This window comes from Puma concolor, chromosome A1 (genome assembly GCF_028749965.1).
Source record: "Puma concolor isolate L17-30 chromosome A1, mPumCon1.1.hap2, whole genome shotgun sequence".
NCBI classification, from domain to species: domain Eukaryota; kingdom Metazoa; phylum Chordata; class Mammalia; order Carnivora; family Felidae; genus Puma; species Puma concolor.
The window spans coordinates 913,974-1,033,968 of record NC_141667.1 but is presented as its reverse complement, the minus strand read 5'-3'; the positions used below and the strand labels follow the sequence as shown (position 1 = coordinate 1,033,968).

Genomic DNA, 119,995 nt, shown 5'->3' with positions numbered 1-119,995 from the left:
CTCCGCCCCTCCCGGGGTCTGGGCAGCTGCTCCGGGATTCCTCCTTCCTCCGGGTCACCCGCTGCGCCCCTTCCCACCCCCTACTCTGTCCTGGAAAGGCCGGGAGCTGGCTCCCTTCTAGGAGGTGGCTCAGCAGGGCCTGACCTGGGGGCGCGGGGTCAGTGCCTGGCTGAGCAGAAGCCCCTCTAGCCCAGCCCCGCCCCTTCCAAAGGCTCCCGGCACAAGGCACCTGTCACCCCAGGTCCCCAGGGCAGCCCCTGGCCCGGGACGCAGGGTCCCTCACCTCCTCTTGGAGGCCTTTGGGGCCTCTCCCCCTTGGGGGCGAAGAGATCCTGACTCCCTGAATCCTGCCTCGGGTACCTCCCTCCAGGCACCTGGCCCTGAGCTGCCCTCTGGGGTCCTTGGATCCTAATGTAAAGGCAGCTCCGGAGAGCCCCCCTGCCCAACCTCGCAGCTCCTCTCACACTGACCTAATCTGCTCCGGGACCCCCTGAGGAGGTGCTCTGGGAACCCCAGGCACAGACAGTTCGTCAGCTGCTCCTGAAGGGAAGGAATTACAGGTGAATACTTGGTTTCCTGAATCATGTTCTGAGATTTCAGCCACCAAGGATTTTACGACTATTTTTGGTAAATTGCGCTATTTTTGGTAAATTACCCTATTTGGGGTAAATTTTTAGAAGTCCCCTGTTCTCTCCCAACAACTATTGCTGCTATTCATTTGCACGCTACTGTGTACGGACATTTTGTGTCTGTGGCCCCGACCCTCACAGCGATCCTGAGAAAGCTCTGCTGTGACAAGGGTGGAGGCGGAAGCTCGTGGAGACCTAGCGTCTTTTCACAGCCGCGCGGCAGCTGAATTGCAGAATGCAGATTCGAACCCAGGCCTACTTTGTTCAGAAGTCTGCTTTGATTCACCACACCCAGCCGCCCGTCACCATATGTCCCGGAGAGTGTTGGCAACTCAAAAGACAGACCTCCCGTCTCTGCATCACAAAACGGTTAAGATGCGGGAATCTGTGAGTGAGTGGAGGTCAGGCAGGACCTGGAGGTCAATTCTCTACCGACACCGCAGTTCAAAGCTTCTGGAAAGCAGAAGGGCCCAGCTCCTGCTCCAAGTAAAATGCTACCTTTGACTGGAGACACCTCATTCCAGGTGTGCCACGCAAAATGCAGTGACGGGTACCAAGGAAGCCAACAGAAGATTCAGTGCGTCTGTGAAGCAGAAAAGCCGTGAGGAAGTAACCACTGGCATCTTTAGGGAGATTCCAAAGAGCTCTTTGACTGGGGATGTCATCTATTCAACTCAAATTTTTCCTCTTTACAGATAAATAAACAAAATCGGACCTTATAATGAAAAGAAAATTGCCAGCACAGAGGGGAATTGAATGATCTATAAATTAGACCGTGATTTATATTTCACTGACACAAACTATCCATCAGCTGAATGACTTTTAAATCAATGCTATAACGCGTAAAATGGCACAGCTTCAATATCGGTCCCCAACTTCATAAATCAAAGGAGCAAGATGGGATCAGACGGTGACCACCCTTGTCAACCACTCAAATCATATATTACGTTCTCAGACGGCTCCCGCTGTGGGTCGAGGGTGGCATCTTCGAGCACGGGAAGCCACGGAGGCAGGCGAGCCCTTCTTGTCACCACGGCCACCACGCTTGTTCTCCGGGGAAGCCCGCAGCCCCAACACGCCTTCTGCCTGGCCGGGGACGTCAACGGAAGGCCATGGCAGGAAATGGATTTCCATCATGCTATTGAGAATGGTAAAGGTAGATTTGGTTTCTGTACCCCCTGAAGATGTTGATTTGGAGCTTCCGGCCAGGCTGTCCACTTGCTGTGTCCATTGAGTCCAGAAGTCTGGGTCAGTGGACCTGGCCTACAGCTCGGCACCGTTGGCCAAGTCACCCAACCTGTCCAAGCCACAAGTTCCTCGTCATCAGAGAGGGCTGGTGATTTGTGTCTTACAAACAGGTGAGAATAAAATGGAATACAAGTAGACAGGTGCTCAGGATGGAGCTTTGCATGTTACTGCCCTCAGCTCAATAATAATGCGCACCTGTACCCACAGGGGTTGGGGCCGGAGGGGGGGCGCAGAGGCAGAGACTCCCATGATTCCCACACACATCCACTCGGCTCAGTAATAATGTACACCTGTACCCGGGGGAGGGGGGAGAGGCAGAGACAGAAAGAGGGAGAGAAGGGACTTGCTCGCTGAGCGTTTTGTGTTGTTTTCCTCGAACACGAATTGAATTCTGAGAAATATTTTTGTTTAATTTTTTTGCACTAGTAAGATGATCATAAGGTATTCCCTTTATTTGGTCAAGTTGGTGAGTTATATTGATTAATGGCATAAACCCTACTTTGGTTCCAATGTGTTGTCATTTCTATATTTTGCTATAATTGGATTTGCAATAATTGTTCAGAATTTGGGGCCTATGTCCGTGAGTGAAATTGGTTTCTGATTCTCGCTTCTGATAATGTTCTTAGCAACTTGGTACCAGAGTGGCACTACCTTCATCGTACAATTTAGGAAGTGCTCTGGATCCTTAGCTCTCCAAAGGCACGTGCGTAAGATCGGCATCCTGTATTTATTAGATATTTGGAAGAAATCACTAAAGTCAGTTGGCCTTACATTCTCCGGGTGTAAAATATTAAGTTGCATATTTTATTAACAGATTAGAACTATTCATGTTTCCTATTTGTCCTCATGTAACTTCTGACAGTTGGTGTTTTTCAAGATATTTTTTCCTTTCATCTCTACTCTATCGAATGTATTAACATAAAATTGTCGATAATATCTTACTATCTTTTTAACGACTAAATCTATTGCACTGTTCCCTTTTTCATTCTTAATCATGGTGTTTCGTGTCCTCTCTCCATTTATTTTGTTTTCAGTGGCCGTGTTAGTGTTAGCAATTTTATTAATATGTGTAAAGAGGTAATTTTCAGGTTTGTTAAGTTTTTCTATTGTGTAAATATTTTAAAATTTCATTGATTTTTCCTTTGGTCTTCATTATATCCTTTCTTTTGCTCTCTATGGATTTATTATCTTATCCTTTTCCTAGTTTCCTGAGATGGAAGTTTATACTGTTGAATATCTACTCTTTTTTTTTTTTTTTTTTCCAAGATATGCATTTGGAGCTAGGAATTTCTTAGCTGTTTCTCCACAGGTTTTTTATGTCTTATTTCTGTTATTCTGTTCAAAATGCTTTCTAATATTTTTACTTTGTTATTAACTTCATTATTCATTATATTAATCACTTTATTATTAATAGTAATGAAGTATTTAGAAGTATGTGGCTTAATTTCCACATTTTAGGGAATTTTTAATTATCTCTGAGTTTTTACTTCTACTTTAATTCCAGATGGTCAGAGAATAAACTCTGGTATATTTTCAGTTTCTTGAATATGGTCTGTTTCAGTAAATGTTTCTTTTGGACTTAAAAAGAATGTGTGCTCTGCAGTGGTTAAGGGCAATGTTCTACATAAGTCAGTTGGGCCAACTTAGTTCATTATGCTGTTGAGATCCTCTCTAATTTTAGTGAGTTTTTGTCTCTTTGTTACTGAGAAGTGTGTTAAAATCTCCAAAGTGATTGTGATTTGCCTCTTTTCCTTTTAGTCCTGTCAGCTTCAGCTTTCTCTATTTTGATGTTGTATTATTAGGTGCATACAAGTTTAAGATCATTGTGTCTTTGTATAGAATTGACTTTTTTACCATAGTGAAATATTCCTTTTCATAGCTATAATACTTCCAGCCTTAAAATCTATTGATTTCGCTACAACAGCTCTTTTTCATCAAGTGCTTGCAAGGTGTGTCTGAAAGTACTCATGTTCCCTGACAAGCACGAGATAAAACGAAATGGCTGGTTTTGAAACATGTTGCCAGGATCCCAGATGGTGGGTGCCCGGCTCTGTCAGCTTGTGTTCAAGCCCCGAGAGAAGCAGGGTGATAGGACTCACAGCCAGGCCAGCCCCACCTGCTCTACTGTGACTGATTAGAATCGGGAACAGTGTTCTGGCATGGGGATAGTCGCTTTGGGGAAAGTCTGAGGCCTGGGAACCACAGGCTGATTCTTATCTAATGTGTGGTCATTTCTTCCCAGTTTGTCCAGGAATGTCTGGGGTTCCTGAGGCACGGGACTCTCAGGAAAACCAACGTGAGTTGGCCGTCCTGCCTCTCAGCCCTGCTTGGATGGCCTTGCCCCTCCTGTCAGGCTGCACTGGGCTTCCTGCAGTCACGGCCACTGGCCCACCCGGAGCGGATTTCTCCGCCCAGCATGCCCCATCTGGGTGGTATAGACGCACGTACGTGTGTTTGCTCGTTCACAGGCCCTTCCACACTGAGAGGGGAGCGGTGGTGTTTCCCTTCTGGAAGAGCTGAGCCAAGAGGCGGCCCCGTGGGCACCCACCTTGGAGGCCCCTGGGTGCCCCGCTGGAGGGAGCAGGGCTGGCCGTGGTGCGGGCTGGGGGGCAGGGGACCGCAGGTGCGCCCCTGTCTCCGGACCGCAAGGCACCGCTGGACGAAGACATTCCCTGTTTGTCGCCCGCTCTTCCTCAGAGTCTGGCCCCAGCCGCCAGTGCCGCTTCATCAGGCTCTGCGGAAGCCCCCCTGGGAGCAGCACACAGGAGCCCGGGTGTCCGTGCTGCAGGCCCCGCCTGCTTCTGGCACCCCGTGAACTTTCAGCTGGGAGGCATCAAGAAAAGCTCGCCCACACGTTGTGAGTCTTCCACGGCCTCCTGCCGCCTTCTCCCTGGTCTAAAAACTCCCACGAGGCCGACAGGGCAGAAACCGCGGCCTCCGAGTGTCTCCGGAGCCACAGGGACTCTCCGCGGCAGAAGGGACGCCCCTGCCGGCGCCTCCCTGGCCGTCCCCGGGCTCGGGGCCCAGCGGCCGCCGCGACAGCCCAGCCGGCTCTATGCCGAGCTCCGCACGGTCGCGGCGCCACGCGGCCCGTGGAGGACGGGTCCTGTCTCTGCTCGGGCGCTGGCAGGCGTGGTCGGGTTAGTCGCCAGACAAGTGTTTTCTGCCACGAGCGTTCCGAAGCGGTTCCAGCGAAGGTGGCAGAGAAGGTGGGAGGTTAAGGGGAAACGACGGCAGCTAAAAGCCACGGGTCAGGTCAGCGCGTGTCCCAGAACAACCGCGGGCGGCTTCCCGGGGCAGGTGAGTCCGTTGCGGCGAAGGGGCCAGAGGTGTGCGGCCGATGCGCGGATGGCAGGACAAAGCCGCGGCCGAGTGTGAGGAGCCCGCGGCGGCTGTGAGCGGTGCGGGGACGTTTCCCCACGGGGGCCGCGCCCGCCCACACAGCGATCCGGGCGGCGGGACACGCCTGTGCCCTCGCATGGCACACGTCTGCGGCCCTATCTCAAGAATGGAAGTAAGAACTGAGAGCCCTCAATGCTGCTCCCGGAAGCCGGGGGCAGCGGCAGGGACTCGGTCCGATCGGAGCAAAGTGGTGGCCTCGGTGACACAGCAGCCCCAGAGCCGACCCGATCGGAGCAGCGGGCACCCCAGGCGAAGGGCACCTGACCTACGTTCCATCATCTCCGCCGGGTCATTGAAAACGTCCGCTCGCCGGCTGTGGCTTCCCAAAGTCCCTCAGGAGTAGAGCACTGTTGTGGAGGCGGGGCGACCACGCTCCATCCAGTCCCTGTTCCAATCCCTGCGGCATCGCGCCAGCTCCGCCTGGGGCCTGCAGCACGGGGACCCCCAGGCTCTGCCTGCGCGAAGCCCGCACACACGCAGAGGCCGAGAGCTCAGCGTCCCCGTCGCGTCCAGACAGCTGGGAGGGGAGGCTTGGCGGGGAAGAGACACCTCTGTGTCTGGCCCCAGAGGGAGAATGGGGAACACCCCCGTGCCCACAGTTGGGCAGGGCCCCCCACCTCAGTCAGGGTCCCCCCACCTCAATCAGGGTCCCCCCACCTCGGGCATGGGTCCCCCCCACTATGGGCAGGGCCCCCCACCTCAATCAGGGTCCCCCCACCTCGGGCAGGGCCACCCACCTCAATCAGGGTCCCCCCACCTTGAGCATGGGTCCCCCACCTCAGGCAGGGCCCCCAGTTCAGACAGCGTCCCCCCCACCTTGGGCATGGGTCCCTCCACTTCAGGCAGGGCCCCCCACCTCAATCAGGGTCCCCCCCACTATGGGCAGGGCCCCCCACCTCAATCAGGGTCCCCCCACCTCGGGCAGGGCCACCCACCTCAATCAGGGTCCCCCCCACCTTGAGCATGGGTCCCCCACCTCAGGCAGGGCCCCCAGTTCAGACAGCGTCCCCCCCACCTTGGGCATGGGTCCCTCCACTTCAGGCAGGGCCCCCCACCTCAATCAGGGTCCCCCCCACTATGGGCAGGGCCCCCCACCTCAATCAGGGTCCCCCCACCTCGGGCATGGGTCCCCCACCTCAGGCAGGGCCCCCCCACTTCAGACAGGGTTCGTCCCACCTTGGGCATGGGTCCCTCCACCTCAGGCAGGGCCCCCCCACTTCAGACAGGGTCCCCCCCACCTTGGGCATGGGTCCCTCCACTTCAGGCAAGGCCCCCCACCTCAATCAGGGTCCCCCCACCTCGGGCATGGGTCCCGCCCACTATGGGCAGGGCCCCCCACCTCAATCAGGGTCCCCCCCACCTTGGGCATGGATCCCCCACTTCGGGCAGGGCACCCCACCTCAATCAGGGTCCCCCCACCTTGAGCATGAGTCCCCCACCTCAGGCAGGGGCCCCCCACTTCAGACAGGGCCCCCCCACCTCGGGCAGGGCCACCCGCCTCAATCAGGGTCCCCCCACCTTGAGCATGGGTCCCCCACCTCAGGCAGGGCCCCCAGTTCAGACAGCATCCCCCCCACCTTGGGCATAGGTCCCTCCACTTCAGGCAAGGCCCCCCACCTCAATCAGGGTCCCCCCCACCTTGGGCATGGATCCCCCCACTTCGGGCAGGGCACCCCACCTCGGGCAGGGTCCGCCCACAGCCCCCACCCTTCCCAGGGCTCCTGTCCCATCTGCGTGCACGCATTTCAGAACCACGGTGCTCGTGAAGATTCAAGTCTGTTTCTGTGTCATCCGGTGGCATCTAAGGAGAGCAGGGTGGGTGGCTCGGGATCCTGCCAGGGCCCCTGAAATCTCCACGGGGTCTCACCTGAGTCTTTGGGGAAGCTTGAAGGTCAAGACCCTTCGTGCTGGGCCTGTCAAGTTGCCCAGGGCCTGGACTCACTGGGGGCCGGTGAGCTGCCCGTGGGGCTGGCTGGATGAGGTGGGGACAGACAGCAGCCGTCCCAAAGCATGAAACAAGGCAGAGTGGGGGGCATCTGTCTCAAAGCCGAACGTGAGCATAAAGGGAGAGCCACACTTCCGTCAGCCTTGGAGCTGAAGCCCCACTGTGGTTCCAGTTGGGTGTCGGACCCTGAGGCCACAGGCGTGTGCAGGGACCGCCATGGGGCCGTGTGGGCATCAGGAAGCTGGGCCCTCACGGTGGCTCCTTGGCCATCTGTTTCCCCGATGAGAAGGTGGAGGCCTTGAGAAGGGGGACACAGGACAGGGAGGGCTGCTGGGAACTCGGGGCAGGATGACATATGACAAACCCAGCCCTCATCCCCACGGCGCGTCAGTGAGGAGGGGCTCCACCTGTGGCGTGCACTTGCTTATTGGTTGACTTTTTCCGAGCACGCACAGTCCTTCTGTGACTTTGAAAGGAGGTTTTATAATGACTTTTAAGTTTATTTATCTTGAGAGAGAGAGCATGAGCAGGGGAGGGGCAGAGAGAGAGAGACAGACAGACAGACAGAGGATCCCAAGCAGGCTCCACACTGTACTCAGAACCCAGCGTGGGGCTCGATCCCACAAACTGCAAGATCACGACCTGAGCCGAAACCAGGAGTCAGACACTCAACCGACCGAGGGGGCACCCGGTGCCCCTAAAAGGACGTTCTAAACGTTCTGGACAAAGCAGTGCCACACCGTGCTCACAGTGCTTTGGGGTAACGGTTGCCTGATGCTGAGGGGTACCTGGCCACCTCGGCACTGTCCGCCAGGGACTGAATTTACAAAATTCTGCTCCTGCCAGAAATGTCTACGACTCTCCATCCCGGGGTTCCCTGGCTGCTCAGGCAGCCCACCGAGGGCAAGGGGACGAGCCCCTAACCTGGGGTGGCCTCGCCAAGGGCTGGGGATGAGCCCCCTGACCTGGGGTGGCCCCGCTGTGGGCTGGAGACGAGACCCCTGACCTGGGGTGGCCTCGCCGAGGGCTGGAGACGAGTTCCCTGACCTGGGGTGGCCTCACCAAGGGCTGGGGATGAGCCCCCTGACCTGGGGTGGCCCCGCTGTGGGCTGGAGACGAGCCCCCTGACCTGGGATGTCCTCGCCAAGGGCTGGAGATGAGGCCCCTGACCTGAGATGGCCCCACTGTGGGCTGGAGACGAGCCCCCTGACCTGGGGTGGCCCCACTGTGGCCTAGAGATGAGCCCCTGACCTGGGGTGGCCTCGCCGAGGGCTGGAGATGAGTTCCCTGACCTGGGGTGGCCTCGCCAAGGGCTGGGGATGAGCCCCCTGACCTGGGGTGGCCCCGCTGTGGGCTGGAGACGAGACCCCTGACCTGGGGTGGCCTCGCCGAGGGCTGGAGACGAGTTCCCTGACCTGGGGTGGCCTCACCAAGGGCTGGGGATGAGCCCCCTGACCTGGGGTAGCCTCGCCGAGGGCTGGAGACGAGCCCCCTGACCTGGGGTGGTCCCGCTCTGACCTGGAGACGAGCCCCCTGACCTGGGGTGGCCCCGCTGTGACCTGGAGACGAGACCCCTGACCTGTGATGTCCTCATCAAGGGCTGGGGATGAGCCCCCTGACCTGGGGTGGCCCCACTGTGGGCTGGAGACGAGACCCCTGACCTGGGGTGGCCCCACTATGGCCTGGAGACGAGCCCCCTGACCTGGGGTGGCCCCGCTGTGACCTGGAGATGAGACCCCTGACCTGTGATGTCCTCATCAAGGGCTGGGGATGAGCCCCCTGACCTGAGGTGGCCCCACTGTGGGCTGGAGACGAGACCCCTGACCTGGGGTGGCCCCACTATGGCCTGGAGACGAGCCCCCCGACCTGGGGTAGCCTCGCCGAGGGCTGCCCACCACTCCTGTCCCACAGAGGGTGCCCCGGGTGACAAGGGGCCCACCGCGCAGGAATGAGGGGTAAGCACGCCTCTCCTGGCGCCTGGAGCAGGGCTGTGCCCACAGAGCCCGATGAGCAAGCCGCTGTGGAACAGGATTAGGCAGTGGAAGGGGACCTTCTCCCGACTAACTCCATAGGGGCCGGAAGGGAGGGGCCGCAGGGACAGGGAGGGCAGATGGACACCACGTGGGCGACCCCAAAAGGCTACGCTTCGCCCCTGCCCTCTCTGCAGAAGGCCACACCAAAACCAAAGGAGCAACAGGGCGAAACCCAGCCCTGCTTCTTCAGCCGCCGAACCTTTCGTGCTCCGAGGTCAGGGCCTGGGACTTCCCACTGCGGTGGGTCCCGTGTCCCCTTATTCCTGCTCTTCCCCACGTCTCCCAGACCCCTCGGGTGCTGGCGGCCCCCCCACCTCGGCCCCCTTCACTGCCCACTTGGTCCCCTAAAGAGCCCGCAGGAGGCAGGTGCCTTGGCTGTTGGGCGCAGGGTTGCTGGATCCACGGAGGGATCACCGATCATTTAACCGCAAGATGAGAAGATTCAAGAAAACGTCATCAGCCCTACTGTGTCCCCGCAAAATTCATACGTTGACTCTCTAGCCCCCAGCACCTCAGAACGTGCTCTATTTGGAGACAGTCCTTAAAGAGGTGATCAAGGCAAAACGAGGTCGCTAGGGCAGCCGTGATCCCACAGGACCGGTGTCCTTGTAGGAGAGGCGGTCAAGACACAAGGGCAGGAGCCAGTCTACGCCCCCAGGAGAGGAGCCTCAGGAAACAGCCTGCCCCCCCCCCCAAGCCTGCCTCTGGACATCCCACCCAGGGACCACGGGACCACCGGTGGCAGACAATGACTTCCTACTGTTGAGGGCGCCCACCTGCGGTGTTCCTACCCCCGCCCTCCGGGACTAATGTGGGGAACAAGGGCCATTTCCAAGTATCTGGGGAGCCCCCACGTGGAGATGAGTAGACTCGTCGCTGCCGGGTCCCACAGGCAGGACTGACGGGAAGGAAGGCGTCCGAGCCGCGGCTCATCCCCTGAGCGCTGGCTCCGTGCCCGGCCCAGAGGCCCTGGGCACACGGGTTAACCAGCCCTGCTCCTCCCTCAGAGCCACCCGCCAGGCAGGGCACGGGCAGCCCAGGGCCAGACATCACCCACCCCCGTGAACGTGAGCTGCCGCCATCGGGCCCGGGAGGGGACGCTGACCCCGCGGGGGGATGGCCCCGGGCAGGAGGAGACGTCAGGGGGGCACTGGGGCTGCGGGAAGGTCGCCAGCAGCTTATGGGGCTTCGATGGGGCCAGACTGTCACGGGCCTTACTGACCTCTACCCCGCAGGCCCTGGGGTGGCTCCAGTGCAGGGGAGGCCCACAGGAAGCCAGCCGGCGTGCCGGTGGGGGGCGTGCAGGGGCCGCTCTCCCTGAAATGGAGCACCCCTGCCGGCTGCAGCCTCTCGCGGGGGTGCCCCGAGGGAGCCGGCCTCTGAGGTCCCGACCGCCTGGGCCACAGGTCCCGTATTAGAGAATCTCGGAGCGAAGGCCTCGCCTCAAATGGGAACGGAGGGCAGAGTTGAGCACAAGACGTGGCGGCTGAGAGCCCGAGCTGCCGGGAGACCATCTCCCTCCGTCCAGCTGCTCCGGACCGAGACGCTGTGCGAGGCACCGCGCTTCACGGGCAAAGTGCCCAGACGGACGCGCTGTTCCCTGCACACGCAGAGCGGGGCATCCGGACGGCAGGAGCCCCACGGAGGGCAGGGCTGTGGGTGTGGACCCGGGAGGAGCCGGCTCCAGCTCGCGGGCCCGGGAATCTCAGACCCACGTCGCCCTCTGATCACTCAGCTTTGTAAGGCGGGTCGTCTGGGCTGGCGCTCACCTGCAGGGTGGGAGATCTGGGCGTGTGAGAACACCGCGTGGACGCTGGCAGACGGAGCGGTATGGCGGTGACGGCGGAGGGCTGGCGCGGGAGGAGGTCACAGGCCCCGATACGCACGGTCCTCCGGTCCTCCCCCCTCGAGTCTGCAAACATCACAGCTGAAACGTTACACCTGATGATCCCTGGGAGGCGCCAGCCACCCCTCCCCCCCCAGCATTTGAATTTGTGCTACTTGCTCGGTTTCGCCTGGGTTGTTGCCAAAAGTAACAATGTTTCCCGCCCTATTCCTCGATACAAGCGACTGTACACGCCCGCACACACACACACACCTGTACACGCCTGCACACGCACGCATACACACGTACCTGCACGCGTGTGCACACCCAATACCTACACCCGCACACACCTGCACCTGCACGCGCAGACACGCTTACACGCGCCTGCACACACACGTCTGCACACACGTGCACAGGCACACAGGGTCCAGAGCGTGGCCGAGGCCCTGGGTGTGAACCTGCCCGTCCCTGGGTCCCCCCCTCCCCCGTAAGCCTGCCGGGGCTGGGCCCCAGCTGAGGCTCTTCCGTCCACAGCCTGGCCACAACTGTGGCCGGAGAGTCTGCGTGAGCAGGGGAAGGACACGGATGGCGGACTGTCCTCAAACTGGGGCCACTTGTGTTCGCAAACTTCTAACTCCCTTCCCTGGTTGCAGCCCTGGCTCCACGTGGCCTTTCCCGCTGACCTGGGCGTGCTCTCGCTGCCCCCGTGTCCCAGATGGCAGTGCCCGCCTCCGTCAGACGCCTGGCCCGAGGGCAGGACCTGGGTGGTGACGGCCCCCACCCAGCCAGGGTCAGGCGGGACAAGCAGGCCTGGTACCAGAGCCCCCAGGCCGCCAAAGTGTCTCCAGTATTCACCTAACTGCCAAGTAGCTGCTGGGAACTGAACCGCGTCCCCCCGTTTGGAGATAGGAGGTCACCCAGGTTCGATGAGGCCCTGAGGCTGTGGCCCTGACACGAGGGGATCGGTGCCCTTATACGAAGGGGCACCATGGCGCGCTCTCTCCCTCTCTCTGTCTCTCTTCGTCTGGCTCTCCCTCTGTCTCTCCCCCGGACTCTCTCCCTCTCTCCCCCTCTGTCTCCCCGTCTCTCCCTCTCTCCCCCTGACTCTGTCTCTTTCCCCTTCCTTCTCTCTCCCTCTGTCTCCTTCTCTCTTTGCCCCTCCCTCTCTCTCCCTCTGTCTCCTTCTCTCTTTCCCCCTCCCTCTCTCTCCCTCTGTCTCCTTCTCTCTTTCTCCCTCCCTCTCTCTGTCTCCCTCTGTCTCCCTCTCTGTGTCTCCGTCTCCTTTTCCATCTCTCTCTCTCTGCCAGGTGAGGGCCCAGCAAGCTGGCAGCCGTCCAGGGCCAGAACAGCCTTCGCCAGAGCTCGATGCTCCTGACACCGTGATCTTGGACGTCCGGCTACAGAACCTGGACGAAATGTCTGTTGGTCAGGCGCCGGGTCTGTGGGTTCTGTTCCGGCGGCCCAAGCGGAAGGAGGCGGAGGTCACGTCTCAAACCCACCAAATCCTGCCACCACGCTCTGCCTCCCCTGTTTAGACGGGGGGTGGGGGGGGGCAGGGAACTCTGACCTCCTGGATGGCGACGAGGGGAGGCCGCAAGAAAACGGCCACCGAAGGGAGCCCGGCTGCGGGGTCGCTCTGCCCGCGGGAAGGCCGCCCGTGTGAAGCAGACACCTGCCCGGCCGGCGGGGCAGGGGGGAAGCGGCAGAGACCCTGTGCCCGCGTGGCCGCCATGTCCCCGAGTGTCTGTGGGCACGTCCGTGCTTCCTGACCGGGCTTCGCGACAAACCCCCGCCCCCCTCGGAGAGAGAAGCGCTCTTGCTGGACCGTCCCTTTGGTGGCCGGAGCCGCGGCCCCCGCTTGGAAGCAATCAAGCCCGTCCTCCAGGAGAAAGACACTTCAAAGACAAAAATCCTCAATGAGCCGGGAAAAAACCAGCAAGCTGGGACTCCCTGAGGGAGGAGAGAGGAGAGAGGGGAGAAACGCCCTCTCCCTGGCTCTCGGGAGCATTTTAAAAGTTAAAAACGGAATTTTGTTTTGTTTCTAAGACTCACGTTCGTCAAAAAGATCTCATTTAAGGCCTCGCGGTTTTGAAGGTCAACACTGCGTTGCAGTCGAAATTCACTGCCCTGAGCCACGGACGAAATTAGGCGGCCGTAATCGGGGGACAGCAGGGGGCCGGCCCTGTGTCCGCAAATTGCATTTCTCTCTCCGAGAAATCCCTCTGTTGTGATGCGGCCGGACGAGGCCCCCGCACCACCCACGCCACCCACCCGCCGCCCGGGGCCTTTGCCCTCGGCTCCCGCCAGGCCCCCCACGCCGGCCGCCAGGAGCTGGGGCGCGCTTGCCTCCTTCTAAATTAAAATTGTAACTCGCTCGGTCCCATTTACACAAAGCCTCTGCTTTGACACATGCAATTACTACGAACACGGGGGCAACATGATCGCTAAGGGCTCCAGAAAGAGAGTTTAATCAGAAAACACGGAGTCGTTCCGGCCGATGTATAATTTCACTGCTCGCTATTCCTCTATGTTCGTGTGTGTTCAGATAATTAGATACACCAGTTCTTGCCTCCCGAGAGGCCAGAAAGGGCAAAATTCCTATTCTTTTTACATTAAAGAGATTAAATTATAATATAGAAAATCTGTAACTTTGGGTGGAAATGACAAATTCACACTACATTAATTTCAGTGGTTACAAAATGTTACAAATAATTTGTGCGTTCTTTCTTCTCTCGTAGGTGCGTGTGAATTAATTACCTACCCGATTTCAGTGTCTTTCAATGTCTTCTCACAGACAACCCGAAATGAAAAGAAAATAGGGTTTGAGCTCCATTCACTGACATGTGTTTTAGCCGTGTGATCGTTTACGTCTCTGTTCACAAACACGAGCACACGGGCAGTAACAGCCCCACGCACGAACACAAGCACTGCAGGGACAGCACGGTCCACGGGAACAGCAGCGTCCACGGGGACAGCACAGTCAGCAGTGTCCACGGAACAGCATGGTCCACAGGAACACCACGGTCCATGGGAACAGCAGCATCCACAGGAACAGCAGTGTCCATGGGAACAGCACAGTCAGCCGCATCCAGGGGAACAGCATAGTCCATGGGAACAGCAGCGTCCACGGGAACAGCACAGTCAGCAGCATCCACGGGAACAGCAGTGTCCATGGGAACAGCACAGTCAGCCACATCCAGGGGAACAGCATAGTCCACGGGAACAGCAGCGTCCACAGGAACATCACGGTCCACAGGAACAGCACAGTCCATGGGAACAGCAGCGTCCACGGGAACAGCACAGTTAGCCACATCCAGGGGAACAGCATAGTCCACAGGAACAGCAGCGTCCATGGGAACAGCACGGTCCACGGGGACAGCACGGTCCATGGGAACAGCACGGCCCACGGGAACAGCACGGTCCATGGGAACAGCACAGTCCATGGGAACAGCATGGTCCACGGGAACAACACAATCCACAGGAACAGCAGCATCCACAGGAACAGCACAGTCCATGGGAACAGCACGGTCCACGGGGACAGCATGGTCCACGGGAACAGCACGGTCAGCCGCATCCATGGGAACAGCACAGTCCACGGGAACAGCAGTGTCCACGGGAACAGCACAGTCAGCCACATCCAGGGGAACAGCATAGTCCACGGGAACAGCAGCGTCCACAGGAACAGCACGGTCCACAGGAACAGCACAGTCCATGGGAACAGCACGGTCCACGGGGACAGCACGGTCCACGGGAACAGCACGGTCCACGGGAACAGCACAGTCCATGGGAACAGCAGCGTCCACGGGAAGAGCACAGTCTCAGAGACCCCCGATTGTGAAGCAAAAGTGGCAAGCTCCAGTCTGGATATTTTGCAGACAGGAGCCAACTCACCGTAGCCACAAGGCGGGCCGCTGGCACCCCAGGTCAGCAGACTCCACAGGAAAGCATCTTCCCGAGGGCTCTGGTGTGCAAGCTGCACGTGAGGAGGGGTCTGGCTGGGCGTGAGTGGCATCAGGCACCAAAATCTAAGCCGAAATTGCAATGGGAATCCTGTGAGGATTTAGTTTACTTTTCAGAGTCACATTCCTGTCGCACAAGAAGTTGATCTTCATGATGGCTCCTAAAAAATGGTGGCTCCAAGGGGCACCTGGGTGGCTCAGTTCGTTAAGCATCCAACTCTCGACGCTGGCTCAGGTTGTGATCTCAAGGTTGTGGGACCGAGCCCTGCCGCTGGGCTCCTTGCTGCGCGTGGAGACCGCTTGGGATTCTCTCTCTCCCTCCCTCTGCTCCTCCCCCACTGGCGCTTTCCCTCTCTCAAAATAAATAAATAAACACTTTTTTAATGGCGGTTCCAAAATGCCAAGTTCAAATGAATTTTCACAGAAGTCACCAAAGTATGAAAAAAATGAATATACATCCCAGGAGGGTTAAAATGCCAGGAAAACAGGCAAAGAACTGAGCCGACCCTTGGAAAGAGACGGCTGATGCCTGACGAGCCGCTCGCCTTCGGAGCCGTCAGGGTCGTGCAGGAGGAGCGCGCGGCCCGCCACAGGCTGGGTGGCCCTCGCGGCCACCGGGACGCCACATGGTGGAACCAGAGTGAGACCCGCCCACCTGAGACCCCGCAGTAACCACCCCAAACCTGGACGCCCCAAATGACACAGGCCTGTCCCCTCACCGTTCCAGAGGCCAGAGTCTGAAATCGGAGGGTGTCGGGGTTTGGTTCCTCGAGCCCGGAGGGGAATCTGTCCGGGTGTCTCTCCTCCGGCTTCTCGCGGCTGCTGCCCGGCCCCGCCCCTTGGCTCGTAGATGCGAAGCCCCATCTCTGCCTGTGTCTGGGTCTGTCTTCCCGTGGCGCTCTCTGCCCTTCCCGTAAGGACGCCAGCCACTGGATTTAGGGCTCACCTCCCTCCGGGATGGCCTTATCTCAACCAATTACGTCCGTGAGGGTGTATTTCTCCCAAAGAAGGTCACATTCCAAGGTCTGGAAAAGGATATGAATCTGGGGGGACTAGCATTCGGGACCCAGGGCGATCTGCCCGTCTCTACAGCTTTAACTTACTGCCATCTGCAAAGTCCCGAACCATGTAAGGGAACGTAAGACTTCCGGGATTAGGACACAGACCCCTTTGGGGGCCGTGACTCAGACAACCACACGGTATATACCCAGCAAATACGCCCCCGTGTCCGGCCACAGACGTGCTAGAAAGTTCATGGCAGCGCCTGTCTTCAGCCAAGAGCAGAAACTCCCAAACGCCCATCCACAGCAGAGGACTGACAGTGGTTCACTCACGTGGCAGTGGACAATCTGTGCTCACGTGGCTCGAAGAAAGACCCTCACGAACTCTGTGTCACGCCAATGCCAGCTACAAGGGAGCAAGCCCTGTAAGCCCCCACGTGTGTGTTTGAATGTGAGATACGAGAGGAGGGACAGCTGAGCGAGGGTGGTAGGCTCAGGGTAAGAGCTGTCCCCACCCCCAGACTGGGAGGGAGCAGGGGATTCCTGGGGTGCAAGTGACATTCTGGGTCTTCCCCTGGCCACTGGCTTCACGGGTGCAACAGAGTGAGTGTTTATTCCTACGATAAACCCAAAAAGTTGTCAGCCGTGTCCCGTCGTGCCAAGGACAGCACCGGCCTTCCCCTGTCGGCACACAGGACCCTGCTTGACTCCAGCCCCCCCTCACCGAGCCCCCCACTGCTCTCTGCCGGGTCTCATGGCTCCTGGGGGCTGGGTGGCCTGTCCCCCGCTCGGCTTTCTTGGGACTCGCCAGTCTGGGGCAGCCTCTGGCCAGTCCTCCCAGGGGAGAGCTTGGCTGACCGGCAGGCCCCGAGGCTAAGAAGTCTTCGGTCTTTTTAGGTAAAAAACTGCGGCCAGTGGTCTGCCTGCTGCTGGGTCTGCTTGTTCCTCGTCCTTCCATGGACCTGACCAGGCACGCTGGGGGTGGGGGGGTAAAGGGCCCAGCCTCCTCCCTGGCCCTCTCCAAGACACAAATCAGCTGCTTCCCAAACCGGCGCCTCAGCGGGGCCCGTGTGCAGGTGAGGCGTCACCAGGGGGCGCTGCCGGCTCGATCACGGCCAGCGCCTGGAACTTGACCCGCGGAGCCCTGTGCAGAAGCTGTCAGAATTCCAGAAACCACGCCGGACTGCGCGTGGACCGGCCAGGGCTGCAGCCCGGGTACAGCAACAGCCTGGGAAGAAGGCAGCGTGGGCTTCAGTCACTCCGCACCCCAGAGGCTGGCCCTCCCGGAGAAGCCCCACACCTTCTCGTGTACACTCGCCCCCCCAGCATGCACACTCTCGTGCACACGCCCGCGAACACACTCACACAGGTGCACACGCTCACAAACACACACAGGTGCACACACCTGCGAACACACTCACACAGGTGCATATGCCCGCAAACACACTCAGGTGCACACGCCCGTGAACACACTCACACAGGTGCACACGCCTGCGACCACTCACACGTGCACACGCCCGTGAACACACACACGTGCACATACAGACACAGGCACGTGGATGCATGCGTGGACACACAAGCATGTACATACTCGATGCACGCACAGCCACACACGACCCCAGACACACACTCAAGCTTGCACATGTGCACGCTTAGGTGTGTGCACACTTGCTCACATGCACTCCAGGTGCAGATACCCTGCCGTGGAGGATGGGGCTCTGCTGGGGGATGAAGGCTGGGTCAGGAAAGCCGGAGGAGGTGGCGCCCCACTCGTGTCCTGTCCCCTGTCCCCTTGGTGCGGACATCTGCTTCGGGTGGCCTTCTCCTGGAGCCTGAGGGAGGAAGAGGGCGCCCTGTGCCCGTGTCCTGGTCCCTCCTGACAGAGCCCGAGCATCCCAGCTCCATGCAGCACCCACACTGTCCACTAGAGGGGAGTGTTGGCTGCGGCTCCAGGGACGGGGCTCCGAGCCAGGCCGGCAACGTCCTAACTGTGGAAACACAGCCCGCCTTTTCAGGCCTGGGAAGGCCGGGAGCCCGCCGTCCACGTTGGCCTCCCCAGTGAACCACGTCCTGCCCCCCATAACCTTCTCATTCACTGTTATTCAAAGGTGGTCCCCACACATCCCAGCAGGGACCCCGGGCCTTTCGAGGACACAGCTTCCTGGGCCCGGGCTGACCGAAGGGGCCTCTTAGGCACAGGACGGGGAAGCTGCGGTGACCTGGGGAGGTCGGGGGTGGGCACGGGGGCCCCTTCCCTGTCCCGGCACATCCCACCTACAGGGCCCCCTCATCCCGTGGACAAGCGGTCTAACTGGCCGCACGGGCCCGGTTGTGGAGAGGAGGAAAGGGCCCGAGGTTCCCCGCCCGGTGTCCCCACTCCTGCACCGGTGCCTCCAGGCCCGTGTCTGCCCCAGCCAGACTGCAGATGACCAGGAGCCGTGGGGACACAGGGCCCTTCTCTCCTCCTGCAGAAAAAGCTGGGGCGTCAGCACCTCCCTCAGGAGCCTGCAGACCCACGTGAGTGGGAGTCACGCTAGGAGCAGCTGGCAGGTCCACGACTGGGCGGTGGCCATCGCAGGCCACGGCTGGTGCCAGGCGGGCCTTCTAGGTCAGCGTGCCGACCCCACGCAGGCCGCTGTGACCCGAGGGTTGTTGGAGTGGAGGCCGGGGGAAGAAGCAGACGGTCCAGCTTCCACGAGGGGCCCCCTTTCGGTACCGGGGGTGGGGGACTCACTGAGCCCAGAGCCACCAAACCCCCGTGGGCTGCCCTCGTCCTCTGATGCTTCCCCACATGTCTGCCCTCCTTCCTTTGCTTTGTCCCTTATGAATGTATCCTGCTTTGTCCAAAGGGGTAAAACCCTCCACGTCTAGCCATTTCGTGGGGGGTTTCTCTCCTTCCCACGAAGCCACTTTTTGGGTGCGACAAGCTTTTGAGAAATTGTGTTCTCGTGAAATGCGTCCTTTCTGCCGAGAAGCAGGAAAAGTGAGGTGGAGGGAGAGGGCGTCGTGTGCGCTCGGCCGGGCTGCTGTGGGAGGCCGACTTTGCCAGGGCCGAGGGCTCGGCCGACAAGGGCTCCGGGGCCAGCCGGTCAGAGAGGGCTCGGCCCCTGGAGAGGACACGCCGCCCCCCCCCCCCCGCACACGTGTCTTGGTGTGCACAGACCTGGCACATGGCCCTGGGGGACCTGCCTGGTCAGAAAGCCCTTTCCTCAAGGAATAACCGAGAAACCGGAATTGGGTTGAAAATGTCCCAACAAACAGCACTATTAAGAGCTTCCCACACTGCTTCCTAACTTTCTACTTCCATGTAACCTTCAGAATAAAATTGGAATAAAGCTGTGTCTGTAATTCAAATATATTTTCACACTCAGCGTTAATTATAACGTGGTGTTTATCCAAGTTATTGGAATGTCTTCAAAAACACTATTTTTGATGCTTGTCAAATATTGCAGGGTTCGGATTTGCCAAAATTCATTGAACTGTTTGAAAGACGATGCACGATGTTTGAGAGACACATTTGAGTTCCTGTTCTGCTGCGGTGACACTGGCAGCCTGGTCCGGACACCTGTCCTCTCACCGCGTCCGTCAGGGACTGGAAATGCTCTGCGTAAAGGGCCACACGGCACGTGGTTTAGGCTTTGTGGCCACATGTGGTCCCCGTCACACACCGGGGTTGTCTGTTCCCGCCAGCCTTCACGGCTGTGAGATGTTCTTGGGCCCTGAGGCATCCGACTGCTGCCAGTGTGTGTCCAGCCTGCCCGCCCCAGGGCGTCTCAACGGCAGATTACCAGCGGGCCCAGAGGTAGGCACTCTTCGGGCGCTCGGTCCACACTGACAAATTCCTTCCAGGAAAAGCACCGTTCCGGGGACTCTCACCGCAACCCCTGAGTATTCGTGATCCTGAGTGGTTCGGTTTGCTATCGTGTTGCTAATTTCCAAGACAAAAGCCAATCCTGTCTCGCGTCTCGTCCGACGGCCGTGACTCTACTTGCCCGTGTGAAGGATGCAAAGGGTGACGTGCGTCTTCCCTGGGCACGGAGCACCATGCCTGTTAAGGATACCGGCCCCTGGGCCACGGAGGTCGTGCTGTTTCCAGTTTCTGTTGGCTTGGGGCCGTTGTGTTGCAGTGTTTTTAAACTGTCAAAGGTCTTAGTGCCTGTCGCTAAATCTAAATATTTTCATCTTCCTGTTTCTTTTTACTTTATGCTTCAAGCAATGGTTGGAGCCCCAGAAATCCCTGACAAAGACCCTCCAGGTGGGCTTGGGAGCCTGGACAGCCTGAGCCCCCCACTGAAGATCCAAAGGGAACGGAAATTCTCACCTGTTGCGCAAAGCAAACGGTCCCACGGTAAACGTCACACCCAGGCGGAGACATCCTGATCCAAAGCACATTAAACATTTAGCCATTTGTCACGGCTGCATTTTCGGCCTTTACCTGCCCCCACCACGCTCACGTCTGGGCTGCATGCCCAGAAGCCTGGGGTGTCGGAGGCTGCCGGGCTGGCCGTCCCACTGCTCCCGATTCTGATCCCCCAGGAGAGAGGAGGCAGAGCTGGGTCCGTGGCAGGGGCGCGGGGCTGGGGGGGTGGGGGCGGGGAGGGGAGCTGCCTGCCACGGCCCATGTGCAACATCTGCCCAAGTCAGGGAGGCTTTGCCGGGACCAAGCGAGGCAGAGGCAGGCCAGGAGCGGACCGCAGACAGGCAGGATGCTTCTGGCTGGCGGCAGGCGTGGAGCCGGTTTTCATGTAAGGGGGTTTGATGACGTTTGCTCTGTTAATGTGGCTTCGCATAAAATCCACTTTCAACCCCACAAGAGGTGGAGAAATGAAATAAACCGAGACGTGAGGGGCCCCTTGTCCCGGCCCCCCCCACCCCCACCCCGGGCTTCCTTCTGGTGCCGAACGTAGCCCCTCCCGGTGTGAAAGGCGCTGCCGGCCCCCCCCCCCCCCCCCCCCCCCCCCCCGTCCACCCGCGTCCCCACCCTGGAAGCCGAGCAGCTTTACTGACGGGTGGGGTCTCCCTCCTCTGCCGGCCGCCCTTCCCTCCCAGCCATTCCTGAAGAAGCTGTTCTGTGATCCAGAGCCCTGTCCAGCCGGGCGGCCCGTCCCCCGGGGATTGCCTGCCTGTGCACCGGTCACCCCGCAGCTACGGCTCCCGGGTCTTCTGTGGGGACGGCAGCCCTTGGGGGACGGCCTTGCCCAGAGGAACACGCCGGGTGCGACCGTGAGATTCAGGCTCCCCAGGCAGTCTGAGCTCAGGGGGCCCAGGACGGAAACAGGCTCACACGGACGCCTGGCGGTGGTCGTCAGAGGTGATGCCCACTTGTACCCACACGTCAGTCTCCCCAGCCTTATGAGAGGCCAGCTGGCCACGGGGACCCAGCATGTGGCCAGGTCTGCTGGGGACGATTAGCCCCAGGAGCCCGGGACCTGGCGTGGGTAGAGCGGACTGGGGCATCCTGTCACCGTTGACATCCAGGGACACCCATGCCTCCACCCCTCGGGCCTGGGCGGCCGCTGCTCTGAAGCCATCGAGGGGCCAGGGACTGAGGGCCACCAGTGCCCACGCCAACCGACCGGGTCTGCCTCAGGCATGAGGCCCGTGTGCCCTCTGTCCAGATGGGGGTCCCTCCCGGCTCCACGTCCACAGGACAGAATAGGCATGGACCCGCCCTGGCCGAACTGACGGACAGGGAGCACTCAGAACCGGCCGGAATTTACGGTCCCGGAAGCCTGCCGGGGCCTTTCCATTAATTCAACCAAGTCTTGTCCCGCTCCTGCCACGGCAGGTGCCGGAGGCCCGGCCACAATGTCCTCGCCGACACCGGGACGTACCTCCTCAGCTCAGCGTGTGTGGCAGGCTGAGCCAGAAAAGTTAAATCCTGTGCCGATCGCCGGCCCAGGAGACGGGGGACAGCTCAGTGGGGCCCCCCAAAGGTCGTTGGCGGACCCACCCCGGTGCCCAGAGGCAGGCGGGCTCTAAAGTCACCTTCTCGTTCACCCAGAAGAGGGGCGAGGCTGAGGGGGGCAGTCCGGTGAGTCCCAGGAGCTCCCCCCAACCGAGGAGGTAAGATGTCCTCTCCAGCCCCGGATGACACGGCTGAAACGTCAGGAAACCGTGGTGGGACAAGGTGTGGGTGGCAGGAGAGCTCCCCAGACCTGCGGGTGGGCAGCAGGGGTGAAGGCGGGGCCCCGTCAGCCTCCCCAACAGCTGCTCCCCTGCTCTGGGCCCGCAGGGTGCCTCCGCCCCACCTTATCTCCCCCCCCCCCCCCCCCCCCCCCCGCCCATAGCTCCGGCCCTGCAGTGGCTGTGCCCCGTGGGGGCCTCGTTGACTTGGCAACGAGAACAGAACAATCCCTGGTCTCATGCTCACAGAGACCATCAGGGGTCAGTCGTGCTTAGACTTAGACTCACCGCCAGCAGAGCCTGCTTCACCAGGATGTGGAGAGCGCCTGCCAGGGCTCAGGTCCACCCTGGTGCTCGTAGGTGAGACATCTCCTGGGGGCCCAGGATCCAGGCGGGGCCGAGCTCCCCGTCGAGCGGACGGAGGCACGCAGCGTGTTGGGGTGCCCCCCGCCCCAGGTCTGGGATATCGCTGGACACTCAGGGTCCAGGTGGGGCGAGCCCAGAGGCCTACAGGGGACCTTCCGGGAAGCGGAAAAGCCATGATCACATGCAGGGTTTCCAGGGGGCCAGCGGCCCCTCCCTCGCCTTCCCGCACACTCTGACGGCCACCGAGCCGGCCCCAGGTCACTGCTGGCCTGAGATGGTCGCGGCAGAGTGGAAACTGTGCTACCCCACCCCCACAGGTGCGAGATAGAAGGAGGTCTGGGGCCGGGGAGGCGGGTGGGCATCCGCTCAGAGAAACTGTGCGTCCCGCAGGCGGGTGTGGGTGGTTGTCCGCAGGCTGGGCCGATGTCAGAGCAGCCCCTCTGAGCCCGTCGGTCCTCCCTCCTCATCAGCACGGAGCCGGCTCCAGCCGTGACTCAGACTTGCCAGCGGGTGTCTGTCTCGCCTGTCTGTTCCCCAGGCAGTGTCTCTGAGGTCAGGAGCGTCCCCAACGTCCGTTCTCTACGCGGCTGAAGGACTATCCATCGACATCTGAGTAATCTAAAAAGTTCAGCGTGACAACAGGCAGGGAAGTCAAAACTAAAGACGCGGGGGGGCTCGGAAACAGAACTCGTAGAGCGTTGGGGGAGTGACGTCCACTCTCAAAACTCCCACAGATCGATGAGGGACGCGCGGCAGGCAGAAGGAATGAACCAGTCACTCAAAGGAGGAGACGGGCCCGCAAGCACGAGACGCTGCCTGGACCACGCGAGCCGCCAGGAAACGCACATGAAAGAACGAGCCGCCGTGGGGGGTGGTCTCCAGGCCGCGGGACCCAGGGTGAAATGCTGTCCTGGGTGCCGGGGTCAGCCACCTCCAGGAGGCAAGGTGAGCCACCTGTAGAGCATGCTGACCCGGCTCCAGAGGAAACTCCCGTCTGGGCACCACAGCCCGTCTGAGACCCCACCAGGCCCCCCGGGACCGGGCAGGACAGGTGCACGCCCCAGAAGCCAGCCTGAGGCAGGAAAGGCCAGGAACCTTTCTCTGAAAAGAGAGCGAGGGAGCTCCCCATCAGGGGGTGGTGACTCAGGCGAGCGTCTTGGGAGCTCGGAGGGACAGAGGCACTAGGACACACAGACGACAGACAGGTGCAGGTGCCTGAATATGTCCAGGTGCTGTCCAGGCCCAGGTGCAGACGCAGGGGCCTCCAAGAAGGCCGACAGAAGAGGAACACGCCTCCGGGGCCACGGCCCTAGGCGGTGACCCCACCACCACGTGCTCACGTTCCTAAGTGCGCCGGCAACGCCCTCAGCCTGGGGCACAGGGGTGGAAACTTCCAAAGTTGCCCTTCTTCTGGGAGCTTTTTTGACACCAGCTCCTGCATAGTCTCTGGACAAACCCACGGGGCAGGCTCACGGCTCTGGGACAAGGGGCAAGACACTTCCCGGGTCTACCCGCCGGCTGGACCCACGCAGCCCAACCAGGGAAAGCGGGGAAGGAAGAGGGTCCCCAAAAGAGCCACTCTGGGGCCCCAGGGAGACAGCAAGCCCTCCCGCCCTCTTCACCCACACGTTAGGAGACGCCAGCAGCCTTCGTGCTGTCGGGACATCCCACCCGCGCAGGTGATTGCCTGCCTCCTTCCAGGTAACCCTCACGACCGCCCTGGTGGGCACCCCTGTCACCTGTGCGACAGATGACGGACTGAGTCCGAGACATCGGGAGGCTTGGGACAGCTGACCCCTCCCAGACCCAGGACCCGAAGCAGGCGGGCTTCCGGTCCTCCCAGAAGCAGATCTGATGTTTCCTCTGGCGGTCACACAAGGGACAGAGGAGAGAGCGTACCAGCCAGAGTCCCCAGGGGAGCATCAGGACGTACACCCAGGAAGAGACTCCTGGTGAAGAACCGGCATCTGTGGAAGCTGACAAGTCCCACGATAGGCAGGTGGCCGGCTGGAGGCCAGGAGAGCCGATGAGCCAGTCTGAGAGCCAGCAGGCTCCAGACCCAGGAACACCTGCTGTCTTAGCTCGAGTCCGAAGGCCAGAAGGACCCACGTCCCAGGTCCAGGCAGTCAGGCGGGAGCAACTCCGGCTCATGGCCTTTCTGTCTGTTCTTTTTTTTTTTTTTTTTTTTTTTTTGAGAGAGACAGAGACAGTGCACGGGGGAGGGGCAGAGAGAGAAGGGGGAGAGAGAGAGTGAGAGAGAGAGAATCCCAAGCAGGCTCCGTGCTGTCAGGGAGGAGCCTGATGTGAGACTTGACGTCATGACCATGAGATCATGATCTGAGCTGAAACCAAGAGTCAGATGCAATCGACTGAGCCCTCCAGGTGCCCTCACAGCCTTTCTGTTCTAGTCGGCCTTCCACTGATTGGATGAGGCCCACCAACACTGGGGAGACCAATGTGCTTTATTAAGTCCACTGAGTCAAGTGCGGTCGCGGCCCAGCGTCGCTCCTGGAAGACCGGGGAGCAGGCCTCTCCCTCTGGAGGAGACCTTGAGCGGGACAGGGGTGCAGAGAGGCTCCGCCGACGCGGTTGACAGGCACTTCGCAGGCGGCGGGGGGCAGGCCCACCGGCTCCTCGGCAGCAGGGGGCGTGGCCACCGTGCCATGGCGGCCGGGGGCGGGGCCAGCGGCTCCGTGGCGGCCCCGGCAGCTGCCACGTAGGCACAGGTGCGCAGTTCACTCGCTGTGGCTTCTGGCTCCTCTGCTGGGTCCACACCCCTCTCTCCACCCGCCCGGCCCCCTCGGTGGGGTCGGGACCCTCACAAAGCGAGCGTGGACTCCGGCACGGGAGGAACTGGGGGAGGCAGCTCGGGGGCTCTGCTTCGTGAGCAGAACCGAACCAGCACAGAGACAGGGGCCTGGGCTCAGGATGAGCCGAGGCCACGGGAGCCACGGGGGAGTCGGGGGTGGGCGTCACTGTCCCAGCTTCACCGCGAGGAAGGCAGACAGCAGTGTGGGCTGCGAGCGCCTCCCAGAGGCCCGACAGGGAGCGAGGGCAGGTGGGCAGAAAGGTCGGCGGACCCAGGGGCGGGACAGCGCCGGCCCCTCCGTGGTTATTGTGTAGCCCCGCAGGGACCACGCCGTACGTGCGTAGCGCGCCGGTCCGGATCCACGGCCTCCTCCCCACCAGGCGCCGGGCCGCGCGGGGTACTCGCTGCTGTACGTCCTCGCGCCGCGCCGGGGTCCGTGGCTGGACAGGGCCACGCACCTCAGTCACTGACCAGTCGGCCCAGAGCCGGCTCGGGACTCGGGCCTCCTGCCGCACACCGTGCCCGACTCCAGGCGCGTCACTCCGTGCGGTTAAAGGTGTTAGTGCGACTAGAGCAACGTCACGCCCAGGCCAGGTCTCTGCCTTGTCCCGGCTCTGACCTCGGCCCTGGAGAGCTGTACTCACCAGACGGTCCTGACCTTTGTGACCTGCCAATGGTGCTCCTGCTCTCGGATAAACCAGAACGAGGTGACACTGTTGGCGGGGGGCTGAGGGCGGGCGGAGACACAGGCGCCCAGAGTGGAACCAACTGTTGGAAAGTCAAGCTGAGACAGGTCCTGGATCGTTCTAGATTCCCGCAGCCGGTTGTCAGATGGTCACCACGAGCGTGTCGCGGCCTCACCTGGCCCCCGCAGCCTCGTCCCCCTTCGGGGACCGTCGCCTATGCTGCCCCGTCCCTGCTGACTGTGGACGCGGGTGGCTGGGGTCTGGCCCGGCGGTGCCCCCGAGCACTGACAGAGCCACGGAACCGTGCAGGCTGAGGAACAGCCTCTGGAGTCATTTCCGGGACCCACATCCTGAAATATGTCCAAAATGCCCGGAACCAGCAAGGGAGTGCTTGTGGAGTCCGCTGAGCAGATTAAACACAGAACAGTGGAGCTGTCGGTCCGTCCAGGCCTGGGTGGTGGGTGCAGGTGGGTTCCCGCAAGGAGGGCTGGGTGGGGGTGAAGAGAAAAGCACCGGGGGCGGGGGGGGGCAGGTCCCGGGACCCCCCTGAGGTGGGAGCAGGGAGGCTGGCTTTGGCGAGCAGCAGGTCGGGGGACAGTGGCGGCAGAGGCTCCCGTGTGCACCCAGGACCCCCCGCCCCCGCCCATGGTCCTGTGGCTCCCACCGCCCTGGGTGCAGGACCGCCCAAACCGATCACGTGTAGGGAAAAGTCAGGAGAGAACCTGAAACGGAAGAACAGACCGCCGTCTGTACCTTTCCGGCCGCGTATCTGAGCCACCTCGCGTCGCTCGTCTCTGGAGAAGCAGAACCACGTCGTGGGCTGAACTGGCACTTGACGGTCGCCCTCCGGGTGGGGGTCACTGGTTCACTTTTTAATACATTTATTTCGCTATTCCTAACTGGGTTCTCCTTTGGACCAGATCTTAACGCCTTATCGGTTCTCTTGGTGATCGGTGAGTCGAACGAATTCTTTGACACTCGGCACTTTTTTAAAACAGGTTTTAACACGCCCTTCTCTGCACACAATTCTGCACGTTTAGAAATGACGCAGTGGCAGACGGGCCAATGCAGCACACGAGTCACTGACAGAGGCTGGTGTGACCAGGGAGTTTAGTCCGAGAGCCAGCGGGGCTTTTCTAACACCAGACCCAGCGTCTGACACACTTACCTTCCCAGTGACACCTGTGTGGACCCAGCAGCACCCCCCCCCCTGAGAGGGGTCTGGGGGTTCTCGTTCCCTGGAGAGAGGTCCCTCCCAAGACCACAAGCACAGAGCGTCTTTTCCGAATTCCTGGCCGACAAGTCTCTCTGTGGCTCCCAGGGGAGCAGGTTAGGGGCGCCAAAGGCAGGAACGGCTCCGGTGGCCCCATCCACCTGGAAGCAACACCTGGAGGGCCGACACAGGAGACTCATTCCCGCAGCATTGCTGGGGGGGGAGGGTGGTAAGCAGCCGTAATGAGGGTGGAGACTTCCAAAATTGTCAAGCTTACAATGGGTGGGACCGGAGTCTGCTAAACGTCACCCAAAATGCCACTATGGGCCCTCGAGAACGGCTACGAGCTGGTCACATTCAGGGACCCTGACCGATGTTCCAGCTAACCTCCCTGAGACCCAGAGCCCTCCCCCAGCCCCCGTGCCCTGAGCGCCTCCCGCTCTCGGATGGTTTTCTCCCAACAGGTGTGAGTCGGTCGAAAGCTGAGAGATGGTGGAGGGATCCGTGTGGATTTGGTCACAGGTGACCTTGGTGTGGCCTCAGGATCACCGCCCGCTGCTGCGGGAGCGCCGATCCCACCAGGGTGACGGTGGCCGGGGAAGACGCGCCCCCCACGGGACGCCCAAGTGCCTCACACGCTTTAGATGCCGCACAGACGCTGCCACAAACCCTTTCTCTTCGTGATTAAAGCACAAACCTGTTTCATCGACAGCCGAAGTTTTTGGGAACCCAGCTGAGCATCTCTGCTGAGTCCCTTTGTCCGGTGTCCCTGAAGGGTCCCAAGGCCCTATGTCCCAAGGAAGAAGGAACCCTTCTGGGTTAGCCTTGGACTGCTGGATGCCCACCAGACAGAAGGGGGTCCCCGCTGGCTGTCCACGTGAGCCCGCCCTACGGCGCTCACCTCACACCTGCCCTCCGAGGGGCAGAGGGGCCCTTTGTTCGCTCACAGCCCTCCTGGCCCCGTGCAGGAGCCCGCACTCCTCTCTCGAGGACCACGGAACCCATGGGGCCACTTTAAGTAGGCACCACAGACCTGTGGCCAACAGGCCTGTTTCTCAGCAGTCCGGGAGCGGGGCGTCAAGATTGGGGTGCTCGCCCACGGAGCGAGGGGCCCGTCCCGCCACAGGTGCGCGCCGTGTCCCCTCCCGTGTCCCCTACAAGGACCGCAATCGCCGATCCCACCCACAAGGGCTCCCCCTGGCCGTCCGGAGCCCCAGCCCCCGAAACCGTCACCACGGGGGCTGGGTTGCGAGTTGTGAGGAGACCCCCGCATTCAGGGCGCAGCCACCACTGACAACGCCAACCAGGAGGGGTTCACGGACCCGTGGCCTCCCACTGGGGAGCTGGGACTGGAACCAGCTCGGGACCGTGGCTGCGCAGACCACGGGAGGTGCCGGAGCGTGACGACCCCGAGCCAAGCGGGCTGAGGGGCCGGGATGTTTCTTGTCACCCCAAACCTGGGAGTTCCCCACCCCGGTCTCTGCAGATGCCGGTCCTGTGCTCTCCCCGTGGCTCTGGAGTCCCCCGCCCCCACGAGCGCCTGTGTGTCTTCCGTGTCTGTGACTCACTCTGGGTATTTCCCGCTGGCCCATCTCCAGCCCACGTGCTGTCTGCTTGGCTGTGTCTAAACTGTGTCACACCCATTCACTGGGCCCGTGATTTGTGCTTTTGTAATGGTTGGGGGATGTACTTAATCGTCACTGCTATTTCTTTGCTGCAATTCTGAATCTCGCCTTTTTTTGTCTTCTGTGTCCTTCAAGCAATGTCACAAATGTTGAACTCTGCCTCCGGGAGCCCCTGTGTCTGGACCCAGCGTGTAGACGCTCCATTGCCTGTCCTCTCTCTCGCTGACGCGTACGCACATCTCCCCGTACGCCTGGTAACTTCTTACTTTGGGCCCCAAATTCTATTTGTAAGGTTTTAGAAAGAGAATCCGCGGCCAGAGCAACGTCCTGGTCCCGCAGGGAAGACACCAGCTGTGCGTGCAGCCGCCAGCCGAGGGCTCGATGTGACTGCTGTTGGCTTTCTCTCCACTCATTACATTCACTGGGAGACAACAGCGCGGGGGGGATTTCTCGGGGGGGGGGGCGCGGGCTTCTCTTCTGACACTTTAATATCACACATTGATTGCCAAGAGTCTGTAAACATCAAATCAATGGTGATGTCTCTATAATATAGGGTTTTGGGTGAGAAGTGTGAAATCGCCCATCACTGGAACAGTCGTCCCTGGAGTTCTGGGTCACGCGTGCTTGGAGCCGCCTCCCGGGGACGGAGTGGGCCGGGGGAAGGGGGGTCTCTCACACGCCAGTGCCCTGGCCTCCTCCCCTTCCCAGAGTCCTGGGGGGGGGGCGGGGGATGCGGGCTCTTGCCCTTAGGAACGACCCACCCTGCAGCCCGCATGACCCCCCAGGTAGAGAATCCTTCCCTCAGAAGAAATGGGGACTGTCCCCCAAGTGAGACCACTTGGGTTACAGAGCATTTGGCATAGTCAGCGACTCCCTCGTGGTTTGGGGCTGATGAAAAGCCACTCAGCTCTAGTTCCAGGATTTGTCCTTTCTAAGGTGTCTCGCAGAAAGCCCGTCGTGATCGCCTCACCAGCGTCGAGGCTGAGGAAATGCCGTTCTCACCCCTGAGACGGGAGCCGGTTCTGCGCTGTGGGGACCCACCATCCCGGGACGCGGGACTCCTTGCACAGACCCGCACAGCCCAGGGCAGAAGGGGCCGCCCGTAACCCTGAGGAACGTTCAGGAACGTTCACCCCCGCGGGGCGCGGGGGTGGGTGCGGCTCCCACATCCCGTCCAGGCTGCTTTCTGTCACCTGCCTTGTCACTCACAACCACTGGTCGTTCGTCCCAGGGACTGTCGGAGTGGAATTCTCACTGTCTCTCTCTCTCTCTCCTTTAAAATGAACCCGTTCTACAGGAAAGTATCACCCTGGACTAGGTCTGCTCAAAAAGCCACTACATGGCTCCGAATCTCTCTAAGTGCTTGTTACTTAGAAACATCAGATATTTGTGGAGAGCAGGCAGGTGTCAGGGACCCGAAGACGGGGGTGAGCGCGTCAGGGGACCGAGGGCACCCTTGTTTTGCAGGGAGAATCCTGGCAGTTTTTGAATTTACGCTAAAAGTCTTATGCTTTTCCGATGCCCTGAACAGTTCTAGCCCCAACGCATGAATGGCGTCAAATAGCCACTTGGTGGAATTGTATCTGTGCGTTAGATCCAGCGCTCCGTGATGCCTGTGACGGCCAAGTGGGAGGGAAGGAAAGGTCGCAGTGGTGGGCGCCAACGCCTCCTACACGACTGCCCTCTGGGTCCTGGAGGAGAAGCCCTGGAGAGTCAACACAACGTCCTCTGCAAAGACACGGCTTCCGAACCTTCCGGCCTCGTTGCTGTCCACCCCCTGGGGAAAAGAACCGCCCCTGGATCGGGACTTCAGGGGCCCCTCACACGTGGGGCTCGGCTGACGGTGACGAGAAGGTCTCTCGGCTGAACCGTCGCCGTAAGGACCCTTATGAGTCCAACCGTCTCCTGTCATTAACGACAGACCATGAAACTCGTCTCTTCGGAAGCCCCAAACGTTTGCACACTCTGGTTCACAACTCCTCCTCCTGAATCAGCGTAGAAGTAATCGGGAGTGCCCACTGGGTTCAAGCAGAAAGACGTTCCTTGCCGAGTTCACAGTAATGAAGAAAACTCACGACCTCTCCCGCCGAGCATTGTAATAAAACGCACACCGTGAAATAGCGTCGCCGTACTTAGCACTTAGTAAACCTCAGCGCTTCATAAACAATTCAGTAGAAATTTTCCTTCTGCTTCCTACACACAATAATTACCGAATGAGTCCAAGCAATCAAGAGAACGGCCAGATACTCCAGAGCATAATTTTGTTGTGATTCTGTGAACTCTCGCTAAAATGCGATGTTTCCTCTCCTTCCTCTGAGGCGATTCTCTTTAACTGGCCCATTGGTGCCAGTTACGGTGTCACCGGGTGTTCTCAGGGCTGCCGGGAATTAAGGACGCCCCAGCACCCGGTGCTCCGTTCTCCACGTGCCCTCTGCCTCCGTGCCGCACCCCACAGCCAGCCTCGCGGGAGGAGGGGACGCAGTGATTAGAACTGAATTCTCACGAAGAGACTCCCAGGACCAAGTCCCTACTCCACTCAGCCCGGGACGAGGTCCGAGGCCTCAGGCACGTCCCAGGTCACACCCTGTGTGTCCACCAAGCCCCTGATTCAACTCGGTCATGGCCCCCGAGCCACTGACCCTACACTGTTTTCCTGTCCCACACCCTCCCAAGGCACCGACCTGGCCGGCCCAGCGGGGAATTTCAGGCTCAAACGTAGCAGAAGCCCTGTGGCTGTGTGGGTGTGGTGCCTCGGGCACCCGGGCGTGGCCTCCACAGCCTCCTGAACCTGCCCCCTCGGCCCCTCCCAAGCACCGCCCCTCCCCACGCACGCCCCACACATTGGCCACGACTCGAGGCTGACAACACCACGCGTCCACGGGTCCACCAATCGGAACTCTCCAGGACCACGGGAGGCCTGCCTTGTGGGCTGTAGCTGGGTGTCCCCTGCGAGGCTGCAGGACAGATGCTGGTCAGGGGCGTGGTCAGCGCGAGGCCTGCCGGGGCTGGCGGACCAGGACGGCTCGCCCCTGCGTCCGGGGCAGGGCCCTCGGGGCCGCGGGAGGCAGGGACTCGGTGGCCCCCGCGGGGGCGGCTACGGGTGCGTGCCACGGGATTCCAGCCGGTGGAGCTCGTGGGCGGCCACTGCTCTAGGGCCATCGAGGCCACAACAGCGGCTACTCTGGGGTGAGGTGGGGTGACCCGGGGGGTGAGCGCGGAGGCCCGGACGCACACGGGAAGTGAGTGGCCACGTACGATCTGTGCTCTGTACTGTCTGGACGCCAGTTCACTTCAGCGTCACGTAGGAGTGAAAGCATACGGCTGGAGCGTGTCGTGACGAGTCCCTGTGAAGGGACACTGGACCGGAGACCGGGCGCCGAGGAAGCCAGCCTCAGGGGGAGCGCGGAGGCTCGCAGGGGCGTTTGGCAAGTGCACGTCCGAGGGGAGACTGGACACCGGGCCGTGAGCCCAGCGGCCGTCCTGGCGGGCGGCGCTTGGGAGGTCCTCCCCCGGGAGACCCCGCGAGGGAGCCCCCCAGCGGCTCCGTCCCCCTCCCCGTCTTCCAGCTCGGCTGACATCTGGCCTCCACCGCAGACACCCTGAGCCAGATCCAGCCCAAACCTTCCGGAACCCCAGGCCCACGGAGCACGAGTGACGTGATGTGGCTGAAAGCCACCCCGTGTGGGAGGCTCCCCGGAGCTTTGACCTCATCCTCCTCCGGCGGCCACAAGGACACTTGTGGCCTTTTGTGTTGTGACAACATTGCAACGCGGCTCTCAGGACCGTGTTTGAACAAATCAGACGGTGAGGATCACACTCAGTGCCCGTCCCCAGCGGCGCTGGGAGGTCCGGATTAAAGTCGTCGTCACAGATGCCGACCGCGTCTTGAGAAGCTGGAGGTCCCGCGGCAGGCGGTGCGTGCCCCACGTGCTGGCCGCAGAGGCCAGGCCGGCCCCGTGTCCCTCCGGCTCCGTGCCTGTTTCGATGCTTACAGGCAGCCCCCAGCCGCTGATGTGAGCAAGGGCCCGAGGACAGACCGAGGACAAGGACACAGGAAGAGAGAAAGCAACTGGCGGGGCCGAGGGCTCCTAAGCGGGAGCAGAGGGGCCCCCGGGCCAGCATGGCACTTGGCTCTGTGCTCGAGGTTCCCAGCATGCTGGTCCCATAAAGCTACATGATTTCAGATGGTATGCGGGGCCCTGGGGAGCTCACTCAGCCCAGAGGGACAGTCACCCTCCCAAGCGCTGGGTGGGCTCTCCAAAGGGTGATGTTTGAGTGTCCTGGGGCCACAGGAACAAATGACCACACATTGGTGGCTCAAAGCCACAGAAATGTATCTTCTCCCAGCCTGGAGGCCAGAGTTCACACATGGAGATCCTGCCTCTTCCAGCTCCTGGTGCCCCAGGCATCCCTGGGCTGTGGCCACGTCCCTCCGGTCCCTGCCTCCGTTGTCCGTCAGGTGGCCTCCCCGTGTGTGCACCTGATCTCTGCCCTGCCCCCTCATAAGGACACTTACGATGCATTTAGGGCCAACCGGCTAATCCGGGATAATCTCCTATCTCAAGATCTCTAACTTAATCACATCTGCTGAATCACATTTCGGCTATTTAAGGAAAGGTCACCTTCCCAGTTTCCGGGGATCAGGACGTGAACGTGGCAGCTGTGAACAGCCCACCACGGTGAGGGTGTGCGAGGATTCGGGACAGCCACGCCAGCCTTCTGCCAGCTGTGAGCAGAGGAACAGATCTGCCCAAGTCAGAAGCAGTGGACCCGTTGGCATCACATCAGACGGTCTCTGGTTTTCCAGGAAGCCCGGAAAGCAAGGCCTAGAAGAGCACAGGGGTGCGGGAGGCCAGAGGCCAGCCAAGGACCGGGTCCAGGAGTAGCCTGGGCGGGGGTCCTGCCTCAGCCACTGGACCCTGAGGGCTCCCAGTGACCCGGCCACCCACCCTGCAATGGATTCTGCTCTGACCCTGCTCTCTGTGTGTACGGGGTCCACGGGCTAATGCCTGGGGAGCCCCAGACCACCAGGCCCCTTCATGGGAGGTACCCCTGGGTGGGAGCTTCCTGGATCAGGGGACACAGAAGGGCCCAGGTAGGGGTAAGTTGCAAATGCAAGGAATAAAAGACAAAATATATGAAGACCCCAGGGCCCCTCCGCTGCAGGACCCAGCCATGCAGCAGGAAGGCAGCTGGCGAGGGGGAAAGGTCTCCAGGGACCTGACCCGCCCAGCCACCACTAGGTCCCTTCCCCGGCTGGCCAGGCGTCACCTCTACTGGAGCTCAGGTCCACATGGCTCACCTCCGCTGACTCCTGAGCCACCGGAATCTGTGTGGTGGGGTCCCGAGTGGGGCTCCAGGAACCCGGGGCCACCAGGCCGTGCAGAGCCAGCATCTGCCGTCCTGGTTGCCTCCGGGGGACGCCTGTACCGTGAGCCCTCAGGGCAGGGCTGCCCAAACGCAGAAGGGGGGTGGACGCAAGAAGGCCGAAATGACAAACATCTGCCGCAAATGTTGGGGTGCGGCCCCCACAGGGGTGGCAGGAAACCCACAGGCGATAAGAGCTGATCTCTAAGCGGTGTGTCCTCATCTGTGGCCCCTATGTCACATACCTCTAGCGTTGGCTTTTCTTTTATTGCGAAATTCTGAAAGCTCGTGACCCTGTCACTGCGCGTCTCAGGGCACTGCCCGAACAGCCACCTGAGGCCTTGGCAACAGAAGCACACCTGTGTGTGGACGTGTGAGCCGGGAGGACAGGACCCTGGCCAGCCCCGGGTCACAGAGCACAAGTGACCGTAAGCATTGAGAGCACCGATGACGGTCGCCTTCTCTGCAGGAAGGAGCCGCTACCCTGCACCTGTCACCATCCGCCCCTCCCCCGTTTGTAAACCAGGAGTCGCCCTGTATTTTTTCCGTGTGTTAGTGAAACACAGAAAGGTTAAGCGCCAAACGCAAGAAATACCTAAATCGCTGGACAGATGTGTCATGTTCCCGAGGGGTGGCACTCGGCGGTGTGGAGCGTCCACTCCGCGAATTCACTGTAACCCTGATCGGAATTCCAACAGAATCGGAGCCCCAGGATCCACGTGGAAGAACTCCCAAGGAACAAAGAACTAGCTGATGCCGCAAAGCGGGAAGGGGGGAGGGGACCCGCCCGCGAGCTAGTGCACACAGTCACGCCAACGAAGCAGGTCCGATCATCGCATGACTTCCATGACTTGCAGATCCACGGAGGAAAGATAAATTGTTCGATAATCTATATTTTGACAAATGAGTGTACACTTGGCGGGGGGGGGGATGATACCCCAAAAATGAACTCCGAATACTTCAAGACCTAAACACTGACACACTACAAATGTGTCAGAAGCAAACGGAAGACAGTGGGTTTACAATCTTCGATCTTCGGGAATTCGGTCCTTCTTAAACCAGCTGCTAAAAAAAGGCCCACCAGACAGAACAACTGGCAGGGGGACCACACGGAAATGCGAAACTGCTAAAAGACAGTAGGCAAGCAGACTGGGGAAATGTGCAACACACGCAGGGATCAGAACTGCCATCCAGCACGTGCGAAGAGCTCGGGCAACCCAGAAAACAGGGCGGATGTGCAACGGGTAACAGGTCACAGGCAGGCAATTCTCCGCGGAGGACGTGCCCGTGGCCAATGGCGAGCGAGCAAGTCCTCCAACTCCCCACCTCGCAATGAAATGCAGGTTAAGGTCACAACTTTTCGCTGCTCAGACTACAGTCATCGGGCCTTCCCCCAGGGGCAGGGGAGGCGGGTCTGCGGTGACCCCCCAGGCGTCTGGTGTGAGCGTCCCTCCTCGTGTCCTGCAAGAGACTCTCCAACGTGTAGCTGGGGGAGTCCGTGTCCCGGCCTCCCCGCACCTGCTCAGCCACAGGGCTGGGTCCCAGTCACCGGCTCGTGATCGGGGGGGCGGGGGGGGGGGTGTCTCCGGGTGAATGTCCTTAGGGAAGGGGACACACCTTCTTCCTTTCCACTGGCTGGTTTCCGGGGGGACATGAGGACTGCATCTGGAACACGGGGCCCTGCCGCCGGCTGAGATGACAGAGCCCCGAGACGAAGGGGGCAGGGCCCCGTCTGACCCCTGAGCCCCCGGCAGCCAAGCCAGGACCATCCTCTAGATTTCGTTTCTGTAAGTCCTTGCTCCTTCTGATGTCCCGTCCACCACGGCTGAAGCAATCCTTACCGCCACAGGCCCTCCTCTCACTGTTGCTGAGAGTGACGGGGGGGGGGGGGGCATTTGGAATTAAATGTAAACTGGATAGCGGCCTGCCTCCTGGTCCTCAAGCACTGTCCCCACTTTCCTACCCTCTGTTACGCCAGAAACGTCCTCCTGGAACCATCACTAAAATAGCAGACTTGACCGTGGTCCAAATGGCCGTGGCCAACGGGGCAGTGGCATTGGTGGATGGAGACAAGATCTGGGTTTGGTTGTGGTCGGGGCAATGAAGGACATCATGTTGGGTTGTGGTCACCGGGTCCCGATGTCACCTCCAAAGCAGCGCCCCGTGCGGTCAGCGGATGGGCTGATGGTGTCAACGCAGGGGACAGGGAAGGACGGCAACGAGGGGCCGTCCCACCCGTGTGGCCTCTTTGGGACCACGTGAAGGAGCCACGCCGGGCTGTGCACCTCCCCACTCGGGCAGATGAGCCTCGGATCGGGGTGTCCCCTGGCACCCCCCAGCCTCCTTCCGCAGGGAGCCGCGTGGACACGTGGATCTCGGGATTCGTTCCCGTGCGGACACTGGACAACGGTGCCCAGCACTTTGTCTCCTCGTCAGAGCGGCAGGAAGGCTGGTCCAGCTGTGGGTTTCTGTGCGCTCTCCCGGGCAGGACAACCCGATCATTTTCCACTGAACGGACACTGGAGAGATGCGCGAATTCAAATCTTCTCTTCTTCTGAACAGAGCAAATCACTCACTGAAACAGCTCAGGGACCAGGCTCAACCCCTACATGGGGACCCCGGCCAGCACAGTCCTGCGGTGACCCAGCCTCATCAAGCGCTGGGCCCAATGGGGCCAGGCCAGACACTGGCTCGGGGGCCAAAGCTGGGACCGAGGACAATGTCCGATGGGAACGCAGAGCCAGCCCCGAGGCGAAGGCAGGTGGAGGCGGCCACAGTGCCCCGTGTGAGCAGGCTGCGTGAGCCCTGGAGCTGAGCCAATCCCGCCCCCCTCGGTGTCACCAGAAACTCCCACAGGATTTCTCCCGGGACGGAGTCGCCCTCCCTCCCGTTGTTCCTCTGTTTCTTTCATCCGTCACCTCCCGGGCCCCGGCCCTGGCCCCGGCTCGGTCTTCACGGAGCTCTGGGCCTCGTGGCCGAGGCTGACGGTCCACAGATGAGGCAACACGGAGGGCGAAGGCCACGGGAGAGGGAGGGCAGAGGGTGCTGACGCCTCAGGGGACGGAACAGTCCCCAGTGTTTGGGAGACAGGGCGTCCCCACGGGAGCTGGAGGAGGGGTCTGCCCACGTGAGACACGGGTGGGCTCCGAGGGACCGGCCGTCAGTAGTTGTGGCTCCCACGTGGCTCCCTCGTGGCAAGGCGCAGGACACGGTCACGAGAACCTCACACGCCAAACGACGCGTGTCTGTGGAGTGTCGCACACAGAAGCCACACGCAGCAGCAGGGGCGGGTCTCCGGGCGAGGTGGGGCGGTGGTGACAGCCAGGCGGGGCACGGGCGACCCCCGGAGCCGGCGCGGCTGCCGTCCCGGCCGTCCAGGTAGCTGCCGCAGTGCCCCGGGGTGCCCCGGGCACCCGGCGATGCTGGGTCCCTGCGGACACAACTTCTGAGCGCTTCTGGAGACGTGCTTCCCTTTTCTGAGCAACAGAAGGAAGGAGGCGCTGTCGTCACGCTCCGATGGTGACCTCAGTGTGCCACTTGCAGCCCGGGACTCCTTTCTCTCTGGCCGGGACACTGACGGCGTTCCTATCTCACCCCCACCTGCCCCTGCCCGGGACCAGCAGCCGCGGAGGGGTCGGCCCGTCCGGCAGGTCAGGACCCACGTGCACGCACCGCTTTGCCCCGTGTTCTCTGATTTCGTGTCCACTTATAACTGAAAATCCAAAAACCAGGGGAGGAAATACACCCGCCCGTCCTGTAGTTCTGCCCCAAGGCCACGGCGACCCAGAGGCACACTCCATCCTGGTCTGGAACAAACCCGCCTCATGGCTGAGTCCGTGTGAGAGCAGCCAGCTGGAGGGTTTAAACAGTGCGACGGGCTGGCTGTATTTCCAGAAACTCCGGGCGGGGTAGGTGAGGTTGCCAGAAACTCCCAAAGTTTGCTGCCGGCTGGGCACGGCCGGCGGGTCTCACCCTCACACCCTCCCCTGCTCCCCGCGGGTCCGGTGGAGGGGCCACCGTGTGGGCGAGTGCCGTCCCGGCGTGGCACGTGGGGGCCACACGCAGCCTCATCAACCTGTCTGCCCGGCACTCGGGGAGCTTGTCCGAGCAAAGAGAAAATATTGACTCAGAGCTTAGCAAATAACGCTATCGATCGAAACAGGTCTGCCTTCACGGAGAGTAGTTTGAAATCACAGCGATTTTAAGGTAATGGTTGGTTTTGAAATGCTCGTTTAGGTGCATTTAAGTGCAACTGTTTTCAAAACGTTATGGTATTTCTGAGAAAGCTTTCATGACACGCAGCAAATAGTGGCCTTTTGTGTCCTTACCACCATCACCAGAGCTCAGATCAAAAGCAGGGCACGGACGGCCTCCGCCGGCCCCTGAGGGACCCCGGCCCCACACGGAAGCCACCACTCAGCTTCGCGAACCACGCGGCAGGACGTGGGCCCTCGCCGCCCGGTTTCCTCCTGTCTCTGGGCACGTTTGCAAGGAGTCTGTGGCTATCTTTGTCGCGTCGCGGTGCAAACCGGGAACACGTCTTCGTCCGCCCTGTTGTTAGCGGCACTCGGTGGCCTCCGGGCCGAGGCTGTGAACGTTCCCATCCGCGTGTTCTGGTGAGCACACGTGTGCGCCTGCGTACCCCCGGGTGTCCCCGCGCCCAGCTGCACACCCCCCGTCCACGATCCTGCCACCAAAGATTTCTCTTTTTCACCTTGGCCATTGTGGCGTGGAACAGAAACTCTTAATTTGGGTGTAAGTCGAATGTGTCTACGTGCAAATTTGTTTCCGGAGCCTGTTTCTTCCAGTGTCCCCTCAAGAGCCCACACCGGTACCTGTGGCAACTTGAAAATAATCACATTTCCAGTAGCTACAGCTCCAGCCTCATTCTTCCTCAAGTTACGTTGTCTGCTACTGACTCTTTGTTTTTCAGTATACATTTTAGAAGTGGTTTTTCGGGGCGCCGGGGTGGCCCAGTCAGTTGAGATCTGACTCTTGATTTCAGCTCGGGTCATGATCTCACAGTTGGTGAGTTCAAGCCCCACGTCGGGCTCTGTGAAGACAACTCGGGGCCCGCTTGGAATTCTCTCTTTCCCTCTCTCTCTCTCTCTCTCTGTCCCTCCCTGGTGCACACACAGACTCTCTCTCGCTCTCTCTCTCTCTCAGAATAAGTAAATAAACTTTAAAAATGGTTTGTCAATGTCTACATACACACACGTACTGAGATTTTCATCTGGAACACCGAGGGGAGAATTAATATCTTTAAACATGAGGCATCCTGTCCATGACCATGGTATATCTCTACCCTTTAGGACTTCTAAATTTTTTCTGAATGATGCTGTGTAAACGTTTATAAATGATTCTGTACATCTTTGATTCTACTTTGTTCTTGGTTATTTTATTATTTTTTGGCGCAGTGTAAAAATTGTTTTTCTAATTGTCGCTAACACAAAAAAATACAACGAATTTTAGGAGTGCCTGGGTGGCTCGGTCGGTTAAACATCCAGCTCCTTATCTCAACTCAGGTCTTGACCGCAGGGTTGTGAGTTCAAGGTCCATGTTGGGCTCTGTGCTAGGCATGGAGTTTAAAAAAAAAAAAAAAAACTACAACAGGTTTTAAAACAGAACTATTTAGGTCTGCAGAAAAACTGAGCAGAAAGTACACAGAGTTCTGTAGACACCGCCCTCTGGCCCCGCCTCCACCAGCGTTTTCCCTTCTCTGTGCCGACACAGTCAGTGAGCGATACTGATACATCACGAGTAATTAAGGTGCACGGTTCGCGTTAGGTTCTTCCTGTCGCAGGTCCCGCGGGTTTGGACAAACGGGTCATGACTTGTATCCAGCAGATAGCATCACAAAACCCTAAAAATCCTCTGTGCTCCACCTTTTCATGCCTCCAACCTCCCTCACTGCTGGCAAACGCTGATCTTTCTACTGTCTCTGTGGTTCTGCCTTTTCCAGAATGTCACGGAGTTGGAATCATACAGTCCGTATGTATTGGGGCGTCTGGGTGGCGCAGTCGGTTAAGCATCCGACTTCGGCTCAGGTCATGATCTCGCGGTCTGTGAGTTCGAGCCCTGCATTGGGCTCTGTGCTGACGGCTCAGAGCCTGGAGCCTGCTTTGGATTCCGTGTCTTCCTCTTTCTCTGCCCCTCCCCCACTCGTGTGCTGTCTTTCTGTCTCAATAATAAATGCTAAAAAAAATATAGTCTGTATGTACCCTTTTCAGACTGGCTTCTTTCACTTAGTGATATGAATTTAAGGTTCTTCTGTGCCTTCAGTTGGCTAAGATTTTAACTTTTGATGCGTCTTTGTTCATGAGAGAAATCGGTCTGCAATTTTCCTCTGTTACATTTTCATGAGGTTTTGTGATCAAGGTTATGTGAGTGGCAAATATATATATATATATTTTTTTCTCCTTTCCTATTCTCTCAGAGAATTTGCTTAATGTCTGTGCTATTTCTTTCTCAAATATTCGGTGGATTACATGAGTGGATTCACAAGGGAGTGTCATTTCCTTTCTAAATACACATCCAGCTTCTTTAACAGACACAGGAGCATCCCTGTTTCTTTTCTGTCTTACGTCAGTTTGGTTCACTGGGTTTCTCAAAGTTGAGTGGTGCCCATGACTTTTATCTCATTGATTTCTCTTGTATCATTTACTTCCTTCTGCTCATTTGGAATTTTGTTTTCCATTTTCTAACTTTTCCAAATGGATACTCAGATTATTGATTTCCAAGCTGTCTTATTTTCTAACACATTTAAGTCTATGAATTTTCCACTAAGTACGGTGTTAGGTGAATCGTGCAATTTTGTTGTTGTTGTTGTTGTTGTTGTTGTTTCTGTATCATTCAGTTCCAAATAGTTTTAAATTTCAATCATTTTAGATTTTTCTTTCCTCTGCTGCCAGAGGAGATGCATAGGTTGTTTAGAAGAGTGTTGCTTGATGTCCAAACGTTTGGAGGGCTGTTTTTTGAGGGATGTTTTTGCTACCGATTTTTAGCTTCATTGTATCGGAGTCAGAAAACATTTTATTATTTCAGAGTTTAAATATACTGAAACTTGTATCATGGTCCAGCCTGTGATCAATGTTAGTAAAGGTACTTAAAAAGAGCGTGTACCCCGCAGTCTGGTGAGCGAGCAATACCGCATAGATGTCAATTAGACACAGTTTGATAACTGAACTGTTCTGCTTGCCCTCAGTTTCTGGTAAGGGTGGATTCAAATATCCAACTACGATTGTGCATTTGTCTATTTAGGGGTTTTTGTTTTGTTTTGTTTTGTTTCTGCTTTACATACCTTTGAGGTTAAGTTATTCGACGCATCAAATTTAAAATTGTTAGGTCATCCCTGACTGGCTCCTGACCATTGCGGATTGTCCCCTGTTCCCTCTAACGCAGGAACTCTTCCTCGCGTCTGCTCTGTTCCTCATGTCAATGCCGACTTCGTCTGACGTTATTTCAGCCACGCCCGCTTTCTTTGGTTAAGGGCATGGTATAACTGTTTTCTCTTCTTTGATAACCTTTTCAAGCTGATGATCCTCGTGTTAATGCAGTTAACGATAATGTATAATTCAGTCTAAATCTATGCTTTTGCTTTTATTTTCTTTGTTACCCCACCTGCATTTCGTTGCTTTATGCCCTCTTTCCTTTCTTCAGATTAAGCAAACACTTTCGTCATTCTGTTTCACTTCTGCTAGCCTGTGGTCGCTTGAACGGCCTTGCGCCAAGGGGGTTTGGTAACAACATTTTCCCGTCCTGGTTCGTGAAGAGTCAGGCTGCTTTCTCGCGTCCAGTCCAGCTGGCCTCTCTGTCTGCCGGCCTCATCGACCCTCCCGAGTCACGATCGCCCCTCAACTTGCTGTTGTGTTGTTGTTTGGTTAACGACTTCTTCACGCAAAAGGACAGCGAAACACATGAAGGAGAGGGAGCACGAAGGTGAAGGGCGAAAGCTTCGCCCACTGGGCAGCGGGTGGGATGAGGGGGCGGGGGAGGGGACACAGGGCGGGCTCTGGGCTGCTCAGTAAACTTCCAAAAACCTAGAGAAGACAGACAAGAGTCCTCAGTGCCTGTAGGCCCTGGGGAAGCAGAGTGCCAGAGACGTCACCGGGCATGTGACCGTGTGGGCGTGCCTAGTTTATGACACAGCAGGTGGTGGCCATCACGGGCTCTGATCAGGCCACGCTGCCTGCTGCAAAAGGAGGTGCGGCCTCTGCTGCTGCCAGAGGAGACGTGGTCATGGACCCTGTTGGACTCGGTCACCTACGTCCCCGTGTGCTCAGCTGTGCTCACACTCTTATCCCCTGTCACCCACCGGCTTTGTGTTTCCCAAAATTCTGCAAAACCGGGAGCTGGGCTCAGGCAGTGACCCCCAGGCGTCAGGGCCCTAAAATGTCCGGGGCCTGACCGTCAGAGTGCAGACCCCCCAACACCACCGGCGGTAGGACCCAGTCGGTGGGACTGGGACCCGTTTCTCAAACGCTGCTGGTCCGGGGCCGACCTTGAGAACGATAGACTGAAAATGTCCTGTTAAATGAATTGTCGGGATCAATAAGAGCGTGGACCGAGCAAACAGCTCTGGTTGTTAAAGCTTCCGTTTTCGAGTGAATAACTTTTATAATAAAATACGTGACCGACATATCTGTTCATTACAGCGGACCTGGTCGGAATCCTTCTGGGAGGAACTTCATTATTGATTTTTCGTTCTTCAATGGGATAAGACCAGCCTGTATGTTTTCAACAGAATCTCTAATTCGGACTCTTCAATAATGAAAACCAGGTCCCCGGTAACCCCCCAACAGCGAAGTCCGGGCGTAACTCACTGCAGTCACGAACCAGGCCTGGCGGGCACGTCTGAGTCGTATCTTATCTCCAGTACAACTCACTCAACAGGTACGACGTTTCCCACTGCAGGTGGGCACAGGTCCAGGGACAGAACCACGGCCTTGCTGTCCCGGTGGGGCGAGGCAGGGGAGACCCTCTGCTGATGGGCAAGTGGCCGTTCAGGTGGGGTGGCCGTCTGCCTCCCTGAACCCCATCCAGAAACACCCCCCGCCCCAGACACACCAGGATAATGTGTGACCAACTATCCGGCCACCCCATGATCCAGGCAAGTCGGCCCTTGAGGTTAACCATCACACCGATGTGTATTCCCACAGATGGTCCTGCTTCTGTCTTGAGAAAGTGCCATTGGATGTGGCAGGGGTAGGAGCTGGGACGCTTGGGGCTTTGCCATGAACCAGGCAGGCGTCAACTTGCCCTTCGACATCTGAGACATCATGTGGTTTTGAGGGCAGCTGGCTTCCCGGCTTGGTGCTTCCCTCCAAGTATCTGCTTCCAGAATCTGATATGGGGCTTTCTGAGGGGTGGTGTGGGGGCCTCTAATGCCACAGCCTCCTGGCGGCCCCTTCCCGCCCAGGAGGGACCAGCCTTCTCTCGGGTGGACTCATCGCGGTCGCCTGTACTCTGCTGCCCCTTCCTTGTTCCTCAGGGCTGTCGGGGAAAAAGGAGCAGCCCCCAGTGTGTCCGTGAAAGAGTGGGCTTTTCAGAGTGCCCAAGGCTTTGAAGTGCAAGTTGCTGGTGGGGTGGTCTGCTCGTGGGGGGGGGTGGGGGTCCTGGATACCTCCTGGGAAGCTCAGACCCAGAAGCAGCCAGCCAACACCCATGTTCTGTCTTCTTTAGAAACTGGTGCTTGGGCGCCTGGGGGGCTCAGTCGGTTGAGCGTCTGACTTCGTTCAGGTCATCAAGTCGCTGTCGGTCTGTGAGTTCGAGCCCCGCGTCGGGCTCTGCGCTGACGGCTCGGAGCCTGGAGCCTCCTTCGGATTCTGTGTCTCCCTCTTTCTCTGCCCCTCCCCTGTTCATGCTCTGTCTCTCTCTGTCTCAAAAATAAATTTAAAAAACGTTAAAAAAAAATAAAAAGTGGATGATTTGTATGGAAACCAATTTGACAATAAATTTCATATATTGAAAAAAAAAAAGTGGATGATTCGGGGATCCAGGCTTGTCCCCAGTGCTAAGTCTCCCCGGAGCCACACCCTTCTCACTCAGTGGCCACACGGACACGCCTGCCCCTCACAGTGAGAGAGGAGCCTGCGGACGAGCGGGGTGGGGGGCAGGGCCCCGGAGCCCCAGCTGCACAGGACAGCACCTGTCGACGTCACTGGGGAGAGTGTCCTGGGCAGCGCCTGCCTTCACCCCAGCTGGCACATCACCCCCCCCCCCCCCGGCAGGGCCGCCCACACACAGGCAATGACAGTGCATGAGGTGTGGAGCCCAGGCGAGCTGTGGAGCAGGGTCATGGCTGGCCTGTGGGTGCTGGGGAAAGCCACGCCTACAGCCCACCTTCAGAGTCCCACTCCCACCGCCAAGGAAACCAGAAGGAAAGGCGGAGAGGCCCCAACAGGGCTCTTGCGGGAAGGCTTGCCAGCGCCACGGAGGGGGGGACCTGGGAGGGTCCGCCTGCTGAGGAGAGCCCCTTCCCCGGCCTTTCCTTTCAGAGGACGGCATGCTGCAGCCTCCTGGAGTGTCTCCATCCCGGGTCCCTCACGAGTAAGGCACGTGATAACCCCCAGCCTGCACGGCCACGGCCACCAACCAGATCCTTGTGTCAAACACAGTGCAGTATAACAGTTGGCTGTCACGGGCGTGCTCACCGCGTCATGATAAGGCTCCTGGTTAAAGCCAAACTGTGAAAGCGGACTGACTGCTGGCATTTTATCGCAGAAACGGAACGCCGAGCTCTAAAGTGGTGCCCATGTCAGAGGCACCAGAGTTGTGTAAATTATAATCTTTCAAAAATCAACTTTGTCTCAGAAATCACTTCTCTGGGAGGAAGGGTATCAGTGGGCCAGCCGTGGGCCTGAGTCTGGGGGACTGCCCGAGGACGGGGCTGCCGGGACAGGGGGGACCCCCCCCCCCCGATGCCTTCCCAACCCGCGTGGCTGGCGGCACGGAGGTGAGGTGGGCAGACCCGTGGGAGGCGGGGGCTGGGTTTGCTCTGGGCCGGCCCCCCAGCCTTCTTCTTCCATCGGAATCGGAGTGGCTGGAGAAAAGTCCAACCCCCACAAAGGGGTTTTTCAGAATCCTGGTGGGCAGAGTGAGTCACCCCGGGGCAGGCAGGGCTGCACGGTGGCTCAGCTTGTGACTTTGACTGTGGCCCTGGAGAAGGAACTGATGTGACTGCATTCGCTCCCAGTCGCCTTTGCTCAGCAGGAAGGAGGAAACGGGGCTCGAGGTCTGGTGCGAACGCTGCGTCTGAGCTCCCCTTGTCCGCAGAGGCCCTGGGCAGGGGTGCCGGTGTCCGTGGAAAGCGGGCTCACCTCGATCTGCTGGCACAGGTGTCCTGTGCCCAGGCCCTCGGGGATGGCGGAATGGTGCGCACCCCAGCTCCGGAGTCCCGGTCACCCTCGGGGACACTGAGCCCTGACCTTCATGTCAAGCTTGGCGTCTGAAGAGGAGGGGGAATCCCAGACAAGGACGGCGTCTGGCCGAGCTCCAGGACTGCAGAAACTCAAGCGGAGAGAGCCCAGGACCTGGCTTCTCACGGTGATTGATGGCCAGAACCGGCGCAAGCAGTCACGAGGAGTCACGTTGAATATTCTGGAAGTCCCATGTTCCAGAGCTTCTCCGAGGCTCGCTCTCACTGCAAGATGACAGCACTCCCGGACCGGAGCAGACGCCTTCGGGCAAATCCCCGCGGCCTTCCTTCACTGGCTGCCCACCCCGCCCCCCGTCAGCCCCCAGCAGCAGGGCCCCAGACTCAGCCCCGACCTCCCCTCTGCTCAGGGGTCCACGTCCTCCAAAACCCCACTCAGATGAAGCCCCATCCGGAGCCCCAGAGCCTTAGCCCCAAGTGTCCAAGCAGACAGCGACAATTGAGGCGCCCTGCAGACCCCCCGGGGCAGGCAGGTCAGGAGCCTGAGCTCCAAGTGGAACAGAGAAGCAATGTCCCCACCCGACAGGCAGGAGGGGGGAACCCGGGGAGCCGAGTGGCCATGAGACAGCCTCCCATCTCCATGCCCCAGCGTGCCCCGTGTGGACACACCCGCGTCCTGGTCCTGGGAGCCGCCCATCCCTGGCTCTGGTCCGCGGCTCGTGTCCCTGACCTGCTGATTTTGAAGAGTCAGCTGACGTGCTCAAGTACAAGTTCCTGTCTGCAGCAGTCGCCAGCGCTCACGGCCCACAGTCGCTCGAGGGGCGGTGGGGACATGGTCCCTCCACGGCCCCCAGATGCTCACAAACGGAACCCACACGCCATGGTGGCCTGGGCACCGTCCCCTGCCCGGCTTAGGTTCCCCAAGTGAAAGGCCGTGGCTACAAGGAGCTTCTGCTGGGGAAGGGGCTGTCCTGACACAGCCCCGGCCCTGGACACCCAGTGGTCTGGGGCACCTGGAAGCTATGTCCGTGAGTGGCTCCGTTGACCCTGCGGAAGAGCAAGAAACTCAGGGGAGTGAGTGTCTGCCCGCTAGGAGCTGGGCAGAGATGGCCCCTGCCGCACCCAGCCCTTCTGGGCACGCCCACCGAGGCCCAGAACCTGACCTGAACCCAGACCCTCCATACAAGGTGCACCGCTGACAGGGACACCTGCGTGTGCCCCCCCAGGACCCTCGTGCTCTGGGGGTTGCACCCTGTGCCCCTGGGGGACCCTTGCGTGCTGGGGGACGTGCCCTGCGCCCCCTGATTAGCATTCAGGGAGGCAAGTCCCCTGTGTCTGTAGCCTTTGCCGTGGAGGGGAGGGAAGGGGGAAGGGGGAAGAGGGGAAGGAGAGTAAGGGGGTAAAGGTCAGAAGGGGGGGAAGGGGGGAAGGGGGGAAAGAGGGGAAGGCAGGCAGGGAAGGGGGACCAGGCTGCTCCTCCCGCCACAGAGACCCTACCCTGGGAGGGGGCCGCCCCCCCCCCCCCCGGCAGCCTGGCTGAGGCCGGGGTCCTGCTCGCTCACGTGAAGGCCGTGTTGCATCCCGGGGGCCCACCCCGGTTTCGGGGAGAGCCCTGACTGTGTCCCCCCAGGGCCCCTCCCCCTGGACTCACCTGGGGGCTGACCCCCTGGTTCAGGGACCCCTGCACGCGCCCTGCAGAGGTGGTGCCGGGGGTCGGGCAGCGGCCGTCGGCCCGGCCCCTGCTCATCCGTGGCCTGCCTGAGGCCTGCGAACGCGCTCTGTACGTACAGCTGGACCCTAACGGTTCCGGGCTTCGCAGGCCGTTCCGTGTCGGCCACTCATCCTCAAGTAGCCACCCGGCAGCTGGCGGGGCTGCGTTCCTGGAACACTTTGTTCGCTGACCCCTGACCCATGACGGAGGCCTGTCCCTGCCCTGGAACTGCTCGCTGAGGGACGTCACCAGTGAGCAGGCCCCGGAGACCGCACCCGACTCAGACACGTGTGCCCACGTCTGGGCGGCAGGTGGGGGCGTCCTGACTCGGCAGGCGCAGGGTCCCGTGAGGCCGGGCGCAGGTCCCGGCAGGATGTGGCGGCCTAGCGAATGTTAGCTCCACATGCCACACCCTCAGCACCTGGCTGCACAGCAGGACCTGGTCCCCGGGGCGGGGCACCCGCAGTGGCCGCCCCAGCAGCCTCGTGGCCTCTGGGCCCGAGGGCTTCGCCCGCCGGGTGTGGGTGCCGCCGGCCTCACTTCCGCCCGTGGCCCCGCTGGCCACAGGACGCTGTCCGCACGGCGGGTGGGCGCTGGGTCCCGCCCCCATGCGCTGAGCTCGGGATCGTGGGCGTCCTCCCGCCCCGTCACGGGCACGTCAGAGATGAGCAGAAGGCAGACGGTGCTCCCCTCGCTCGGGGGGCGGATGGAGCACTCAGTTTAAAGAGTGGAAGTTTAAGAGCAAGGACTGGCCGCAAAGGTCAGATGACCCTGATTTCAATAGAAAAGCGTTAGGGGAGAAAGCCTTGTGTGCCGAGATGCCCACCGCAGGGAACGCAGGGTGCGGACAGGCGCCAGAGACAGCTCCTGCCTCCCAGGGCCCAGCGCCCTCGGGTCATGCCGGCCGCCAGGCCTCTGATGGGCTGCCATGAAAAAACGCGCGTGGGGCCGAGGGACTGATCCCCTCGTCCCACAGAGGAAAAGTCTGAGGAGCGCGGGCCCGGCCTCAGTCAAGGACACAAAGTGACCCGGCCCTCGCCGGCCCCACACCTGCATCACACGGGGCTGGGTCTGCAGAATTTCTGTTTGGCACACAGACCCTGCATCGTGACGCCCCCAGGCTCTCCCGCCCTTTCCCTGCCTCGCGCTGCAGGGTTCAACCCGCTGCCCCACCTGCTCCCACACACACTCGAGAAAAGCAAGCAGGGCAGGACCAGGCCCGCGAGGTCGAGCTTTGGCTCGCGTGGCCCTCAGCCCCGTGGGAGGGCGGGCGCCCTCGCAAAGCCCCAGGCTTCCCCCCCCACCACAGCCATCGCCCAGGCTGCACCCCGTTTTGTCTGTGTGTCGGGAGCGGCTCGTCGGGAACCAAGAGATGGGAGTGGGGGCCGTACACACAGGGGTCAGGGGTCACTGCACCAACCCTCTGGACACCACGCTCCGGTGTTGGCCAGAGGCACGAGGTCTGAAGGGAGAGAGGAAGGGGCGTGACTGGGGCAGGAGAGCACCTGGGGGAGGTGCCTGGAGAGAGGAGGCCCAGGGGCTGCGGTCAGCCCTGTTTCTGCCCCTGAGGGTCTGGGCCAAGTGGCACTTTAGGGATTGTGCCCGAGAAGAGGAGGAAACGTGTCCCTTCCTCTCCTGCTGAGTCCCGAAAGGGGCCCAGGGCCCCCCGCACGGAGGGGTGCCGTCCCTCCGTCGGGACCTGAGTGCATTTCTCTGAACAACAAGCACCTTCAGAAGATCACCCCACAGCCGGCCAGAAGAAACATCCAAATGTAAATATCTGAGACGGCACCGTGACATCGCAGAGCGTCCCAGCATCTGCAGCCCGACCCTGAGTGCCCTGCCCTCACCAGAAACACTGGCCTGGGCTGGGTCCCCGGGGAGGGGGCCGATGGCGTCCAACTTGCTGCCGGGACGTAGAATGTCCAAACAGGCCCACCCCGCGCCCCCTCCTGCCAGGGGCCGCCCTGCGCTCTTGTCATGACCCAGCCTCCTTCCTTCCGCAGCCCTGCTGGGTCACCTGGTGCCCCAGGGCGGCCGTGTAGCCCTGTGTGGCAGGCGGGGTCCCTCTCCGGGGCTACACCTGTGACTTGTCACCTACTGTCTGTCTCACCTGTCCAGGGTGGGGGGGTCCGGGTTCAGGCCACTTCTTAGGACAGGACCCCACCCTCCCCAGCTGGGTGCAGAGTGGTGATCACAGCGGCCCCAGCCCACCGCAGGGTCTCCCTGGACGCACTGTCCCCTGGGGCACCGGGCATCGGCGACCCCTCCCCCTTCATTCCAGAGAACCATCCAAACAGCTCAGGAGTCAAAGCCAAAGACACAAAACGGACCAAGAACTAAAGGCAACGAGCCAGGCGTCAGGGGGAGGGCGTCTGCTTCCTGGAACCGGGCTCCCCGTCCTGAGCACGTGGGCTGACCTCCCGGTGACAGCAGCAGAGTGCTGGCCAATGTCCACCCCCCAGCACTAAACCCAGGATTCGTGCTGTCGAGCAGGCCAAGAAGAGGTGGCTGTGAGGGGCCGCTGGACTCCAAGCGCCCCAGAAAGTGTAGGATGGGACTCCTCCGGGTTCACCTACTGAACCAGAATCGGGGTGCCCTCAGTTCCTCCCCGCCCGACGGGATGGCCTAATTAAAGAGCTTTCTCTCAGCAGGCGCCCGTCTCTGATTCGTCACCCACAGCCGTGGTGACGCAGGGACCCTTCTGTACAAAGCCTGTCATCGATGGAACAGAGGCTTTTGTTGCCCAGAGATTTCCAGCTCTGAGTGATCTCGCTCCATAGACCGAAGACGCCTGGCCAGCGGCCAGTGGGGGACAGAGGGATCTGTGTGTTGTGTTGGGTCAACATCACAGCGCAGCCACGGCGGGAAAGTGGGACGGCTGTTCATAAAACTTGGACTTGTGTGAATGAGGTTTCTTTCTCCAAAGCAGCCGAAATGCCAGTCCACGCGGAAAGCCCGCCAGGGCTGCGGCATTTGGATTTAAAATAAAGTTGTTATAGGATCAGAAGCTAAGATAAATTCTTTTTTCTCTTACTCTCCTTTAACGAAGCTGAATGGAATAATTGAGATCAAATCCTACCTTTCAGACACGCATTCGGCTGAGAATGTCTGTGCCGGACGCCAGCCTGGACTAACCCCTTTGCTGACATCGTAAACGCCCGCAAGACCATCCCCCACAGGCTCTGACACTGCTAGACGCGGGCGGGGCAGACGAGTCGCCACTTCTCTTTCCCTCTGTTCCGAAAACCCAGGCGCCGCGTCTAAAACCAGATCCACGAAAATTCTGTTAGCGGTGAAAAAAACCTTCCTATCGGAAAAGCAGTTTCAATCTCCAACGTAAAATAAAACTGGAAAGCCAAAATTAAAAATGTAAAAGCCATAGTTTCATTATCAAACCAGATCAAACTAAAACCCTAACACTTCAGTTTATGACTGAGCCCTCGAAAGCTTCCTCAGCACCACCCGCCTCCTCACTCGCACCGGACCCCCCCTTCCACTTTTCTAAGCAGACCCCAGGGTGGTCCCCTCCCTCCGCATCCCCTGGCCCCGCTCTTGGCCGCACTGGGTTTGTTTGCCGTGGCTGAAACTTTCCAAATCACGGTCCGCCATATCTGCCTCTCAAAGCCTGTCCGTTCGGTCGCTTAGAAACATCTCGGGCCCCATTCAAAGTGCGGCCTGGGAACCCCCACCCCCACCCCCGCACTCTGCCTCCCGTTTGTGCTTACACTGTATTTCAGTGCTTCTAAAAAAAAAAAAAAAAAAAAAAATCCCCATTCAACTGTGGCTCTCGAGCTACGCCGGGGCATTCGTTACTCACACCAGCGGGTGCGTTTAGCTCCCGGTGGTTAATTTGGCTCCGTTCGGTGCTCCATAGGTGACCATGCAAACTTAGGTTGTCACTTCCCTCCTCGATGCCCAGTTCCCATTTTGTCTCAATTCCACAATAAAAGGTGCCCTCCTCAGTGAGGTTTCCCTGGGATGTACTCCCAGGGGTGTAGCTCCTAGGCCACAGGGCCCGGACGTCGCTTGCTGGATGTTTGCGAACTGTCCCCCCCCCCCCCCCCGGGGGGGCTGCCCTCCTCCTTGTACCGTGTCGCCTCATAGCCCCCAACGCTTGGCCTTGTCAGAACCCCCAGGACTGTGCAGTGGCGGGGGGGAGGGGCGCACCTCCAGCGAGTGCAGGGGCAGGTGCACCTCCCAGTCCTGCGCCTCTCAGACCAGCAAACAGGAGCGTCTTTCATCTGTGTTTTCTGCCGCGGGGGCTTCCTCTTCTGGGAATTGCCTGTTCGCGCGCTGTGCCCACGATTCTGTTGTTTGTTTTCCTGTAAGCTGTGTACAAGTTCTTCATGTTGTGTGGATGCTAATCCATTTGTAATGATATCCTTTGTAACTATTTTGTGCACAATTTGTGGCTTGTATCATCAGTGGTTTATTGTGAGACTTTTACACTGTTGTCTTACTCAAATGTATCAATGTTTTTCTGTATGACTTGTGCTCTTTGTGGGTTTCAGAGGAAATCCTTCTCTATCCCAGATTCATGAAGATAAATTCATGAAGAAAGATTACACTTTCCACATTTAATCACTCATGTACTGTGGGGCTGGGCTAAATAAGACCGTGTGACTGGGGCGCCTGGGTGGCTCAGTCAGTTAAGCATCTGACTTCGGCTCAGGTCATGATCTCACTGAGTTCGAGCCCCGCATCAGGCTCTGTGCTGACAGCTCAGAGCCTGGAGCCTGCTTCGGATTCTGTGTCTCCCCCTCTCTCTGCTCCTCCCTGGCCCGTGCTCTCTCTCTCTCTCTCTCTCTCTCTGTCAAAAATAAATGAATAAACATTAAAAAAAAAAAAAAAAAAGACTGTGTGACCACAGCCAAAACCCCTTCACCACTCCAGATCCCCACCCAGCACCTTCCAGGTGCTGGTTCATGTCAGGAAAGGAAATAAATAAACGCCCTGTCCTCTGGCGCTGACCCGCCCTCCGAGGCTGATGGCCAAACAGCGTCACGTGTAAGTGGTCAGGAAAGAAAGACCCGGGCAAGGGGCGCCAGGATCTGTCCCTCTGGCCACCACGCCCGCCAACTGGAGGTGACGCAGCTTTACACCAGCCACGCGCAGCAGCCCTGATCCTAAACTGGGAGCGGCTGTGGATCCAGGCGGTTCCCCCAGGAAAGGCGGCGAGAGCCCCTGTGGAGAAGCAAACCCCCGTTGTTGTGGATGGTGGGGTGGGGTCTGTGTATGGAAGGGAAGGCTAGTTTCCATGAAGATTTCTGCAGAGCTGAGACCCTTATCCCACGCTAGCGAGGAAGGGTCCCAGACGGACGTGTCACAAGTGGGTCACTTTGCCGGGTTCATCTGGCAGGGAGGCACACAGCTCAGCAGGGAGCCGGGCTTCTGGAGGTATGGGCAGTGCACCCCGGCCCTGGGGTCTGGCGACCGGAGGGCGGCTCTGAGGACGGAACTTGGGCTTGGCCCATAGGGGGCCAGCGGGCAGGCCCTGGAAGCCTCTTTGCGGGTGTGGCCAAGTGCAGCCTGGACCCCTGCGGCTGACGGGGGACCCTCACTCAGATCGCACGCTGGACGGACAGGCTGATCTGGGCCACGCTCCAAGCCCTTGCTGTGAGGTCACGACCTGGGCCGAGATCAAGAGTCTGACGCTTCCCCAACGAAGCAACCGGGCGCCCCTACTGTGACTTTGGACAAAGGGGACCACACTTGGTTCAGCTCACTGTGCTCCTCAGAACCCCCAAGACGGGAGGCTCCCCTCTGGGCCCGGCCAAGTGGAGAGAGTCCTCCCGCACCCCCCAGTGCCCCTCGCTCTGAGCCCCAACCCTGGAAACGGCATCCGCAGGCAGGACGAGCAGATACCTGCTGCATCCCTGATGTGCCCCCTGCCCCGCGTCGGCTTCTCCCAGGACCCGACCCCCACCCCGTGCCCCGTGAGGTACAGAGTGGCTGCAAACAGCAGGGGCCACATAGATGTCTGTGTGTGCAGCTGCTCGCGCATGGGGGACTCGGGACCCCTTGTCACGGCGCACCTGTTGGGAACCAGGCACGAATTTTTCGTGAGCACTTATCCCGGTGGGAGGTGGGTCTGGAAGGGCCCCGGGGCGCACTCTGCGGTCGCCCCCCGCGGCTTCTCCCCAGGCGCTGCCCACAGGGGCAGCCGCGATCACACACGAGACCGGCTCCCCTCGGTCATGCTGCTCTGCTCTGTGCAGCACGTCCCCCAGGCTTCTGTTTCAAAGGCGGGAAGTCAGAGCTCCCTTAGTCCTCACCGCCTTCCGCAGTGTGATTCAATGTCTGCAGGTGCACGCGGGAGGACCCGGGGCCCTGACTCACGCCCCCACGCGCCCAGCCCGCCTCCTCGGGACCCAGGCCCGGGACCACGCAGGTAGTTGTTCCCTTCCTAAATCTCTCTGATGGTGACGGAACAAGCCAGGTCTGGAGGCGGCCACTCCCACAGACACCGGGATGGAACTCGAACTCAGAACCGACGACCTTCTGGCCCGGTTGGCGGGCTCCACGGAAGCCCAGCACCCCACAGCAGTGAGGTGGGAGGTAGCCTTTTCTGATGAGGGCAGGCTTTGCCTTTGCAGACATGGGCCCGGCCACCTGTTCATACCTGACAGACACAGGCGGGAAGGGGACACGACCTGGCCAAAGTTCCCGTCCTGGTAAATGATGGTGCCGGACCCCCACCTGCACGCAGGCCGCCCCCCGGGAGGGCCCCTTGTCCGTGTGCCTATTTACGCATAGTGGGACGTAGAGCCTTTGTTAAGTAGTAACAGACTCCAGAGTCGAAGTGAAGAACCCCATTTGCAACCCGGATCTAATTCTCGAAGCCGTGTGACCAAGTCCCTCCCCTTCAGAAAAGAATCGACACCCGCACTGACGAGCCGCGTCAAACTCAGAGCACCGAGGATGTGGGCCTGTGCCCTGGCCACCCCCAAGCCCCCCGATGGCGGGAAGTGAGTGCCACGTACTTGCTACGGTGGCTCACGTTCAGCCCGTGTGCCATGCGTCAGACCCCATCCTGGGCACCGCGGCTGCACTCACCCTCCCAGCCCTTCAAAAACCCTCCAGACCGGTTCGACCCGACCCCGCCTTCCAGCCAAGGAGGGTACGGGAGGCGGACCACCGCCTCCCCCCCACCCCCCAGGGCTGCAGCAGAACCCGTGCCCACGGCCCCAGGCCACCACCTTCTCGGGTCACAGGATGGAACCCGCGTAGGGAAGAAAGACTGTGGCCTGTGCGAAACCCTGGTCACAAGCACGGTGCTGGTTACGAGAAGCTTTCTGGGGCAGTCCTATAAATTCCTATAAATTCTGAGCACAGAGGGAAGGAAGATCGCCGAAAACACTGTCAGAAATCATTACCCATGTGGAGTTTTGTCCAAAAGGACAACTGAGCCAGACTGAGGTCAGACGTGTTTGCCGTGGTGGTAGGACCCACCCTCCGTGGCGGGGCCCACGCTCTGCGGACCCCCATCGAATATTCCCCTCCAGCTGGGAACAAGTACCAGGGTCGCCTCGAGTTATCAACACATGTTCTAACTGGGGATCGTTCCCCAAAACCACACGATGAACAAAACACATCCCGTGTCCGTTTTGACTGAGCAAACAGCCCAGGGCTCAAGGACGCCCCCCCACCCCCCCTCCCCCCCATGTCCTGCCTCAAACACAAACACCGGCTTCCTTGGTTTAAGATACGCTCTCTCCCGCAAGGCTTCAAAGTTGAGTGGCTTATCAAAGGCCTCCGATCCAACAAGAGAGTTCTTGGCCTCATCAAATGTTGAAAATATGTACAAAGATCCTCTTATGGCCAATGTCCTGACGTGAAGAAGTCAGATCAGGTGATTTCCAGCCTCTGTGATGAGAGACCAAATGCTCTCGCTCGGGATGGTTTCCCTGTTTGCTAAAGCACGAGCCACTTGTGAAAAGCACACCTCCTTGGGGCCCGGGTCACTGCGGCTTGGGCGTCAGTGCACGCGAGGTGATGGGAAGAGGGCAGGTGTGCACGCAGGTGCAGCTTTGCATTCACGTGCCAGTGCCCACGCACGTGACGGCTGGACACCTTGGCTCCCCTGCCCGGCCCACCCCCACCTGCTGTGCCCACTCACCTCTGAGGGCGACTGAGGCACACGATACCACCCAGCTGTGTGACAGGCTCTGTCCAGGAGCCTGCAGCTGGCGAGATAGGGAGGGGAGGAGGGAGGAGGGGAGGGAGCGGCTGGATGGGAGGGGGCAGGGAGCCGGTCCGGCTCCACGTGAGGCGCCACCCGCCCAACCGGCCCGGGTCTGGGTTGTAGGAGCCTTGCCTGCACTGGGGTGGCGGACGTTCCCACCTCCTCGTGCATCGCTATCTCCCGGCCTCGTTCCGGGTCTCGGGTCCCCCTGCCCGGGACCCCTCTGGTCCCACCAGCAGGAGCTGTTCCTCTCTGCAAAGCGCCAGGACTTGGTGGCAGGCCCCCGGCTAGGTGCCAGGCAGGCCGGGCAGGCTGGCTTCACCCTGGGGGGCCATGTGCTTCTCTATCGATAAGGAGGCATCACAGGGAGGAGAGCCAGCGGGTTCCCGGGGCCCGGACCACTGCCCCCGCCTCACGGCGAATCTCCCCCCTTGGAAACTCGCCCTCCCCCCAGCTAAACAAGATCGCTGTCCCTGCAAATTGGCAGAAATAATTCGACACAGCATTTTTCAAAGCCAACTAGAAAGAATTTACTGTAAGCGATTGTTTTTCATGCGGGATGGCTCCTTTGAGAATAACTGTTTTCATATTTGTGGGGTTTTTGACATTTGGGGAAGCGGAATTACATGTAAACATTTGTTCTGCAAGCCCAAAGTGTGAAGGAAGATGTGCTCAAGCACCAAAAAAAAAAAAAAATGCTTCCATGCCTCTGAGTTTCAAAACCCTCTTAAATTTTGATAAAGACCCATGGAAGAGATCATCACTTCAGATCATGTTTTACACGAGGATCGTTTTTTTTAACGTCAAGGAAAATAAAACAGACGACGTGGCTAAGAAGTGTGCCGTGTGGATGAGTTTTTTAATCTCCTGGGCCCTTTAAAACTGCACCTCCACGATGGTCAAAACCTACACATAAAATATAACATCAAGCATTTACGTCCCTATTTGATGTCAGATGTCTGCATATTTGAGGGAAGTGGTTCTATCTGGAATCCAAGTGTTGTAACAATAGGACCTCTCTGTGGAAAGCTGCCTGTGGAAATGGATGACCACGGGACAGTGCCCACCAGGGAGTCCTGACACGTGGGCAGAAAGAAACACCCCTGGAAATGAGGCCAGAGCCTTCTGTGGCCCTGGCTATGATCTTGGTCCCTCAGTCTGTTACGCTTCAGTTTGACTACCTATAAAATGGCCCTATTTCACTCACAGAAGGAGTCTTGGAAACTATCCTGTTCCACACAAATGAACTTCACGTAAAATGCACGTGGGCTGCACGGGTGTACTGAGAGCCATACGCACACGAGGGGCCGGGGCTAACAGGACCCCCAGGTCTTACCAGCCAGACCTGAAGGAAGTGCGGAGCTTTGAACGAAGGTGTCCAGGCACAGGGGACAGCAGAGGGGAGAGACCTGAGGCCACCTGCCCGCAGGGCTGGGAGGCCGCTCCGGGAGGGGCCACGCCCGAGGGGCCGGGCGGAGGGGCTCCCGCCTTCCCGTGATGGGGGAGGCATTGCCAGTGAACAAGGAGTTGGTCCGTCCTGCCGGCCTGTGGAAGGACCCCTCTGGACGCAGGCCCCGAAGGTCTGCCTTACACAGGCCTTTCCGTTTCTGCGTTTTGACACCGGGCCTGCTGACCCTGGAGGGTGGCCCTTCCCGGAGCTAGTAACTCGCCTCTCACGTGCAAACCAGCTCACCCCTCCTCTCTGTGGGCTCTCTACCCCACCCCCCGCCCTGCTCACCCGCCCTCCTCTGCATCCCCCGGGGAAGCCGCAGTGAAGGGCGTTGCCCCCTCGCCCCGCTGCCTCCTGACGGCCCCTGGTGCTTCCCGGGGAGCACCCCATCCCCATGCCTAGGGAAGCACGAGGAAAACTTCATCCTCTGCCCCACGTCCACGTCTGTGTGTCTTAGAGCACCAACCTGAAACAGACTCCAGGTACCCTTACAACACATTCTTGTGAAGTGTGCACTTAGCACATTCCAGAACAAGGCTTCCAGTGGACTTTTTAGCGAAACAGGACAGACTTAAGAAGAGGCAGCAACAGGAACTCACCCTACCGGTCACCAGCGCACACGATTCCAGAGGCGCAGCGGTTAGAAGAGGGTGGTGCCACCAGGAACTAACAAACCGTGAAATGGAGCATCCGGAAATGGCTTCACAAGCACTTGTGTTCGTGCCCAAAGGAGCCACAGACCGGGGAGGCGAGCGGATGATGGTGTCGACTACGGGGTCTCAGTGTAGAGGAGGAAACGTGCGGATGGGTTGGAAACAACATGAAAGGCAGAACTAAAAAGAAGTATCAGAAGGAAACAGAGGAGAACGTCTCTGAAATCTGTAAATAACTAAAACTCCGCAAACAGACCCAGAACACCCAGCCCCACGCCCGCGAGCATGTCCTGTGCTCTCGGTCCATCTGTGGAAACATTTCTCTCTGAACCTGCCTTCCTCAGACAGAAGCGGAGTAGGAACAAGGAGCCACAGGGACACCGCTAGCGCTTCCCAGAGCCTGGCCCGCAGCTCTGTGCACCAGGGTGTGTTCCAGAAGGTTCCTGGAGAACGCCACGGGATTTGCCTTCCCAGTCCGAGTCCGAGGGCCCAGCTGGCAGTTTCTCCAAACTAAGAAACTAAGTCCCAGAGATGAATGTCTTTTTCCTTTCACTGAAAGAAAACTGCATATAACCCCTTGCCCAAGCCCAGCTTCTCCTAGTCAAGCCTCCAGAACACTCTGGGACTTCTAGAATATTCCATCACAGGATTAAAACTGAAGCAAAGAAAGTGTGAAGCAGTGCAAGACAATGAACTTCCCTGGACTCATCCCCTCGGGCCCTCCACTCCTCACCCTTCCTATTCATGGACCCACCCTCCTGGGCCCTCCACTCCTCACCCCTGCTCTCCATAGACTCACCTTTCTTGGCCCTCCACTCCTCACCTCTGCTCTCCATAGACCCACCCTCCTGGGCCCTCCACTCCTCACCCCTGCTCTCCATAGACCCACCTTTCTGGGCCCTCCACTCCTCACCCTTCTTGTTCATGGACCCACCCTTCTGGGCCCTCCACTCCTCACCCTTGCTCTCCATAGACTCACCCTTCTGGGCCCTCCACTCCTCACCCCTGGTCTCCATAGACCCACCCTTCAGGGCCCTCCACTCCTCACTTTTGCCCTTGCTCTCCATGGACCCACCTCCTGGGCCCTCCACTCCTCACCCCTGCTGTCCATAGACTCACACTTCTTGGCCCTCCACTCCTCACCTCTGCTTTCCACAGACTCACTCTTCTGGGCCCCGGACTCCTCACCTTTCCTGTCCACAGACCCACCCATCTGGGCCCTCCACTCCTTACCCCTGCTCTCCTGGCTGTTTTCTCCCCTTGTCGGCCTTTGGGGTTTCTCCATGGATCTGCTTGTTGGGAAGGAGTGGAAAAGCCCTCTCCTTGTTGCCTGTCCCTGGATAGCTTCTCACACTGTTCCACCAGCTCCCAGCTGGGTTCTTGTGTCTGTGATCAGGGCAGTTGGCAATTGAATGCTCAGAGGTCAGCAGTGTGCCCATGGCCATGCAGGCAATGGAAACAGCGCCCACCGCAGCCCACAAGGGCTACCCTGCCATCACGCACAGCAGAAATGTGGGCACTGCACCAGTTTCCTTCTCCAGATTTGACAAGCGAGGTTTGGAGGAGAGGTCACCTGCCCCAGTCCAGCGTGAGGCTTTGAAACGGTTTGGGGACCTCGCCCCACTCTTTCGCCTCCGTATAGGTGAGGCTGTGGAGGGTGTCATGGACCACCGCAGAGTCACCGGCCTCTCTTTTGTCCTGTGTTCCTCTCTCCATCTAAACACAGGAGGGCCCCCAGCAAGGTCACACTTCACCGTATCAGCTGGCCAGGGTATCAGCTAGATTATCAGAGGGTTGATTGCTTCCTGACCTGCTGCCCAAGCAGGGACAGGGCTGGGGAGTCTCACAGGGCATGGACACACCCAGGACCCCATGGCCAGGCAGTCCTACAGTAGGGTCTGGCCTTCCCCTAGTCCCAGAGCAATGCAGGAAGCATTTAGACTACTTCCTCATGATTTCAGGCATCATGTGAACCGAGGGGCTGCTGGACTGTGTCCAAATTTCTCTCCCTCACCCATGCCCGCTGCCTGCTTCAGGGGTCACCTCCTGCCCGTCAGGGTCACAAGGACAGTCACACGCAGAAACTTAGCCCTGCTCACCACGTAGAGTTTGCAGTAAATTTTAGAAATTTATAAATTTTGATACCTTTTGCCCAGTTAATACTGTGCCACAAATGAAGGATCCCCAAATGCCTCCCCTTCGTGCAAGGGAGTAATTCCATGAACTGGAATAATGAGCCAACAAGAAAGAATCCTTTGATTCACGACCCTGTTGAACCACTGGGTCCCATCAGCAAATGCCTCTGTGCACCCCTCCAGCGGATGGCACTGCCCGGGTGGGAGACCGTGCGTCTCGGGGCAGGCCAGCTCTCGGGGTGCAGCTCGCGACCAGGACCGGCACAGACGGACCCAGCAGCAGCGCCCGGAAACCTCCTTTCCCTCCCGCCGCTGCCCACGGAGGTCAGGTCCCAGCGAGGGCAGACAAGCAGGAAAAGCGGCAAGAGCTGGGTCTGGGCCCGTCCCTGTGGAGCTTCGACAGAGTCGGCGCGGGCCTCTGCACGTGCGGCCCGGCTCGTCGTGTCCCTCGGGATTTGGGCTGGGGCGGGGGCTGGGGCTGGGGGCTGCCGCAGGACGGGGCGACGTGGCGGGCCTCGCTGCGCGGGGGGCCAGGCCCGGCCTAAGGGTCCCCGCCGTCTGACCACTGCGGGAGGGGCGCCGCCGGAGCCTGGGCGCCCTTCAGGACCGACGGTCCGGGACGCCCCGCCATCCCCTGCGGGTGGGGGCGGGAGCCGAGGTCAGGCGCAGGGCGCGGGCGGGGCCGCCCTCCGGGCCCTCGGGGGCGGGGCTCTCGGGACGCCCCGCCCCCGCCCGCCCAGGCCTCGCCCCGCCGGCGCCCCCCGCCCGCCCGCCCCGCCCCCCGCGTCACGCCGCCGCCGGCCTGCGCCTGCGCGTCCGCCCGCCTCGGCCGCCGCGCATCCTCTGCCCGCGCCCCGCGCCCCGCGCCCGCTCTGCGTCCCGCTCCGCGCCCGCTCTGCGCCCGGCGCCCGGCTCCCTGCGGCGGGCGGCGGTCATGAGGCTGCGGGCGCGCGGTCCCCGGGTCGCCCCCGCCTCCGGCGCGGGGGCCGGCGACGCGCGGCGGCTGGCGCCCCCGGGGCGGAACCCCTTCGTGCACGAGCTGCGCCTCGGCGCCCTGCGGAAGGCCCAGGTGGGTGCGCTCCCGAGCCCCTGCGGCCGGGGAGGGGGTCTCGCCGGCCTGGCCCCGCGGCCACCCCGCCGCCCCCCGCGGCCCCCACGCGGCCCTGCCGCTGGCCGCGCTCACCCCGTCCCCGTCCCTTCTGGCTCGCCCCCCCCCCCCCCGGGCCGGGCCCCACATCCCTTCTCCCCACGCCCCCTTCCCGCCATCCCTGCATCCCCGTCGCTCTGCGCCGCGCGGTCCCCCGGTCCCGCGTCCCTTCCCGCCGCTCGCAGGCCCCACGAGGGACAGGCGCGGCCCCCCCGCCCCCGGGATGGGACTTTGTCGCTTGATGAGCTTCTTGTGTGGGGACCTCGTGGCTCGTTCGAGCCCGCGCGAGGTGCCTTGAAGGGAGCGGCAGGATGTCCGCCTCTGCGTTTGCAAGTTGTGTTCTGCCGAGCGTGCAGGGGGTCCCTCCGGGTTCGTCTGTAACGGAATCGGCTTTATGTACTCTCGGTTCCGTGACCGGAGGGAACAGTGTGCAGTTTTGTTCGTGGCGCCCTCTGGTCCTGGCTGAGGATGGGGCCTGCAGGAGGCAGTGGGGCCCCACACTGGTCCTTTTCCTTCACATCGATCCAGGGTTTCCAAGGTGGGCTCCATTCTCTGACCCGGTGGGGTGCGCCCTCCCTGACCCGGTGGGGGTGCGCCCCCCCTGGCCCGGTAGGGTGCGCTTTCCCTGGCCCGGTGGGGTGCGCCCCCCAGTGCGGTGCGCCCACCTTGATCCGGTGGGGGTGCGCCTCCCCCTGACCCGGTGGGGGCTGGCACCCTGACCCGGTGAGGTGCACTTCCTGGCAGTGTTGGGCCTCTGGTTGTTCGTTGTGTTCGCGTTTCTGTAAGACTGCTCTCAGTACAGCCTTTTCTTTAGCTCCAAAACCGTAATAGAAACAGGTACAGATTTAGGACTTTAGCTGTTGTCCAGTTGACGGAGAGTATATTTTCCGCTGTGACAGAACTTTTTCGGGTGACACTTAGATTTCTTTAATGCAAAAAGTTTTTCACTTGGAACAATATCAAAGTGAAAAGTTCTTGAACCCAGTCTGAAGTTGTCGTGGGCTGCCTGCTTTTTCTCGAAGCATCCTCTAGGTGGACTTGGTTATTGTGGTGGGAGAGGGAAGGGTGGGCACAAGATTGAGGACAGAGGAGAGAAGGTCGGGTGGCATCCCTTCTGGTGACGGGAGAAAGCAGGGCCATCCCAGTCGGCTCCTGGGCCTTGTCCCTGTGTCTGTCTGGAGCCAGACGCCAGTCGCTGCCTGCCTGTGTGGTCTTTGGTCCCCCTCTGCTGCGTTCCTTGGCTCGCGGACTCGAACTCCTCGCCTGCGGTGCCCTACCCAGCTGTGAGGGGGTTAGGAGCGCAGCAGCTTCCTCTGGGCTCCTGAATGGCCCGCCCACCGGCCGACCCCCTTCGCGCCTGTGATCCATGGCTCTGAACCCTCTGAGGGCTGCCCTGGGACGGAGCCCTGACTCTTCTTCCGGGTGGCTTCCAAGGCCCTGCCCCACCTGCAGCCTGACCCCTGGGCGCCAGCTGCTGTAAGCGTGCATCTTCCTGCCTGTGCCTCCTACCTCTGCATCCCTGTCACTTTTGCAGCCTCGCCCCCATTACTGTGGACGGACAGGGGCCAGGTCTGTCCTGTCCCAAGCTATGTGCTTACTGCTCAGGCGAGGTGCACTGTGGACACTCAGCTAGCTGTAGAGTGAGTGAACGAGCGAAGGGGGCCGGATGTAAGAGCCGAGCCAGAAATCCACCACACCCCTCAGGCCCCGGGTCGCAGGGTCGTGGAGCCGCCGGGCTTTGGAGCAGCTCTAGGAGCTGTTCTTTAGCGCCAGGCAGAGATTCTGGTTTTAGATGTTGGCTCACAGCTTCTGGAAGACACTCAAGAAAGAACAGGTGAGTGGACTGTTTCAGCCCCTCAGAAAGGGAAGGTTACTTTGTATACACCTGGTTGCGCTCTTTCAGAGGCCGTGTCAGAATATTCGCCAGAATCCTCGTGGTGTATTTATACGTTGGTGGCAAAGCTGTGGTTACTGTTCAACTGTCCCCAGTGTGGTCTGGAGTATGTAACTTGTAAATGCTAACTTCCGAGTTTCGCTTTGCAGAAACATTTTGCTTTTCACAAAGCAGTGCTTTGCGAAGCTTTTTACTTCTCTGCGAAGCTTTTTACTTCTCTGCACCGTATTATGCAAAGGTTTCCACAGAGGAAACTAGCCTGTGCAAGCATACAGAGCCTGCCTCCCGAATCAGTAAATAAACCGATCCAGCAGTGACTGAGACAGCCAAGGGCTGCTCAGAGACTCACCTAAATTGTGAGTGAAGGGAAGGCGGTGAGGGCGCCTGCCCTCACCTGTGCCGCTGGGGAGGGGCTGTTAGTCACCTGCAGGCTAATGACCAGGCCATCTGTCATTTAGTAGCAGATTTAGCAAGGAGCTTAAGTATCTCTTTGGGCAGAAAATAACTCGTTAAGACATGAAAACTGAATAGTACAGAATTGGTTAGCCTTATGGTGATTTGCTGTTTTGGGAGTCCCAAAGCGGTGTCTGTCACCTGGGTGTTGGGGGTTACTTCCTGTTGGAACCCCCAGGTGTGAGTGCACCCCACTTCCAGCTCTGATGTTTCCTCATTTCTGAACTCCTGTGACCTGGGCCAGGGTTAGGGTTAGAATGTACTTCCCAGAAAGCAGTCTGGCTTCCTTTACACCTTGGAACGGAGTCCTTTATGTGAGGACACTGCGGGGTTCACCCTCTCCCAGTTAAATCCACAGAGAGCATTGCCATGAAGGCTGAACGCAGGGACAGGCTCCGACCCAGCACATTTGCAGGGAGGCCTGTGTGCAGTTTTAATTTCCCAGAGGCAGGTGATCTTTGTCTCCAAGTTCTGTCCAAGTACATGAGTTTTGATGAAGGAAGGGAGGAAGGAGGAGGGGAGGAAGGAAGGAAAGAGAAAGGAAGGAAGGAAAGAGGAGAAAGAAAGGAAGGAAGGGAGAGAGAGAGAGAGAGAGAGAGAAAGAAAGAGAAAGAAAGAAAAGAAAAGAAAGAAAAGGAAGGAAGGAAAGAAGAGGGAGGGAGGCAGGCAGGCAGCAGGTGCCCCTGGTTTCAGTCTGCATCCCGAGTCAGGTGTGGCCCTCCTGGGGCCGGGGGTCCCACACCCCGCACACTTCCAGGCCTGGTGGCTTCCAGCTGCTTCTCTGACCTGCCAGGCTTCCGGGCACCCACCCCAATGCTCCCGCTGCCCCTCTGTCTGGGTACTCCACGCACGAGACTGCTCTGCTGAAGAGCGTGAAGGGGTGCGTAAAGGGGAGGGCAGCTTGACTCTGGTGTTCGTGAGCCGCGGGTGGCAATGGAAAGCCGGGAGGAATGTAACATGGGAATGAGGATTTCCAGGACAGCAGGCGTCGCGTGGGAAGACACAGAGGGCCGGCTGCAGCGGGGCCCGGGCGCCCCCCCCCAGATGCCTGGGAGTCTGAGGCTCTGGAGCGGGGCCCTGGGAGCCTGAGAGCACGGCCTCCGTTGGTGCACGTGTAGCCCAGTAAGGTGCAGCGTCCTTGCCGCTGGCCGGGCAGCACAGCCCCCGAGGCAGGGGTGGAGGCCCCACGCCCGTCCTGGTGTCCCAGGTGAGTAGACTCCGAGGTCCCCGGACGCCCAGGCAGGCTCAGTGCCCATGAGCCCTGCCCTCGGGGACTGGCTGTCTCTCCGAATGCACCAAGAGCCGCCTGTAATCGGTTCTCATTTTCCGGAAGGGCGAGCACATTGCACTTAACTGTGGCTAGCGTCGAGGAGTGGGGAAGGGGGTCCGGGTTTGGAGAGACTTGACTTTCCATCCTGCCTGCTCTCTGGTCCTGAAACAGAGTCTTAATGTGTGTGTATGCACACACACGCAAGTATGGACGCGCGCACGCAGTCATGTTTTGCGTTCTTAATTGCGGAGTATTGAACAAAGTACTGTCAGTTTTACGTCTCGTTTTAGAAAACGAAGGTTTTGTCCCTGAAACTGGCCAGTCAAGCGCCCTGTTGCAGAAGCCGGTGCTTGCCCGCCCTCTGCCCCTGCAGGCATCCGCCCACCAGAGGCCTCGCCCCAGATGGTGGAGAAAGTCCGAGGACGGGTCCTGAGCGCTCTGTTCCTGCGAGTCTGAGCAGGACTCCCACAAATCGTGTTTCACAGAGCTTCACCCCTACCCTGCCAGAGACGTGGGGCCTTGCTGGCACTTTGTTCCTTCACCTTTCTGCCCCCGGGGCCTTCCGCCTCTCTGACCTTCACGTCCTGGACCGAACGTCCCGTCCCCAGAGCTCGCCCCTCACAGTTGGCTGCAGTGGGTCAGGACGAGGAGTGTTTCCCACATTTCTGGTGTTCCGCACGCCTTTGTAAGTCTGCAGATTATTTTGCAAATGAGGCCAGAGCGAAGGGTGTGTCTGAAGCGTGAGGACGGTGCTTGTGCTTCTCAGGCCCAGTCAGTCATCCTGCAGCCCTCCCTTTCACAATGGGCAGCAGCGTGACTGAGTTGCACGTTCCTGGTGTTTTGTGTTTTCCCCGTGTGGTAGCCTTGCACACTTCAGTGAGTGCACCTCTGCTAAATGCTGCCCTTAGGGGCGCCTGGGTGGCTTGGTCGGTTAAGCGTCCGACTTCAGGACTTGGGCTCGGGTCATGATCTCACGGCCCATGAGTTCGAGCCCCACGTCGGGCTCTGTGCTGACCGCTCAGAGCCTGCAGCCTGTTTCAGATTCTGTGTCTCCCTCTGTCTCTGCCCCTCCCCTGTTCATGCTCTGTCTCTCTCTGTCTCAAAAATAAATAAACGTTGGAAAAAAATAAAAAATAAATAAAAAAAAAAAAATGCTGCCCTTAAACGCAGACGCAGCAGTGGCACCCGCCTCTTCTAGCACAGGGTCCCCTCAGTTCTCTCACACCTGCTGATGCCCCACGAAGCTGCCAGGGACCGGCCTGGGCAGAGCCGCTGGCTCCGTCAGTGCTCACGCGTGGGACGTGTTCCAGGTGCCTGGACACCGTGGCCTTTTTACTCCCACGAGTCTTACTTCCGTCTTAGAGCCAGTGTGGTGATTTCTTTTCCCACATAAAGTCTTTCTGAAGAGCATCTCTAGCAGTGTTAATATTTGAAACCCGTAGGACGGGGGCACAGAGCCGGGCTCAGACAGAGTCCCTGAGGCCTGGAGGGCAGGTCTGCTCCACATAGAGCATGCCCAGAAGTGACCCTGCTCCAAGACAGCCGGGAATCCCAGGGCTGAGGGCCTGGTTGGGATCAGGCCCTGAATGTTCCCAGCGTAGGGCCCACGGCGGAACCCCGTCCCTGTGGCGCTAAGTCTCTCACCAGCAGGAAGGAGTTGAGTCCTTAGTCACTTCTGTGCCACGCGACTCACGAGCTCTACGTCCTCGTGGGCCCACAGAGCTCAGCAGCTCCCAAGCTCAGAGTCCCCCTCCCCTGCCCCCCAGAGCAGCCACGGCCACTGTTGCCTCCGGCCCCCACCCCACGCCCTCCCATCCTGTCCCGGTGGCTTTTGTGTGCTGTGCCCAGGAGCGCTTGGACCAGCCCACTCCACACTTCCCCTTCCCCTGGGTAGTTGGGGTAGTGAGCTCCCAGGCCCCTCTCCACCCCTGCCAGGCTTGGTGTGAGACCCACCCTCACCCCGAAAGTGTTATGGTGGGCCGGGAGCTCCCTGCAGCCGGGGGGGGGGTCAGAGGCAGGATCCTCCCTGCAGCTGCGGGGTCAGAGCCAGGATCCTCCCTACATCTGAGGGAGGACACAGCCAGGATGCTCTGGGAGCTCCCTACACCTGGGGGGACAGAGCCAGGATCCTCCCTGCAGCCGGGGGGTCAGAGCCAGGATCCTCCCTGCAGCTGCGGGGTCAGAGCCAGGATCCTCCCTACATCTGGTGGGGGGGGAGAGCCAGGATGCTCTGGGAGCTCCCTGCAGCTGGGGGGACAGAGCCAGGATCCTCCCTACATCTGGTGGGGGAGGGGAGAGCCAGGATGCTCTGGGAGCTCCCTACACCTGGGGGGACAGAGCCAGGATCCTCCCTGCAGCTGCGGGGTCAGAGCCAGGATCCTCCCTACATCTGGTGGGGGGGGGGGGGAGCCAGGATGCTCTGGGAGCTCCCTGCATCTGGGGGGTCAGAGCCAGGATCCTCCCTGCAGCTGGGGGGGTCAGAGCCAGGATCCTCCCTACATCTGGTGGGGGGGGAGAGCCAGGATGCTCTGGGAGCTCCCTGCAGCTGGGGGGTCAGAGCCAGGATCCTCCCTACATCTGGTGGGGGGGGGAGAGCCAGGATGCTCTGGGAGCTCCCTACACCTGGGGGGTCAGAGCCAGGATCCTCCCTACATCTGGTAGCGGGGGGAGAGGCAGGATCCTCCCTACATCTGAGGGAGGACACAGCCAGGATGTTCTGGGAGCTCCCTACACCTGGGGGGACAGAGCCAGGATCCTCCCTACATCTGGTGGGGGGGGGGGGAGAGCCAGGATGCTCTGGGAGCTCCCTACATCTGGGGGGTCAGAGCCAGGATCCTCCCTGCAGCCGGGGGGTCAGAGCCAGGATCCTCCCTACATCTGGTGGGGGGGGGGGGGAGCCAGGATGCTCTGGGAGCTCCCTACACCTGGGGGGACAGAGCCAGGATCCTCCCTGCAGCTGGGGGGGTCAGAGCCAGGATCCTCCCTACATCTGGGTGGGCAGACAGCCAGGATGCTTTGGGAGCTCCCTACATCTGGGGGGTCAAAGCCAGGATCTTCCCTGCAGCTGGGGGGGTCAGAGCCAGGATCCTCCCTGCAGCTGGGGGGGTCAGAGCCAGGATCCTCCCTGCAGCCGGGGGGTCAGAGCCAGGATCCTCCCTACATCTGGTGGGGGGGGGGGGAGCCAGGATGCTCTGGGAGCTCCCTACACCTGGGGGGACAGAGCCAGGATCCTCCCTGCAGCTGGGGGGGTCAGAGCCAGGATCCTCCCTGCAGCCGGGGGGTCAGAGCCAGGATCCTCCCTACATCTGGTGGCGGGGGAGAGCCAGGATGCTCTGGGAGCTCCCTACATCTGGGGGGTCAGAGCCAGGATCCTCCCTGCAGCCGGGGGGTCAGAGCCAGGATCCTCCCTACATCTGGGTGGGCAGACAGCCAGGATGCTTTGGGAGCTCCCTACAGCTGGGGAGGGGACAGAATGTACCCTCGAGTCTCCTTGCAGCTGGAGAGGGACTCACACACCTGGGGGCTGGAGGCGGCATGTGGTTAAGGGGCTCCCTGCAGTTGGGGGACAGGGCCTGGAGGTTCCCCAGGAGCTTCCCGCAGATGGTGCCCTGGAGCCATCATTTTGGGGAAGCCAGCTGTTGGGGGTGAGGTTGAGCGGAGATGTCCTGGGGGCGCTCAGTCTGTGAGGGGAGTGGGGTAGGAGGTGCCTGGACGGGGGTGTCTGCAGCTGGAGGCGGGGCATCGTAGGGCTCCAGGAGGGGCCCCTTGCAAGGGACTGAGGATGTGCTATGACCCTGGGCCCCACAGGCTCTCTGTGCATATTTGCCGAACGATTGGAAGCCTCTGGAAATGCTTCAGCTCTTGAATTTCAAGATTCTTCTATTCAGATCCTGCCGAGGGCCCTAGAGATAAGGGACTTCCCGGGGCGCAAGGCCAGGTGTGTCTGTGGGGGTGAGCAGCTGGGGGGACCGGGTCTGTGCCTCTCAGGTGCGTCTGGGGGGGGAGGGAGGGAGGGAGGGTTGACAGTTACTTATTTTTCTCAGTCTTCCTCCCTGCCGCACGCCAGCCCTGAGGCCCCCACCGGGCAGGGCAGGTTGGTGCCCCTCGCATGTTCCCTGCCCCTCGGACTGCGCTCTGCTCTGCTCTGCTCGTGGCTGAAGCAGTCCTGACCGTGAGGCGAGCGACAGTAAGCTGCTCCCCAGGACCCTTGCGCCCCCTTCCGTGCCAGGACATGCCCCGACCTGAGACACTGCTGTTAGGAGCTGCGGGCTGTGTCCTCGGATGGACGGACCTGACCTGAGCGTCACTTTGTCAGGACTGAGCTTCAGGGCCGGGCCCTGCTGTGTCCCGGGGCAGCAGCTGTGGGAGGAGCAGACGCTTCGTGGGCAGGTTAGCTCACAGCTCCTGGTGCGGCCGGAGCACAGGGACTCAGGTGCTCATCCCCAAAGGCCCCGCTGCACTCTGACCCTGTGCTTTGCTTCTGAGCCTCCTTTGCTCAGCGGACAGGGACAGGGGGCCTTCTCCGTGCTCCCTCCCTGCTCCCGCCTACTCCCTGGTTGGTTGGTTGGTCAGGTCCTGGTCCCTCCCCTTAGCCCCCTTAGGTTGGGGGAGGCACTGTGCCTCTGGGGGCGGGGCGGCCCTCCCCTCCCAGTCCCTCCCTCACCAGGATGTGCCGCCCCCTCCCCCCTCCCAGGGCCTCACCAGGACGTGTCCCCCTCCAGCCGTGCTCCCAGCCTGGGCTTGTACCCATCTGTGGGGGAGAGGGCTCCCGCCACCCTGTAGGTGGGAGCTCTGTGCCTGGAAAGCTCCCTTTCTGAGGACGTGTAATTACAGGGTGTCCTGGCCCCACAGGTGAGGCGCCTGTGGAAACGGGTCAGTTGTCGCTGAGTTCCTACAGTCTTCAAATAGGGATCTGGGCCAATTCCTGCTCTGGATGTGAGCGTCGTCCCCAGAGTGGAACGTCCAGCCCAGAAATCTTACCCTTCATGGTGTCTCTGCTTCTGTCCCGCTGGTCTGTTCCTGAGCACCTGCCAAGAGAGCCAGGCCGGGGCGCTAAGTTCTCAGGGTGACCCGGGACCCGCGAAGGGCCTCTGGCCTGCCTGGAGTTTCACGTCTGCGGGGGCACAGGATTGGTAGCGTGGAGTCCCAGGGACCGGGGGACAGAGCTCTGGGCTCTAGCTCGGGGGTCCTGAAGACCCTGAGGAAATGAGATTTTGCGTGAAACTCCGTGGGTGGGAGGGGCGAGGAGAGGCGGAGGCCGAGGGCGTTTGCTGGCCATCTGAGCCGGGAGGGGCCGGCCGCGAACACCCACAACCGCCCCCTCCCCCCACGCAGGGCCCTGCACTTCTTGTCTTGCCTCAAACCCCACCAGGTAGCCGGGAGCTCTCCCGTCCCCTCCCCTGGAGGATAGGTGCTCCCTCGCCTCCCTACCCCTGCCCCTGCCCGCAGGCAAGCCCTCTCCCCCGCCTGCTGCTGCCCGCAGGGCTGTGAGCCAGCCAGGGCTGTCCCCACTGGTGTGCATTCCGTGTGGGCGTCGGGAGCACGCTGGCTCTGGCTCGCGATAGACACTTGGCGTGCGTGCGCTGGCCCGGTGAACTTGTTCTCCAGCGCATGTGTTCTGCCTACTCCCAGCCCAAGCCGCTGCCCCCCCTGCGCCCAGGGCTCTCTGCAGGTGCACTTGGGCCGAAACCCTGATGTGGCCCGGACGAGAGCTCAGGGAAGCCCAGACTGGGGGGGAGACGGGGGCACACGAGGGGCCCTGGGAGCTCAGAGGTGCTCAGGTAGGAGCGGGTCTTCAGTGGAGGGGGCATCGTGCCGCTGCCCAGTAGCGTGCTCTCCGGGCTGAGCGCCAGCGGGGGAGCCTGGGCAGCTGAGGTGGCGGCCGTGACAGTGACAGTGCGGCAGGGGTCCGGGGGTCTTCCTCTCTGCCCCCAGGCCCGTCCGGTCCTTCATTCTCTTGTCTGCGCAGCAGGGACACCGAGGTCCCTGCTTTCCCAGGCCTTTCTCCACCGGCCGCTGCGTCCCTCCCCTGCCTGGGGGCCCAGCCCCTGGTGGTTTTTCCTGGGGACCTGGAGTCTGTGTGGCAGGCATCTCCTGATGTCCCCGAGTGCCCTGCCCGCCCCCTCGGGGCCCCCCGTGCCTCTGTCCCTGCTACATTCACCGGGGGCCCTGAACTGCCCTCCTGGCTGCCCGCTGACCATGTGCTTGGCTTCACGCCTCTCTCGCCAGCTGGACTGTCTGTGGGCCCTGGTGACAGACCAGACACAGGCCTGAGCCCCTGCAAGGCTCTGAGCTCCGCCCCCGGGCCCTCAGACGCTTGTCAAAGGGCAGGTGAGGAGGACCGTGTAGTGCAGATTCCCTTGGTTACGGGGTGCGTGCCCCGGGGTGCCGTGGACAGAGCAACTCTGATCCCACAGGGAACCGCACAGTTGTTTGCTGCTGCCCGACGAGCCAGGCCGTCCAGCGTGTCAGGCACGGTGTGTGTGTGTGTGTGTGTGTGTGTGTGTGTGTGTGTGTGTGTGTGTGTGTCTGGGAAAACGGCTCTGCCATTGGACTGCGTTGCAGGTTGCAAACTCAGAGTGAATTACCGAAAGACTGTCCTTTTGCAGAAACTCCAGGTTGGGTGAGTGTGCTTGAGATGAGGTTTGAAAGCTCCTGGACAGACAGGACCAGGGCGCCAGACGGACAGGACCAGGGCTGCCTGCGGGTTGAGGGAAAAATCAGGTTTTAGGAACGCTGTATTTAATTTTAGGTTTGAGTGGGAGAGCTGAGAAAAAATAGCTTCTGTGTAGCGGTGATTATGGCCCGACAGTCACACGGCCGGACAGACGGCTTCAGAGTGAGGGACCGTGGGAGCCCAGGGGCGAGAAGACTGTCACCTGCACACATCAGCCAGGAAAGGACGGTCAGTCCGATGGGGATTTGACACCAGAGTAAACAATGACAGTCACGCAGGAGGCCCAGTGAAGACAGAGCTGTGCCTCCGACGTGACCCCCACGTCCCTGCGCCGTCCCCACCCCAGATTTCTAGCCTCGCTCCGTGTTTTGTCTTTTCGTGGAGGGGAGTCTTTGCGTGAGAGCAGCCGCGTGTGAGGACGTGGGAGCATCACAGCACAGATCAGGGCGTGGCTCCCTCTGTCTGCTTTCCAGTAAGGAAGCTACTGGAAGGAGGTGGTTATCCCCACCCCTGCCGCGTGCCTTTGGGGCACAGCGTGCTCCCCGTCCCCTGCTCCGTCCCCCTGTGGGGACCCAGAGGGGATGTGCGTTCTGAGGTTGGCTTGCTGGGCAGGCATCTGTAGGGCGCTGGGTCCGCGTGGCCTCTCTCCTTCCGAGGCTCCGAGGCCGGGGGTTTGTGCAGGGAAGCACTGGACTGCCAGCTGATCGCTCTCTTGTGACAGTTGCTGTACGTTTTCTAAGTTCTTTAGAAGGAAAGGTAGATGTATGTGTTTTGTTGCTGCATCGGGGGACAGTGGCCCTAGGGGACGTGGCTCTGTGGACCGCTTCCCTCCTGGACCAGGCTCGGGAGGCGGGGGGACATTGGGCATTGGCTTCCCAGTTTCAGAATATTCTGTCTGTTCTAAATCAGGATTTTTAAAAACAACTTCCTTTCGAATTTTTAAATAAGTGACAGCAAAGAGAAGAGAGCGACTTCCCAGGTAGAGTTCTCCTCTGTTTATCCCACGTTGCCCTGGCGATCTTTCTGTAGACTCCGTGTGTCTCATCTCTCCTCTCCTCGTGGGAAGAGCCTGGAGCGACCCAGGCCAGCCCCCCAGGGTGCTGTGTGAGGAAACTACAAGACCCACCCCAGATGCCAGGGTGCCCTCAGCCCCTGAGCCCTATGCAGGCTCGTTTCAGAAGATGAGCCCCCGCTAACCCCTGAGCCACTGGGCCTACCTGATAGGGCTAGCTGGTTCCCTCTCAGTGTGGCTCCCGGAACTGCAGCCCTTCGTTGGTCCTGAGGCGTCCCTTCAGCTAGTGAGCTGGGTCTCTGGGCTGGGAGCCCCCCCAGTGTCCACAAGTCTGGGACTTCCCTGCTTGGCCCTGGGAGCCCGTCCTGCTGGGTGTGGGCAGGCCACCGTTCAGATGGCACCTCACTGCCAGCTCAGGGTGCCCGTGGTCCCTCCTGGACCCTCTCCCGTGTTCACTGTATTTGTAGCACCCCCATTAATCCAGGCTCCACCATCCCCCCGGGCCTTGCTCCTTCGTGATCGTCTCCCTTCCCTGCGCTCACTGGGCTCTGTTGTTCTGGAAGAACGTGCCGTCCGAACACTGGGCTCTAACTGATGTGAAGGTGGCAGCCCTGTCTCCTCCCCCGGGAGCCGGTCCCCTTGGGTCTGTCCCCGAAGCTCCTCCCCCGGGAGCCGGTCCCTTCTGGTCCATCCCCGAAGCTCCTCCCCCGGGAGCCAGTCTCTTCTGGTCCATCCCCGAAGCTCCTCCCCCGGGAGCCGGTCCCTTCTGGTCCATCCCCGAAGCTCCTCCCCCGGGAGCCGGTCCCTTCTGGTCCATCCCCGAAGCTCCTCCCCCGGGAGCCAGTCTCTTCTGGTCCATCCCCGAAGCTCCTCCCCCAGGAGCCGGTCTCTTCTGGTCCATTCCCGAAGCTCCTCCCCTGGGAGCCGGTCCCTTCTGGTCCATCCCCGAAGCTCCTCCCTCTGGCTGGCCACCAGCACCTGTCACACAGTGACCATCGCCTCAGTGTCCCCTGGTGGCACCATCCGGCTGTGCTGTCAGCAGCAACACCCGCGCGAGCGGCTCCCGGGGAGCTGGGCCCGCCAGCTGCACACACAGGCTCCCTGAGCTGTCACCCGTAGCGCCTTGTCGCGCAGCTTCGTGGGAGAGGACGGTTGTTCGCAGAACCCCAGGTGCACCTGGCCTCCACCACAGCCGGTGGGCCCCGGGGCCCTGTGTTCAGCCTCATGGCCACGGTGCTGAGCTGTGGTCTCCCACGTTCGCTTTCTCGTTCGTCTGTGTGTCCAGCAGCCTCCAGGAGGGGCGTGTGTGGGCTGTGGGCTGATGGGGTGCTCGCCGTGTGTGAGTGCCATTCCCTGAGACTTTCTAAGCCGCTGGGTGGAACTAGTGCAGGGTAGGACCGTGTGTCACTGTGTGTGGCCGGCAGGTGCCTCCGCGTGTGTCTCCTGTTTTCTCAAATCACACGGAGGGTACATCTTTCTCTAGTGCATTTGGGAACACGTTCTCGTGTCCTTTGGATGGTGGTGATTATCCTTTCTGCAGTTGAAGCACGCTGGCCCTGGAACCTGCTCTCCCTGCAACCTGCCCTCCCCCCGATAGCACCTTGCACCGCAGGCTGGGGTCCCTCGGTGTGCGCTGGGGGCGCACGATATCTCGGTGCCTGGCCAGCCTGTGCACGCCCTGCGAGGACACGTGTCACTGCAGTGACCTGGCCTGCCACAGGGCGGCACAGGTGGAGACACCGGGGACCCTTCCTCATGTGCACCCGAGGTCTTTGTCTTTCGTGCACCCTGTCGGCGGTTCTGTGTTGATTGTGAAACACAAGGCGCTTGGACCAGCTTGCGTGACGATGATGTCGGCGGTCCTGGTGGCCTTCATGGCCTTGGCAGAGAGGAGGGAGTGGCTGCCAGGTGAGCCTGAGCAGGGGTGTTGTGACCACAGCTCCAGACCACGGATCTGCTAAGCTCACTGAGAATCGGGGAACGTTTTACATTAGAACCGTCTTCCTACGGGAGGTTTGAGACGGACGCCAGTGAGTGTGCTTGGGTGCTGACCCCACAGACCTGCAGCTTTAAGAGCAGGAGTTTATCTGTCCCGGTCCTGGGAGCTGGGAGCCCGAGACCCGGGCGTGGGCAGAGTGGGTTCCTCCTGAGGCCTCTCTCCTTGGCGTGGAGGTGCCGTGACTTCCGTGAGTCCTCACCGGCCGTCCCTCTGTGCGTGTCTGTAACCTAGTCTCCTCTTCGTATAAGGACACCTGTCCTATGGAATTAGGGTCTGCTCTGGTGACCTGATTGTACCTTAATACCCTTTCCAAGGCCCTGTCTTCAGTACGGGCACGTCGGGAGGCGGGCCGGGGGTTGTGGCATCAGTACTGAAGGGGGGCCCACGGTTCAGCCCCTAACACTGAAGCAGAGAAAACGTAGTGAGCCCCATGCCCACCCTCGCCCACCTCAGCAGTCGCCAACTTCCGGCCACTCTGGTCTCGCCGACGCCCGCTCTCTCCCTGGTCTCACTGATCCGCAAGCAAAGCCCAGACTTGACCTGTAGATGCTCCCGGGTGCGCATGTGTCTCGAGCAGGGCCGCGGGCATCAACCCCGGAGCCTCACACATGCCCTCCCCTGGAGCCTCCTTCCAGCTCCTTTGCTTTTAGTTTGGGGCTTTTGTCCCTGAGCGTCTTGCTCTGCGTTTTACCGATCGCCTCCCCGTGTCTCCCGTGTCTTCTGATCCAGAATCAGGAGGCTCTGTTTCTGTTGGCTTGTCACGTGGCTCATCCACACGGCGCCCGGCTCACATGTCTGTCTCCGTCCACACAGGCCCCTTCACATGGGTGTATGCGAGTGGTGGGTTCCGGAAGCCCGTGGGGACACTCCCGGGTTCTCCCCGTGGCTGCCCCAAGGGACAGTCTCGGGATGGACAGCACGATGCCTGATTCTTCGTCCTTGTTGGCCCCGGGTGCCACTCGGAGCTGGTCTCCTGGGGTCCGCGGAGGCCCCCAGTGAGGTGGGGCGTGTGCGCCTGGTTGATGGACTCGTGAGCACGTGTGAAGTTCCGTTACCTCATCGATGGCTCTTACCGTGGTCACAGTGGCATGTCTGCCGCGGGGGCTCCCGGGCCCAGGGACCTCTGCCTGCCTTCCCCATCTCCGCTGTGCTGCTGGGTTCCAGGTACCCCTTCCACGTTTTCTGCCCCCGCTGGGAGTGCCTTTGCCCAGGAGCCCTGGTTCCGTCTGGCAGGAAATAGTGCTGGGAGCCTGCAGGCGGCCGTGAGGGTCTCCTTGCGCCTGGGTCTGCTCCAGCGGGGACTCCAGACAGAGCATACCGGGCCGGAACAGCTGCTCTGTGACTCAGGGCAACCGTGAACCTGGAGGGCAGCGTCTGTTCCTGGGGACCCCTTTCCGATGGGACCGTGTATCTAAGCCAGCTTCCAAGGAGCGTGAACCAACTCAGCCAGGGACTGTCACCGCGGGCCCCCTGGGACTGGGTTATAAACCCTCAGCTCATGGGAGGGCCGGCCTGGCGCTTTTGAGGGTGACTGGGGCTCCTGACAGGGACAGGCCGCAGCCCTCTGAGCATCTTGGAGGGGACGCGGGTCCCGTGTTAGCAGCCTGTTCCTGCTTGGTCAGCAGCGTTCCTCCCCGTGTGCCACTGCTGCCCCTGGCCCCTGCCCTGTGCCATTGCCGGGGGCAAGGCTAGCATTCTCTCCCTGAGGCCCCGCTGACCCCGCCCTCCGGCCCAGGGCCGCCCTGAGGGGGGCTCCGGTGGGAGCGGGCACGCCCCACCCAGGGAGTCCAGCACAGAGCTGGGTCTTACTCAGGTTGTGGGGGGCGGAGACCCGCTCTCTCCCCGGGGCCCCCCTCTGCCTCCCGGCGCACTCCCACTGGGGAATGGGACGCCCCCCGCTGGCTCCGGGAAGGAAATACCGTGTCCAGCCTAGTTGCTAATTACAGTGCCTCCCGAACGTTGAGCCGGAACTGCCTGGAAACAGCCCAGTTGGCCCCTTTCGTCTGCTTGTGGCCCTGTTTGTTTTCCAGTCCAGCCAGGACGTTCTGAGCACGCGTTTCCTCGGCCCCAGCATACTTGAGAACGTCCGTGTGGCTGACATGGCTGCCCTGCCTGTGGTCCTGTGGCTGGAAACTCTGAGTGTGCTCCGACAGGCTGGGCACAGGGCGTGGTGGACAGCAAGGGCACCGGGAGGTGGCCGGGCCTGGGAAGGACGCAGGTGGGCCAGAAGATGCAAGGGGACAGGAGGGTCCAACCAGCCGGTAGCCTGGAATTCAGGAGGAGTGGCCATAGCCCACAGAACGTTCTGGAAGAGGCTGCAGGAAGCCTTCTGAGTCCTGCCCCTTCTGGGGACCATTTGCCTCTCCGGGGCAGGGCTGAGCCCAGTGGACAGCACGTGGGCCCAGTGCTGGGGCAAGGTCAAGGCAGGGTCATGGGGTCCTGGGGAGCAGCCCGGGAAACACACGGGGTCTTAGCCCAGGTGGCCGGGGCCCTCCTGCACCCCACGGGCCCCCCGAAGGTGCTCGCCTTCCCCAAGCCGCTCACGTGGCCCCCGTAAACCCGTGTCCACCTTCTCCCCGTCCTTCAGGCCCAGCCAGGTGGTCACTGCAGGCCTGTGACGCTCACTCACCACACTGTGCACGAGCCCCGTCTGTGAGCTGAGGGCCCCGGCCCGTGCTGGGCACTCACACGCCCCCTCCCCCCTCCCCGCTCGCCGTGAAACTCGGAAACCAGGTGGTATTCTCGGGATGCGTGTAAGAGGTGCGAGAATTGTCGTCACAGTCAGTTGTGGTCACTCACGTGTTGTGTCCCGGGTCCAACAGCTGCTGGCCACCCACGGGAACACATGTCATTAACAACATGAGGAGCGGCACACGTGCCCTGACTCGGGGCACCGGGCGGGTCTGGGTCACCCCTGGAGGGAGTGGGGCGCCGCCCCCCGGGGACCCCTCGCCTCCCCATCCCCATCCCCGTCCCCGTCTGTGGTTCTCAGAGGTACGGGGCGGGGCTGGCACTCCCACGCCCTCCAGGAACCCGTGTGGTTCCGTCTTTGTCGACCCAGAGCGGGGGGTAGGCCTGATGGCAGGCGAACAGCATCGCGGCTGCACCCTCGCACTGTGAACACTTCCTGGCGGGCTCTGTTCACGTGCTTTGCTGCCCGGTCGTCCCTCGGCCCGTCCCGCGCGGGCAGCAGGTGTAAAGGCCGTCCGGGGCGCCCGCAGCCAGCCGTCCGGAACTTACCGTGGGGCTGGAGAAAGCTGGGCGTTCTCAGTGTGGCAGCGGGAAACGGGGCGCTTCCGAAAATACCACTCTGTGCTTTTACCTCAAGAAGTCAAGAGGGGCGTTAGAGTCCGAGTAAGAGCGGTGTGCCTGTAGGAGCTAAAATTCATACGACCGACCGACTGGCCCCGGGGACCGTAAACCCATCCAAAACTGGTTCAGTAAACAGGCTGATAGAGTAGAAAAATACCGGTCAGTGTAGGCCGAAAAGTTTCAGAGGGCACGAACAATGCTGATTACACGGCAGGGCAGGGTGGCGAGAGGCACGGGAGAGTGCCACGGGCAGCTTCTCGGTTCTCTTGTAGACGCGTGCGGGGTAGGAGATTGGTTAGGGGAGGAAAAACCTGCTGGGGACTCCCAGAGAGGATTTTCTCAGTGGCAGAAGCACTGAAGGATCAGAGGAAGTGGGACACCTAGGTAAGTGGTGAAAATAAAATTAGAACGGCGCTTGTGTGTGCATCGCCGTGGAAACTCCCCCGAGAGGCAGCTCGCTGGTGTGCAGGGGGGGCCACGCCACGGGATCCACCCGAGGGAAGCTGTGGGTCAGGCCTGCCCCCGACTCGACCCAGAGACGCATCGGTGAGCAGACTCAGCAGTTCCTTAAAAAAATCCCCGACTCTTGGTTTCGGCTCAGGTCATGGTCTCACGGTTTGTGGGGTCGAGCCCCACGCGGGGCTCGGTGCTGACAGCGGGGAGCCTGCTTGGGGTTCTCTCTCCCTCTCTCTGCCCCCCTTGCTTGTGCTCTCTATCTCTCAAAATAAACAAACATTAAAAAAAAGAAATCCCAGCGCTGTGACCAAGGTTCCTACGTCTAAAAGCAGCATGTGGTGGACACAGGCTGAGCAAACAAACACCAGAAGCAGGAAGGACAGCAGGTCGTGTTCACCCATTCGTGACGTGGAACAAACCCACCTCCCAGAAACCCAGGGGTGGGAAGGTACTTTTTTGTCAGCAAAGCACATCTGCTACAGCCCAGAGCAAGTCCGCACTTGATGGGAAATGTCGTCACCAGCATCAACCACAGGACAGCAGATGTGATGTCTGTGCTACGTTCACTTCCTCACCTTGTGGGGCCACTAGACAGTTTAAACTCACACACACGGCTTGTCTCCCACCTGCTGGGTGGTGCAGCTCCTGACAGGGGACCCGGGAGCGCCTGCAGAGAAACCGCGGGGCCGTCCGGTGCGGGTAACGGACGAGCAGGGGGGCGGCTGTGGGCCCTGCAGCCGGTCGGCCGGGAGCTGGGAGACGTCGCTGTGCACTTTCTCCTGGCCTGTCTTTTCTGTCCTCCCTGCGCCGAAACCTACACGTTCGAAGCATGTGTTACTGCAAATAATTGTAAGTTGCATCTGTTGATCACCAATCCTTTGTAAGTTTAAGCTTTGCCATCCGTCCCCTGCCCTGTTTCCTCCCTGATCGCTGAGATGCTGGCCCTCTGAGACCCCGAGGCTCCTGAGCGTGTGTCCCCAGGCGTGTGCCCCCAGGCGGGGACCACAGCCTGGTTCTGTGCGCACAGGCGCCTGGTTTTAGGAATGGCCATCTGTCCACCGTGTTCCTTCCCTGACCCCTCTGGTGAACCATGTGTCCATCCCCACGGAGCCCCTCCCGTGGTGTCACCCCGACCAGACTGCCCGTTTGGAGGTGGGCTGGCTGTGCCCCGTTCTCTGCTGGGCTCCTGCCCGTGATGTCCTGGGGCTGGAGAGTCACGGGCATCCCCAGTGCTCCTGAGCTCCCGCATCCACCTCACCGCGGGGAACCTCAGCGCTGCAGAGGCGTCCCCGGGTTGTGCTGGGGCTCAGGCGTGTGCCGGGGTGGGCCCCAGAGGGGCTCAGGTGCGGGACTGTGGGCGCCGGGGTTGGGGGATGGTGGTGCAGCCCAGAGCCTCGGCAGGACGTCCTGGCCACTCGCCGCCACATGTGAGGGCAGGCGTGGCGTTTCCACGCCAGCTCCAGGCTGGCTGCCCGTGCGGAGTCCGCCGATTCCGGAATGACCTCGCCTCTGTCTTCCCAGATGGCCTTCATGACGCTGACACTCTTCCCCATCCGGCTGCTGCTCGTCCTGATCGCGATGCTGCTCGCCTGGCCCTTCACGTTCTTCGCCACGCTGGGGTCCTCGGAGAGGGAGCCCGAGCCGTCCCCGGCCTCGTGGCGGAAGTAAGTCACCCATCTGCAGGGCCATCGCGTGCCCCGGTCCCTCCGGCCTTCCTCCCCCCCCAGGGCCTGGAGCACGCCAGGCTGCCCTCTCCCGGCCGGGACACCGCCGACCACATGCCCCCTTCCCCTTGGGGAGTGGCCAGTTCCGCCCCTGCCGTGCCCCCACCGCACCCCTGCCCTGAGGGGGTCCTTTGGGGCCGGGCTGCCGTTGGCGTGTCCTCAGCACAGAGATTCCCCGTGGGTTTCCGTGTCCCCAGCCCTGCAAGGTTGTGTGTCGGCCAGCGTCTGGCCTTCTCGTTGGTCTGGTCTCCGCAGGGTCCAGCGACCCTCCCTGCTTCGTACACCTGGAAGGTCCCTTGCGTTTGCTCACCAGATACTGACAAAGGAGAGCCGTCTGTAGACGGACGAGTTGTGAATACATCTCAGTCAGAGACCCAACGTGGACCACAGGAAGTTAAATGAAATCACAGTATTTTCTTGTTTCTTCCTAAAGCTGTTCGCAGAGTATACGCATTAGTAAATGAAGGTGGCAAGTGTCAGGAGGACTTCGAGAAGTATTTCCAGCGTCCTGGAAGTTGTCGTTTCTGTCGTAAACCCGGAGACTTCCCCGCTCTCCACACCCTAACGCCTCTCGGCAGCCATACGGGGCCCTTGAACGGTCTGTTCAGAAAGAGTTACTACTAGGCCCGCACAGGGGTCAGCAGAAAGGTGCACATGCCAGGTCCAGCTGCACTCGGTTTACCAACAGCTCTGCTGGAGCCCAGCCACACCCGCTGACCCGCGTACCGCCCAGGAGGGTGGAGCCGCCAGGGCAGACGGAGCCCAGGGCATTCGCTCCTGGGCCTTAAGGGGTTTGAGGGACAGGCTCGACTTCCTGCACCGGGAGCGTGTCTGCTCTCTGCTCTCTGCTCTGCAGGAACACCATGCCCACGGCCGGCAGGCGGGAGCTGGCGGGTCCTCGGTGCCCGTGGTCCCGACACGCACCTGTCGTGCTCACACAGGGCACCGACATGCGGGGCAAAGACGGCCAATTTCGAGTCAAGCGTTTGCTGAGCCAGTGATGAGTAAGGCGTGGCCATGCTTGGGGACGGTCCAGGTGCCTGGGGGACCCCTCACACAGGGTCTTTGTGTGCACCCCCTGCTGTGTTTCACGTTCTTGGACCATCATCGGTACCAAGTGAGCCACAGTCTGTCTCCCTCCCGGAGGTCCCAAAGGCAGGCCGTGACCTGTTCCCATTCTGTCCCCAGCACAGCCCCTGGCCCGGGGACGCCAGGAAGCAGGTCCCGAGGGAGGGACAGCTGCTTGGCATTCCTGTCCACTGTGGTCACCTGGGTGCACTGGGGTCATCACTGGCTCTGGGGTCCTCGTTCTGACTTTTTGGGTTTCTTAATTCTCTGAAGAGCTTGCTTAACCTGGAGGGTGTTTTTCAATGTTTTAGCCCTAAAATAGGGATTTAGTGTCAAATGTGTAATCAAACAAAATCTAGACCAAATAGAGATCAGAATTTCAGTGTCGCTAGGTTGAGAATCCATAGCTAGAAAGCAGAGTTTTTTTGTAGTTTTTGACAAACTACAAGTGATTTGACTAAAAATTTGAGGTTTGCTTAACCTGGAGGGTGTTTTTCAACGTTTTAGCCCTAAAATAGGGATTTAGTATCAAATATGTAATCAAACAAAATCTAGACCAAATAGAAATCAGAATTTCAGTGCCACTAGGTTGAGAATCCATAGCTAGAAAGCAGAGTTTTTTGTAGTTTTTTTTTGACAAATTACAAGTGATTTGACTAAAAATTTGAGGTTTGAGTCATGATAGGTTAACACGACTTCCCGGCATTTTTGTCTTAATTCCTTCCTTCTTCAGCTCTGTCCCTGGGCTGGGATCCCCTCCTCTGTCCACACACACAGTGCAGATTCTGTCTTTTCAAAGTACGGGACTCTGGGCTGCTCTCCATTCCCCGTGCCCACCCCGTGCGGCTCCACGTGGCTCCTTCGGTGACAGATGGGCCACTGCCTCCCAGGTGCCTCGTGTGCCCAGAGCATGCCTGAGAAGTGTCCTCGGCAGCGAGAAATAGAGGTGTCTGTGTCCGTGGAGACCACACGTCACTGTGCACACACGTATGAGTGTGTATACGTTTATGTGTGTGCGACCATGAATACATGTCTGTGTGGGAGTGCAAGCATGTGTGTGTGTGTGTCCAAGCATGTGCACGTGCATATGTGTACCTGTATGTGAGCGTGTGTGTATGTGTGTGTACAAGCATGTGCGTGTACAAGCATGTGTGTGTGCATATATGTATGAATGTGTATATGTGTGTGAGCATGTGAGCACATGCATACATACATGTGTGGGCATGTGAGTGTGCATGTGTTGTGTGTGAGCATTTGTGTGTATGTACATGCACGTGCAGGATGTGTATGTGTGCACACATGTGTATATGCATGTGTGGGTGTGTACATGAGTGTGTGTATGTATATGTGTGTACAAGCATATGCATGTGTATATACGTGTGAATGTATATGCATGTGTGCAAATGTGTGCACGTGTATATGCACATGTGGGTGTGTGCACAAGTGTGCATGCGCATATGTGTGTACAAGCATGTGCATGCGTATGTGTGTGCACATGCTTGCATGTGTGTATACATGCATGTATAGGTATGTGCGTGAGTATGTGTATTTGTATACAAGCACGTGCATGTGTATATATGTGAATGCATGTGTATATGCAAATGTGGGTGTGTACACGTGTGTGTGTGTGTGTGTGCGCGCGCAAGCCATGCACAGCCCTGAGCTGGGTCTGGTGCTGGAGGGAAAACACGAGTACCATCAACACTGAACTCCTTAAAGGAGAAGGTGGAGACAAGATGCCTGATCCAGGGACTCAGGAGTTAGGAGGAAACGGATTAGCGCACACGGGCCTGTGCGGAAGAGTCATGGGGTCGGCCGGGAGGTGTGCAGTTTCACGCCTTGCAGAGTCGTGCGGGTCTGAGCGGGCTGATGCTCCTCCGTCGGGGAGGGTCTTTGCCGAATGTAAGCTGCTGCCACTCGGACTTGCTAAAGGAAAAGCCTTGGGCCTCCAGGGAAGGGAGGAATGAACAGTCTCACAACACACTTACTTACTTCCAACCACAGTCGTGTAAACAACCGGCACATCTTGCAAAACCCGACCAGCGGGCCAGCGGTGGAGGATGGTCCTCGGCGTTGCCTCTTGGGCCCACTCACATGGTTAGGAAGGGCCGGTGGTAGTCCCCTTGGGCCACCGCAGCCACGTGCCACAGGCTGGGGAACAGCGCGAGGTTGCGAGGGCTGGAGTCGGGCAGATCCGGCTCCTGGCCTGCGCACGTGCTCTCTCGAGGTCCTCACCTGGTGGGCAGCTCCGGTCTGTCTCTCACGGGACACCTGTCCCATCGCGCCATAGCCCCGCTCTTAGAGCCCCATCGAACCTCATTTCCAGTTACAGACTCTTCGTTCGCCTGTTGCTAATGGGATGCTGAGCCCGAGCATAGCCTGCACGTCTGCCCCCTCGCGTCCACGCTGCGATGATGCTCTCCTCCTGGGGGTCCCCGAGCCCCCGGCCCCCCATCACACGTTCCTCTTCTGCTGGGTGCAGCGACTTTCTGCAGGTTTTGGGCGTCGTCTGTCTCCTCGGCCTGGTTGGGGTTTTTTTTTTTTTTTTTCCCCTTGTTTTTTTCCTCCCAAGATTTTGTGGAGCTTCGGGGTTTTTTCTCAGAGGACAAGCAGGAGAAACTGAGGTGCGTTTCGTGTCCGGGAGTCTTTGTTTTCCCCTCGGTGTTGACGGGTAGCTTGTCAGGGCGCAGACGACGGGTTCCAGACCTTCCATGCCCGGGGCCGCGAGATGTGAGCGTGCCGTGCTGCCCGGGTAGCCCATCTGCTCTTCTGGAAGTTTTAGCATCTTCTGTCCGTCCTTGGGGATTCGAAAAACTCTCGAAGGAAGTCGTAGGAGTCTGTGGTTTCCTGTTAAATTTTTCGTGTCCAAATTTTCCCTGCCTGTTCCCCGGGGAATCCTGCTCACTCCTCAGCTTCCCAGGGAACTGGCTGCTTCTGCAGCGAGAGGCTGGATTTGCCAGACTGTTGCCTCGTCCCCTGCTCCTTTCACAGCACCCCGTTCTGGATTCTAACAGCTCGAGGACGGTGTGGACCGCAGCCTCTCCCCTGGTCGGTCTCTTCTCCATCACGGGGCTGGTTGTGCTCACGTCTCAGGTTCTTGGGCTCCCGCCTGGGCGATGCAGCAAGAACGCCCTTGTGCGTGTAGGTCTGTGTCCTGCCTCTCTATTCCCAGGAAACGCTCCGGGCACCTCAGGCTTGTCGTTGCTGCCTGAGCCTGGCCGGGAGGCGGCGGGCCAGGAGGCCTGCTCCACGTCCGCAGGCCGGCTCTTCCCAGTGGGCGGTGTCCTGGGGATGGCAATCCCCGAGACCTCAGAGAATCGTCAGGGGTGCTGCATGCATCCGCCCGCTCCCCCCCCCCCCCGCTTCTGCTTAGTGCCCTTTGGCCTGTTGGCCTGAGGGGTGGTGGGTGTGTGTCCAACAGAAACATCAGGATTTGGTCCCCACTTCCCACCAGCCCCCCTCTCCTGCACCCGGCTTCCCGGGACTGGCTCCCCTTCCGCCACAGCCTGCCCGGCGCCCCCTTCCTTACGCATCAGCAGGTGTCAGCTGGCTTTGATTCTTGCACGTGTTCCTGTTAGGAAAAGTAGCAGACGCGCACACAAACACGCTTAGCAATGTGCGCTTGGACACGTAAGGAAGCGATCACACCCGGTTGTGGCGATGTGGGGATGTGTGAGCCTGGCCCCCAGCAGGTGCACAACCACACCGGGATTGTTCATCCCCTGCAGGCGACGGCGGCTCAAGGCGGCCCCGTGAGGGACTGCTGCTCAGAGCCGTCGGGCCTCGTCTTCCAGAACTCTCTTGAGGGGATCAGTCCCGTGAGATTTCCGGCTCTTTTCTGTCGCTCAGTCCTGTCATCGTCCACCTGATCTCATCTAGAAAAGGCTTAACAGCGTGGCATCCGGTCCTGGGACCACGGGCAGCCTGAGGGAGGTGGGACCGTGGTTTCTCACCACAGGCCTCTGCTCCTGGTCTCGGCCTGACTTCACTCCTGATTTTACTTCCATTTTGCATGTTTTAGCGGGCTGATGTTTCTTTAAAACCTCCGTGCTCAGGATGCGAATCCGTCACCTTCCATTGCTTGCGGCCCCGGAGTCTGTGAGGTCGGGACTCTGTGTCTTTACACTGCTGTGAGGCGTGGCACAGCCGCTTCCGTTTTCCTAACAAAGTCACAATGTTGCACGTCTACACAGAGGGACGAAAGCACACCACCTGTTTTCTTCCCTCCTCCGGCCGGTGCACGTTTCGGATCAGCCTGGACGGCACCCTGGATGGCCTGACAGGTCAGGTCCGTGTGCACGGGGCCGGCCTGCGACCCCCCTGCCCTGCCTCGGTTTGACCAAGCACCTTCTTTTGCAGGGTCGTGGACGTCCTGCTCAAGGCCATCATGCGCACCATGTGGTTTGCCGGAGGCTTCCACTGGGTGGTGGTGAAGGGGCAGCAGGCCCCACCCTCTGAGGCTGCCATCCTCACTCTGGCGCCCCATTCCTCCTACTTCGACGCCATCGCTGTCACCATGACGATGTCCTCCATCGTGATGAAGGCAGAGAGCAGGAACATCCCAATATGGGGAAGTGAGTGAGCTCCCCGTCCCCATGTGGGACATGAGTCCCCCCCTCCTACTGGGAGTGAGTCCCCTCCACCTCCTGCTGGGAGTGAGTCCTCCCCCTTCCTACTGGGAGTGAGTCCTCCCCCTCCTACCGGGAGCTAGTCCTCCCCACTCCTGGGAGTGAGTCCTCCCACCTCCTACTGGGAGTGAGTCCTCCCCCCCTGCTACTGGGAGTGAGTCCCCTCCACCTCCTACTGGGAGTGAGCCCCCCACCTCCTACTGGGAGGGAGTCCTCCCCCCTCCTACTGGGAGTGAGTCCCCTCCACCTCCTACTGGGAGTGAGTCCTCCCACCTCCTGGGAGTGAGTCCTCCCCACCTCCTACCGGGAGTGAGCCCTCCCGTCCTACTGGGAGTGAGCCCCCCCACCTCCTGCTGGGAGTGAGTCCTCTCCCCTCCTACTAGGAGTGAGTCCCCCCCACCTCCTACTGGGAGTAAGTCCTCCCCCCTCCTACTGGGAGTGAGTCCCCCCCTTCTACTGGGAGTGAGTCCTCCCCCCTTCTACTGGGACTGAGTCCCCCCCTCCTGCTGGGAGTGAGCCCCCCCACCGCCTGCTGGGAGTGAGTCCTCCCCCCTCCTACTGGGAGTGAGTCCTCCCTCCCTTCTACTGGGAGTGAGTCCCCCCCTCCTACCGGGAGTGAGTCCTCCCCCTCCTGCCAGGAGCGAGTCCTCCCCTCCTACTGGGAGTGAGTCCTCCCCCCTCCTAGGAGTGAGTCCTCCCCCTTTCTGGGAGTGAGTCCCCCCTTCTACTGGGACTGAGTCCTCCCCTCCTACTGGGAGTGAGTCCTCCCCCCTCCTACTGGGAGTGAGTCCTCCCTCCCTTCTACTGGGAGTGAGCCCTCCCACCTCCTACTGGGAGTGAGTCCCCCCCACCTCCTACTGGGAGGGAGTCCTCCCCCCTTCTGGGAGTGAGTCCCCCCTCCTACTGGGAGTGAGTTCCCTCCAGCTCCTGCTGGGAGTGAGTCTTCCCCCTCCTACCGGGAGCAAGTCCTCCCCACTCCTGGGAGTGAGTCCTCCCCCCTCCTACTGGGAGTGAGTCCTCCCCCCTCCTACTGGGAGTGAGCCCCCCCACCTCCTACTGAGAGTGAGTCCTCCCCCTCCTGGAAGTGAGTCCCCTCCACCTCCTACTGGGAGTGAGTCCTCCCCCCTCCTACTGGGAGTGAGTCCTCCCCCCCTTCTACTGGGACTGAGTCCTCCCCTCCTACTGGGAGTGAGCCTTCCCCTCCTCCTGGGAGTGAGCCCCCCCACCTCCTACTGGGAGGGAGTCCTCCCCCCTCCTACTGGGAGTCCCCTCCACCTCCTACTGGGATTGAGTCCTCCCACCTCCTGGGAGTGAGTCCTCCCTACCTCCTACCGGGAGTCCTCCCCTCCTACTGGGAGTGAGCCCTCCCGTCCTACTGGGAGTGAGCCCCCCCACCTCCTGCTGGGAGTGAGTCCCCCCCACCTCCTACTGGGAGTGAGTCCTCCCCCCCTTCTACTGGGACTGAGTCCTCCTCCCTCCTACTAGGAGCGAGTCCTCCCCTCCTGGGATTGAGTCCTCCCACCTCCTGGGAGTGAGTCCTCCCCCCTCCTACTGGGAGTGAGCCCTCCCCTCCTACTGGGAGTGAGCCCCCCCACCTCCTGCTGGGAGTGAGTCCTCCCCCCTCCTACTGGGAGTGACTCCTCTCCCCTCCTGGGAGTGAGTCCTCCCCACCTCCTACTGGGAGTGAGTCCCCCTCCTGCTGGTCGGCACAGGTCACACCCATGTGACCTAGGCACTTGTCCTGGGTCTGTTCTTTCCTTTTCTCATGGTTCCTTTGCAGCATCTGTTGTTACAACTTTTACATTTCATGCACACACAAGTGGCCCCAGATGTCGTGACGTGTTGCAGCCTGTCATCAGCTTCTGTATCACAGAGGCACTCTAATGCCTGGGGACAGCTCCCCAGCTGTGTCCCAGAGCACTGGTTCCTGTACCGGAAGCCCAGCTGTGCAAGTGTCCCTAGGCCTCGTGACAAATGACAAATTACCAAACTGGTGGCTTAAGAGAGCGGAAGCTTCTACCCCCTTCTGGAGCCAGAAGTCCAAGGCTGGGGTGTCCCAGGGCCGCCCTCCCTCTGGAGGCCTTCAGGAAAGATCCCTCCTGCCTCTTCCAGCTCCTGGTGGCCCCGCGTCCCTCGTCACAGGCCGCCTCTGTGTGTGTGTCTTTTATAAGGACGCCTGTCCTTGGATGGTCTAGGGTGGTCTCATCTTCAGATCCGTAACTAGTTACGTCCGCGAAGAACGTTTTCCCTGATAAGGTTTCGTGCACAGGTTCTGGGGGTTCAGATGTGGACACGTCGGGACACGTGGGCTCCAGGTTTCTCTTCTAAGATGTATCTTCCCACGTTTAGACCCTCTTTCCCGACAACCATCCTCTTTGGTGGTGGGAGCACTGACCCACCCCCTCACCAGGGGGCTGTGTGGCACATGTGGCCTGTGGCGCATGGCTGGGCTTGCGGCTGCCTCACCCGTGCTGGGTGGTGTTGATTTCTCCACCTGGGCCAGAAGTGCAGAGCACAGGTGTGGACAGGGCAGGTCCTGGGTGGCGGTGGGGAGGGGTGGGGGGAGTCCACACGGCCCCCTGCAGCCCCTGGCCCTTCCCTGCAGTCCTTGGTGTCCCGTGGCCTCCTCCTCGTCTTGTGAGGACACCGGGCCTGGGCTGGGGCCCACCCCACTCCGGGACCACCTCGTCATACATTTGCATCTGCAGACGCCCTGTTTCCAAATGAAGTCACAGTCCTAGGTCACTGGGGTTAGGACGACAGCCTGTGTTTTCGAGAGACACGGTGTGCCCGTAATAGGGGCGGGTGGTGTTTAAACCACATGCCTGGGGCCCTTCTGACCCTGGAGCCTTCCCCGCCGTCCTCTGTTAGCAGGGGTGCGGTCAGCCTCATTCTTCTCACTTTATCCTGATGGACAGGCCCACGGACGCTGCGGTTACTGCGGACCTTGCAGGGTGTGGGGCTGCGTGCTGCCGTGTGAGGGAGCTTTGCTGATGCTCGGTTCCCTCAGGGTCACGCATCGACTGCGGCCTGCCCCTCAGGGCCACTGCTGTGCCTCCTCCAGTCCTGTGGCCTGTTCCCACGCGAGTGCCTTCCTTCCCTTCCAGCTCTGATAAAGTACATCCGGCCGGTGTTCGTGTCCCGGTCGGACCAGGATTCCCGCAGGAAGACCGTGGAGGAGATCAGGAGGCGGGCACAGTCGAACGGAAAGTGGCCGCAGGTAGCACAGTCGCGTTTTCAGCAGATCTGTCCCGAGAGATGTGAACTTAGAGGTGGGGCTGGGTGGTGGGGACCCAAAGGGCCAGAACTGGACTTCCCTGGGGCTGGATTTGTTGTTTCATTTTATTTTTGAGGAGTGTGTGAATTCAGGATTGTGCTAACTTTGGGGTACTTTGGGTCCTGAAATTTTAAAATTCAAACAAGGGAAGCATCGCCATGCCTGTCTCAAGTTGCCGAAGCCTCTGTATTGAAAGGCGTCTCCCCGTAAGCTCCAACCGGGCGGAAGCTGGCTAACCTGGGCTCCGTGTATGGCACAGTCCCACGTCTCAGTGGCACGTCGGTCTGTGAGGCCTGTCCACTCTTTGTGAAGAGCCTGGACGGAGCCCCGAGGGAAGGTCCTGACCCGGCTGCAGGCCTGTGTCGGCTGAGGACGGTTTCAGTCACACTGTGTATCCTCCCTCCAACGCCGAAGGGCTGGGATCTGTGGGACTCTGTGGGTTCTAGATGTTCAGAAAACCCCAGAAGGCCTGGCTCTCAGGCCCCTGTGCCCCTAGGCAGCCACACGATTGAGAGCGGCCGCGTGGCCACGTGAGCCATATTTTCCAACGTCGGGGGGGCTCATATTATGTTGCTGGGGTCAGCGTGAGTCCGAGTGATTGCAGCTCCGGGTGGGGAGGAATTTAACCACGTGTGTGGTGTTGCCGCTCTGGCCCGGCTGGGTTCCTTCCGCCCACGGCCCTCACCTGTGTGCCTTTGCTGCCTGTGTCTCTGTGGGGACCTACTCCGCACTGGCAGTGTGTCCCCGGGCGGCAGCACCTGGGCCTCATAGCAGCTGTGAGCACACCCTCGTGAGCACTCCCCCTCATGAGCACTACCCTCAGGAGCACTCCCCCTCGTGAGCACTCCCCCTCCTGAGCACTCCCCTCGTGAGCAGTCCCCCTCGTGAGCACACCCCCTCGTGAGCACTCCCCCTCGTGAGTACACCCTCCTGAGCACTCCCCCTCGTGAGCACAACCCTCGTAAGCACACCCCTCATGAGCACAACCCTCGTGAGCACTCCCCCTCGTGAGTAAACTCCCTCGTGAGCACACCCTCGTGAGCACTCCCCCTCGTGAGCACACCCTCGTGAGCACTCCCCCTCGTGAGCACACCCCTCGTGAGCACTCCCCCTCGTGAGTAAACTCCCTCATGAGCACACCCCTTTGCACACTCGAAGGAGGCTGTGTTGTGTGTAGGTCTGTGCTTCCAGACTTTAGTAGAACCCGTGCTTGGAGAGGAAATCCGTCCGTGTATGCCTTCGTCCTGTGTCTGACCCGTTTCAACGGAGTAGATTAAACATCTGAAGTATGTCAGCAGCAGAGAAAATAGATTGTATTCTGAATTATGTCTAAGATTCACCTTTTTTTCTTTTCATTCCAAGATCATGATTTTTCCAGAAGGAACATGTACCAACAGGACGTGCCTAATTACCTTCAAGCCTGGTATGTAGGGTTTTTGTTTAATTTTTTTTAACGTTTTATTCATTTTTGAGAGAGAAAGAGCATAAGCAGGGGAGGCGCAGAGAGACAGGGAGACACAGAATCCGAAGCAGGCTCCAGGCTCCGAGCTGTCAGCACAGAGCCCAACGCGGGGCTCGAACCCACGAACTGTGAAATCATGACCTGAGCTGAAGTCGGACGCTCGACCGACTGAGCCACCCAGGCGCCCCTGTAGTTTTCTTAATTCCACAGAGAAATTCCTCCTCGGGAAAGCAGGGGAGACCCTTGCTCCCACCAGTGCCTCCCAGATTTCCCACAAAAGTACACCCCAGGCTGGAGACGCTCCTGCGGGACGGGCTGTGAGCCTGGGGTTCCCCTGAGATTTCACAGCTGGCAGCCATGTTGAGGGTCCCTCCAGGCACCTTAATAAGACTTCTGACCAGGAGGGCGAGGGAGAAAAGCTCACGTTAACTCCAAGACCAGCATGAGAGGCGCCAGCGCGGGGCCCGCGGCTCGGGAACTAGGACGCTGCCCTTTCCCCCGCAGGTGCGTTCATCCCAGGAGTTCCTGTCCAGCCTGTGGTTCTGCGGTACCCGAACAAACTGGTGAGCGCGTTTCCCGGGGATTCCGGTGATTTACTTGGGAATGAGAGTTTGAAGATGTTTCAGGCACCGTTTGTAGTCAATCCCGACATTCCAGAACGCTTCAGTATTCGTGCGTGAAGTCCTGTTTTCGTGGGTCGTGAGCGGAGGCCCTTCCTGTCTGTTCGGTCTGATGGTTTGATGTGAGACGGGCCCCCATGTCCCCAGGAGCCTTCACTGCCTGTTTACCAGGAAACACTAAAATTAAGAGTGCTTAAGCTCTGAAAGGCTGGAGACCGCAGGAGGGAAAGGAACTAAGTGACTTGGTATTTAATACGCCGTTGTGCGTCTGGCTCCGTGCAGAGGTCTTTGCTTGTGACAGAGCAGACTAAAAGAAGGGCGTGTGGGGCTCCGAGTGCCTGGGTGATCCCGACGGACCCCCAGCTCAGGGGAGGCAGGGAGCTGGACGCAGCCTCGGCGGGTTCTGGTCACAGGCCCCCGTGCCCTCCGCCGCCACCTCTGTAAGAGCAGAACCCCTGCCAGGGGGACGTCCTTGTGCCTCAACAGGTGTCGGGCTCTCGTAGCTGAGACTGGGACACAGGGACTCGTGTCCTTGGGCCCTGCCTGGGCACTGGATGCGCTGGACTGTTTCTTGACGGAAGACACAGGAGGTGGGTTTGTCACAGCGAGCTGTGTCTCTGTCCCACTGTGTCTCTGTGACAGCAAAACAGAAACTCCCCAGTCGCAGCACGGTGGGGTCTGGAGTCGCTGGCACGGATGGGGGCAGAGTTGTGGGTGACGTCTGTGGGCGTGAGGCCTGGCCCACCTTCTGCTGGACCAGACCCCGTGCCTTCAGGTGCAGACGGACACAAAAGAGGCCCCCAGAGTGGCCAGTGAGTAAATGTCAGAAGCGGAAGCCATGGAAACCGAGAGGTGGCACAGTCTCGCGGTACGTGACCGGAGAGGTGCGTGCGTCAGCCGGCATCTGAGAGTCAGAGAATCTGTCATCGACGTGTAGAATTCTAGGTTTTCCACTTCTTAAGTTTGCTTTGTCAACTTAGTTTAAGCAAATTGCCTCTCCTGGGTTCTTCTAGAAGCCTTCAGCCTGGCTGCTTTGCAGTCTCTTCTCGTTGGCCTGTGTCGTCCTCTTCAGCTGCATAATTTCCCGGAAAACCGCCACTGACCACTTTGCACCCGGTCCTGTGGGGAGGAGGGTGGGCCAGGGCCATGGGGTCAGCGGCCGGAGAAGCCCCTGAGGTTGGGATCGGGGAGGGAGGGGTGTTCAGCAGCCTGTGGGAAGGACTTCAGAAGAAAGCCCACGTGGGGGACCGGCGTCAGGGTAGAAACAGGGCGCGTGTCCTCTGACGTCCGTCCCCGCCCAGTACTGGCACAGCAGCGAAGGCCGAGGGTGGGGGGCGTCCACAAGTCTCGGGGTGCTGGGCACGCACAGGCCCCGCAGTGGGGGTACAGGTGGGTGTGGGTTGGAACGCACCTCACGCGGTAGGGACCGCTCCCGAGGCCCGCACAAGGCAGGCTCCTGGGCCGTAGACCGAAGCTGCGGGACGGCTTGAACAAGGGACAGGACGAGGGATGCACCGGCCCTGGAGCCGTGGGAGGAGAGGAGTGTGTCTAGAGCGGCCCGGAGGTGGTAGCCACCCGCCTGCCCCCTTGTCCCAGAGCAGACTGGGGAAGAAGAGGGCATCAGCGTCTTGGTGAGAGACGGGCAGGTCGAGGCCAGGACGGAGGGCGGGCACACGCTGGGTCAGCTGTGACTCATGCTGCTCCTTTCTTGCCCCCCAGGACACCATCACGTGGACGTGGCAAGGACCTGGAGCGTAAGTGAGACACTGCGCGCTCTCACGCGTCCTGTCCTCCCCAGAAAGCACAGTGGCCCCTCAAGCGACTGGCCTGCACTTTGGCCTGCGTTGTGTTGTGCACACGTGGGAACTCTGGACGCGTGACCCGCTGCTGTTCAACAGCAGTTCAGTTCTGCCCCCTGTGCAAACCAGGTGTACAAACCTGGCCCGTTCTCACCCTCCTGGCGTCCAGGACCTAAGTTCGTTGTGGGAAGGTAACTGGGAGTGGCTCTCCTTCCCACTTGCGCCTGTCGGCTCGGTGACCACCGTCACGTCGGACACCTGCGGCTGCTAGGAAGGGAGGGGAGCTGCGGGGACGGCCCCCGTCTCAGGCCCGGGGGGCTCCAGGACAGCAGGCCTCCCCACGACGCCAGCATTTGAGCTGCTGTTTGGCGGTGGGAAGGGGCTGGTGGAGCCAGGCCCCCAGGCCTTGCCAAGGCATTTGGAACGGAATGCTGGGAGGACTCCCTAAAGGGCAGCGTCTGCGCCGGCGAGGGGTGGGGGGGGAGTGATAGCGTTGCGGGGGCTGGAGTGTGGAGGGTGGGTGGCAAGAAGCAAGAGGGAAGCTGGGAAAGGCAGGAGGGGGCTCCTCTGGGCTGTGGCGGTCAGGCTTGGGGGTGGCAGTGACGGGGCAGAGGTCGGGTGTGCAAGGAGTTAAGAGGGCACTTGTCCACTGTGGAGGGTGAGCGATGGCCCAAGGACAGGACTCGGATGGCTCCCCTTGTCCAACTTCTGCAAAGAACAGGTTGGTGATGCCAGTCAGGAGCTCTAGGGCCGGGCCCGGAGAGGTCTGCGTCACTGGGGACGGCCAGGTCGGGGACAGCGTCAGGTAGGCGAGGTGTCCTGAGCTGGAGGACACATGGGGGAAACGTGGCATGCAGGGCAAAGGAGAGCTGCAGGGTCGGTGCATTTAGTAGGGACAGGGAAGTCCCCTGTTCAGTAAAGGTAGCCCCATCCTCCTCACTGCTGCGAGGTTCGGGTCAGGCTGAGGGAGGCTCGGCGTCCGCTGAAAGAATTCACTGCACAGTGGTGCCCTCTGCAGGGGAAGGCATCCGGAGGCTCTGCTCCAGAATCGGAAGTAGTTTAAACAAAATCGAGAATCCTTTAACCAATGCTGTAAATCTGTTTGTTCGTTTTAAGGTTGAAAATCCTGTGGCTCACGCTCTGTCAGTTTCACAATCGAGTGGAAATCGAGGTTTGTATAGATGCGGCGTCCTCTACAATGTCATGTCGGGGTTTATAAAGGTAGGAACCGTAGTGTTGGCGTCGAGGTCTGCGTAGATGCACCGCGATACGGTGTTACGTCGGGCTCTATACAGATACAGCGTCGCACAGGGTTATCCTCTGTGCAGATGCAGCTTAGGCAACCTTCACTGGGGTGTATACAGATACAATGTCGTATTAACGTCCGTACCAACAGATGTGATACAGCGTCTGCAGGTAAAGTTGTATGTTGACGTCTACACGGATACAGCGTTTCACAGTCTGTGACTGGGGACTCTACGGATATGAGTTGAGCATTGTCATTGTCCGTACAGATGTAATGTCGTGTTGGTGTCGTGCAAACACAACGTGACGTTACCTGTGTGGACGTGGTGTTAGCGGATACTGTGTCATATTTGTGTCTGTGGGGATGTGTTGTACGACGTCGGGGTCTCCACAGACACAGTGTTACGTGTTGTCGCGGCACATACTATACAGTGTCACGTTGTGTCTCAGTGTTATACGCATCTGTCTTGCTTTGTAGCTCCTTAGAGGTACTTCCCGTGGCTTTTCATCAATCACATTGTGTCTCTTGCATGATTTTGAATCCGTTTAGATAGGATTTTAAAAATCCACAACCGTCTTTTAACACGGTTAGCAAATTGGCGCATACGCAGCGAGTTATGTTTTGGCGTTTTTACGTGGTCTGATACTGGCGAGTTCACGTGGCACGTGTCTCGTACTGCCGTTTTCTGTTCGATGTTCGGTCGGATCGCATAACCTGCCTCCCGGCTTGCAGCCCGTTGGGTGTCCCCGAGTCACGACTCCTGTTCCCTCCACTCTGTTAAATAGTCACAATCATGCAGCCTGCACGTTTCATCCAAGTGCATGAGGGAGGAGGGTTCCTTTTTAAGAAGGGAACCAATAGGCTAGTCCCGCACCGCAGAGTAGGGATGGCCCGTTCATGGCGTGGAGGGTGTAACGAGACAACTTCCTTCCGGTAAAAGTTGTCATGTTGCACCGAACTTACTGATGAGCCTGGCTTTCGGCCGGCCTCCGGGTTTGTTACTTCAGGAGAACAGAAGCCACTTAATCACAACAGGCTGAAGCAAAGGGTCCCCGGCCCGCATCCGAGGGTGGCGGGCCTGCCTGCCCCTTAGACCTTTGTATGTGGCTCGTGTGCCGGTGGCCCGGAAGCAGCCGGTGCAGGGGCCTCGGAGGACCGTGCCTCCGGTGTGAACTCCGTTTCACACCTCGTTTCTGATGTTCTGAGTTCAAAAGACACAATGACTTTTTGAAATCGCTCTAAGTGTCTTTACTCACGCCATGCTTACGGGTGTCCGTGAGCACCTGTTGTGACTTCCACGGCGTCTAGTTCATGGTGCCGGGTGAATGAGGTCACGTGATGAGGACTGGTGGCATTTCAGGATGTCCTTGCACTGTCAGATGTCTGTGATAAAGAGAGAGGGCACAGTGACGCCTGCACACAGTGGGGCGGCAGCAGAGCGTGGGACTCACTCATTTAAAGCGCCGCTCACGCGAATGCACACTTCCGTGGGACGGTTTGTCATAATCTGAAAATGCAGCGGATGTCAAATCTGGTGCTTTTTCATGAGGAAATAGTTTGTCGTGTTACCCCCAACACCAGCTGAGGCCTTTCGAGAGGAAGGCACACGAGTAACTTTTTTGCATCCGTAGAGGAAGATTCCGTGTGAGATTGTCACCCAGTGCGCCTGCAGGCAGGGGGCGCTCCTGCCCAGGAGTCGCGGGTTGTGAGTGTTCACACACGTGTCCGTGCATGCGTGCACGCGCACCGTGGCCACTTTGAAGATGGTTCTAACGGAAAGTGCTTTGACAGACCTTAATCGTGTCAGACTTGCGACCGTCACCTCCGGTGGCCTGGTGATGCCCGTGGAAGTAACTCGGCCTTCTCTGTGCTCAGTTCCTTCCCGTGTACAGCCCCTCGGACGAGGAGAAGAAGGACCCGGCCCTGTATGCCAGCAACGTGCGGCGCGTCATGGCAGAGTGAGTGCTGTCCCTCCCACGCCCCGGGCGCAGGCCCCCGCCGCCACCCTGGTGCCCCTGTCACTGCCCGAGGATGGCCCGGGGCTGCCCCTCAGCCGCAGCTTCCTCCTGAGCCCTGGGAGCAAACTAGCCAGTAGCCATAGGAAAACGGTCTCTGCAGAAGCGAGCGAGGGCCCGTTGAGTGTGCACACGGGCGGGGGGCGTGCGTGGCCACTCTTTTCGCACCTCCGGTGGCCGTGGGGTCACGGTTCTGCCTCTGCTTCGTTGCTTAACTTGGTGAATTCAGACGCGTGGGTAGGAACCAGTCAGCCCGGTGCCGGGTCTGCGCCCGAGGGCGAGGGGCCGCACCGCCTGGGCGCCCACGGGGCTGTCCTGTGTATCAGCTCTCTGTTCACCCGCTGCAGTAGCCGTCAGCCCTCTTCCTCCCTCTTCCCAAGTCTAATCCTGGAAGATAAAGTGCTTCCACAACGAGTGTGCGTGCCCTCGGGGAGTTTCTCGCTTTTGTTTCCATACCCTTCCCGGCCGTTGTGGACGGGGAGACATCAGCCTGCGCCCTCTGCACCCCCTCCCCCCGTGTCCCGTCTCCTCTACCCTCCTCTCTTCTACTCCCCGGCAGCAGGGGCTGCCTCTGTGTGGCCGCTGAGGTCCCGGGAGCGGTTCTCAGAGCTCAGGGGCTCCGCGGGGTCCCCGGCGGGAGGTCTGCGTGGCCTCGGAGGCGTTTTCACAGGCACTTTTGCCGAGCTGGTGTGGCCTGGGTGTGAAGTCAACCCTGTCCCCTCACTGTATACAGATCGCACCCCTGTGGCAACATACTCTGTGGGACTGTATAAAGCAGAATCCTAACCTGAACACAGGTAAATTCGAACTCCGCGTGTCCACATGCCCCTCAGAAAGCTAGGCTGGGGACAGAGCCCAGCAGATGGCTCCGGTCCCCCTGGGTGCCCAGCCACTGGCAGCCCGTGTCCCTCCCGCTCTCAGAATCCCGGACACACAGGCAGCAGCTGGCCACCAGGATGCACGTGACTCAAGGCAGGGCGTTCGGTGACACCTTGCTTCAGCCTCTCGGTAAATAATCCCTACGGAATCGAAGGCTTGACGGGTGTGAATTCTTTTTAATTCCCGTTCAAATAAATTAGCCATTAATGTTGATGAGTATCTCACAGACTCTGCCTGTTAACGGAGGACAGGCATCACACGTCGAGTGGCAAAGGGCAGAGAACCCAGAAACAGGGATGTGGGGTGTCCCCTTCCTGGTTCCGGGCCCACCTGGAAACAGCCCGGGTCCCTGAGGGACAGTCTCAGACGCTCCGGGTGCATTCCGGCTCCTGTCCCCACACGGGGGTCCTAGCGGCTGCGGGAGAGCCGCTTCAGAACCCGCTTCCTTACCCACGATCTCTCGTGGGACCGTCTTGCCACGAGGGGCTGTGGGAACGGTGGCAGGTGCTCTCGGTCGTAGGGGAGGGGCCCCGGGTCCAACACTTGGCGACTTTTCTACCATTGAGGGTCCCCCTTAATGGGAGACGCACATTTTTCAGAACCCTGATGCCCCGCCCCTGACCTCAGGGCGCCGTCAGCCTGATGAGAGCGGCCCCTCGCCACCGTGAGACCAGCGGGACTTCTGGGTGAGACCCCCCCCTCGCGGGGCGGTGTCCGCTCGGAGGCACCCGCCGGCTGCCTGGCAGGGGGACCGTGGCAATCCTGCGCTAGCCGCGAAGCCTGGGGCCCCAGGGTCCAAGTAACTGAAATTTGGGGTTCGCTCATAAGCTTCTCCATTCAGTGCCACGTGTGGACTTGACACATTGCCTTTCTGCGCACGTCGGCGTGCTGAGCGCCCGCCACCCCGTGGCTCCGGTTACGGGCTCGTACGTGGCGGGTGCCCGCGTGGGCTTGCGTGAGAACGCCGGTGCAGGCTCCGGGGCGAGGGCTGCAGCCAGGGCTGATGCTCTGGAACCACGCCGCCCCTGCTCAGACCCCCCCATCCTCCCCTCCTTCCTCCAGGTGGGGTCTGTCTGTCCTGCTGGGGCCCCACCAGACACCCCTATCTTGGGGGGATGCAGGAGTGGACGGGCGGGGGCACTCGGGAAACCACAAGGGTCCTGGCCCAGAGGGCGTTTTCAGTGGGTTCCTCCCCCCCGGCCTTCCCCGGCTTCACCTGCCTGAAGGCTGCCGGGTGCCGGAATCGCGAGGGACAGCTGTGCTGTACCCGCAGGACCCAAAGGGACAGAGCGCTGGGCCGGGTGACGAGCCCCTGAGAGGCGGGCTTGAGAACTGCTCATCCGCTTCCTAGAGATTTTCACATACTCATGTGCTTTAGTCCAGTTTTTACAAGTTTTTTTTCTTGTTTACTTATTTGTGAGAGAGAGAGAGAGAGCGTGAGCAGGGGAGGGGCGCAGAGAGAGGGAGACACAGAATCCCAAGCAGGCTCCAAGCCGTCAGCCCAGAGCCCGACGCGGGGCTCGAACCCACCGACCGCGAGATCGTGACCTGAGCTGAAGTCGGACGCTCCATCGACTGAGCCACCGGACGCCCCGCTTTTTAAGACTTATCAATGTGGGCGTACTTCCGAGGTGGACGGTTCCTCCTGCTTCTGGGAGTTCTTTGTCAGCCCCCAGCGCCACAGACACGCCATGGCTCTCCGGTGCGAATCTCTTCTCCGGCTGCCGTCGCGTGGTCGTCCAGTGGGTGTCCCTTCTTGGGAAACGTGTTCAGTCCTTGACGGGCACACCCACCCCGACACCACCTGCATTCATAGCAGTTTCTTCCTGTTGTCGAACTGAAACGGGTTTTCACGGGGCCACAGGAGTACCACAGAAACGTGGCTGGCACATAAACCTCTTAGACCCAGAGGCGGGGATCGCTGTCCGCAAGCGTAGGTCTTCGCGCGCCGGCCACCGTGCGCCTCACGCGGGACGTGTGGGGCGGCAGGTGCTGCTGCTGTGTGGACGGGGCGGGAGCCACAGGGGAGGGGCCTGTGAGGCGGGGCCGCTGCGACTTTAGCGCTGGTGGGGTTTTGGAGGGGTGGGGGTCCGTTGCTGACGGCCAGGAAAGAAGTCTTGAGACCTCTTCGGCTCCAGAAGGGGATTCCGCGGAAGCGCGGGGACAGGGCCGTGGGCAGGAGGAGCGTGCTGGGGCGGGTCTGCATCTGGGGGTTCGGTTCGTAAAGGACCCGGGAAGGCTGGCGGGAGGGCTCTCACGTGCCCGGGAGGATCCCGGGAGAGGAGGCCTTGCTGTTGGGAAGCTAAGGCTGTTTTCCCCCTGGGGAGGCCTTACCCCTGGGACGGTAGGGGGTTCTGGGCAGGTGCTCTCCTCTGGACCCGCCGCAGGCCTCTGTCCGTGGGCCGCAGGTCACGAGGAAGTTTGACGTTGCCTGCCACTTCTTCTGGCCTTTGTTCCCACAGCGCTGTGGGGGGTGATGTTGGGGCTGCGGGGAACGGAGCCTACAGGCTTCTGGGGACGGGGCTGTTGATAAGGTCGCCTTTTCTCGTAATTTACTAAGATGTTTGCAAACCGACTGAGACTCACGTCCCACAGGACCGTGAACTCTATCGGGTAACCGTGTGCTTTTTCCTTCTCTCAGCTTTAGGGCAGCCGGGAGTGCATGAGGAATGTCACTTGTGTCCCACGGGGGGAGGGGAGGGGTGCCAGCTTCGCCCTCAGCCCGCCCCACGCTCTCCCCAGCGCCGGGCTCCCGGGGTCGCCCTGCACGGGCTCCTTGCTGTGCCGCTTGGGGGGGGTGCTGACGGGGTGCCCTCCTCTCCCGCAGGGCCCTGGGCGTCTCGGTGACCGACTACACGTATGACGATTGCCAACTGGCCCTGGCGGAAGGCCAGCTCCGTCTCCCCGCGGACACCTGCCTTCTCGAGTTCGCCCGGCTGGTGAGGGGCCTGGGGTGAGTCTGCTTTTTCTCACTCGAGCCGTCAGCTCGGAACGGCCCTCCCTCGAGGCTGTGGCGGGTTTGACGAAGCTCGGGTGGTTTGCTCAGCGACGGGGAGAGCTCTGAAGGGCACTGCCGAGACGCCGCTTCTAAGACGGGAAGCTTCTGGAAACTTCCGTCAGGCCCTCGCAGGGGCCCCCACCCCTGCAGTTGTTGGTGATCAGGCTGGAGATGGCAGTGGGCGCGGAGGGTCCGCGGCGGCCGTCGAGCAGATAAAAGGGCTTGTGCTCAGGGTTTCGGGGGGTTTTCCAAATACCCGCTTCAGACCCCCAGTGCTCGGCAGCGGTCTCTGTGGGCTCCACCCGGAGGACCGTCGCAGCGCGGCCGGCGGCCGCCCCCACTTGCCCGAGGGTGGGTCCCCACAGCTGGCGGGGCCTCGTTCCTGTAGACGCCGAGGCAAAATTATTAGAACACTTTTTTTTTTTAAATGAACTTGCCTCTTGTTGTAAAAGCAACTTCACTCTTTTCTTGAATTTTCTAACAGTACGTTTCCTGTTCTTAGCATGCTGTAATTTCACTGAAAAATGTCCTTCCTTCTCTTTTTGTGTAGGTTGAAACCAGAAACACTGGAGAAAGATCTGGATAAATACTGCGACCGGGCCCAGACGCAGGGGGGACGCAGGGTGGGCCTCCCCGAGTTCGCCGAGTACCTGGGCGTCCCCGTCTCAGACACACTACAAGACCTGTTCTCCCTGTTTGATGAGGTGGGGCCATAGCCCTGTGAGCGGTTTCGAGGCAAAACCTCCAGCTTTTCCAGCTTTCCCGTGTACATTGTTTTGTTACGATAGAAGCATCTCTTGGAGACTTAGGAAGCAGGGCGGGAACGACCCCTCCGCGCCCGTCCGACCAGCCCGCCCAGAGTTTTCTCCTGTGCTGTTAAACGCACACAGAAGTCGGACGTTTAAGTTAATGTCTGCTGATAAACATACCTGTGGTTTGGGGTTTTACGGTGGGACTGCCAAAAACCTAGTAATATCAGTGTCCCCTTCCCCAGAAACCCAGAATTCCCAAATAACGGGCCTGTTTCCCCATGATCGGCACGTGGGGTCGCCACGGACCTCCCGTCCAGCGCGAGAGGACCCCCCAGCACAGCGTCCCTCACCCCCGCCAGCCATGCGTCACAGTCGGGTCACGTGTCGTGGCTGGACTGGGGGTCCACGGCCACCAGCACCAGCTGGGCCCCGGGGGTGGAGCTGGGAGACCACATGCCGGGAGCGGTGGCTGCCACGCCCGCTCTTTCCCGGATGTTGGCGTCGAGGGATGGACCCCTGTGGCGGCCAGTCCCACGGCAGGCCATGTGCCGAGCAGCCCCTTCAGCCACAAATGTGTGTGAACAGCACAGCACGTTCCACGTGAATGTCACAGCGTGTCCTCTGTGGCGACGTGCCACGTTCCATGCGGCCTGGCCCGTGGTGGGACCAAGGAGAGGCAAGCGTGTGACTCGGGCACGTCAGAGACGCCACAGGCACTCACAGGTCACGGTGACGGGCGTCCTGCTGACGCGTCACAGCGCGTGGCCCCGTGTGCCGCCGTCACAAACCGGCGGGCTGGCCTGGAGGGTCCCCCTCGCGGAAAGGCCGCTCGCAGCTGCGTCCTGGCCGCGCGCTCCCGTCGTCGGAGCCCCAGCCGTGGCGGTGTTTTCATGCTGGCGCTTTGCCACGGTGTCGCGTCGGAACACAGCAGCGAGCGGCGTCCCCGGCACGTGCATCGGGTGGGGACCCGCAGACCCCCCGCCGCAGCACGCGGCTGTTAGGTCTTACTTCCCACCCCGGGCGCCCAGTGGCCCTGCGACACAGACACTCCCCGTTCCACACAAAGACCCTCAGACCCAGAAGCTAAAGGGCCGGGAACACACAGGCTGAGGGGCCCGCAGTGAACTCACCTGCCCGGCCCCTGAGCTCGCTCCGGAGGCCACCCCGCCTGGGCCACGGGTGTGGCGCCGTCCCAGGGAAGCCTGTCCCTTCCCTTCGGGGGACGGCAAGGGACCCCTGTGCCCCACCCCTGTGCCAGAAATCTCCCCGCCCGCGAGGCCTCCACCGCCCCGTCCCGGCTCATCCCACGCCCCGTGGCGGCCTGCTCACTCAACAGCAGCCCGGCCCGCAGGCTCCCTGGGGACGTGCAACGTGGGCGCACGGCAGGCCAGGCTGGGTGCCCCCCTTTCCACGTGCTCACCTAGGTTCTCGGGGCACAGATGAGAGCCTTGCTGTCTGCTGGGTTTTCTAGAAGGAGAGCCTTAGGCAGCGGGCACCGCATCGCGTGAACTTTCCGGAGGAGATTCACGTGCTGCTCTCGTAGACTTTGAGAATCAGTTGTAACGTCCTAAAAGCGTGTGTGCTGAGGTCACCTTGTAAAGGCCAGTCGGCCGTGAATGTTCTTACAAAATACTCATTTCGTGGGGCGCCTGCGTGGCTCATTTGGCTAAGCGTCCAACTTCAGCTCACGGTCCATGGGTTTGAGCCCCGCGTCAGGCTCTGTGCTGACAGCTCGGAGCCTGGACCCTGCGTTGGATTCTGTGTCTCCCTCTCTGCCCCTCCCCTGCTCACGCTCCATTTCTCTCTCTCTCTCTCTCTCTCTCTCAATAAAACAGATAAACACACACAAAAAAAATTTTTTTTTTTCAACGTTTATTTATTTTTTGGGACAGAGAGAGACAGAGCATGAACGGGGGAGGGGCAGAGAGAGAGGGAGACACAGAATCGGAAACAGGCTCCAGGCTCTGAGCCATCAGCCCAGAGCCCGACGCGGGACTCAAACTCACGGACCGCGAGATCATGACCTGGCTGAAGTCGGACGCTTAACCGACTGCACCACCCAGGCGCCCCCACAAAAAAAATTTTTAATACGCATTTCATGTAAGCAGGTAATAGCAAATCAAGTGGAACTTTTTTTTTTTAAAGTTCATCTTGAGAGAGAGAGAGAGAGAGAGCGGGTGCACACACGGGAGGGCCCGGGAGAGAGAGAGAGAGAGAGAGAGAATCCCAAGCGGGCTCTGTGCCGACTCAGGGCTCCATCTCAGGAACTGTGAGGCGTGACCTGAGCTGAAGTCCGGAGTCGAACACTTAACTCACTGAGCCACCCAGATGCCCCTAACCTTCCCGTTAATATCCAGGGATTAGCGTTAACACCCCAGCACCACCCCACACGCGCGCGCGGAGGGACCGGGCTGTGCCCTGAGGATGTGTCTCCTTCCCAGAGTGGAGATGACACAATGGATCCTCGGGAGTATGTCGTCGCCCTGTCCGTCGTCTGCCGGCCGTCCCGGACTCTGGACACCATCCAGCTGGCATTCAGGGTAAGTGTGGAGTGCGTATGAGGTCGGTTTGTAGGGACGGCGAGACACGGATCACATCAGGCCTGCCGCACCCGTTTACGAGCCCTCGCGGTACGGACGGGCTTCCTCTGTGCCCAGCTGCCGTTCTCACGTAAGCTCGTGTCAGCCGTCGTTTGTGAAAACGCCCGAAACGTCCTCGATCCATTTCCTCCTGCAGTTCGTGGTCCACGCTCACAAGAAGGGCACGGGGTAGGATCTTTGTGAGTTCCGGGGCGCCTGGACAGGGCTGCCCTACGCCATCCATCCGGCGCAGCCCGCACCCGGTCCGCTCTCCCACCGCGGCCTCTTCGTCAGCGCGTCGGCTCGGGCTGCAGAGCGGCTGTGTGCCCAGCGCCGAGCCTTCCACCACATCCCCGGGATTCTGAGAGTCTGAGAAACACCCATAACGGGGTCCCGGCTCACGTGCCCTCACCCGGCCGCCTCCCCAGGACACTGTCAGCTGGGATGGGGCTGGGCCGGCTTCACTCCCCAGAAACACAGTTTTGTCAGGGTCTGAGAACGGCTCCTTGTTACAGATGCACCTCCTATTCTAATTGTTTTTGAAGGTTTTTGTTTTTGAGACAGAGACAGAGCATGAGCAGGGGAGGGGCAGAGAGAGAGGGAGACACAGAACCCGAAGCAGGCTCTGGGCTCTGAGCTGTCAGCACAGAGCCCAGTGCGGGGCTCAAACTCACCGTGAGATCATGACCTGAGCCAAAGTCGGACGCTCGACCGACTGAGCCACCCAGATGCCCCCAGATGCAACTCCTATTAGCCAGACTCGTGAGAGCCTGATGTATAAGCCAGGCAGTGCTTGTATCTCAGTGCTGGGGTCCCACTGGACGGGCAGGCTTCTCAGGCCACTGAAGGAGGGGGAGCCCGGGAGAAGGCGGCCCCCGGCTAACGGGCAGACCGACGGGCAGCGCTGGGGTGCTCACGCTGCGGTTGACAGCTGGTGCCAGCCCCACAGGGACTCTCTCGGTCACTCGCCAGAACCTAAGCAGAAGCTGTTGGAAAAGGTCAGTGGGTCAGCCACCCCCTCAAGGTCAAGCACGGTGGTGGCACATCCATTTCATTGAGCACCCACGCGTTCCACCACCCGGAGGCCCCCTGCTAGGGCAGCTGGGTGTGGCGCAGGCCTCCGTGCTCCTGGGAGTGGGAGCCGTGGGGTCAGGGCCTCTGCACAGTTGGGGGATCGTGGGTGACACCAGCCTCTGCCTGCAGATGTACGGGTCACAGGACGGCTGCATCGATGAAGGCGCCCTGTCCAGCATCCTCAAGACCGCCTTAGGCGTGGCCGAGCTCACCGTGACTGACCTCTTCCGGGCCATCGACGAGGAGGAGACGGGGAGGATCACGTTTGGTGAGCGGCCCGGGCGCAGGGGGAGGACGGCTGCATTGTGCAGGCGTGTGCCCAGGAGGCGGGCCGCGGGAGACACCATCCATGCTCGCCAGGGCCCCGCGGTGTCTCGGGCTACACAAGATTGTCCGAAGGAAGGTTCTTCCCCAGACCTGGCGGGGATGCGTTAGGGCACTTGGGATCTGATCCCTGCGGGGAATTAATAGGGCCAGACTTCAAGCCCAGGCTCGGAACCCCAGATCCATGCCACCCCCGAGGGCAGCGGGCGGGGTGTGCTGAGGCCGGGCGGTGGCCGCCCACGGGGGTCCGCGATCCGGGTTCTCCGTGGAGGCGGGGAGCCAGCCCCATCAGGACCGACCGCTGCAGGGAGGGGGTGGGGGGTCGGCTCATCGCTTTCGGCCACGCAAAGTGGAACAGCCAAGATCTTCGGGGACTCAGACCTGAAACCCACCCTCAGGCCAAGGAGGAAGGGGGAGGGGCAGTAGGACCCCCAGGAGGCAGCCCCCTGTGCACACCAGCCAGTGCGCACGTCTGGAAGTGAATGTTTCCTTGCTAAAAAAAACAGTAGACATTTGCTCAGGAAAGGTCATTGTTCGTGTCTTGTTTGGATGTGTTTTTAAATTGCGTCCAAATGTCAGACACGTGTGTTGGTTTAGCGTGAGCGTGTGTGTGTGTATGCGTGCGTGTGTCTCCGCCTGAGGGCAGGTGGTGTTGTCCGGGCGCACTGAGGCGTGGTGATGACGTGCCTAGTGAGCACCTTCCAGAAAAGCCCTCCCACACCCAGGCCTAGAGCGTCTCCAAGCCGTTGGGGCGCCCCGGGGGCACTCCCCACCCCAAGACTGGGTCCCAGGCCTGGTAGACGACGCGGGGGCTCAGAGCCACTCAGGTGATTGGCCGGGAGGGCGACCCTGGTGTCTCCAGCGCGTAGACGGGTCACCAGTGGCGGCTGCCTCGCAGGTTATCAGGTCACGGTGTGGACACTTTGTCCTGCCTCTGAGCCGACTCCTGGGTGAACAGCGGCTCCTTTGCACGTGCCAAGCACCCGGAGTACGCCTGCGCCTCGAAGAGCACGTTCGCCTTAGATTTCCCCAAGGCGGCAAAGCCGAATGGCTCTGAGCCCCGTTCATACACAGCCCCCCCCCCCCACCATGGACCCCAGCCCTCCCCCCTCCCCCCCATGGACCCCAGCCCTCCCCCCTCCCCCCCATGGACCCCAGCCCTCCCCCTCCCCCCCACATGGACCCAGCCCTCCCCCTACCCCCCACATGGGCCCCAGCCCTCCCCCCTCCCCCCACATGGATCCAGCCCTCCCCACATACATGGACCCAGCCCTCCCGGGAGGGTGTGAGATGTAAGCTGGTTGCCCATGCAGAACCAGGCATGGGGGCCCCAGGTTCCAGACGTCTGTCCCCCTGTAACCCAGGCGCCCGTCTTTTCAGCCGACTTCCGCAGGTTTGCAGAAGCGTTCCCCGACTTTGCAGAGGACTACCTCTACCCTGACCAGACGCGTCCTGAGAGCTGCCCGCAGACGCCCCCAGCTCCAGCCCCCAACGGCTTCTGTGCTGACTTCAGCCCTGAAAACTCGGGCGTTGGGAGGAAACCTTTCCGGAAGAAACTGGACTAGGATGAGGGTTTCTGGCAAGATGAGGCGTCTCCGTGGCCCAGTCACCACCCGCCTCCACGTGGCCGTGCGCCCGCCGGCCTCAGGCCCATCCACAAGACTCGGGCTCGCCACCCTGCTCCTCCGTGGACAGCCCCGCGTGAGGGAGGCCGCGTGGCCGGGTGCCTGTCCCCGTCGCCCGGACCATCCTGGCTCGTTTCCACCACGGTCTCTGCCACGTCCCCGTTCGTGTCCCTTCTCGGCGGCTCGCCCGGCGGACGGGCCTCCACGTGCACGCGCGACACACGCTTGAGGCCAGGGCGCGTCACACGCGTTTCCATCCCAGCACAGACCGTCCGCCGACCTTGGGGGTCACAGGCTGGCTGGGCCGCATCTAATTTTAAACGTTTCTGTATCTGTGGGCGCTCGCGGGCGTTTTATAAACTTCGTTTAGATACTTCGGGAAGCTCACAGCGTTTTTTAAAAAAAAAAACAAAACTTGTTTTCTACTTCATTTTTCCTTTCAGGGCTAGAGGATATTTATTTACGGGCTGTTTTGTGATCAGGTCCGAGGCTGTGTGGGGCTTTGACTTCAGCCTCTTGCCGGCCTCTCTCCACCAGGTCCACCCATGTCTGGGTCCCCCACACACGTGGCCCAGAGCTCCCATCTGCCTCTTTAACCCTTTTCAGACCCCTCTTTTCTACAGACGTTACCAGCCTGGTGTCTCCGTGTTAACGGGACGTGATCTGCCTCCCCGTGCACATAGCGGCCTCAACGGTGGTGCTGGGCCGGCAGGGGGGCTGCCGACGGGCCGGGCCCGCTGGGAGGCCGACCCTCGTCCCTGCTCCCGGTGCTGGGTCCCACGTGTGCAGGGGGAGGAGCTGTGGGGGAAGGGAACCGTGTGCAGACCGCGGGAGCCGGTGCCGGGGGTACAGCCCGTGCGAATGGCAGGAGGTCTGGGGAAGGCCGTCAGGCCTCTGGTGACCCCGAGGGGAGGAGCACAGCCTCCAGACGCAGGAAAGGGAAGGTTCCTGTCGCCTTTCCCCCCCCACCCCACCCGGAGCTCAGCCTGGATCACTCCCTGGACACACAGCTGGAAACCTGTCCTTAAAGCACAATATAAGCCCCGCGGTCTCCACTCCGTTCCCTGAAGCAAAGCCTCTGGGTTTGCCTGGGGGGAAAGTTCTTCTGAATTTCTAAATAAGTTGTATTTTGTTCTTGGGCCTCTGTGTAGGAAGTGACCGCCAGGCCCGAAGTACAGGAAAAAGCGTTTGTAACCTCTCCAGGAGTTCTCGGTGCGCATTTCCATCCACGGCCACGGCCATGAGTGAAGGAAAAGCCCCCCGGCCTCGGCTGTGCCCCCTCCCCGGCCACACCAGCGTGACAGTGCCAGCTGGGCGCCCGCGGTGGCCAGACACAGCCTGGCGGTTCACGGCGATCGGTTATGTAACTGTAGATGCATACAGTTTTGTTTTTAAGAGAGAAAACGTACAAGTGACGGAGGAAGGAGGTGAACAGACTAAGATATCCCGAGGGGAGGCCCCTCCCCGTCTGCACATGAAGGGCTGTTTGAACGGAATGCCGTGCGCGTTTTCAGGAAAAAAGCCTCTGATAAGCAGACTTGGGATGGATGTTTGTTCCTCCTGCCCTTCCGGCCTCGCACCTGCGGGCGTTCAGAACGTGGATATGGCTGGACCCCTTTTGTGGGAGGTGGGGACGGAGACGACGGGGGCCCCGCGGGGACCGGGGGTCCGGGGTGGGCTCTGTGAAACAGCTTTGGTCTCCACTGGAATGAATAAAGTGTAAAGTCGTACGTACCTGAGGATGCGCCTTGTCACGTGTCGTTCTTTATTGGAAACGCGACCGCAGACGGTTCTTGGGCCACGACCGAGAACCCGTCACGATGGGGTTTCTGGGGCATGTTTGGAGAGCCCCGGAATTGAAATTCTGTCGCAAACGCGCTCCTGCCGGCCGGGGGCAGCGGCTGACACCCCGGGGAACCCAAACGTGTGCGGCCGCCCGCCTGCCTGGTGGGTCGGTTCCTGGGATTTCGCAAACGCTCCGCGTGGCGCAGCCACAAAGAAGGGTCCGGCGCTCGGGCCTCTTCTCAAGGCCGTAAAGGGCTCAGAAGTGGAAGAAGAGAAACGGCCAGGTCACGACAGTCCCCAGAAGTAACCGCAACAAGACGGTTAAGTGGCCGCTCCCTCCAAGGACGGGGGAATGCGCCACGGCCCTGCTCGGTGTGACGCGCCAGAGAAGCCGGGCCCGCGGGGTGGGCTGGGAGGGTGCGCCCCGAGGTGGCACTCACCCGTGAAACGGTTTTTACTGCTTTGCCCTGTTTCTTGTCATAACTGGGTGTTGCCTCTCAAAGGGTTCAAGTCACATTCGAAGCCGGGGGCTTCCGGGTGTGGCGGGAAGAAGCAGCAGCCGCCATGGGCTGTGGGAACCGTGGCGGTGACAACGGGGTGTGCCTGCCGCGGCCTCTGGGCACTGGGCACATCCACGTCCCCTCCGGGCACGGGCTTGACGGGGACGCGCACCCTCGGGAAGTCTCCATCAGGGACCGGGGGCAGAAGAGGCGTCTCCGCAGCCCCGGCCAGGCCCCTGCTGCGCACCCCCGGAGCCGCCGGTGGGAGAGCGCCAGACCCCTGGCCTCGGCTGGTGGAGCGGCGCTCTGAACGCTCAACGGGCGCTGCCCGTCGGTCCCCTGTCCGCTCCCGCACGCGCCTCCCGTCCGGGGTGCTGCCCCTGAGCCACCGCTCCAAACAGACGCGTTACCTTCTCCCCGGGACTAACCCGCCCGCGGACCTTCGCGTCCAGTCCTGGGCAGCGTGAACGCGGATGCGGTCACACACCCCCCCCCGAATGTTGCTTAACAGAACACAGAGCTCATGTCCACCGCCGTTCACGTTTCCACCCACAGCACGGGGAGTCCGCGGAGTGGGGGGAGTGAGTGAACGGCTCCGTCGCACAAGCACACGCCGTGCACGCGCACACACCGGGCCAGGAAGGCGTCCGCGTGGCCGCTTACGGGGTTTCCCACCCGCACGCACGTGGCCTTGGCTCCCGCCGTGCCCGGAAGGTGAGTGTCCTTACCTAGCGGAGCATCTCCGTCCCGAGGTATCTGGAGCCTTTATGAGCCACGATCTTAGTGATGAAAGTGCCCGGAGGGCCACGGGGCTCCGCCCTCCCCGTCCTGCGGGCCGCTGAGCTCAGTGCGGGGGAGGGGGGGGGGTCAGCTGTGTCCCCAAATGGAGGCGCTCCATCCTTAGGAACCATGACCCCAAAGCCCCGAAGAGAAGCGGAAGTGCGTGACCGGCCTCCCGGGAACGAGGGCGTCCGGCAGGTCCCCCCCTCGCCCCGGGGGACAGGCCACTTGCAGACCCGTTGGTGTCTGGGTGGCGAGCCGGTCCGCCGGGCGGACGGCACAGGGAGGGGCGGGGAGTCTGCGCAGGAAACACATCAGCGCTGCTCCCGCTTCCCTGGCCAGAGAACCACACGCCGCTGGAATCGGCTTGGGGGGGGGGGGGCCTGTCCGGAGGAGGCACCCGCCATGAGACAAAACCACACCAGCCCCCTCCCCCCCCCCCCCCCCCCCCCCCCCCCCCGTTACTACCAGGTGTCAGAAGAGCCGCCGCCCTGCCTGGGTCACAGGAGTGTCTCCTGCTAGGAAACAGCTCTCGGGACACACCCACATCACGGGTGCCGCCCCGGGCCGGGGCCTGGTGCCTCGGGGCTCCTTCGTCCAGCAAGGCCAGCTGCTTCCGGGCGGGGGGAGCTCGGCAAGAGCAGGGGTGCAAGCGCACGCACGCCCGGGCTTCCTTTGGCAAAGCCCCGCCCCTAGTGTCGCACACGACACGCCGTGCCGAAGGAAGTCCCCGGTTAAGTGTGCAGACGGTGCTGGCAGAGGTGCCCAGGGCAGAGAGACAAACGCATCCCTGGAAGGAGCGTATTAAAATGAGGACACGGCCTCCCTCGGTGAAGGAGGATCCAGGGTGATCGGCCGCACTCCAGGGAGCGGCAGCACCTCGGGGGCCACGTCCGGGACCTGCTTCTGTCAAGGGGGAACCAGTGTGACCACATCGGCCCCGGGGGGGGGGGGGGGGGCTCCCGGTTGACCAACTCTGCTTCGTCTCAGTCCCCTTCCAGGGCTGCCCTGTGCAGGTGTCCACACGCTGCGTTGGCTGGGAGAAGAGGCAGCCGCCGTCCACCCCGTGTGTCCTGCCCTGGACCGAGTTCCAGAGACCAGACCCTTTGGGGAAAGTGTTCTCGAGGAAATAGCAGTGTGCGGTCCCGGGGACACACGGGCCAAAAACAGAAGGAAACATTCAGTGTTCTGTCACTTGTGATGGAGTCCTGGAACGGAATGTCAGAGCAAAAAAATTACTTGACAAGATAACAGCCAGGAGTTTTGCAAATCTGTATACTCAGGCACCCAAGAAATACAAGAGGCCACAAGCAGAGTAACCCTAACATACAGCAAGCCGCACTGTAAGAAACAAACAAAGGCCACTTACAGAGAGACCATTGTCTGAGCAGCCAGAGAAAGGAAACCTCCACGGCCTGCACATGGAGACCGTGTGCACGAGGACTGTGCACGTGGAGGCCCTGTGCACGAGACTGTGCACGTGGAGGCCCTGTGCACGAGGACTGTGCACGTGGAGACCCTGTGCACGAGGACTGTGCACGTGGAGGCCCTCTGCACGAGACTGTGCACGTGAAGGCCCTGTGCGCGAGGACTGTGCACGTGGAGGCCCTGTGCACGAGGACTGTGCATGTGGAGACCCTGTGCGCAAGGACTGTGCACGTGGAGGCCCTGTGCACGAGGATTATACATGTGGAGACTGTGTGCACGAGGATTATGCATGTGGAGACCCTGTGCACAAGGCTGTGCGTGTGGAGACCTTGTGCATAAGGACTGTGCACGGGGAGACCCTGTGCATGAGGACTGTGCACGAGATTGTGCGTGTGAAGGCCCTGTGCACGAGGATTATGCGTGTGGAGACCGTGTGCACGAGGATTATGCACGTGAAGACTGTGTGAATGAGGACTTGCACGTGGAGGCCCTGTGCATGAGGACTGTGCACGAGATTGTGCATGTGAAGGCCCTGTGCATGAGGATTATGCATGTGGAGACCCTGTGCACAAGGACTGTGTGCGTGGAGACCTTGTGCACAAGGACTGTGCACATGGAAACCCCGTGCATGAGGACTGTGCACGAGATTGTGCATGTGGAGGCCCTGTGCACAAGAATTATACATGTGGAGACCGTGTGCACGAGGATTGCGAGGATTTGAAAGTAGAATAGGATCGATGTGTATCCTAAGCCCCCAAAGAAACAAAAATGTAGAACTAAGAAGCCAATAGCAGAAGTAAAATATATTTTTAAATAATACTTTATCCAAACTAAGCAGGAAAGTGAGAAAAGGGAACAAAGGACAGACAATACAAACAGAAATCAGATAGCAAACGGTAAATTTCGATCCAACCATACCAATAATTATATCAAATATAGACTAAAAAACTCCTAAATAAGTTGCCAGACCAAATTTTTTAAAAACCTAACCATTGCTATTTAAAGGTATATTGACAATGTTTAAATGGGAGGTGCACGTAGCGTGCAAACATAACCGTAAGCAAGTCTGTGTGGTCAGACTGTGGTCCCAGTGAGTGTGGAGGTGAAGGGTCACCTTCATGACCATCGAGGGCCCCGTTCAGGCGGAAGACACAATAGCCCCAAAGGTATATGAACCTAACTGACGCGGCTTGAAATATACTTAGCGAACACTGGCCGAATTAAAAGGAGAGATCAAGAAATCAGCAAATCTAGTTGGAGGCTTTAACACAGCTCTCCCGGTAATCAATAGAACCACCAGGGAAAGAGACATAATTATGGAGGAAATTCGAACAACCCCATTTACTAAATTGACTGAATTGCTCTTTCAAGCGCGCGTGAAGCCGCGGACAAAACAGACGCGATGCTGGGCTAGAAGGTGCATCTCCGTAAACTTGGAAGTATTGGTATGTGCCTCCTGGGACCGAGGCTGCAGAACACGGGCTCCGCCGGCTGCAGCCCGGCCCACCTGACCGCACCGGAGACCGGGTGTCTCCCGGGGGCCTAGCGGGGCTCCTCCCCGAACGCGGGGTCAGTCCCTGCCGGGTGATACCGCCAAGGGCTGGTCGGGCCGATTAATTCTTTTGAAGTGAATAGAAGTTAACGCGTCCACAGTTTTGCTCCTAGTGGCTATGGAGGAACCAAGACCGCCTTGGGTCACCCTCCCTCCGGGAACAAGCCGTCACGGAGGAGACACCGAGGAGGCACCAGCCCTGGACAAACGCTGCGCCGACCCGGCCGAACACAGCTTAAAAGCACGACCTGGAAGAATGAGCGGGCTGTTTGTAAGTGACTTACCTGTAGCCCCAGTAGAAGTGCCAGAATACTCTCAGGAATGCAAAATTGTGCAGCACCCAACACGGTAAAATTCACAACGCCTGCCATCCGGTCGGAAATCACCGGGATGCAAGAAAGCAGAAAAGAGATCTCTCGTCAACAGAACCAGCCCTGGCAGTGACTCGGGTGATCGGATTTGCGGACCAGGCACCGACAGCTTGTCTCGCTACACAACCGTATCACCTGCTCAGAAACCTCGTGGAGCCAACATGTAACGTGTTCAGTGGAGAATTAAAAATATCTTCTGAAAGACACAAATCTAAATTCTAGAGAAGAGAACGACAGTGTTTGAGATGCGAATGCACGTTTGGGATTAAGGGTGGATTTGACGTCGCAAAAGACGCGGCAAGTAAACTTCAAGATAAAGCCATACGAACAGCTCAAAACGAAATAGAGAAAAAAGAAAGAATTGAACCTTGCATCAGTGAGCAGTAGGAGCTCAAGCTGGGTCCCCAGAGGAAAAGGGCAAAGAAAAATATTTGAAGAAATAACTTTCCAAATCCGATTCAAACTGCAAACCCATGGATCCCATTTGCTCGGTGAGCTCTAAGCACAGGAACCATGACAGAAACTACCAGGCACATCATGATGGCTAAAAGACAGTGGGCCGAGGGCTTTAGGGTGGGGAAACAGAAGACCACCAACCCAGGATTCTTTACTCAGAAAACAGAGAAATAAATGTTTTTTGAGAGAGAGAGAAGGAGAGCGCACACGAGTGAGGGGGGCTGGGGGGGGGGTGGTGGGAGGTGGACAGAGGGAGAGAGAATCTCAATCAAGCCCAACTCGAGGGGCTGGATCCCAGGACTCTGGGATCATGACCTGAGCCAAGATCAAGATTCAGACGCTCAACCGCCTGAGCCACCCACCGCCCCGAGATGTCTTTAGACTTAAAAAAGCTGAAAGAATTCATCGCCGGCAGACCCTACCTAAAAGAAATACTAAAGTTAGTCCTTAAAGCAGAAGGACAATGATACGGTTTTGAAATCTGGATCGACAGAGAATGAGCTCCAGAGATGGGAATTACACTTCTTTTTTCATTATTTAAATCTTTTTAAAAGATAATCAACGGCCTGAAGGAAACCCGACTCCACGTGCTTGGGTCCCCAGCGTGCAGAGGCCACACGTTTGACCACAACATCACAACGACCAGGAGGGGAAAGCAAGTGCCTGCAAAGTCCTCCCACGGTGTGAGGAGGGGGTCACATCACTCAACGGAAGACTGGGACAGGCGCTGAAGTAACACAACAAAGAGACGTAGCTCATGATCCCAACAAGAGGGGAAGTTGAATTTTAAAAAAACGACTCGACCCGAAAGAAGGCAGAAAAGGAGGGAAAAGGGAACAGAGAATGCTTTGGAAAAATAGAAAACAAATGGCAGATGGTAGGTTTGAACCCAACCATATCAACATTCCCATCAAACGTAGACGATCTCAACACCCGCTCCACCCCAGTGACGGGAGAAACTAAGAATTGGGCTGAAAAGCAAGACCTAACTACATGATGCCTGAAAGAAACACCCTTGAAATAATGGGTTAAAGGGCAAAGGACAGATGTCGACGCTACTGGAAAGAAGGAGGAGTGATGGTCCTAGCATCAAAGTCCATTTCGGAGCAGAGGTTATTAGGGTTCAGCTCCCCAGGAGGACGGAACGGTCCTACGTGTGTGACCCACACAGAGCTTCACGATCGGTGGGACCGGGACACGCAGAGCCGCAGGAGAAACAGGCGGGTCCACACAATCCACCTGGGGTCTCGGCACCCGCCTCCCAACCCGGATTGGACGAGTGTGCAGAAGTGCACAAGGATACAGACGACAGAAACCGTAAAACCAGCTTGCCCTGTTTGAGTTTGCCTATCACCCAGTGACACAGAGTATACCTTTTCAAATGCGTGTGAAGCACCTACCAAGATCGTCCGTACTCTAGAATATGAGTCCCAACAAACTTAAAAGGATCCAAGTGTGTTCTCCAATGAGAAAGTAAGTAAATTAGGTACCGATACAAGAGATACATCCAGAAAAGAATAAAATATACACAGAAAATCCTCAAATATTTGGAGACTGATTTGGCACATCTATAAATGACAATGGTTCCAAGAGGGAGTCAAAAGGGAAATTAGGAAATATTTTGAAATGAATGTAAACAAAAATATTTCAAACTTTACGAACTTTATGGCATCAAATGCTTAGATTTAAAAAGAACAAAGGTCACGAACGAGTGACAGCCTCCACCGAAAGCAATCCCAGCAGGATTTTTTTATGGAAATTGGAATGTTGACTCTAAAATTCATACAAAAATGAAAATGACCCAGAATAGTCAAAACAGCTTTGAAAGAGGACAAAGTTGTGTGACTTTTATTACCTGACGTAAGAATGCATCACAACACAACAGTGACCAAGATAGTGCTGTACTAGTCAGCTCAGCCGCCATAACAAAAACACCATAGACTGCATGGCTCAAACCACAGCAAGTTATTTTCGCACAGAGGCCGGGAAGTCCAAGACCAAGGTCTGTGCAATTCAGTTCCTGGTGAGAACTCTCTTCCTAATCACAGAGGGCCGATGTCTGGCTGTGTCTTCACGTGGTGGGCGGGGAGAGAGGTCATCCCTTGTTACAAGGCCACAGTCCAATTGGACTGATGACCGCATTTAACTTTGCCTCCTAAAGACCCCATCTCGGGGCTCCTGGGTGGCACAGTCGGTTAAGCGTCCGACTTCGCCAGGTCACGATCTCGCGGTCCGTGAGTTCGAGCCCTGCGTCGGGCTCTGGGCTGATGGCTCGGAGCCTGGAGCCTGTTTCCGATTCTGTGTCTCCCTCTCTCTCTACCCCTCCCCCGTTCATGCTCTGTCTCTGTCCCAAAAATAAATTTAAAAAAAACGTTGAAAAAAATAAAAATAAAAATAAAGACCCCATCTCCCATACAGTCACCCTGGGGTTAGGGCATTTTGGGGGCGGGGGGACACGATTCGTCCATAGCAAGAGTGGAACCAACAACAAAATGGAGGAATAGGTCAAGGAAACAGCTGAGAAATAACCCCACACCCACATATAGGGCAACGAATTTTTCAACCAAGGTGCAAAGGCAGGTCAGTGGAGAAAAGATGTCTTTTCCACAAACGGAGCAGAAGCTACGGGCTGCCCACCTGTAGAATAGCGAACTTTTGTCCTTATCTCGACCATGTCAATTAAAATGGGTCATCTACCTAAATGTGCAACCTGAAATTTCAAACATTTCAAAGAAAAACTTGGTGAAAAGTTTTGTGATCTTGGGTTAGGCGAATATTTCCCAAATACAGCACTTAAAAGCAAGATCCATAAAAGAAAAAAAAAAGTAAATGAGGCTTCATCAAAATTAGTGTCTTGTTTTTTGACAAACTCCATGAAGAGAATTAAAACATAATCCAAGACTGGGTAAAGGATTTGCAAATTACTTATCTGATAAAGGATTTATAGCTGAAGCATGTAAAGAACTCTTAAAACTCGAGAATAATGAAACAATCCAATGTGCAAAATGTTTGAACAGACACGGACGAGAACTTGATGGCAGCCACACACAGGGAGATTGCTGAAACATCTCTGTTGCTAGAGACATGACAACTTAAACCAGGAGATACTATTACACAGCAATTAGGACAGCTGAAGTTAAAAAGACTGACCATACTAGGTGTTGCAAGGATGCGGACCAACTGAAACTCTTATACGTGGTTCACAGAAAAGTAAAATGGTATAACCACTTTGCAAAACAACCTGGCAGTTTTTAAAAACAGACACACATCTACCAGACGACTCAGCTGCTCCACAACTAAGTGCTCACCCAAGGGAAATGAAAGCATATGTCCATACAAAGTCCTGTACACAAATGTACATAGTAGTCTTATTTATAATATCCTAACGCCCATCAACAGGTGGAGGGTGCATGGGCAATGCTGGAAGTATATAGTATTTCAGCAAGAAAAGGAATTAACTGCTGATTCACACCATGACATAGAGTCATCTCAAATATGCTGAGTGGAAAAGAACATCTTAAAAAACAGTGCTCACTGTATAGCTCCAAGTATATAAGATTCTAGGGAACATAATCTAGAGCTACCGCATCAGAGGTTGCCTGGGATGGGGTGGGGTCAAAATGGATCACCAAGGAAGGGGGAGCTTGAGAAGGACGAACATATCATCATCCCGATTGTGCTCATGTTTCCACAGCCACACAAATAACCTATCAAACTACACTTGAAATGTGTTTGTTGTGTATAGGTCAACAAATCTGTTTCTTTTTTAACATTTACTCATTTTTTAAGAGACAGAGAGACAGAGCACGAGTGGGGGAGGGGCAGAGAGAGAGAGACACACACAGAATCCGAAGCAGGTTCCAGGCTCCGAGCTGTCAGCACAGAGCCCGATGCAGGGCTCGAACTCACAAACCACGAGATCATGACCTGAACCAAAGTCATACGCTCAACCGACAGAGCCACCCAGCACCCCAACAACAACGCTGTTTTTAAAAAGAGGACACAAGTGGCAAAATAATGACAGAAACAGTAAAATCGGTTTTGTTAGGATGGTGGGATTATGAATGGTGGTTCCTCTGTCCCCCATTTTCATTCTTCTTTTTTAAGACTGTTTTGGTTGCAGTTGTCATTTCCATCTCCATATATTTTCTAGAATCTGTTGGTACATTTCTTCAAAAACAGCAAGATCGAATTCTGGTTAGTATCCAGTTGAATCTGTACATTAATTTGAGAACTGACATCTTAATAGCGAGCCTTTCCACCATGAACATGGTATACCTGTCCACTGATTTAGGCCTTTGTAGTTTCTCAGCAACGTATTCTAGTTTTTAACACAGGGTAGGTTTTTTACGAGATCTGCACATATTTTAGGCCGAGGCATTTGTTTTGGGTGGTACTGCAAGTGAAATTATTTTAAATTGTATTTTACAGTTGATTGTTGCTGGTCTATAGAAATACAATTGACTTACGTTACACCCCACGACCTTGCTAAATTCACTTATTAATTCTAGTAGTTGATTTTAGGATTCCTTAAGACTTTCTGCATAATTATGCAGTCTGCCAATAAAGATTTTGTCACCTTCTTAATTTCCTTTGAAGTCTCTTACGATACAACAAACAATTAGCCAATGCCCGTGAGTCGATTGAGACCTCTCTCTGGCCATCCCTCCGTCTTGGCTAAGTAACAGCCTGACACACTGCTTGCTTCTCTGCCCACTGGGAACGTTTCCTGCACCGGTGCCTTCTGAGTGTCCCTGCGATGCTGCAGCCCTCCACCTCCTGGTGGGGTCAGTGTGTAGTCTACAACATATGGGATCCCCGTGTGCTTCCTCAGGCAGCCATGAAGCTAGAGGTAGGGGCTACACTCGTGCAACAAGAGCGGGCCCTCGTCCGTGCACCCTCATGTGTCTTCAGCACCTACTCGAGCGTGATTCCGTAGATATAGCTTCCATTTCATGATGGCAGGTTGCTGTCAATACCAAACTTTATGGGTTTGTGAGTTGGTTTATGATGGGCTGTTGAGGTTATGTGCTAACTTAGAGTTCCATAAGTTTCTGCATGACTCAGAAACACACCCATTCAGAAGGAGAATACGTATTTTGAGAAGAGTATTTGGCTATTCTCCAAAACTACGTGTCTGCATTGTGGTCACCTACAGACGCTCCACACCAGAGGCTCCATCTTCTAGAAACCCCTCCCACCCTATTGGTTCTGCTGAGAGTCCTGAACCCACAGCATGAGTACCACCCGGGAACTCGTCATTTCAGAAATGAAAGTTCTCAGGTTCCACCTTAGACCTACTGAATCTAAATCTGAGGGTGAGCCCCAGAGATCTGTGCTTAATGCACCATAAACACAGTTTATTTAGGGGATTTCAATACATGCTACAGTCTGAGAATAATCACACCCTTACGGAACCCTTCCTGCTCTGGGCTCTCCTCGAAATTGAACACATTGGGGGTAACTCAGGAAATGGGTCAGAGACGCATTCCCAGTTGGAAACCCCAAAACCCAAAGACATTCACCACATATGCTGATTCTTCCTTAGAAGTAGGTCGCCAGATGTAGCTAGCTTTTATTTGGATGTGTATCTTGCCCGGTCCCAAACTGTGGACCCATAGAAATTTCACCAAGATGGCAAGCTTTGGAATATTTATGTTTCTATTTTTTCCCGATCCTTAGTATGCTTGTGTCTCACTGAGGCATCTTGGTATTTTCTATTTCTTGCTCACCTGGTTGATTCAGCACGCCGTTGGCGGTGTGGACCAATGTGCGCTGTGGAGTGGGTGACAGGTGATAACTGTGGACTGGAAGTGACGGTGAGCTGGAGGGTTGACATAGTGCTGAGACGGGGGGCGTACTGCTCTCCCTGCCATGGGAGGGGAAACTGGCCTTACGGTCTTTCCGCATAACTGTTGGGATGGGGGGCACTCACTGCATCGGTGGCTGCATAGACCAGGATGTGAGTTGAGTTACTGCAGTTAGGAAACCAGCCCTGAAGGTGGAGCTGAGCCCTCACGAGCAGCTAAAGCAGGTGGTTCTGAAAAGGTGGGAGGGGGTGGCTAAGAATTGAACAGGTGCCATCAGAGCTGGCGGCATGCCTCTGGGGGGTAATGGCTTCCACTTTGCTTCCGGCTGTCTGGTCACTTATGACTGTCTCTTACCGGCAAATTCTAACCTAGAACCGTATGGGGCAGGGACTCGAGGACATTCCTGGTTCCTCCTTTGTGGTGCAGAGGAGATCCGAGAAGCAGGCGGTGGTGAGGTCAAGATGATAAAATAGAAGACAGAGCGCGTGGGGTCCTGGACACGGGGGCGTGGTGAAGGAGAGCGTGTCCGAAGTTCCCAGAGTCAAGGTCATGGGAAATGCCGGGACGATGGCGGGGTGCCAGGACTGAAGGGCCAGCTGTTCTACCGGGCAGAGGCAGGAGGCTCTAAATCCCAACTGCCTCCCAAGGCTCTAAAGATGTAAAGGTGATTTATACTTTTGCGGGAGAGTTTGGAGTTGAATTAATGACAGGAGCGTGGAAAATGAACGAATGAGAAAACAGGTAATAATTAATTCAAGGGACAGCAAAAAAATTCCAAGAAAGGAAATGAAATCCTAGGACGGTGCAGCTCGGTGTGAATAACATCAACACCTCAGTCCGGAGCTGCTACCCACAGACAGTCTGTGCGCCTCCAAAACCGGAGCCTTAACTCCCAGGGGCCCCAGGGTTGTGCACTGGCCGGAGGGGTCTGGGGGGCTGACTGGGGGTAGACGAGGTCAGGCGGGAGGGGCCCGCGATGGGATCAGTGCCCTTTCGAGGAGAGGCCGGGAAGGGCACTCTGTCCATCCACCTCCACACCCCACTCGTCTCTCCTCCCCCAGCACCCCTGCCCGCCCACCACGTGAGCGCAAGCCCGAGAGGCTCTCCGGACGCAGACCTGGCCGGCACCCTGACCTCAGGCTTGCGGACTCCAGAACTGAGAGAAGTGGACATGTGTCCGTATGTCTGAACTCCCCCCCCCCCCCCGTGTGCCTTGGCTTCCCTCGTTGGAAAGAAAACCTTTCTGTCCTTGTCCTTGTCCTTGTTGATTAAAGCTCTG

The 119,995-nt window shown here is 59.3% G+C and overlaps 1 protein-coding gene across 2 annotated transcripts; it reads left to right on the top strand.

Annotated features, from left to right (window-relative positions):
• Positions 1–52,349: 52,349 nt before the first annotated feature.
• Positions 52,350–107,773, top strand: LPCAT1 (lysophosphatidylcholine acyltransferase 1). 2 transcript variants are annotated; one of them, XM_086675427.1, is made up of 14 exons: positions 52,350–52,496; positions 79,486–79,628; positions 85,116–85,330; positions 88,492–88,604; positions 90,024–90,084; positions 90,628–90,686; positions 92,463–92,497; positions 93,659–93,713; positions 95,664–95,746; positions 99,510–99,635; positions 100,231–100,384; positions 102,874–102,972; positions 104,215–104,353; positions 105,790–107,773. In XM_086675427.1, the coding sequence occupies exons 2-14, from the start codon at positions 79,486–79,488 to the stop codon at positions 105,972–105,974; spliced, it is 1,467 nt and encodes a 488-aa protein (XP_086531553.1). In that variant the 5' UTR covers positions 52,350–52,496; the 3' UTR covers positions 105,975–107,773. The 2 variants fall into 2 exon arrangements, with proteins under 2 accessions (XP_086531553.1, XP_086531545.1); XM_086675419.1 differs by lacking the exon at positions 52,350–52,496 and adding an exon at positions 60,561–60,814.
• Positions 107,774–119,995: the final 12,222 nt, after the last annotated feature.

Excerpts from the sequence above, each read along its gene's own strand:
- LPCAT1 (XM_086675419.1), top strand. The coding sequence starts at position 60,680 with ATGAGGCTGCGGGCGCGCGGTCCCCGGGTCGCCCCCGCCTCCGGCGCG. Across the intron at positions 93,714-95,663 it reads ACAATCGAGTGGAAATCGAG|TTCCTTCCCGTGTACAGCCC; the intron begins GTTTGTATAGAT and ends CTCTGTGCTCAG. Across the intron at positions 100,385-102,873 it reads TGTTCTCCCTGTTTGATGAG|AGTGGAGATGACACAATGGA; the intron begins GTGGGGCCATAG and ends TCTCCTTCCCAG.